Source organism: Alligator mississippiensis, chromosome 13 (assembly GCF_030867095.1).
Source record: "Alligator mississippiensis isolate rAllMis1 chromosome 13, rAllMis1, whole genome shotgun sequence".
NCBI classification, from domain to species: Eukaryota; Metazoa; Chordata; order Crocodylia; family Alligatoridae; genus Alligator; species Alligator mississippiensis.
This window is the reverse complement of record NC_081836.1, coordinates 57,476,195-57,598,425: the sequence shown is the minus strand read 5'-3', so window position 1 is coordinate 57,598,425 and position 122,231 is coordinate 57,476,195. Positions and strand designations below refer to the sequence as shown.

At 53.5% G+C, this 122,231-nt stretch overlaps 3 protein-coding genes across 8 annotated transcripts; 1 reads left to right on the top strand and 2 right to left on the bottom strand.

Annotated features, from left to right (window-relative positions):
* Nucleotides 1–1,535: 1,535 nt before the first annotated feature.
* On the bottom strand, nt 1,536–37,421 carry TSC2 (TSC complex subunit 2). 6 transcript variants are annotated; one of them, XM_059716464.1, is made up of 41 exons: nt 36,968–37,421; nt 36,738–36,824; nt 35,576–35,686; nt 35,108–35,252; nt 34,346–34,463; nt 33,217–33,265; nt 32,653–32,778; nt 32,307–32,380; nt 31,768–31,894; nt 30,630–30,773; nt 29,887–30,024; nt 29,279–29,382; nt 28,399–28,480; nt 27,555–27,710; nt 27,089–27,205; nt 25,905–26,027; nt 25,531–25,637; nt 24,846–24,999; nt 23,620–23,742; nt 22,813–22,947; nt 21,978–22,167; nt 21,437–21,530; nt 20,983–21,085; nt 20,661–20,755; nt 18,003–18,134; nt 16,012–16,176; nt 15,290–15,442; nt 15,020–15,132; nt 14,319–14,540; nt 13,315–13,530; nt 11,716–11,784; nt 9,494–9,654; nt 8,674–9,164; nt 7,799–7,874; nt 7,125–7,211; nt 6,418–6,604; nt 5,140–5,279; nt 4,830–4,908; nt 3,883–3,974; nt 3,525–3,623; nt 1,536–3,174 (listed from the first exon to the last, which is right to left on the bottom strand). In XM_059716464.1, exons 1-41 carry the CDS (start codon nt 37,103–37,105, stop codon nt 3,007–3,009), a joined length of 5,490 nt encoding a protein of 1,829 aa, XP_059572447.1. In that variant the 5' UTR covers nt 37,106–37,421; the 3' UTR covers nt 1,536–3,006. The 6 variants fall into 6 exon arrangements, with proteins under 6 accessions (XP_059572447.1, XP_059572448.1, XP_059572451.1 ...); XM_059716465.1 differs by having other exon boundaries at nt 18,003–18,131; nt 36,968–37,420; XM_059716468.1 differs by lacking the exon at nt 18,003–18,134 and having other exon boundaries at nt 36,968–37,420.
* Nucleotides 37,422–37,490: 69 nt separating this feature from the next.
* On the top strand, nt 37,491–43,965 carry NTHL1 (nth like DNA glycosylase 1). The gene is made up of 6 exons (XM_059716470.1): nt 37,491–37,575; nt 38,426–38,661; nt 40,020–40,190; nt 40,731–40,890; nt 42,591–42,696; nt 43,547–43,965. The coding sequence occupies exons 1-6, from the start codon at nt 37,527–37,529 to the stop codon at nt 43,668–43,670; spliced, it is 846 nt and encodes a 281-aa protein (XP_059572453.1). The 5' UTR covers nt 37,491–37,526; the 3' UTR covers nt 43,671–43,965.
* Nucleotides 43,966–45,423: 1,458 nt separating this feature from the next.
* Nucleotides 45,424–116,733, bottom strand: NHERF2 (NHERF family PDZ scaffold protein 2). Its single transcript, XM_006270492.4, has 7 exons — nt 116,273–116,733; nt 109,783–110,040; nt 58,668–58,847; nt 53,796–53,949; nt 51,549–51,592; nt 50,830–50,892; nt 45,424–48,190 (listed from the first exon to the last, which is right to left on the bottom strand). Exons 1-7 carry the CDS (start codon nt 116,714–116,716, stop codon nt 48,032–48,034), a joined length of 1,302 nt encoding a protein of 433 aa, XP_006270554.3. The 5' UTR covers nt 116,717–116,733; the 3' UTR covers nt 45,424–48,031.
* Nucleotides 116,734–122,231: the final 5,498 nt, after the last annotated feature.

Genomic DNA, 122,231 nt, shown 5'->3' with positions numbered 1-122,231 from the left:
GGTCAGAGGCCGTGGTGAACTGAAAGCCAGAGGAATTAGCATGTCCTTTCATAAGCTAATACAGGTGACTGAAGAGTTCGAGCCAGGATGCTGCCAAATGCAGAGAGTCAGGGATTTGTCCTTTCTCCAAGTTCGGAAGTAAAGGGAGCTGTTAGCAAGCGTGCTCTGTAGGCGTGCGTGCGTGCGTGCGTGCGTGCGTGTGTGTGTGCATGTCTTGGTGTGCAGGGGCTGCCAAGTGCTTCTAACTGAAGAGGAGCACAGATGGGATAAGACAACTGCTCTGCTTGCCTTCGAGCAGCATCTACAGAGCAGCTCTAGAGCCCACCAGTCACTTCAGCAAACGCCAGATGCTTCAGCGAGGGCCTGTGCGCCCGGCGGGTCGGTCCTACAGCTTCCAAAGCCATCCTAGTTCTCATAGCAACACTTAATTAATTGTACAAAGCCATCAGCCACATGCTCACAGACAAGGTCCTCCAAGTGCCACGACTAAGGCACCTAATACCCGAGAACTGAGCTTAGCTGCAGCCTGAACTATTAGTCACGAAATCATATTCCTTGTCAGCAGCAATAAAAACTTGACTTGTATCCCGAACCGATACATACTCTTGAATGTATATTTTGTGCTATAGTCACCAAAAGATGGTTTCTTATTTATTGCCTTAAGTCTCACAATGATGCAACAGTATCAAGCTGCTTAATAAAGAACCCTATCAGCTAGTTAAGGAGGGTGGGAATGGGATGGGAAATTTATATAATGCTTTTTTTTTTTTTTTTTTAGCATTGGATTGTCTGGACCAAGACATCCGGTGTTGCCTTCTGGTCACTGTTACGTTTTGCGAACAAAAAATATCTTATTTTGTAACTGTGGGAATGTTTCTTACAAGTGACAAAGTCCAATAAAAAAAAATCGTGGACTGCTAAGCAATCGTTCTCCTGTGCTTTTGTGAGCCGTCCGCATCCCCCTCAAGCAGCCAGGGTCTAAGGCACGACTGCCTGAAAGATGCATGCAAAAGGCTCTGCTTTAGGATGGATGACCCTGTATTCAACGCGTCTGTCCAGTAAGCGCCTCTAACACTAATGCAGAACGTGTCCCAGATAAAAACGGGATGACGGACAAGCGGAGTTTGCTTGACACGGGGGTTAGAAACAAAGGCCACGTGACTCCACGCGTGTTATTTGAAGTTGTGGCATGTGCTTAAAGGCCACTGCACATTTTAACATCGCCTCTAGGTCACCATTCAAGTCGGGCCCCTCGCACACCACGTCAGAGAAAGAAGTCGATGTTTCCACAACGGCCTGCCTCTCGCAGCTGACGAGGCGCCACACTAGACTGTTTCGGCCTAGTGATCCCTCCCCGTAAGGGGTGGGCTGCCCATGATTGTGCCCTGCTGTTGTCTACCGTTCTTTGTGCCAACTTCCCATGTTTTGTTAGGCCTACCCCACGGGTCCAAGAGCAAGAAGAGGGAACTGCATCGCGTCGCTGACAAAGCAGCTGACTGATCCAATGCAAGAAGCTGCCCGTGCGCCGAGCCCAGTCTCCATACAAACACCTTTATTTCGTTTACGAGCTACACCCGCTCGGAACAGGACCCACACGAGAGGCACCAAACAATCCTGGATTGCCTGGTAGCTCCTCTCCTCTTCCTCCTTCCCTACCTCTCAAGCAACTCCAACATAGCTAGGTTGACCTTCGGTACCATTTACCAGCTCTCCGATCTCTGGAAGCTATTCAGTCATTCAGTTCACTAGCAAAAAGCACGAGCCGGTCACAGTATACAGTTTCTCCCATGACTGTAATGTAGTGTCTGATGCCCTTCTCTTACCACAGGAAGGACAACCCAATTCCAGGCCTTTCTTGCACACATCTGTGTTAGAAAGCTCCTTACAAAACATCCCAGCTGCTGGGCTCCAGCTGAGAGGCTGCGGCTGTGCGAGATGCCCAATACAAAAAGCTTGTATGAAAGCCATGCAGTTAGCAGGCCTGAGGAAGCCACGGACTGGAGGAAGGGCTCGAGGTGAGGGTATATCAGAAAGCAATTCAGCGTCTTCTGTGCACAGCCAGTCCCCTCGTCAGAAAGTACCTTCCAACTGGATGGGCAAAAGAGGGACAAGTTATTCCCCTGCTTTCTTGCTCCATCCTCGGTCGCCAGTCCATCGGAGGCTTCATCACTGAATCGACTAGGAGCAGCATTCGGCCTCTGGTTAGTTCACGATTTGTAACACGAGCTCAAATCATCTGTTGAATCCCGGGTTAAAATGGAGTCTTTGTGATGCTCCAGTCTGTTCAGAGCGAGCGATTTCAGCTTTACTCGCCTCTCAAGGCCATATATCATTATGGTTTGTTAAGAGACAAACAGACAGGTCTCCCTGGAAACTTAAGATTTGTTTTTCTTCTTCAACTGGTAATGCGTGAAACCAAATGACCCTACTCGGTTTGAGCCAGGGTAGAGCAAGTCTGAGAATGGATGCCACTCTCTTGAGCACTAAGGGGCCTCCATGCAGGGAGAGGGGCAGCAAGATCTCTAGCACTGAAAGTCTGTGCTTGCAACACCCAGTCCATCGTGTCCTGTTTTTAAACTAGGCGCATTTTCTGCATGCTCTGACCATGTGATGAACAGAGGACAGCGTCCTGCCTTGATGCTTTGCCACTCTTCAGTTTAGAAAACTGGTTCTGAAGCATCCCCGGGAAAAGAGCCCTTGCAAGAAAGCTGCTATCAGAGAGGTCTCCAGACACAGGAAGATGAAATGTCTGGCCTCAGTCCTTTCCAGCATGAGCAGCCGGGGTAGAAAATCTTTATCATATTTGATGGTGGGCAAGACAAAATGATGGCATATGTAAATCCAAGTCACATGGCACAGGTCATCACTAGCTCACACACTAAAGCAACACGGGCACACCTAGCTGGCCAAGTCCTGGCGGTCTCCCTGGGCAGCAGTCTGTTAGCATGTGGGGTGAAGAGGGTCCATCACCTCGAGTGCCAGACAGCTGACACGGATCAGATGGGGTTACACAAACTCTGTGAAGTCATCCACGGAGGAAATCAGCCTCTTCCGCTGCCCCGTTTCATAGGTCGGCGGTGGGTCCTGCGGCACATGGGGAGGGGGCTTGGCAGGGGCAGAAGGATGTATCTGCAGAGGGAAGCCGGGTGCCTGGTACTGTGTTTCTTCGCGTAGCTAAAGACAGGTAAAGGGAACAAGTCAAAGACGCCTTGACAAACTCCCCATCCTCATTTCCATTCACACTGGGCATGTTAACAGACCCAGCTCATATCATTGCCGTTTCGATTTCAATACTGCCAGTCCGGCACAATCCTGCCAGGTGGTAGCCAATGAAAACAGAGGGCTCTGTAGTGGCCTGGAGGTATTGTCACACTTGCTAGACTTTAGTCCTGCGTTTTGGAAGCGTACCCATCCCACCGTCACTCACAGGATTCAGAGGGGAGTTCTCCCCCGATGCCTAACTGCAGCTATCCATGTTACACATGCAATATTGCATGGAGAGAAAGATATAAAGCTTGCATTACCCGGTGTCTCAGCCTCTTGATATGACGGAGCCTAGCAATCCATTTCGACGGGTAGGTGTCTGTAGGGTTGGATCTGCTATGGTGGACCTGGGAAGCCATCTGATTGAAAGAGAAATTTCAGAGCGTGCAGTGACCACGGCAAGAAACTTGAGAGCTTGTTTCTAGGAGCAGTTTACCAGTCCTGCAAATTCAACTTGATTTCTAAAGTTCAGATGCTAAAAATCTGATTCACTTGGTTATTCGAGAGAAATAACCATCCGATTAAATTCTTTCACCCAACTATATTAATCTCCTTGTGGGAGATGACAACTGATCCTAGGAAAGGCAACGGCCCTTGGAGAAGCCGGGCGGTACTCACGTTGGCATGCAGGGCCATCTGGCGTGCTACGAACGGCAGGTTCTTATCCGAGATGATCTTAGCCACGCTTGTGTCCACGAGCCCTTCCATATCTACCGTTCAAGGGGAAAGATTTTCACCTCTTGTGAAAGAAAGGTTAAAACGGCAGAACAGGACAGAACTGGCTGGTATCCTCTCTTCAGAGGGTGGGTTAAATTGAACCTCAGGAGGATTTTCAGATCTTAGAGAATCAGAGTTGTGGGGGGAAGTGGAGAACATTTCCCTCTCCCATCCATTTGTCTCCAAAAAGGTCCTCAGAAAGCATCACACCTTTTATTCTAACAGTGCCCACAGTATACTGGCTCCCAAACTGGCTGCTCCCCATACAAGCCTTTCCCAGAGATCCTACCCAGTCAATCACCCCCCGAAGCAGAGGCGGGGGCAGAACATTTCCCAGTGGCGTTGCTTCAAAGTAAGAGGTTTTATTAGCAAAGTCCACTGGTGAGAGGGGAGTGAGAGGTACAGCTGGAGAGCAGTCGTGGTGGGGGATCTGGGTGAGAGAGAGGAAGTTCCAGAAATCCTACATGCACCTTTTTAATTGGAATGACAACACCCTAGCGACTCCTCCGGCGGACGCTCAGAAAAGCACTGGTGACCCCTCAGGTGCCTCTCCAGCTGCCCACAGCCATGTATTGCACTGCTGGGAGGAAACTGGAGGACAACCTGCCGGGATGGTGGCCCCTTGAAAGTGTCCTGAGGCATCCTGCACACCCGCTGGCCACCCAGCCATTCCCTTAATGAGGAGATGTCCCTGTAGGGAAGCCACAGGGCACGGGCTTAAGGCGTTAGAGAATTCCTCTTAAGTTTTATTCACCTGAGACATTTAAGGCCATTCTCACGAGGTGAAGGAAGTTGCTGGGCCCAGGGGCATAAATACACTTTAAAGCAGACGTCAAGACCCACCCTACCTTTCCGACACTGGAGCGTCACTAGGTTACAATCGTAGTCCAGCGGCGTGATGATAACATGCACAAAGTTGAACTGGCCCTAGCGAGGAAACAGTAAAAAGATCTTCAAAACAGAAGCAGAGATGAGACCACAGCCTTATTTTTAATGGCAGCCAATATTGACTGCGCTGGGGTCAACTCCCTGGTGTGACCGAATACCCCAGGTATTCAGCGATCCCCATTCACAGCCTAAGCAAGACTAATTTAGAAAAGACTCGAGGTCTTACAAATAGTGCGATAGCTGTTTCAAAGCAGACCCCAGGTTTCCTACCTTGATGGTTCCCAGTTTAAAATCTTCCCCCGAGTCGTTGTAAATGATGGAAACAAAATCGTTCCCAAGGTGCCTCTTCTTGTCGCAGCGATATTTATCCAAATCCTTTGTGGGCATCAAAGTAGCGATGTGAAAAATGGCTGAAAACCAAGCAAACAATAGGTTGGAACGGAAAACAGCTTTACTGGAGATACTCCACGTAGCCACTGAGACGGGAGGGATCTCCATGGGCTCTGTGGTAGTAATACTCAATGTACTTGTCTAAATATCAAAAGTGACATCAGGGCTGTCACAACGAAGAAATCTGCTTCCTCCCTGAATACGCTTGTTCAGGTTTTTAACAGCCAGATCCTCCTGGCTCCCATTCTACCTGCTTTACCACGCACAGGGGACATGTCTAAGTGATGCTTCAGCCAATTCTCCAACGAGCAACCTGAACGAAACACCGCAGCGCTCTGCCTACTCCAGGTGTTTCCAAGGGCCAAAATAGCCCTCTATGATCCTGGTATCAGGGAAGTGGGCTCAGTAGTTCCTGAGCAATCTCACTCATCCCAATACACATCAGGGATGAATGTGAAGAGTTCTACTAAAGACAGGGTAAAGCTGGCAACAGGGCAAGGGGTAAGTGATGGGAAAATGTTTTGGGGCAGTCTGAGCGGCCACAACAACACTAGGAAAGGGAATTGGCTTTTGCAGGGAAAAGTTAACTGCCTTAAACATATTGTCTTTCACTGCAGGGGGTGCATGGTGCTGTGGCACACTTGGTCACAATATACCACACTGTTGTCTGAATATACCCCTCGAAAGGCTTTGATGTGCTCAGAATTCTTCAAGCTCATCACTATAAAACAACATTTGGTTTGGGGGAATACAACAGCCCACGAAAATACAACAGGCTTGACAGAAAGAGATAAAACCAGGTCTAATTTCCAATAGGGCAGTCTATTTCTAGGGTATGTAGCAGGATATTTTTGCCCAAACGCCTCATTCCTTCCTGCATACCGGTATAAAACGTTGATTCATAGATTCACAGATGCTAGGGTCGGAAGGGACCTCAATAGATCATCAAGTCCGACCCCCTGCATAGGCTGGAAAGAGTGCTGGGTTTAGAACAACTTGATGGGCAGAACAACTTGCAAACAAAACCCAGAGAAAACCTTCTTTACCAGTTCCTAAAAAAAGTGATGTGATATAGGCAGGAGAGCAGCTCTGCTAACTTCTCGTGTGTTAAAGCATCCTTCCTGCACCAAGAAACACATAAACCTCAAGAAACCTTACCTTGCATAATGTCATCATGCCAGCAGTAAGTAAACTGCCCGTCCTCCCCGCACACATCCAGACCACCAAGGTAAATTTTATCAGGCTGGCAGTCTTTGAGCTCAATGAGCTTCCCTAAGCCCGTCAGGAACTCCGTGTATCTGTAGGAGCCGTGTTCATTCGACAGAATGGCAATTTCATTGTTGGTCTAGGAGAGAACGGGAAGTCTCATGAGGATGCTAGATCACTCCTTCACCCTCTTGATGCTTAAGTGATTCACTTGGCCTAGGAGTGCTTTGAACGTGCCCCAAAAGTGGCAAGCAGAGCATAAGCAGTGACTCTACCCGGGGAGAACAAGAGCTACTTAAGACGCCAAAACATTAACAGGTTTTGGGCTGGGGAAGCCTGGCAGATTCTAGAGCTGCAGGAAAGAAGTACCTCTGCTGTTAAGCATCACCCAAAAAGAGAATATTCTCTCTTTGCTACTGAACAGCAAAGACCCACAAACTAAGTGAAATGGAAGCAGAAGTCCTGCACCAGCATTAAAGGAAACCTCGTGGTTCATGGCACTTTGCCACAGCCTGTGCACTGCTGCGTAATCTGGGAAAGCAAAGAACAAAATGGAGCCACTTTAAGACGGGCAGAAACCCCCAAGTTCCAGTGATGTTGCTGGATTCTCATTAAACTGGTGCAAACTGGTTTATGCATTTGCACATGTGAAGACTTACCTGTCCTTCTCCAACATACAGCACTGCGATCTTGTGGGTATCATAAGAAGGGATTTGATCTAGGAGCTGCACTGATCTCTCAAATGTCTAGAAAGAAGAAAGGGTAACTTGTAATTTCTTTGACTGTCACTGATACACAAACCCACTATACGCCTTGATACTATCAACTGAGCAAGAGATTACTGAGGAATAAGTGTCCTGGAGACTGGGAAACCTACTCCCCAGGTCATTTTCTCCTTGAAGGAAGGATATCACAGCCCAAAGCTGTAGTTGCCATTGGACCCATTGCTGCTCCCCCCACAACATTTACTGACCTGCACAATTCGTTACCATTGAGTTTTCTCTTAACCAGGGATAGTGCCTGCTGGCCTCTGCCAGTCATCCCCTAAACTGACAATTTTTTAGTGACCTTCTCCAATATATTTTGCCCGATTTCATCCTGTGCTTCTAACACCAATGCAACAATTCGTCTGCTTGCTGAGAAGCTAAAGAACGTGGGTAACAAGCCACAGCTTTGGAGACTAAATATACTGCTTGGCCCCTACTGGCTCCAGGAGTGGAAAAAGCAGGATCTCATCTCTTTGGCAGTTCATTAGTGAAGTAAGGGTGTCAATAAGTGATGCTTCAAGTGTTAATATTAAGAACACACACCATGATAATAAAACCTTACCCACCTCATTTGGCAACAGAAGGGGCTTGTTGGACTCATCTCCGAAGAACGGGGAGTGATACAACTGCAAAAACACAAAGCTGGAAAAGAGAAATGAAATCCAGTTACCTTAAAAATAACGCCTGTGTCAATCGGGGGGCACGCAATCGCATTTTCAGAGGGGGTGGAAACAAAGAGCCAGCCAAGCACAACTGTGCAGCAAGGTCACCGTCAGTATTTGACGCAGCTACAGTTTCTGCCGAGCCACAGGCCGTAAGAGGGTCATTTTGCTCAGTGGTGACAGAGGACAGACTACCAGTCCTTGCAGCAGACAGAGGGACAGGAATCCAATGCTGCAGTGTGGCTGTGCATTCACTTCCAAACTAGAAGAGGAATGAGGCCTCTTACCCCAGGCTCTGCTGAATATTTCACAAATTAAACATGGCCCCACCCAAGTATCTTCTGAATTAATGCTTTGGGTTGCTACCAAGCCTTCAGGCTCAAAAATGCAACAAGTCTAAGTTTGCTTTTCACTAGTTGTGCTGCGTAACGTTGCACGTGTCAGTCTGCTTGGACAACAGGACTGGGCGGCAGTCAGTGCCCTTCCCTACATCCCCACTATTGGAAATACAATTACATGGTGGGTTCCAAACCGGAGGAATGGGTTTTCTTTGGTCCGCAGTTCAGGTGGTGGGTATTAAACCATGGATTGCATTACAAAAATCAAGTCACACCTACCTGTTCAGCTTTGGTCTTGTAAACCCTCCAATACCTATATGTTGGATTTAAACAAGTCTAACTCTGCTTCCAATAATCACAGCCCTGTGACATTACTTAAAAAGAAAGAAGTTAAAAAGAGGCTCCTTGTATTTCCAGCTGTAGACATATCCACCCACCCACCTTGGGTTTATTCCAGGTACTTTCTCTGCATTGGAGGCAGCTGTTCTGCTCTTGAAGGCATCTCTCTCGATCCTTTTTCCCCTCTTGGAGGGGGCTGAATCGGAGATGGTGTACCCTCTGGGGCGGTAGCCACTGGGTGAGCGAGGAGAAGAGGAAGACATGCTGGCTGTGCCGGTCATTTTAGCATCCTCCCCCTGGCTCAACCAGCTTCCAAGTACTTCTCCTTCCAAGTTCTCAGACTGAGATTTCGACTTCACTTCCGTGCTCAGCTTTCCGATTCCTTCTCTGCCATTCGCGTCCCTGAGGACTTCCTGCAGTGTCTGAAGTTCGGGGGAAGAACTGGATTTGCTGAGCGGCTGCGAAGGCTGGAAGGAAAGCTCCTCCAGTGCCCGGCCATCTTCTGAATGGATGACCCTTCCAATGGGAATCCCGACAGGAACCAAGTCATCGGATCTCAGGGATTTCTCTTCCTGACTAGACGTCGAGGAGGACTTAAAGGAAAAGCCAAAAAAAAAAAAAGCAGGGGTCTGAGGAGCAACTCAACCATGAAAAGTCATGAGAAGCCACACATGAGACACCGCACCAGACGGGGAGCTAGTCACCACCCAAACCCGCTACCACTCAAACACAGGCAGATAGGAGAACATTTGCCTTTACTACTACCGATGTTCATGCAAGCAGGACATCTTATGGACCCTCTATCCACGCAACCCATGTAAACGTTTCCACTGTCAGCTGGCCACCAAGAGCACAACTGGTGGCTCTTTACAAGGGACGTGTACAACTCAGGAGGTCCTTCTCCACGCGGAGATGTGCTTACCCTGCTGTACGGTTCTTTGGGTTTACCAAACTTCTCCTCGCTCAGGGACGGCTCCGAGGATGTGGCCTCAAAGTCTTCAATCTCCTGAGACTCTGTTGGGGAATCGGCCTCTTTTAGCTCCATCTCCGACGGGCTCCCCTCTTCCAAAACCACGGCTGATTCTACCGAGACACGAACAGAGTAACTGAGGCACGTAGAGAGGAGCGGTATGGCGGGACCCCGTCCTTTCCTCAGAAGTACCAGCCTTTTCCCTCCTAGGATCGTAACTGAAGGCCATATTGGAAGCGTGGGATCTCCCTGATCACAGAGTGCAGACTTTAACGTCCCAGGTTCCTCATTACAGGTTTTCCTTTTGCATAGAATAATCTGTTGACTTACCCTCGTGCCAAAGGGCTGGGCTACTTCGGTCAGACCAGGGGGAGTGGTGTCAGATTGTTAACAATGAACAAGTAGTGGATAAATAATGGAGAAAATGGGTCCTTAGGCATCTTACTACTCAGCTGTCAGGACAGAGAGTAATTACAGAGATGCAAGGAAGTGCAAAGTTAGCTTCGAAGTAAATAGGCAATGAAAACAAATTCTATGCAAGTAGCAAAAGAATAAGCCTTGTATATGGCAAATGTCCCTGTACGTTATGTTGGCTTAAGAGGAGATTAAAATGACTAGAGGCTATTCCCTTGCATTTTTGGCATCTTTCCTAATATTCCTCAGGAGAAGTTAACCAGTATAGCCCAAGTCGCACCTAATCCAAATTCTGCAGCAACACTAGGACAATCTGCATGTGGTATCTGATCAGACAAATTGTTAATGAGATCAGGCTGACACGAAACCACTTGGAGACCCTGTGCATGACGGAGAGAGGTTATTGGGACGGGTAACCAAGTGTCTACAATACTCAGCTACCGTGAACACAGGAGTGAGTATGACTGAAGACTTCTGTTGGCCTTTTTTTTTTGTCCTGAGGAAAAGGCTGAAGTACAGGAGGCTTCCCGTTATGTACACATAGAATTGGAAGACCAATCTGAAAGGCTAAGATTTGTTTTCCAAAGTGAAATTTAAAGAAATAAAATTAGCACACACACAAAATAATAATAATAATTAAAAAAAAAAGAAATCAGCAAAAAATCACTAAAGCAGCCTTCCCTGGATTGATTTCAGCTCACGGGGCCAAAAGTTATTTCAAAGAAGCAATTAAGAGTTAGCACTGCGCACACATACCTTCTAAAAACGTGCTGATCTGGTTAGCTGTCCAAGCCAGAACACACCTGCACATACTCAGTGCTTTCAACTTCCCTACTTCTAACATTACTGTCAATTTTACTGGCGTTTTTAAATAATTTGAGCGCTCACTAATTACACCGTAGGTGGAAGCGGAGTAATCTGAGTACAGAAGAGAAGTGCAGAAGAGTCTTGTATGGCAGCATCTGCGTGTCATTTTAATAGCATCGTGCCAACACAGCAATTGAGAACAGCTACTGCTCAACACCAGATTTTTCAAACGAAGGAATGGAAGTGGAAGGGAAGTTCGCTCACTCAATTAAATCATAAAAGCACTGCACTTTAGCAATGCAACGCAAATGCTGTGCTTATGGGTGTGCATTTTATTTGCATCTAGTTTGTTTAGAAAATAGATGTTACCATAGCAAGTGGGAAAAGATATGGACACTGCTATTGAGCCTACAGAAAGCTACCATTTATCATGCTTCTCTTTGAAAGCTTCTATTTTTATTTTCAAAACTTGCACCCAGCAACTACGCTGTAGTATCAAGACAGCCGTACACTTCAGATTAGCTTCGTAGGGCCAGCGCTAGCCGGCTCTCAGTAGGCTGAGCAATGCTGGCTTGCTTTTACATTTAGTTGCAAAAGCAGCATTCCAGGTGACACTCACAGAAGTGGGAGCTTTCTACACTAACAGGACATCATCCCAATTGCAAGACTGAGCTGAGAAGTCAGGGAATTCAGATCTTTTTGTGTGCCCCTCTATAGTCTAAGCCCCATGAGTCATGACCCATCCAAAAAGTTGCATTCAAGTTACTTGCAAATGTCGTATCTGGCTTGGACTTCTTCATGCTAGTCAAGATCCCATTCGTTGAGTATAATGAGACCAGGTACAAACAGGAAACATGGAAGGGGTGATGAGGTATGAGGGACACGGTTGCTATGAATCAGAGGTGTTCTTCTATGGCAATAACTTTGTTTTCCTTAAAGAGAGATAAATATACCTGCCCAGGATATGCTCCTGTGCAACTTGCCTTGACAACTGGACTGGTACATGGAAGAGAAAGAGGCCACTGCAAAGGGAAATCAAGTGAGCCACTACATCAGAAGGAAGGAGAGACTACATATGAAACAAATTAAAAAGCACAGAGATAACCGTAACCAAGAGCCTATTTAAAAAATAATTAAATCAAATGAAAAGGAAAGAACAAGCTGGGATAGTATCACTAAGTGTAAAAAGGGAAGCTTTTAGGGTACAGGAACTAGTCAACACATACAGGGAGGCATAAATACATTCAAACAATGCAGACTCAACTTGCTCTCTTGGAAGAAAGAAGATTGTCCTTTAAAAAAAAAAAATTCTGAAAGAAGGATCATCTCTAGCAGCGCAAACCAGAAATGGGTCCACTCTCCCTACCATACACACACGGCAGAGGGTCATTTTTTAAGCATTTAAAGCATTTAAAACACAGCAGAATAATTAAGAATGCGCACGAGATTTAGCCTCCAAAAAGACAGGAATACCGTGCACACCGGCATCATCATCTCAGCTTCCCGCACCGATTCTGACAAACTGAGTTGTCAGCTTAATGTGGACATCGCTGAAATAATTTGCTGTACACCCAAAACCCCAGGAGAGCTCCGATTCAGACTTAGCAGCTTTTTTAGGGTTTCTAAAGAGATCAGGTCGGAGTCTAGGGAAACGCAAGAACCTGTGCCAACTCTAGAGCCACAAACAAGCCACTGAAGCAAATAAAGGATGTTCAGAACAGTTCTCTGCTGAATTCTGCATTTTGCCCTCCAGCTTAACTGCCTGAATTTGTGTACTCAGTGACTTGGAAAGGATAATATTAGACACTGTCTGAAAGGTCTCAGTGTAGAGGGAGGCTTTTTTTAATGGAGCGAATCTGAAAGCGAGCATTTTTAACTGGGTTTCCAGGCAGTATACTCTTCAGCTAATATGAGCGTAGGGTTTCGCCACCGCTATCATCAGTTCTGCTTCACAGGTGTTCGAGCTGAGCGTCCTACACTGCTTCTGGCAGTGTGTTGACTGGATCTGCTCTGAGCTGGGCACACTCACATGATGTAAGATGTCACCAGCCTTTCTGATTTAGGGCTCGATGTCTTCCGGGCATAGAAAAGTTCTAATTAACCCTGTTTAAAAGCCCATAACCAGAAGCTTAAGTCTGTAAAACCCAGGACTGAAGATCCAGCAGCTGCGAACATACCCACAAGCACAAAGAAGCGAGCTCTGCAACAACCTCAAACCACTGATAGAAGCATGGATGGGTCGGGACCATTTCACATGGGACGTGTTTAGCTTCAGGTCACTCAAACAGCTTCGTCTGAGATGCCAAGGGTGGGGAAGGAAAGAAGCCATCTTTTCCATGGTTCTTTAGATGTGATGAGTGAAAATGCTCTCCCTGGCTCTAATGTGATGCAAAGAACTGCCTTTGTCCCTTCACCCCCCTGCCCTTGCTGCTTTATACCTTATGCTGCTACATTTGGAGCCTGGGCAGTAGTAGCTCATGTCTGACACCTTAGTGTCACCTCACAACAGGATACAAGCTACTGGGGACACATTGGGACTGGCCACCTCTCACCTGTATTGGAGCGCTGCAGAAGGGATGGTTTGGCTGTGCCGGTGGCCAAGCTGGAGGAAGGGACCGAGAGGGACTTGTAGAGAGCAGTCTCCCGGTGCTCCTTGAAGCGCTCGGCAGCCATGAGCGCGTTGGACAGCTCTTGCAGCGGCATGTTGTTAATGTCTGACGAGAAGGGGCTGAGAGGGTTTTCCAGGCTCATGAGCCAGCTCGTGTTACCTGGAGAGGATGGAAGAGGGAGATTCTCGCTCCAGGCAGCTCTGCTGACTGGACACTGCCCTGGGATGGAGGCTGTGCAGTCAAAGGGTCCCCTCCTGACCAGCTGGCTCAGCTAATTTCACATTTTAAACAAGAGCCAGTCCCCAGCACCTTATGATCCTTCCCCTTGTACCCCCAAGCTCTTCAGCACTGCTGCCTACAGCTCAGCAAAGCAGACTCCCAGAAGGTTTCCGAGTGCTGAGTGGGAGGACACAAGGTCATTTTAAATCACTCTCTCTCAAAGCAGCCTCCAGCTGAAGCACGCAAGTCCTGCTTCAGCACACACTTTGGAAAGTGCATGTGTTCAGGAGCTTAACTTCTGTGCACAATAACGCCCCGACTACCCTGCCCCAAACAGCAGCCACTTGCAGCATTGGTGCTCCGGCTACGAGCCTTGTTTGCCCTCTAAACTGAGGGGCTGGAAATAGATCTGTAGGAAGGCACCCAGCATAGGTCTGAGCTACAAGCACCACACTGAAGGGATGGCTAAGTGCCCACGTGGTGTCCCAGGCTGTCAGTGCAGTGGCATTTCTTTTCCATTAATAAGGACTCGTTTCACTCTTCCCACCCACAGCCCTTGTGACTTGGTATCGTTAAAAAGTGTGATTTCTGGGACTCGGGTGACAAATTAAAAACTTAGGAGCAGAGACAGCCAGGAAGAGATCCTTTCTCACTTTCCCACCTGGGTATTCTTATACAGACCCCAATTCCTTAGCACGTCACACACAGAAGGCCCCTGGATTAGATACCTGTGGGTCTCCGCACGAGGATTTCTGCCCAGCCCTGCGTCAGCAGCGGGACGTACGCAGCCAGGCTCGCCTTCTCTTTCTGCAGAGGAGTCTGGGCAGCAGAAGCAGCCTTCTCTGTTCGAGCAGCAGAAGCCGGAGGGTTCTGTAAGCCCTGGGGCACAGAACTGCTGGGGAAATGGGAGCCGGACGTCTCCAGGGCACCGACACGCAAGGCATGGCCACCTGGCGGGAGGAAAAATGGGGGAAGGTGAAGAAAGGGAGTCCCTGGAGCCCAGTTCAGAGGCATGAGGCTGGATTTGGCACTAAATTCAGGTAACAAAGAGTTTTCTGTACTGCTGCAGCAACTTTGCTCCACCTGCCTCAAACTCTGCCAAATGTTTCTTTTGAGCCAGGGGCTGGTTAATACAGGTGGCTCCTACCACAGGTTCTCACCCTACAAACAACTGCTGAAGCTATTTGGAGGGAGAGACTAGCCAGGAGAGCCTAGTAGTTGCAGATACCAGCAAGAGCTGCTGCAACTCCACTGATTTCAGTAGGAGTTGAAACACCCCACTCTCTTTAAGGACCCTGGCCTTATCTGAGATCACACCACTCCACCTCTTTCCGTTGCTTGGTATTTAGGCTTCAGCTCCAGCATAGAGGCCGGGCACGCCCTGCAGCAACTGGGCTTTAGAGAGAGAAAAAATGGCAGGAATGCTTACCAGACATGGACCGGACTCTGTTGCGAGAGCCTCTGCACACCTGCTGGCCAGCCTGAGACTCCAGCTTTGCCGGGGCTTCTTTCGTTTGCCTCACTTGCAGAACAGGGTCTGAGCTAATGGGGGAGAAAACAAGAGGCTGGTACTGAGGAGGGAACACTTCAGACCAGACAGACGCAAGCAAGCGTGTGCTAGTAAAGGAAATGAGCAGCTTCAATGCCGTTTCTACACAATGGTATCACACAGGTCTGTAAAAACAGGAGCAAGGCTTACCTTGACTCTGGACTGCTCTGAAGCTCTCCAGAGTCCAGGCCCAGAAGAGACCGTGTCCCTGTTCCAACACTCGTCGTGATAGTCACAAGCTTGTTCCCAACCAGCCAGGTCTTCGTCCTTCCTCCAGCCAGCAGGAACTCCCCCACAGGAGACCTAAAAGTACAGCCGAAGGTGAGTCCCACATGACCCAGAGCTTTGGGAGGTGTTCAGGGAAGGAAAAAAAACAAAACTGGTTGGGATCATGGAAGAAAAAGCCTGTTCCTTCCATGATGCTTCCGGTGATGCTTTGTTTCCATAAAGAGCCCTACGGCCAAAACAGTAAAGTAGCAGAACGAAGGATGCACAGGCTCTACCACCAACTACTTCGAGGGCTTCTAGGCAGGATGGAAACTCACTCCTGGCCTCAACGCAGTTGAGTATTGTGCAAGGAAGCTTTTAATCCCTGCCACACTCCTCCTTTTGGGAGGCAGAGGTAACTGAGAAACTCAGAGCATGAGACTTGCCTGGCTGCTGATCTGTATGAAAAGCTCAAGCCTGTATGAAACAATCCAAGCATTTCCCCGTCACCAAACTTCATGCTCAATCAATGCATACCCTAGCCAGAAGCGACAGCTTAAGAACATGGGCAATTGCTGTGCTCACAAGAGCCAGAGATTTTCTGTCGACTTGGTGAAACCTCTCAACGCAAGAGCATCCAAACACCACACGCAACCGACTCTCACCTCTTGGGCACTGCGGTGAAGTTTGAAAAGACATATCGGGCCATCATATCCAGACAGGTCTCGGTGAGCTCCAGGTGGAGATTTTTTAAGTTGTCATCTGCCTGAGCCATTGAATTTTCATCTGCAGAGCCCAGGCTCGAACTAGTGATGGATGTCTGGATCCGGCTGATGGAAGGACATTTGAAGAGTGTCAAGAAATGTCGCAGAAGGGGCATCGTGCTACCTGTCACCCCATCAGCGGCAAGCTGCAGAAGAAGCTGCGATACATGCATGCCCCTGAATAGAGCTGCTCCCCAATACGAATCAAACCCAAAGGGTGTTAAAATAATTTTTAGGTCACCTCAATATTGGGCAGTCACTGCATGGAGCAGCTGTCACCCCAGAATTTACTGTTTTTCCTTGAGAGACAGGGAGGCATGTATACATTTTTGATTAGCCTAGACTTCAGGAGGGATGCGAGAAAGACTAGGCATATAGCATTGATTTTAACTAAAGGGGGAAGAATAAATCAAAGAATCAGAGTATGTAAAATCTAGCTGAACCACCAGCAAAAAAAATTGCACTCTGCACTGAACATTAGTACCTTGATACAAACCAATTCTGCCTTCAATTAACTAAGTCTTAGCAATGCAATTTTAAAAATGACTGGAATAGCCAGTTGGGTTATAAAATTGTTGTAAGGAATTATTCCATTATAATCACTTAGAAAGGTCTGGCTGCATCTCAGCTTGGTTTCTATTAAGCACTGATTTCTCTGGCATCGCTAGACAGTAAGTTATCCGAATGCTGTGATAGTGTAAATTTACACAAACACAAGATGAGTGTGCCATGTCAAACTAATAGGAACGTTCACTTTTGAAGCACCAAAAGGGTACGTTCACAATGCAGACATCTCGCTGCCGCTTCCTCTAGCAGAGACGCGGTCACAACAGAAATGCCTGCAGTGTAGCTCCAGCACAAGGACAAAGCCTATTTCCTATTGCCTGTCAAGAACATCTTCACGCTGAGACTTCCAGCTACCGTGCTCCTCGCTAGCCGTTTAATAGGCAAAGGAAAGTTGGACACAGGCTTAAAAACAGTAAGCCTTTTTATCCGCTGTGGCCGTGTCTACACCTGCAATTAATGCAGCTTAATAAACTCCGGCGCAATTTGAGCTGGAGTAAACTAATCCCAACATCACCATCTACACATGCGTATAAGCACAGCAATTTACTCCACCACTGGATAGTACCTGTGTCTGATGGGACTGTCCTATGCCAGAGTGAATTCATCTACTGCGCCCTAATTGCAGCACACATGTAGACAGTGACACTTTACTGTGCAGTAAATTAATCTACTGCGCAGTAAAGCACATGTGTAGACGTGCCCAGCATGGACAAATCAAGCTTCCTTCCAAACTATTTTCCTTTGATGTGCAAACAACAGCTTGGTAATGGCTGTGCTGTCCTGCCCTTCATGGCTTTGTCGCTCAAGGTGCCAGACTGGAGATCAATTAATGCTTTCACGGCAGGTTACTTTATACCAACAGACTTCTATCCTGCCATCTACACCTCAAGAGCTGGCTCCACTTTGAGGCCACAAACTGTTCCTTTCACCTTGTGGGGAAGGCTTGCACCCAATTCTAGACTTCACTAAGGTTTGCACAGCTTTGCCGGCAGAACTCCAGCGTGTGTGTCCCTAGGGCCTGAACCTGCACAGAATGCAACTTTTTCACACCGAATCCCAGGACGTTTGCATTTCAAGAGGAGTTTCCATTGATAAAGCACCATCAAAACATAGCGTAGGGAGATACAAGAATGCAATAACTGGCATTGGAAAAGCTTCATGGGTGCCCCATGGCTTGCCAAGGCCTCGAGGGTGATAGGAGCCGATCTGTACTTCCTGAAGAGCAGTCATGCAAGGATCCCGGCATGCAGCCCACCCTGCCTCCACCCTGCCAGATTTCCAAGTGCCGATTGGCGCTTGGATTCTCCCCCTTCAGGCGTCACTACCTGCGGACCACATGTTCAGACACACTGATGCTGCGGGACCGGAAGGCATCAACTGCAGAGGGTTCTTTCAGCTCTTTCACAGGAGGAGAGTTATTCAAGCCTTGCTTTGCATTTTTGGCTATTCTTAAACTACTAGGTGGAGAAGCACCAAGCCCCGAAAGAGGTGTAATGGCACAGGTCACAGGAAGGGAGGAAATCATTGTAGGGATGAAAGTTGAAAGGTCACAGGTCACAGAGTCAGTATGGGGGAGTCCCGCAGGGTGATGTGAAAACAAAACAATATGCCAAAAAAAAAAAAAAAGGGAAAAAAAATTAAAAAAATACCAGGCAAAGTCGAGAGCACAAAAACACAATTTGCAAACGAGATTGTAATAAATGCTACAAAACAAAAGAGATCAGTGCAAGGATGGGTTGTCACGGGCAGTTGGAATACTACATGGCCTGGGTTGGGATGACGTGGGTCTGCCTCCAGATTTGGTGCTAGGATTTCTCTGGTCTGAGCTGGGCTGGTTCAGTGTCCTCCTGAATCCCCTATAGCAGCTCTTCGCTCAAAATCCTGAAACATGCTATAAACACTGCGACTCGATATACCCCTTTTGAGATGGCTACCCGGACACCATGCCAGAGAGTTAAGCAACTTCCTCAAGGTTACACTGAGCCAGTGACTAACCCCAGGACTCTCGCCAGTCATTTGCAGGGTCCAGAAAATTTTTTTTCTCTAATACGCAACTGGCTAGATGTCCTGGGGATTTGGGGGTCTTCTGCTGAAGACTCGGATTGACCACGTGACCCTTCGAAGGGTGGGTCAGAGCTCTAGCATAGCACAGGAAACCCGTTTTCCAGAAACCTGCTCATACGCTGAGGCTCGAAGTGATCACTAAGTTCTGAGCTAAAAAATAGTTTCTCCCCAGGTCAAACTGGCAGGGACCATGGAAGTTTCTTTAGTCTCCTGAGGACTACAATGCTTTATATTCATAAAGGGGCATCCGGATGAAACCTGATGGCTTGTGCTGTACATCGAGTCAAACCCCCTGGACCCTTCTTGCCTTGAAACCCTATGACAACTGGAAACTGAGCTCTGATTAACCAGGAGACCACATTTCTGTGTCAATCGGATAGAGACAGAGGCACTCGTTTCAAACGATCTGTCTCTCCCTCATATCTGACTACAGACATGAAGAACAATGTTCCTTCCCTCAAAATGCTTAGTACTCTGAACACAACCATACCCACGGACCCAGCAACGCAAACCCTTATTCATAGGAATAGAGCCGCTGACGAGCACTCCTTCCATCGATAAGGGCTGGCAGGGATTTCATACGACTAATTCTTCCCAGTGACTGTCAGATTCAATTACATTAACAACGGTGGCCCCTTCAGATTTAGTAGTATTCCAACCTAATGAATTTAAATTAGCTTTGGGAAAAAGCAAAACAGTCGGACTCAAACTGCAAATGAGAGATGATGACTGGCAAAGGCGTCTACTCCAAATTTAAAAACCACACAAACGAGAAGAGGAGATGGGACAGAGGAGAGAATTAACTCGCAAACATAAAACAGGGTTTTCAGCTATTGCATTAAGGCGGGGATAGGGTTTCTTTGCTGCAAGATCCATATACAGCAAAAGCATAGGATCCCCTCCCCCAGAGTTTAAATGCCACTAGGTGCTTTTTGGAGAGAAATGCTAAAGCCAACTAACTGAACTGAGTACAGAGGCCAAAGCAGAAACCTCACTTGAGAAATACTGAGACCCCTGAACAATATTGTCCCTTCCTTGTCTCAGAGAAGCACCTGCAGAGATCAGTGACTGCTTCAAACTACACTAAACACTTCCAGTCTCAGAGTTTTCCCTACATTGACGTATTGATTTCAAAGGCTCCCAGTGGAATCAGGCAGTTACAGTATTTTGCTTTAATTTTTCAGCTATGAAAAGTTATAAAAATAATACTTAAAAATACAAACCCCAAAACAAATGAATACTCCCTATGCAGCTAAACTCTAAAGTTGCTACATCAGAGATTTTCCATACTGGGCTGGTTTGATAGCCTCTGTTTCTGGAAGGTGGCGGGGTGTTAAATTTATTTCAAAGGAAATCAGAGATCCACGATTTATTTGCAGAGGAGGAGCAGATGCAAGGGGTTGGATTGTGGTTCTACCAAATTTGGATGAAGGAAAAGTAAAGCAGTAAAGGTCACAGTCCACCCATTCACTCACAGTTCTCAGGTTCTGCTTCTATAACGTGTAAAATTTCTTCTATAACAGCAGACATGTAAATATTCATTAAAATGCAATGTATACCACATGGAGATGAACAGAACAGTTTGCAGCACTTGCTGAAAACATAGGGACATACTGAGACACATTCAGCCAACAGAATGGCTTGCTTTTAAAATATAAGGGTACATCCTGCAGAAGCAGATAGGGCAGCTAGTGCCATCTTTAACTGCTACCTGGAGTCTGACCCTAGTTTTACCAAGTTAGTGTCTTAATACAGAGCATTATAATTAAGCCTCCAAATGCACACACAGTATGGGAAAGGTCAGACAGTGTCTGTAAGGAAACAAAAATGGCTCACGTCATAAAGCTTAGGGAAAGTGTTAAGCATTTAAACTGATCCCAATACAGGGGGTACACAGAGCCCCTAATAAAGTGATTTACCTTTTTGGCCTCTCATTCAGGCTTGTGCTGCGAGCCCTGAAACTGTCCTTCTCGGGGGTGTCATCAAAGGAAAGGAGAACATTGGACCTCAAGCCCTGTCGTCAAACACAGAGAGCATGGTTTAAACTAATGGCATCTGCAGCCCAAACACCGCAGCCAAATGTGATTTTGAAAGTGCTAACGCATTGCTAGCAGGCAAGTTATTCTGATTGAAAGTGGAAGCTTTGAGACCAAGACAAGGCTGGGTCCCAGGCAAAGTCCCCGGCTGGGTGTGAAAGCACTAAGCTTTAGCTGCACCACAAAATTTAGCAATGCACATTACCTTTGTGATATAAGGGACGAAGTCTTTCCGGAAGGGAAGGCGACACCGGATGAACCACATGGCTATGACATGATGTGCCAAGCACACGATGTACTGGTTAAACCTAAGTGGTGGAGAGATCTTAACACAGTTTACTTGGCAATCTAAGCACATCGCTTCCCAGAGAAATCCTTGTTACCTGGTTATGGTACAGAGTGGGTTCAGGGGAGGAGTAAGGGGCAGACCACAAAGCTTAAAAGGGGAGGAAATCCTGGAATTCTAATAACAGGAATAGGAATAGTATCATCATGAAGCAAAATATGGTCTTCCTTCAGCAGACACAGACATACATAAAGCATGCTTAGTATCATATAAATAATGCTTATGCTCTGCGCAGTACTTAAGACCTACAAAAGGCAACAATTCTCACGTCCCGTATTTCCCAGACAGGGGAGAAAAGTCACTATCAACTTACTTGGAGGGATTGGTGTAGGGCAGGGAGATGGCAAACACGCTGGCATACTGCTCAGCAGCAAAGTTCCTATAGAGGTGAGGCAGTCTGGCTAGAGCTGAAACAGTAACAAGAAACCATTTGTGAAGGCTGGACATGAGCAGCCTGCTTGCAAGCTGAGCGTCCAGCGGAGCGCCTGCCTTTTCTGAACTGCTTGGTCCTGGTACAACAGCAAGTGCTGCCTTGCAATCCTGTGGCAAAATTATTTAAGGCAGGAGCTAAGAAGAGGGTGGGACAACCCCATCTCTGCCAGCACCATTTGTGTGTGGACAAAGCAGATGGCTCTTTTTTTTCAGATGAGAAACTGGATTACATAACCCAGAGTAGGCAAGATGTTCAAATCTTAAAGCAGCTGCAGTGATGTTACCAGAAACGGTGAGAGCTCCCAGAATGACGCGTACGTTCACGCTGAACTAAATCATGACGACCCTATCAATACTAATGCTGTTAGCCATGGGTAGTTACTTAAGAAGACAGGCAGAACGCGACTTCCACTGCAACTTACTTGACAGGAATTCTAAGAGAGGGATTGCCATGTTGGCAGTAGCAGAAATGTGCGTTAACTTGACGATCAAGATGGGCAAAGCCTTTATGATGATGTCGGGCATCTCAATGCTGCACACGGACAGAGCCACAACACACTGGTTTGCGCAGCGATAAATCAGACCGTGCTCCAAGCAATAAACTATTTCGCGCTAAAAGAACAGAAAAAGAAGAGTCATGAAACAAAACCACGAGCTACCTCCCACCAGCTACCAACACATCTCACCTGCATTTCAGGCATGGACAGACACTAGCATGAGGGCAACTGCATTGCTAGTGTCCGCAGCTATAAGTTTTATTCAAACCATGTCAGCATTAATAATGCCATCGGAAAAAACCCCCCAAAAAACAACTCACAGATGTCTCTGTACTGCTGGGCATTTAATGGGGTGACATCTTTAAAGGACATTAGTACTTCAGAGGTTTCAGACATCAGTAAGGTTTTATAATTCTAATTTCTGACAGAGCAAGAGAGAATCAAAGGCCACCTAAAAACATACAAGTCTTCTACATATGGGTGGCTGTCGGGGTCTTTCAGCACTGGGAGGAGTTTCTGAAGCTCACTGTATAGAGTGCTGCTAATCCACAAAGCCAAGAAAGAAAGGTTTTGCCTAAAGGCACAGTTGTTCTATATTATTTCCACTTACATATGGCTCAGCTCCTTCCATTTCCCCCAGAACATGATTTTTCAAGCTTGAAAATCCCTCAGGCTGTCCCCTAAAGAGATGCTCTACATTTTGAAACAGGCTGGCATTGGAGACAGATGCAGACCCCCCCTCCCCAGCTGTTCCACATACCTGCTTGGCTTTGTCCAGGTAATTATGGTAAGATATTAATGCAGTCAACACGGGAACCACAGCCAGGTGCAAGTCTGTACGGGAGAATCCTTCCGGCATGCCGTGGAGCCTGTCAGCGGTCTTTTTGTCTGTAAGCTAATCAATCAGACATGGGGCTAGAGGAACTTGCATTCAATGCACCTTTCGACCTGCAAAACTTCCTGGATGCACTTTCACAGAATAATGGTGATACAACCACGGCTCTGTTTTGAGACACCGGAGCTCCTCAACATACGTAACAGGTTCTATACGCTGTACTAGAAAAAGGCACTGTTTTAGCAACAAGCCTTTGAGTTACAGCCCTTGGCCAGCTCTACATAGCTTTTGACATGTTTGTCAAGGCTCCATTTTGTATTTGGGAGCTTATCTTAATCCATCACGTAAGCTCACAGAGCTGCACTCACAAAGAACTCGCGTAACCTCAGCCTAATAGCATCACGCACACCTTGATCACCCTGCCAGACATTGATGCCATGTGTCCTTAAGGACTTAAGAAGTGCAGGCTCCTTAAGTGAACTCACACTCCCAACATACCATCCATTTCATGAGAGCTCTTTAGCCACTCTACACAGGCAGTTTAACACCCCCAAGTATTATTACCTTGCTTGAAGGTATCATGACCCCTAACCAAAAGAGTTGCTCTACAGGAATAGGGCTGAAGGGCTGACAAGGGAAGAGAAGGGATAGATCAATAAGGGGTTTACTAATGAAACCTCAAGGGAAACATCTCTGTGGGAGTCAAAGTGCTGGCATGCCGCGGGTCATTACCATGGAGCAGAGCGCGGAGGCCAGCTGATCAATGTTGCAAGGAGAGGTTAAAAATAGCACTTTATAGCGGAGGGACTCTGGCAGCTTGTTGAGAACCAGCTTCAGCACCTTCCAGTCCGTCTCCTGGGAAGAGAGAACGGGTGAAAGTACAGAGCTGCTTTTAGGGGGAATTGCTTAATTAAATTTGAAAGCAAAAGCTCATTAAGCTTCAAACAATGATTCATGGCTTATTGGCACGAATGCTGGTCTCTCCACAGCTGTTCAATAGCAAAGATGCCACCCGTGCCTCGTGCAGGGGCTCCTGGCAGGGTTTCATCCAACTCCAGCCCACAGCAAAGTTATAACACTGATACCCTAATGCCCAAGGTCTCCATGACATCAAGCAGAGAAAAAAAAGGCCAGGCAGGGCACCTCCACCTTCTGCCCCATCTACCTGAAAAAGTACAATTCCAGCTAGAATTTGCCCTCAAAAGATACCTGTGGCCACAGCCGACAGCAATAAGTCACTGATCCTTGGATCCAGGAGCATGGAAATGAAATAATGGAATAACATATTCTCTCCCAAACACAACTGTTCTCCAAAAACCAGACGCAGGGAAAAGTTTTTCCTTTTGCTATTTATAAACATACAAACAAAAGATATTTTTCCCCTTCTTTCCTAAGAGGCAAAACTCCAGTACAAGTCCAGCTGATTTCAGAGTGGTTAAACTCGTGCTCCCTCTGGTGGCAATGGAAGCTCAGAAGAAATATTTCGATAGTTGGGCCTCAAGTCACTTAATCACATCCTTTTAAGAAGAAATAAACTGTGCCAGTGCATGGATTAGCAATGAATGATGGTTAAGACTACCATCTCTCAAGAGGAGAGTCATACCTTACGTCTTTTCAAAGGTTCCTATCAGGATATGCAAGATTTCTTTTTAAAGTCATCTTGAGTACACAGCATATACTATGATCTTTAGGACTAAACTTCAGCCCCTGCAAGTATCTGAGCGAAGACTGTTTCTATTGTTCCTCAGCGGAATTAATTTGTCATTATTTTTCACAGACACACACATGAGATTTGGGGACATAAAGGGAAAGAGCTGAACCTTGCGGCACATTCCCGCCTTGACACACATCCCTGAGCCCCTGAGTTTTAAACCCATTACTGATATCACAGACTCCCCAGCCAACTCCCATTTCACACTGGTTACGCAACTGGATTGCAAAGCAAGTGCATAACCTACTTGCTTCAAACACTGCAGGAGGACTCCAAAGAGCAGTGAATAGGGCAAATGGCCCACGCGAATGGCGGCGTTCTGCGATGACACGCTGGGACTTCCCGAAGGAGGGGAGAGGGTCCCAGCTGGTTTTTTATCAGAGGTCCTCTTCTCTGGCTCTCTACAATGCAGGAAGACAAAGCGGGTAAGACTTTATCCAAATTAAGCCAAAACCAGAACAGCTAGTAAGCTACAATGCAGGAATGGCACAGAAAAAAAGAAAAAAGGGGCTCGCTTCAGCATCTCTACAAAAGCGGCTTCAACTTCTGCAAGGAGTTACAGAGAAAACGTCAGATGAGGAAGTACGATTAACAAGCAGGTAGATTTCTACAGGCTTTCAAACCCAACCCTGGTGGGAAGCCAGACCTTCATCTCCTGCTGGGAAACGGGGAGCAACACATTTTGTAAAATTTTGAAAAAGGCAGCATAAACCCTGAGGCTTTGGTACAAGAAACCCTGACGTCCAGAGTTCTGCAGGCAGGACCGGGCTGCACATGGATCTGTCAAAGCCCTCCCTCAAACTGCAGCTAAGACAACAGGTTTGTCATAATTTGGAAGATTCAGAAGAACGTGGGAAAGACCCTGGCCGATTGGTAGAACCACATGGGAATGTCGGGAGGTTTCACGTATCACCAGGCACTGGGAAACGTACACCAAGTTACAAAGGCAGTAGGGGCTAAACCTCACGGCTCCATCCTTGTTGGAAAGGCCCAGGCGGTGGAGGGAGTCGGCCCGGAGCATCAGCAGAAAGTCAAACACCTGCAAGAGAGAACGTGCCCTTGTTGTGCTCGGAGAGGCCCCACGTCCCAGCCCCCTGAATAGCATTCTGTTCTCAGGTGCCAGAGAGGAGACGAACTCAAGTCTGCAGTGCAATCGACCCTATGCCCAGCGCAATTGGTTCCACTGTCCAGTGCAGCTCGTATTTCTATAGAGATGCTGCATCCTACCGGCTCCTCCCCTCCCCACCACCACCACTGAACGGCCACCACTGCCCACTTCCACCTGAATCTTAGGTGAAAGTCATACCTGCAGTCGGATGCTGCTGGCAATGGGAAGGCTGTACATGCATTTATAATGGAGCTGGATGTGGCTGATCAGCATCTCGTACACGCGGGTGGCGTGGCTGGCAGGCAGGCTGTACAGCTTAGTCTGCAGGAGGACAGAACAGAGAGAACAGTGGGTTTAACAGGAGAGCTGCACATCTGGTCATAGACGACTGGCAGCTGCTCAGGAACCCCAGTGCAAGCAGCCTTTGGAGCTGGCACAAAAAAGAACAGATTGTTCTGCACAAGCCCCCTCCTTCCTGCAGGCTCCTGAGAAAATAAGCTGCAAAGGGAGCAAGGAGCAGGTGAGTCAGGACAGTTAGTCCTCCACAGGGCCCCAAGGAGTAAGTGTTACTGCCTGCGTCTCTGAGAGTCCTGGAGATTATGTGCAAAACCCCAAACCTAGCGACCCGCACGCTCAAGAAGGGAGGACAGCTCAAACATTTCACAAGAGCTTCTGAGCAAGCAAAGTTCACTTAGTGAAAGTATCATCTAACCAATGGGTCTAGGAACTGAGGTGGGCTGAGACCACTGCACTGGGATCCTGAAAGGCCAAAGCACAGGCACTGCTCCGGTGAAATGTCCACCATCTTAGCAAAAGCCTTGTGAAAGCAGGGCTTTGGGTGAAGTGTCACTTAGACCTTCAACACTGGAGGCTGCAAGTGAGAGAGGAACAGTGGAAAAGACCCTGATCACACCCAGTTCACTCTCCCTTTCAGCATCCACTCTCTGCCACAGTGCAACACAGGAGACTGGACAAATGGACTTATGGTCAGACCCAGGAAATGGCAGCTCTTATATTCACTATGCAGAGTACCAAAACTTTTCAAGCTGCTCTCAGTTTTTTTATTTAATTTAGCCTGAACCAAGGGTTTGAAACTGGAGACTCAGATTTATTTGTGACTGAGATGCCAAAGAATTCTGAGAATCCAGCTCTGGCTCCTCTTGATCTACAGTTTACAACAGGCCGCCTAAACACTCACAGTTATGACATGCTGGCACTGAACAGAGAGGCAATATCCAATGCAGCACCAACAAGCCAGGCTGTGAGCTCATCCAAATGTGAGCTGGAACGCTGTCCCCTCTTTGATTAAATTAAGAAGCAGACAAGCCATCACGTAAGCAAACCCCTGGAGAAGGCATTTCCGAAGCTTCACAGGGCTTTACCTGGAGAATGATGAGAAGGCCTAGAACCGCCGTCTTCACATCCTCCAGAGAAGCAGAATAGGACAGCAAGTCTCTCCCCTCCAGCTCAGCCGGGGACGACAGAGAATGTGCAGCCACCTTTAAAAGAAGAGAAACTCTTTAAAAACCACATCAGCCATGGTGGGAGAAATGCAAACAAACACTTACCCTCAATTCCAGTCAGCAGAACAGGAAGAGTCCAGACAAACAGTCCCTACTGAAAGCTAAGAACGATAAACTGGTGGGAGCTAATAAAGCCCTCTTCTGCTCTTCACTTCAGCCCTGGTTTCTGCCTAAATCCAAGAACCCTCTCCTTCCCTGCGTGACCACGGAGATGACGGACTGCATTCACTGTTTAGCCTCCTCGAACTCCAGCATGGGGTTTGTAAGAGCCACCATATACCACAGCCACCATATATGCATCACTTCCAAGGAAGCGAGGCCTCACCTTTTCTATGATGTCAAGCAAGCTGTTAAAGTGATGTGTATTGCAGCCCTCGGCCAGGTCCACCAACAGCTGGGTGGCCAGTTTGCGGACTTTGTGGTCTTTATCCTCTGGAATGTGCGCCAGCTGAGAGATTACTACAGCATTGATTAGCTCCTCCTGCAACAGGACAGACCTCAGTGAGCTGGGAAGCATTCTGCTGCACGACATTAATTCCCGAGTTAAACACATTCACAGTCAAAAGAAGTGTGCTATTCTGCCACCTCTGTATTCTTCACCTGCTATTTATTTGGTCTCCTGACTCTTCTTCTCCCCTCAGTCCACCTGAGTGTCTTTCCAAGCCATTTCCCCAAACGTTTAGACTATTGTTAAACTTGGACACAGTGCATAGGTCACTGTTAATTGACCAAGGCTTTGCAGGTCAACTGCAACAGGCCCTGTTCATAGGGGATTCCTAGGCCATGTTGTTTTAGCAAAGCAAGAAGCAAGAGGCAACAGCATGTATTAATGGGTAACGGAGGAATCTGAGCAGCACATCTCCCACTTCCCTGCCACCAGCATATGGTGTCCACTCCAAGGTCACGAGCAACCTAAGTACAGCTCCCCAGACTCGCTCTCTCACAGGAGCCAGCATCTTAGACTGCACTTAGTGCTGAGTGAAGTCACTACATTCACATCGCTGAACTGTGTGCAGCATCCAAGATGTTCAGTACAATTCTGCTTCCTCTTCAGCACAGAAGTGACTAAGCCTGAAAACCTGCCCCAACTTAGCTTAAGAGAGGTCTTTCCACCACCCACTCCAGATCTTAAATCCAAGCATTGGAGCTAATGACCAATAAATACAAACCTCATAGAACTGTCTGTTAATGCTCAGGACAAAAGACAAGACATCCAGAACTTTAGTACGAACCGCGCTGCGACTCTCATTCCTAGAGGGGAAAAAACACATTCAATGTGGATGAGAAGTTTGAGTGGGGAAAGTGAAAAAGATGACAATAAACTCTTTGCAAGTTAAAGTAACTACAATTTAAGAGGCTGTACACATCTCTGGAGAACAGCCTGTGTACTAAGCACCCAACCAAGACAGAACTGGTAAGAAAAAAACAGGAGGCTGTTTAACAAGACAAGAGATCACACTGTAACGTATCTTCAGCTTCAAAACTGAAGAGTCAGCCAGGAGTCATGTGTGTCAACAGAAGAGATGTTCTGGACCACAGATTTAAACCATATATATAGGCACAAGGAAGAGTGAATCTTTACCCTGATTTTAAAAAGGAGCCAAATGCTCTTTCTTTTTGCTACAGGCTGGGATCATTTTATAATTCAGAAGCATCATTTGGGCATGGCCATTATGGCATCCCATGCTACTTCATATAGTCTAATCAGCTGCATTAGTGAGCTTTAAGAGATAGGGTTGCAGTTCTGACACCAGGCAGGAGTGAACTAGAAGGAGGACAGGCTGGACTGAATTATCAAGAGGTGAAGTACTCAGCAGAGACCCTCAGTTTTGTTGTAGGACAACTGAAGCCTCTGTTGGAAGCCTTTGCATGGCTGATTACACAAAATGCCCTCAAATCCTCTGTGGCGACATTACCGCTGTATGTGAGCAGCCATGAAGAACATCAGTGCTTCAGGAACTGGAGCTGCTTTCATACGGGGCAATGGTAAAGCCAGCCATGAACACATTTGAAGGGACCATCTTCTTTTTTAAAGCCGCACTCTCCTACCTGAAGAACCTCTCCATTAACAGCTGCAGGTTGTGGATCCAGCCATCTTTGGCAGGGTAAATGGACTTAGCTCTGTAGGTTATTAAGTTTAGTACAGAAGATTCCTTGCAAAGAAATAATGAGAACATTTCAGTGCTTAAGCAAACTGGGTACACACCTTTCCCCCTTCTCCTCCCACCAAGAAAAGGCCTCAGATAGCAGTTTTATGGTCAGCAGCTAACAGAATTCCTGCCTTTGACTGCACAAGATTTTCTTTCATCTCAGGTGTGTATGACAGGGGAAGGGTGGCCTCAAGGGAAATAAGACCAGACTCTGGAAGTCCAGGTTAAATTCCTGGCTTTAGTACAGACCTCCTGTGTGTCCTGGAGCGAAATCACACATACTGTGAGACAAGTCCCAGCAAGATGAGAATCTACCAGTCCTCTCCATCTTGTCTATCTAGACTGTGGGCTCTTTTGAGACCAGCATGATACCAAAACCAAGACACTCCCTACCAAGAAGGGACCCAGATACTGACTGGGGCTCCCAGGCACTATTGGAATACAGGTAATGAAAGCTAAAAAAGCACAGCAGATTGCATTGCCCAGCAAAGGCAGACAAGCTCTTACTGGTCTCTGATCAGCACATCTCTCCACCAGCTCAAAGAACCTCTCCTCAGACCCATGGAAGTCATTCTGGTCACACAGCTCTTCTACTGTTGTCAACAGGTCATGTACAATGGACTTCAGATCCGGACTCTCCAGATTCTGAAACACAGAAAAAGCCACTCTGAACAGTTTCTATCTTCTTACAACACGTCACGATTTAATTAAAAGAGAATACAGGCTAAGAAGTAATAGGATCAGAAGTTAAAATGGGCGCACTCAGTCCCTTTGCCTTCTCCCCTCCAAGGCCAGCACTGACTGCAGGATGCCCGAGACATACGGGAAGAATGACACACATACCGTCAGACTGACACACTATCCCAGCCAGAAATGCAAGTACACGACAGTGTTAAAAAATGGTGGCAACCGTCGATTGTCCTGGATCATGGTGTATGTACAAAGGCCACCCAGACCTTTGATGCATACGCCTGGGCAGACATTTTTGGAGGAGTGGAGGCTGCCCAGACCTGCCATCCTCCCTTTAGACCACTGAGACAGAATCCAAAGACCAGACAGAGTCCAGATGTTTGGTGCCTCCATGGCTGTAGTTGTAGAAGTGTCTGGGAATCGAACGCAGTCTCCTGTGTGGTAGGCAAGGATTCTACCACTGAATCACAAGGGACTCCGTTAAAAAATAAAGACCATTTAATAACCACTTACAAGACCTCTTATAACCAAGATGTAGCAAGACTTGGCTTACTACCTACCTGGAGCTGCTGGAGTAATCGCTCAATGATATCCAGAAGAATATCCCAGGTGACTGCCTGAAGCTCCTTCCCATACTTCTTGATTAATCTGGTTATGGACAGGACTATCTCGTAAGACACAACTGCATTGGAACAAGTCATAGCCTGAAAGACAAGTCCCTTAGGTTAACCAGGTGACAATAGCTACCTGTAGCCTTCCTAAAATGAAGACAAACAGCTCACGAAGGAGTTCACAGTATCACAGTGCTAAGGTCGGAAGGGACCTAAACAGATCATCAGGTCTGACCCCCTGCCCCGGGCAGGAATGGGTGCCGGGGTCATATCACCCCAGCCAAACATCTGTCCAGCCTCCTCTTGAAGATGAAGGGTGGTACAATAAATGAAACGAAAGAAATGAAATACAAATACATAAGATGGCAGCCTTTGCAAGGTCAAGCATAATATTGCATATGCTTGCTGGGTATTAACAACCTGCCCCCTTCCTCAAAACACAGCACATTCACTCAGCCTTGTGCCCTCCCCAAATACACAGAAGCCCGAGAATCTGGCAGAGTCCTCACAGTTTAATGTCATGCCTAAAGCTTAGCAAATGCCCTGGTAGAGGGGGCAGGTACTGTACATCCTTCAGGGCCAATACCCTTTGGTCAGGCAAAAGCTCTCTCTGAAATCCTAGTTTCCATTGTGCTGAACAAGCCAACCAGCAAGCACACCAGCCTGAATCCCCCAGCAAGGGCATGTGTCTAGTTAACACTGAATTTAAAATACATGGCACTAATAAAACAGGCTTCGTGTCGACTCTGCCCCCTGCCCTGTGTTTGTATAGTACTGATGGGGTGTACCTGGGACCAGGGTCTTCTTGAGCAGTCTAAAGCACCAGCTATGTTAGAGCTTTATAAAATGCTTCAATAAAACATTTCCAAATGGAAGGTAAGACTTCAGCATGAACTATCTCCAGTCGCAGTTTCCCTGGGCTCCATCTATCTGTTGCCTCTTGTCTTTATATATAGACGGGAAGGTCTTCAGGGCACAAACTCTCCTTGTGCCCTGGGTCTACAGAGACCTGAGGATCCCGGTCCCTGGCTGGAACTTTTGGACACAGCTGCAATACGAAGAAAGCAAGACCCTGCCAAATACCAACCTTGAGAAACGAAGGCAGCACCGACGTTGGGGAATTCTTGAGAGAATGCAATCTGTGCGCGCCCCACAGTGCCATCCCCACGAAGAACACGGCTCCTCTCAGCAGGGCTGCATCGGCCATGTAAGCTCTATGACAGGGACAGAAGGGAAGGCAACATTTTCTTTGGTAGCGTTAAAGCTGCATGGTTTACCATGAGTGTCCCCAGCTTAGGAGGGACATGCATTGCCATGCAAGGGGAAAACCAAACAGTACACAGCATTTCTAAAATGAGCACCTTTAGAAACATATTACAAACACTAGGCCTAACCACCCAGCCGGGAACTATTCTCATCATGCTATTGTAGCTACCGCGAGATTAAACAAGATACCCAGAAATCACAAAGCCAGTCAATGGCAAGGCTGGAAAAGAACCCAGGAGTTCTGACGTTTCTAAATGTCCCGAAGCGTGCAAAATGCTGGGCCTGCATCCATTTACTTCCAAGGAAGCAATACCACGCAGCCTTTCCCCCAGCAATACTAGAAGGCGGGACAGTCCTTACCTGTCCTCCATGATCCGGCACATGTTGTATATGGCACTGTGCCCCAAGTGGGTCCCCAAGAGATTGCGCATGAGCTACAAAGCAAATAGCAGAGGGTTTTCAGCAGCTCATTACACAGCTCCCGTGTTGACTCAGTAGAGGCTGGTTACACACGAAGTTTGGTTTATTAAAGGCAGTGCTTTCCATTAGTAAAGCAGTGCATCCTTCCATTCTAGTTACTACGAGCGTAACCAGAGTCTTGAGACTTTGCACACCCCACTACCTAAAGCAGTTTTACTTTAAAGGGCCCAAACCATACAGCCTACAAGCAGTCACTCCAAACGGAGAGTCCAGAGAGGGCTCTGACCTTCCAGCACGGCTCTGACAGCTCCTTGACGTTGATGGTGCGGCACAGGGTGATGATGAACACAGGGAGGCTCTCCGAAGGCAGGCAGTTATAGCAAACCACGGCATCCAGGACCTGCAGGGAAACCTTTGGGGCGGTGAAACAAAGCAGTTATTTACTTCTCCCCTGATAGAGCTCCATGGCACAGACAGCTGAACTCTACCCTGATTTACACCCAGCAAGTCCCCCAGAGGTCAGCAGGGATATACGAGGCAGCCCTGATCAGGAGCCAGTGCAAGATGCACCAAGTCTTATGAGAACAGGTGTGGGTTTCCCTTATTAAGATCATGCTGCTGTTCTTGGTCTCCCAGTTTTGAGGCTAAATGATAAATCCCTTCAGGACTACATGGTGCTTTACACTGCCAGGATGCTTTACACGTATAGCTAACTCTCCCAAGACTGCATTATCTCCGTTCTACAAACACAATATTGGAATAAAAGACTGGTGACGACACTTGGCCTCATCTCTAATGGGTACAGTTCCACAGAACGCAAAAAATATTAGAATACGCTCCCAATACTGACCTCTATGTCATCTGATGACGACGTGCGAAGGCACAATAGGCAGATCATGCTGTTGGAAGGGAAAGCATGGCTAAATGAAGCGTTTTGTGTGTAAAAGAGTAATAAAAATAAGGTAAAAATGAAACACAATTAAATGAGTGTATATTTCCCCTGTTGCTCTCCTTTCTGAAGTATGCTTTGCATAACCAGATCTTTTCTGAACAGGAAGTTTGCAACTGCATGCGACACACATGGGACTACCAGTACTGTATTAAGCTGAATAGCACACGGAGAGTACAGTCAAATCCGCAGCCTGACCTACACAAACTGGGGCCAGCAGTAGGCAATTTAACCTGGATTTATGGGACAGGGTTATAAGAACAGGCATACTACACCATCTTGACATTCAAGGTCTCAGGGTCAGCTTCACTCGAGTGCCAACAACCAAGTGGTTGGGAGTGGCCCACAAAGCAAAGCTCTGCTCTTAAAACTCTTGATAAACACGGCTTTCTGGGGTTCTCCATTTGCATTAGCTGGTTCTACGCCAAACCCAGGTAATTTGCCCTTCTTCCCTGCACCCTTGCCTTTGCAGTCTAGAGCATAAGAAGGGTTGAAGCATCACTGTGAGTAAAGGCTATCCGTGGAAGTGGAGCTCTTGCTGCCCCATCTTCAACACAATTGGTGGTATCATCACCTGCAGAATTTGGCTCTACAATCAGAACCTAGTTAATGACCAGGCTGACAGCACACATGCCAGAAAAATAATCTTGTTTCTTCCCCTCTGGCTCTTCAGAGCCAAGAGCAGCCAAAGAATATATTTGCCAGAAGAGAGAGAGATGACAAGTGAGTATGATGTGAAAGGCAACAGCTCCCAATCTATGGAGCGAGCTATTTTTAGCGCCTTTTCTGACCACAGACAAACTTACATTACTTCGACGACTATATATACAGAGCCAAGTCTCCAACAATTACAGCATTTGCAAAAAAGAGCTGGGATATCAGCCTCCCACGCAGCAAGCGCTTGGTTATGACACCCAGCTTCCCAAGTGTTTATGGATCTGGAGGACTGCTGAAGATTGAGCTCACTGAACATATCCACAACCACTGCAAGACAATATAGCAGCAAGGGGTGGCAGGAGCTGACACTTACTGCACCATCTCAGCGACGTAATCATCCAGGTAGCAGCTGTTGAACTTCACCAAGTTCACTAGGACTAGGAGGAACTCAGAAGACAAACCGACTTCCATCCACTGCAACACAAACTCAGCTGGAGGAAAAAGAGGTTGGGTTATTACTACGTGGTTTTAATCCAGGGCTGTTGTGAATTCCCTCCTATCACTGACCGGATGCCTGTTCCTTGCTACATTTACATCTAAATAAACTCCTTCCTAAATGCCGCAACAAAGGCAGGTCAAGCAGCTCCGTGCTCTGCTACACTCCTCTTAGCAGTTGTATACAATTTGGCAGCAACTGGAAACTCCCCACAAACGAACAAAAATATGAACAGGCATTAATTTAAAATGAGGACAGCTCTCCAAACTCGCACATGCAGAACAGCCGTGGACCTTCTCTATAAAAATCAATCATAGCAACAGCCTCGGACAACGAATGCCCCCAAACCTTCCCCAGCCCTGCAAAATACTACACGTAAAAGCCCATATCAGAGGCGGCATGAACGACGCGTGCCCCCGGCAGCAAGCAGGGGAGCTCCCGCAGACACTGCCGGCGCTGCTGGCGGCGGGGGGGCGGCAACCGCTGGCCGGGGGTAGCTGCATGCACCTGCGTGCACCCCCTACGTGTTGCTGCTGAAAGGCAGGTAGCTTTTTTAAGGGGCAAATCCAGCCTCATCGAGCTAGTTGCAACAGGCTCTTCCAACATTAAAATTTCAGGTGCTTGATGAATGCAACTCACCCAACTCCTCCTCCAGGTACGTGATGTACCTTCCGTTATCTGTGAGGGCCTTGAACACTTCAAGCCGCTCGTGCAGGTCTTCGTTAGAAGGATAATCCTTAATTACCCTAAAGAAATGTGCTCGAAGGATCCCTAGTCGCTCGCCCTTAAAGGAGAAGGGTACAGTGTTAGACACAGAGCCGCTGAACTCATGCCTTTTACACCGCAGAGAGGAAGCAGCCTGAAGATTCGGCACATGTGAAAACCCCTCTCCTTTTCCCCTAGGCTGTAGGAGAGCCTGCTCAGTCTCTCTTCACCCATCCAAGATGAAAACAGAACAGAAGCAAAGCTCAGAGCCAGGAGGTGAAAATAAGACCCAAGCACACTGAGCGGCTGCTTCTTCCCGTTCGCTGCGCTGGACTGAGAGAACAAGCAAATGGCAGGAGGTCGCCAGCGCTCCTCTTGCTCGCTAAAAGGAGGCAGCTTTACCTGTCCTTGAACGATGGCCTTCAGCAGATGGAGCACAGCGTGCCTGGCTTCTGCGGGCCGCTCTGGCTGCAGCATATCAGCGACCACCTTCCACACGGCTTCCACGGCGTGCTGCAGACGAAGGCAGAAAGCATGGCTGTTTCAGAGACCAATAGCCATCGCAGTCAGGATGGTTCCTGGTCTCCCCCCTCTTTAGCAAGTCACCCTTTAAGCAGTGCAAGTTACAACAGGGAAAATAATGTCAAGGTGCCATTCACCCGTACCTCCCCTGTAAGGAGAGGGAGATTGATGAGCAACACCGGACACTTTGGAGGCTGGTCTACCCCGAGCCTGCACCAAGATGCACACTGGCGTCACACGCACCCTTGGCATTTCAGTGCAACTCTGAGAGGGCATGAATGTCCCCTGAACAAAATAAGAATGGGACACTTGGTCTGGACTAAGGGCATCCGCGTGGGAGCCTGCACCCCAGTAAGACGTATAAATACATAAAAATCAGTTTGTGGTGACTGTTACTTGCAGAGCAGATCCAGAACTAAGCAAGCACTACGGAAAGGATATGGACAACTTGGAGAGTCCAGCACACAGCAATGAAAATCGCTGGAGGGCTGCGGGACTTGACTTGTGGGGAGAGGCTGAGGGAATTGGGCTGATGAGTCTGCAGAAGAGAAGACCGAGGGGGATTGAATAGCAGCCTTCACCTCCCTGCAGGGGGGTGCAAAGAGGATGGAGCTGGGCTGGTCTCAGTGGGGGGCAGATGACAGAAGGAGCAATGGGCTCAAGCTGCAGCAAGGGAAGTTGAGGTTGGATATTAGGAAAACCTTTCACTAGGAGGGTGGTGAAGCACTGCACCAGGCTCCCCAGACAGGTGGTGGAGTCTCCATCCTTGGAGGTGTTGAAGACCCGGGTAGACAAAGCCCTGGCCGGGATGATGTAGCTGCGGCTGGTCCTGCTCGGCGCAGGGAGCTGCACTCGTGTGACCTCCCGAGCTCCCTCCCACCCCAGCTGTCTACGACTCGGTGATGATCATCTCCCCGCAGGCAGCGGCACCCTCCAGCGCTTCGCTGCCCCTCGCTCCACCAGCTCCCACCCCGCTCGACTCCCGCTTCCCCGTCTACATCAGGCGGCGTCGGGACCCGCCCGCCCCCCGTCAAGGCCGCACCTCTTCGAACTTCTTGGTTTTGGCCACTTCGCAGATCTGCCCGATGGCCCGGATGCGGTTGTTCAGCCCGCACTCCACGCTCAGCTCCTGCCAGGCGAGGGAGAAGCACCACGTCAGCCCCGGCGCCGCGGCACCGCGTCCCGTGGCCGACCCCGCGCCGGTGTCCGCGAGAGGAGCCCAGGACGGGGCGAGGGGTCCCGCCTGCCACGCCTGCCGCGCCGCGCCCGGACCTTGAGGATCTCGGCGGTGACGATGAACTCGGTCTGCTTGCCCTCCGCCGACTTGGAGCTGGGCCGCGCCGGCCCCAGGCCCAGCAGCAGCTTGAACTTCTCCTTCAGCCCCGCGTCCTTGCCCTGCGGCTTCGCCATCGCGGCGCCGGGGGGGGGGGGGGGGGGGGGGGGGGGGGGGTGGCCGTGGAGCACGCACACCGCCGTGTACACGCACAAGAGCACACGCACGGCTCTGTATGCACGCACACAGCTGTATGCACACGCAGGTACACGCACACAGGTGCACACACACTGTTGTGCGCGTGCACGACACGGTTGTGTATACACACACAGCTGTACACACACACACACACCGTTGTGTACACAGGCAAACACACAAGCTGCACACACACGGGTTTGTACACACGCACACACCCCCCACCCCGCACTCACCAGCCCGCACCCGCCAGCAACCCCCACCCCGCCCCCCGACCGGAAGTCGGCGCCGCAGCTGCTTCCGGGTGGGCGCGTCACGTGCCGCCGCGCGGCATGCTGGGGGCTGTAGTCCCGGGGTGCTGCCATGAGCGCGGCCGCGTCGGGGGGGCGCCGCGTCACCCGGCAGCTGAGCGGTACCGGGGGGCATGGGGGGGCAGTAGGGGTCTAGGGAGGGTAAGTGGGATCTGGGGGGGAATAGGGGTATGGAGGGCATTTGGGGTCAGGGCATTAGGGGTATGGGGGGCAATAGGGATATGGGGGCATTTGGGGTCTGGGTTTTTTGGGATCTGGAGGGGCAATAGGGATATGGGGGCATTTGGGGTTGGAGGGCGATGGGGGTCAGGGGGCATTTGGGGTCTGGGGGGGTAATAGGGATATGGAGGGTGATGGGGGTCTGGGGGCATTTGGGGTTGGGGGGCAATAGGGATATGGAGGGCGATGGGGGTCTGGGGGGGTAATAGGGATATGGGGGCATTTGGGGTCTGGGGGGGCAATAGGGATGTGGAGGGCACTTGGGGTCTGGGTTATTTGGGATATGGGGGCATTTGGGGTTGGAGGGCGATGGGGGTCAGGGGGCATTTGGGGTCTGGGGGGGTAATAGGGATCAGGAGGGTGATGGGGGTCTGGGGGCATTTGGGGTTGGGGGGCAATAGGGATATGGAGGGCATTTGGGGTTGGAGGGCGATGGGGGTCAGGGGGCATTTGGGGTCTGGGGGGGTAATAGGGATATGGAGGGTGATGGGGGTCTGGGGGCATTTGGGGTTGGGGGGCAATAGGGATATGGAGGGCGATGGGGGTCTGGGGGGGTAATAGGGATATGGGGGCATTTGGGGTTGGGGGCAATAGGGCTGTGGAGGGCGATGGGGGTCGGGGCATTTGGGGTCGGGGGGGCAATAGGGCTGTGGGGTCACGCGGGGTCGCGGGCACGGGGGGCCGTGGGAGCGCGGCCAGGACTGACCCCGACCCCTTCTCGGCGCCCTGCAGCCCGTCGGGCCCCCGGTGCGGCCCCGGCCCCGGCCCCGGCCCCGGCGCGGCACGGCAGGGCGAGGAAGCCGGTGGCGGTCGCCTACGAGGCGGAGGCCGCGGCCCGCGGGCCGGCGTGGGAGCCGCGGGCCTGGAGGCAGCAGCTGGCGCACATCCGGGCCATGCGCCGCGCCAGGGACGCGCCCGTGGACCGGCTGGGGGTCGAGCAGTGCTTCGACCGCGGCGCCCCCCCGGAGGTAACGCCGGCCGGCGGCTCTCCGAGGCGGCCGTCGAGCCCGCGACGGACCCCGAGAGCCGCCCGGCGAAGCGCTTGCGTTGCGGGTCCGGGTCTGGGCGGAGGAGGAGGTTCGGGCGGGCGCGCGGGAGATGCGTTTCGAGTCGCTCCCGACCGCGCGATCTAAACGGGAACCGGATGGAGCCGTACCTGCAGCGGCCAGACTGGCTCGTTCCTCCCGAGGCACCAAGCCCTGGCACGACGCCCGCGCCGCACAGCGTTACCTGCCCTTTGCTGCTTGCGAAGGGCCTGGGAGCCGGGCTCGTAGCCTGCGTCCTGCAGCCGGCGCGGCTGGCGAGACTCGCGCCCGGTTCCTCGTGTCGGGAGGAACGTTTTTGCTCTGCCGAAAACGGGGAAGTCAGGGGGCTGTGCGGCACGGCATCGCAGCACGGCTGACGGGGAAGGGCTCCCGGCTCGGGGCTGGTGCGAGCTCAGGACTCGGCCAGCACACGCGCTGGGCACGTGACGACTGAGCTGGGAGAAACGTTCACCTCTGCGAGCTGCTGCGTCTGGAGGGGGCTGACGGCGAACGGCTCCTCCGTAGCCTGGTTGACTTTAATTCCTTGGAGAGGGGTTTCAAAGGGAGTGAGGCCTCAAACCCAGCCGGAGCCCGGGGGCGTTTTCAAAATCAGTTTTGAAACAAAAAACAGCACTGGGAGTCGCAGAATCGTGCAGAAGCCGGGCCAGGAGGGACCTGCAAAGGCCGTCCAGTCCGACGCGCTGCCAGAGGCAGGATCAGCCCTATCGAAACCCTCCCATCCAAATTCATTGTCCAATGTCTTAGTAAAACTACACAGTGCAACACAAGACCTCACACCCAAACCCCCCGGGTAAGGCAGGGGGACTGTGGCAGCCAACGTCTTGCTGTGTACATTGTAAAAATACACTCGAGAGGTCCCAGGAAGAGGGCTGTGCCCCCACTCAGAGGACGACAAACCTCCCCGGTCTCCCAACCGATGGGCCTTGGGCTTTGAAATCGTGTCTGCACTTCTGAAAACATCACCCGCGGTTTTGGGGGATCCTTTGGAAATCCCCGCGGGGTCTTCTGCCGTGGAGCTGGCTGGCAGGCCGAGCTCTGGAGGAGGACGCTAGCGCGTCATCGTAGCAGCTACTTCTTGCTCTTCTGTCGACAGCGAGGATCCAGGGTGAACCTGCGGCGGCGGGTGGGACGCGGAGTTCGGAGCCGTGCTGTTGCGATCCCCCCCAAATAACAGCAGCTGTACCGTGTTATGATAGCCCCCGGCCCCAGCGCCTTCAGGGGGTGGCCCTGGCGAGCCCGAGGGGTCTCTAACGCTGCCTCTGCCCTGCCCTGCTCCCCAGGTGAGGCGCTACCAGGTTCTGCTGTCGCTGATGCTCTCCAGCCAGACCAAGGACGAGGTGACCTCGGCGGCCATGCTGCGCCTGAGGGAGCACGGCCTCACCGTGGACAACGTTTTGCAGACAGATGACGCAGCTCTCGGGAAACTCATTTACCCCGTGGGCTTCTGGAGGGTGAGTGCCAGGCCCCAGAGGGGGCCACAGGTCTGAGTGAGCGCTGAGCAATGCCCCTACCTGGGATCCAGGCTGTTGGAGCTGTCCCTGAGCACTGGGGGCACATGTCCCTCGCTCCCCTTCCTTCCCGGGTGCTGCCCTTTGCAACCACAGCCCATCACACTCGCGGCCTTCCTGCCTTGCCACTATTTTCCTCGCTGCGGACTCTTGCTCCTTCCCCTTCGCAGCTGCTCTCCAGGTTGCAGTGTGCAGGCAGGCCTGTCATTTCCCTATCGTGTCTTCCTGAGAAAGTCCAGCCCCATCCATGCAGTCTGCCCCCAGCTTTGCAGTCTGTGTCCAGGATGAAGCTGCATTTGCTGGCAGCATCCTGGACATGCAGAGACTGGGGCTGGGTGCCTCCTGGGATACATCAAGGGCATCTTTCTTTGTCTGCAAGCCCTTTACCCCTCCAAACTAAGTCAGTGCTTCTCCAGCCCGTGTTTCGCTCCTGCATTGGCTGTGTGGGAGCTCAGTTTCCTGTGCTGTGCTTTGGTTTCCCAGAACAAGGTGAAGTACATCAAGCAGACAACCGCGATCCTGAAGGAGCAGTATGGGAGCGACATCCCCAGGACGGTCAAGGAGCTGGTGCAGCTGCCGGGCGTGGGGCCGAAGATGGCCCACTTGGCCATGAACATCGCCTGGAACGATGTATCTGGGATAGGTGTGTGTCAAGGTCTGCCATCGGCCCCCATCTTCCATTTTTGACTCACCTGATCCAGTTCCTCGGCAGTGTGGGAAGACTCGGAGCCTGGGGACGTGTAGAAAATCAAAGAATCATAGAAATTCAGGTGGGAGGGACCTCAGGAGGGCACATCTAGTCCAACCTGCTCAGACCAGGGAAGTTCCTGGGTTCCCCAGTGACTTCTCCCACTTCCACTTAACTCTCTGCCAAATCAGCCCTATTCCACTCTCCCGGGTGCCCTGATAGCCATGAAGGCTCAGTAGGGAATTTCAGTCAAGGACACGTGCCTCCACACAGCTCCCCTGACGAAAGAGGCCCGGGACCACCGGTGTGAGGGGCAGTCTGGGATAACCTTTCCACTTAAAGGGGTTTGCTGGTTTAAGCCACCCACCCCTTTAGAAGCTGCCCTGCTTGCCCTCGCTGGGGCAGGCACAGATGGGGCAGCTGTTGGTTGAAACAGCTCCGCTGCTGGGCAGGTTTGTTCACCTGCCGCACCCCAGGTTGGATTTGTAGGAGCTTTCTGGCTGCTGCAGGGAGTGGGGGAGGCCTCGTAGCAATTTAAGTGATTAATGACTGGAGCCCCACCCCGCGCTGCCATCCACCGCCTTGGGTGTCTTGACACGGCAGGCGTTTCCGCCGGCTGTCATCCCTGACTCGTACGGGGCCGACTGAGGCGGCAGGGCTCAGTTCTGCCCGCGGTCGGGGGCTCGGTTCTGCCCGGGGTCTGGGCTGGCATTGGACCCCAGGAGCTGAGAATTTGGGTGCTCCTGGGTTTGGACTTGCAGGCAGGTGGCGCTGAGAGACCAGGCTGTCTGCCGGGCTGGGCCTGAGCGCCGGGTACTCTTGCCGGTCTCTGGGGTGCGATCCATATTCCAAGTGCATTTGCTGCTTAGTCGGAGAGGCTCATGGGGACGCCGGCAGAGCGCCCCGCTGGTGAGCGACTCGGCCGAGGAAGCTGGGAGGGAAAATTCAATCCCCAGGTCACCATGTTCTTTTCCATAACGGGGTTTATCCACCTCGGCTGCTCTTCGCTCCATCCCTCGCTGCCTGGAGCTCAGCTCCTCGGCTCTCTCCCCTTACAAAAGCAATCCTCTGCCTGGCGTGTGGTTGAGGCTGGATCTGCTCCAGTTCCAGCCGTGTTTTGTGCCCAAAAGCTTGCCTGACCTCTGCCACCCCTGAGCCTGGCAGTCCAGCTGGGGACACTCAGCTGCCCGCCGTCCAGGGGGAGCTCACCCAGAACGGGGCAGGCCGCTGGGACAGGCGACGAGGCTGCGCTCTTCCTGTTTACAGCCCTGTCCTGGGCTGGGTTCAGTCAGCTGGGGGAGCCCGGCTTATCGCCGCCGATCTAACAATAACACGCCGCGAGTTCAGAGCTCTTCGTCTGGGCTTCTCGCTGCACTTTGTGCGCTGTCAGCAGGCATCGTGGCCTCTGCGAGCAGCCAGCGTCACCAGAGCGCTTTCCAGCCGGGGTCATGATTTGCTGAGCATTGGCTGAGGCTTGGCTGAGTGGCAAGGGGCAGGGGAGGGTGACCGGTCCGCTTGGGGGCTCGGCTCTTGCTTCTGCCTCTGGGCAGGTGAGCCCAAGCCGGTCACTGCCCCAGCCCTACCAGGAGACCTCTCCCCTGGCACCCTGCCGGGCTGAGCGTGCCCCCGTCTGATTCTGCCCTCTCCATCCCCAGGTGTGGACACCCACGTGCACCGGATTGCCAACCGGCTGAAGTGGGTAAAGAAGGAAACCAAAACCCCTGAGGCGACCCGTGTGGCACTGGAGGACTGGCTGCCCAGGTGAGGAGCCTGCCGCCGGGGGGGATGTGGGCTACCTTCCCATGGCAGAAGTCTACCAGTCAGGAGCTCTTGGGCTTGGCTTGTCACCCTCCCAGGAGACCACTGCCAGCTTCTGCTCCCCGGGAAGCATCTTCCATTACTTAGCACAGCTCACAAGGAGACACAGCTGCCCCAGGGCATTGGCTGTGAGCTCAGGCCCGGTCCCTCCTTTCTCGTCGTGGAGCCGGCGATGCCCAAGGCTGAGGCCGCAGGGCATCTCTCCTCTCACGGCAGCAGTTCTTTAAGCTGCTTGGATGTTTTGCAGCTGTCCGAAGCGTCAGCCTGGGGCTTGGTCGCTGCAGACTGTCTTAATGCAGTGCTGGCCCCTCGTGCTCCTTGGGGCCTTGGGCCCCTGCCGTGGCCTGGTTCTGCTGGTCTCAGGGCCACTGGGTAGGGATGAACTCAGGCCTGCCTTTTAAAAGCCATGCAGGAGCTTCCCTGCACATCATGCTCTGAGCAAATGTGCACTGGTAATTACAGAGTCCCGTGGGGCACATCCACCCACACCCCAGCCTGCGGGCACTCCTGTGAGCCAAGGCAATGCCATGGAAATGGGTGGGCGAGTGCCAGGGGGAGCACAGCTGAGTCATGCCAGGGTGGTCAAGCAGAGCCTGCCTGTCCCGGCCCGTGGTGAGCCTTGTGCATGCTGTAGGCCATGCCTGAAGCTGTGTTTGCCCAGGGAAAGCCTCCGCAGCCAGGGCTGAGGGGCAGGAAGCGGAAAGTGTGGTGGCAAAGGTCCGCATTGGACCCGGGTTGGCTGCTCTGCGGTGCTGCACGAGCCCTCAACACCCTCTCCCGTCTCGTCCTGCAGGGACCTCTGGAGCGAGATCAACTGGCTCCTGGTAGGCTTTGGCCAGCAGACCTGCCTGCCCGTGGGCCCGCGCTGTGCAGACTGCCTCAACCAGGCCCTTTGCCCTGCGGCGAAGAGGTGCTGAGGGCACGGCCCAGAACCACAGAGCTGCTCCAGGCCTGTCCAGCAACTGCAGTCCGAGCCCAGGGGGAACACGACGGGTGTTACAAGGGCTCTGCTGAGACGCGTGGAAGCATCGCAGCCCCCTTGGCTTCTGCTTCCTCCTCTTAAAAGGTAGCCAGGCCTCTGAGTCAGCGCTGCAAGCACCCTCCCCCTGTGGGGACACGTCTAACAGACACGGGGCAGGCACGGTGGGACCTGTTGGGATCAGCGCTGCGTGGCAGCACATGTTTAATATAATAAAGGTGATTTTTGTTACACTGGGGCCTTGCTGGCAACCCTGCTGCCAGGGGCATGGGGTAGGGATGGGGCCTCAGCCAAGGACAGAGGGCAGAGCGACTGACAGCAGGGAGGAGAGGGAAGGACAGATGTCACCCTGCCAACAAGCAATTTTTGCAGCTCAGCTGGGGGATGTTGGGATGTTGCATTTCCAAGAGCACAAAAGGCTGCTGGAGACCAGCCGGGCAGACCTGGCATTTGAGTTTTACTCCTGTTGGAGAACAAGTGGAGCAGAGCACTGGCAGCGCAGGGAACCATGGGGTCATCCGGCTCGGCATTGCCAGCACCCTCCCCAGCTGCATGCACCCTCCCAGGGGCAGCTGCTTTCATAGAGAGCAGGGGCAGGCCGAGAGCACTGCAGGCAGAACTGCTGTTCACGTGGGCTCCTTTCAGCCCAGGGCCCTGCATTACGTGCTTCCCTGACTCGACCTCTGATGTCCGTGGCACTGCAGGAAAGGCAGCAGCCCCCTCTGCCTGACCCTCTGCTTGCCATGGAGGGGTGGTCTGCACACGAGGCCATCGAGATCATCACTGAAACCCGTGGCTTCACAGCTACAATGGATGTGCTGATAAACTGGTTTGAACAACCTCCCGGGAAGGAGCGTGACGGGGAAGTTTGCTACCGAAACACGTGACGGTTCCAACCAAATGCTGCCCTGTGCACGAGCCAGCTCAACCGCCGCCCTGAAATGTAAAGCTGTGGTGTCCGACTTGTATAGATCTGGACAGGTTGCAACTTCCCTGTTGCACAAGGGTCACCTGCAGGTCCCAGACTAGTGCTCGGCCTGCACCGCAGACCCATAGGCGGGGAGCTGCAGGCTCGTGGGTCAGGGTCTGCATTAATGGCAGTGGGTGGAGGAGAGAAATCCCACCTTGTGCCTCTGTTTCAGGAAAGCCTGAAACGTTCTGCTGTTCCCCGCACCATCAGCCACTAAGGTCTCTAGCTACTCTGAAGGCTGTATGGCAGATGTAACACCAGAAACCCCAGGCAAGTACGAGAGGTGAGGCTTTGGAGAGTCAGAGTTTATCCTGTTTATCCTCCACGCGCTGGAGAAGCGCCATGTGCCAAAGAGTCAGCACGTCCAGCATTTGCAGAGGTGGGTTCAGACAGGTCCCAGGAAGGATTCCTGAGTCCTGGGGGGATTTCTCCTGCACCAAAACCTGAAGCCCAGACCACACCTGGTGTTCCTGCACACACCCCAGAGAGCAGGGAAGAAAAACCATCCGGACCAGCATCCACCTCGCAAAACAGCCCACACCAAGGTGTTCCCTTTGCAGGTCACCGCTCAATGCCAGGGCATGCCCTGCTCCAGGCTGCCTCTTCTAATGACCTTGTCATGGGGAGGTAGGTATCGCTATCGCGATGCTCTGACTCCTTTCTACCCTTCCTAGCAAAGCACAGGCTGCAACGGAGAGTAGACGGAGCATCCCATAAGCTGTACATGGCAAAACAGGGTTTATTATTGACATGAAAGTATACATTATGTTTTTACAATGCAGAAAACAGCCTTATACTTGTACTGATTTTGAAAGTTAAATGTACAGAAACTGATTATTACAGAGCTACAAGATGTCAGAAATAGTGGTAAGTCCTTTAGCCATGAGCAGTTTCCACGGAGTAAGCAGAGATCATTTTAAAATCTTATTGGTACATGAGTGCATACCTGATTTCCTTTGATCATAATCCAAAAAAAACCCCCAACCCCTGCTAGCTTCCCCTCGACTACAGTGGTTCAGTCTTGTGCGAGAATTAACGGTATGTACAGGTTGTGAGAGAATCACTTTTGCTTGCTGAGGTGTATGCAAGGATGCATTCGACCGTTTGCCTTGTAAGCGGGGAGATAACGTCCTCAGCAGACCAGGATACGGCTCCAGCTTGGTTGGAAATGCAGAGACTAAAAGCAACCTGCCTATCACGAGCGCGTGGAGGGGTTCTCTGATGACTGACTTGTGAAGGAAGCAAAGGTTTCTCGTAGCCAACACGAAATGCCCACCCCACCTTCGGGTACTTTTGGTAGGTAAATGACACCTCCGTTAGCCGCCAGGCCCCGTACGGGAGACGAGCTCTCCCGGCTGTTGTCGGTCCTATTCGTTTACAGCCGAACACTTGCAGAGTTTTCTTTCCAAAGCTTTGTCTGTGCATCCTCACAAAAAGCAAGCCAACCCACTCTCTCAAAAGCCGCTCCGTTCCTCGTCTTCGATATGGGAACAGCCACGTGCTCAGCTGAACGCCGTGGCATCAGCTGCTGGGATTCCCTTCTCCCCCGACCGCCTTGCACTGTGCTGAGATATACCCTTCTACTGAAAGTAAGTGTTTATAAGGCACCTTTTTAGCTTAGTATTTATGAAATACACACAGACCCTTGCCAAGACCCATAGTGCACGAAGTCAAAGGCCACTGATTCATTCAGGGTAGCGTGGGGGCAAAATTGAACCATGTGCTTTAGTTCTACGAAGTCCTACGTCCTCGCCCTCTTGTCTCTCGCTGGGGAAAGGGGTCGCTTTCTACCCTCTGCCGCGTCCGTCCAGTCCCGCTCCGTTCCCCTCGTTAATACTACTTGTGTTACAAAACGTGCCAGCCACAAAGACTGTTTTGTTAGATCTCGGTAAGAAGAAACTGGGATTCGTCCAGCTCCTTGCGGCGTGGACCCTTCCCTGGGAAAACTACTGCCTTGAAGCCATTAGTATGCGCTTTAATTCATCTTCCCTTGTACGAAGCCCAGGGTGAGTAGTGAAGAGCTTAAATAGGTTTAATCACAGCGACACGGGCCGGTTTTACAACCCTATCTAATGGAGAAGGCAGCGAGCTGTGAGCATGGAGCTGATCAAAGTTAAAGCAGCTGCTTGCCACGCTGGCTACTGCCCGTGGGAAGGGATGTCATGTGGCGGGCACCGCCGGAGAGGGCTCCCCTGCGCGGTCCGATCTGTGCACCTGACCCCGGTGCTGCTCGGGGCCCAGCACCCGGCTGCAGGGAAAGGAGAGGCCTCATCCTGACGGGCTGGGAGTGCAGGTGGAGAAAGATCAGCAGGGGGGGAAAAGGTTGGTAACAGCAGACTGGATGTGGCCTGGGGCACGGTGCCCACACCAGCACCCGCGGCGGATGGCTCCTGCAGGGAGCCCCGTCTTCACGAGCATCGTGTCCGTCCCTGGAGGCTTCCTCGCTGGCAGCAGAAGCTGCATCGTGCTTCTCGAGCTGGGCACAGAGACCAACGCGTGTGCATTGGCCATCTCTCCACCTTGAGATGGAGGGGGGACAGCTCCTCCTCCTCCCCTCCCCATGCCAGTCATTTCTGCATGCCGTTATGCAGATCTGAGCCGCGAGGCCCTTGGGTGATTTTGTGTATTTGTTTTCCAGGGTCCGACGAATGCCTCCTCCACAGCCAGCCACGTGGATGGGGCCTGGGATGGAAAAGCTTTGCTGAGAAAGGGGCTTTTATTGTATCGGATCAAGCCAGCCCGTGGGGAGGGTGGTTCCAGCGTTAACGAGAAACAGATGGGATCGTTTGCAAAAAAAAAAAAAAGCCTTTTCAATGGATAGCAAAGCCAAGGGCAGAGAAACACAGAGCTGCTGACCCCAGTCCCACCCCACGAGCAATGACTTCTGGAGCCCGGCTGGGGGGTTCGGCCCGTCTTCCCCTAACGCTGCAGCACGCTTCGATTCCTCCGAGGGAGAATTTGCAAGTCCGAGAGCCCTCGGCAGGAGGCTTTGGAATAAGAGATCCGTCCCGGCTCCGTCCGGGATTCTTGGGGGGCAGGGGGGACCCTAAAGCCAGTAAAACCCTAAAGAACGCAGGCCCAGATGACAAAGGAAGCCCCTCCAGTCGTTCCTCGCTGGCGCCGTGGGGCGCCCGGAGCAATGAAAGGGGCTTTGGTCGCATCCTGTTAGAACCACTTGTCAATAAAAAGATGTTAAAATCTGCCTTGTAAAAGCAACCCATGGAGAGCGGGGCGCAAAGCGACACCAGGGGCAGGGAGCTCGCGTCCGGCGGGTACGTCCGGTGGGGAAGGCAGGGGTGGGCGCGGGAGGGGAGGCGTTGCCGCAGGGCTCAGAAGTTGCTGAAAATCTCCCGCTTCTTGTTCCAGTCCATCTGCGGGGCCCTCTTGTTCACCCGCTTGGCGCGTGCCTTCTCCTTGGCCTCTGCCGCTGTCGGGCTCAGGTTCAGCCCGCTCTCCTCGAACGGGTCCTTCTTGTCCGAGTCCCCCTCCTGCGGAAAGACAGCAGACGTGAGACCCTGCCTTGTCACTGTGTGCTCCCGGCAGCGAGGGCACGGACCGGCCCGGGTGCTGCTAGCACGTGTGTGTATGAGCGTGCATGCACACGCGCTTGGCGACGCTCCTGCTGGATGGACCTGTGGCTGCCTAATAAAAGACCTTTCAGGACAGATCCAAACCTTCCTTCGCCTGTTTGCTGGGGACAAACCGAGTGCCCTGGGCCCACAGCAACACCTCCCAAGCTTGCGACCTGCATTTCTCTCCTGTGCCCCTGCCCCAGGCCTCCGAGCAAAGCCCCACATCGCAGCCCTCTCCTTTCTGGAGCAGGCACGAGATCCCGTGAAACCCCCGGGAGCCGTTCACGTGCAGGGCGAAGTGCCGTCTGCTTCCATCCAGGAAGAGCGTGCACGCCGACTGCCAGACGAAGGGGATTTATACCTGAAAGCTTGCTAAGAAGAATTTTTCCAACTATTTGTGTTGGTCTAATAAAAAAAAATATCAGTTTTACCCAAAGAACCTGTTCTGCTAGAGATGCATTAGTGTCCTGGAAGAGCTCTGAGGAGACATTTGACTGCAGGCTTCAAATTGCATTACTGCCTTTCCCTCTTCGGGCTGAGCCGCAAGATTATTTAAGTGGATCTCGGGGTCCATTGAACTGCACTGGCAAAGCAGCGTCGCATAGTGCTACTCTGACTCGTTTAGTTGGAAGCTGCTTTTAATGGGCCTGCTCTACAGGGAGCTTAATTTAAAGCTTCTGCTTCAGTAATCACATTTGCGTCGAGGAGGGTTGGTAGGAAAACCGCCGCCCGCAGAGAGCTGCAAGGTGATGCCCCCGTGCTTGCAAGACCTGCGTGTTTCTATCGCTACAAAAGCCTGGAGGTCTTTGCTGACGGGCTGGGTTTGGGGGCCCGGCTCCCCACCACCTCGTGCAGCCAAGGGCACTGGTGCAAAGGCAGCGAGCGGCGGTAGTGGGTCTGAACAGCAGCATCGCATGCTCAGGGGTGACGCGAGACCTTCCCCTGCGCTGCCACGGCTCCAGCCACCGCTGTTGGCATCCACCCGGGGGTGGCAACAGGCAGACGTGTCCCAGGCAGGGGCCTGGACGAGGCACCTGGATCCTGGTCGTGGTTTTTTGATGCGACTGATGGTGCTGGGCGTACAAATGAGAAGGGGGGTGGGTGGTTTTCAGAGGAGAGGGCTTGGCCCCATCTGAAAATTTCCCTTCTTTATGGTGTTTAAAGTTGGAGGACAAAGATGGAAACACCCAGTATCGAGGCACTTTCACCCTCTGGCCAACGCACGGTTTCATCCGGACAGGAGCATGGCATGGCATGGCACAGCAGGGCCGAGACGGACGTTTTGAGCATCCTTTGAAAGGTCCCTGACCTCTGACTCGCAGCAGCGGGTTTTAAAGGATGTTATAAAGCTAATCTACTTCCTTCCCTCCCGGCCTCACTTCAGCCACGGGGTCACCGTGGGCCTTTCATGCAGCTCGGGCATCGCTGCCAGTTATCGGGCACCACTACAGCCTGGGGGAACGGCCCGTGGGGGCCCACGAGCCAGGAGATCCCGTCCAGCCCCTTGCTCCCATGAGCAGCCCTCTTCGGAGCTGGTTAAGCCGCAACCTAAAACCTTGCCAGGCTTTTTTTGTTTTCCTCGTCCAAATAAAAATCCCTGCAGGGAAGCCACGAACGGCCCCTCTGGTCTGTTGCCTCGAAACCTCCTCCTGCTCCCTGCCTCGGTTTCTGCTCCTGCCAACATCCCGACACTTCAGGTCTCGAGCTTATAATGTCTCCTTTTATTCTACCCCTTGTCACATCGGTACTGCTTCGTGCTACCGATTAGCTGCTCCATAGCTTCTCCTCTGGGTGCAGACGGTCCCAGCCCTCAGTGTCCCCGGCACACTAAGATAAATTGTTTTCCGCCTGGGGCTGAGCTCAGCGAACCAGCGAGCATCACAGTCATGCATCGGGATCCTTGCAAAGCTCGTCCGTATTAATGCAACATCTGCCGCTGCTGGCAGAGGCCCCGCAAAGCCAGCAAGCTTTCCTGTCCCCCTGACAGAGCCTGGAAGGAATGCACCGTTTGGACTCCGGCGCGGGGAGCCAGCGGCTCGCTCGCAAGAGGCACCGAGGGTCCAAGTAATTCAAACCCCTCTCTACTCCTTTTAATCGAGCCCTGCACGTTCGCGCTCCTGCACATCGTAAAGAAGAAGGAGAAGTTATAGGGAACGTTGTCGTCTGTAATATTTCCCCCCTTGCATTTGAATGCAGTTAAACTTCTTTGCATGGGTTTAGGGGGAGGTGTTATTTTGGGTTAAGATTCGAGTCATCTTTGCAGCCTGCATTTCCCCTTCACTTTTCAGCCCAAGGCATCCCTGAGCCCTTCAAAAACTAAGCCTAAAGGGGCGGTGGGTAGGTCTCGAGACAGCAGTTGTCTCCGAGCCGGACCCCGGCAGCCCGATGTGATCGTTCAAGGCTGCAAAGGGTCTCGGGGAATCCTGCGCTCCAACCGCTGGGCGAATGCAGAGCGGTGGGAGCGCTTATAGGCAGATGTGAACGTTAACGCTGGCGATGCAGTGTGTTTTTACCCAACGCGTGTGCGAATCCAAGTGAAAGAGCTCGATTTTTACCTCCGATTCCTTCCCAGGACTCTGGAGATCGCTGTGGGACGAAGACGTGGATCCTCCGTTGAGCTGTGGGAAACAAAAGCGTTAATAGAGATATTGCACAAGCGGGGAAGAAAAAATTGCTGCGCAGCCTCTTGCCTCACGGGGACGTGATCGGAGCCAATCCTGCCAGGTGGAGAATAACGTCTGGTTCGTCTAAGCACGTGGCCGGGCTGGCTGGAAACACAAAGCGGCCGGAGGGGGGGTGCAAATCCAAGCGACAAAACTATTCAGATGTTTACTAGCAAACGGCAAATCCCCGAACGCAGGCCGGAGGGAGGCACAGTCCAGCCATGCCTCGCCGGCTTCAAGGGAGCTGCACCCGCTTACGCCCGGCTGGACTTGGCCCTGCTTTCCCACTATTGTTTAGCAGAGGCGCGGGCTGCGGGAGTGCAATTCGATCGCCTGGAAACCAGCCTCCTTTCAAAGCCACCTTGGAGCTAAGGCAGCAGGGGAAGTCATTAAGTTTACTAGATGTTAGCTAATTGAAGCTAAATAAACCTCAGAGCCCTCCTTGAGGGAGGTACCGTCCCCCGTTAGAGAAAGGGGCCCGGGTAGCCTCTCTTGCTGCACGGCGAGAGCCCAGGCGTCCTGAGCACACCTTCTCCCAAAACACGGTGAGCTGGTCCTTCAATTTGTCTTTCGAAACAGCTGGAGCCTGAGCGCAGCCTAGAAGTACTCACCTGGGTTTGCGGAGACCCGTTGGTAATAGGCTGGGGCACACCACCTGCGGGCCAAGCAGAGAGAAGGTCTGGTCAGCACGTCAGCGAGACCCACCCAGGGCCCGGCCCGCCTCGGAGGCTATCGGAGCCCCCTTTGCAGGATGTGGGGGTCACAGTGTGCCGGGCCCCCCACGACCCGCGCCCTCGCCTCTCCATCCCCTTGCATCTCTTCTGTGGCAACCTTTTCTAACCCCTCCCCACAAAACACATCCTTCCAGAAATCATTCGGGGCTAAAAGTAGATTAAAAAGAAAAGGCCTTCATCAGATCCAGCATCCTTACACAGTTCCAATGCAAAAAACCAGACCCTGCTCCGCTCAGAAAACCCCCACGCCCGGCCACGTGCTTCACCACCTTTTGGTAGTTTTGCACTAAAATGCGTGCACCGGGGGATGGTCCTGCTGTGAGCGGCAGGTTGGACTAGGTGATCTCCCGACATCCTGCCAGCCCTCGTTTTCTATGATTTCTATTCATTCCTTTCTGCACGGTTTCATCACGAATGTTGCCATTATCTCGCACTATTAGCAAATCCCTGTCAAGACAGTGATGATGATGCAGATGAGCTGCTAATCAACCAGGTCCAGCCCGGTGGAAAGGAAACTCAGGAGGGTGAAGACTCAGGCAGCGGGGGGGCAACAGCTGGGCCAGCTTCGCCAGTCAGCATGCAATACTTAATCTCCGGACATGCGATACTTAATTTCCAGATATGCAATACATAATCTCCGGACATGCAATACTTAATCTCCGGACACGCAATACATAATCTCCGGACATGCAATACATAATCTCCGGACATGCAATACATAATCTCCATGCAGGCTAGAAGCTTCTTGGGGAAGAAGGTATCCGAGTCGCCACATTTATGACTCGGATCGAGGTGCTATATCAGCATTTCGGGGCTTTCTGAACTGCTTTAAGGACCTGGGAGCCCAGCTTTCAGGGCCCAACCACGTGTGCTGCCCAAGACGGGCTCTCCCTGCTGAATTGCAGCGAGTGGCAGCAACCCCAGAGGCAATTTCAAGCACAAATCCCGAACCCAGGGTCAAGGTGGTGCCAGAGCCCTGACCTGCAATGGTGGGATCCATCAACCAAACCCACCCACCTACCCGCCAGGCTTCAATCTCAGCAATGAGGGGGCCGGCGCTGAGCGAGAGCTCGCCAGTCACACAACCTGCCGCGACGGCAGCTCTCGGCAATGCCAGCCACATCTCCTCGGACGCAAAACAAGGGCTTCATTATCACTCGCGCCAAGAGCGGGGTATCTCTCGCGCCATCTCCCGCTTGTTCCAGTTCTGAGCATCTGACACCGTCCTCCCCCCATGCGGCTCTCAGAACGCTTTGACCCGTTTTTTTTGGACAAATCTCTCCGCTGAATACTTGAAAGAGCCAAGCGGTGGCTTGAGCCAGAATTCAGCGCAGATAAGAAACAGCTGTGTTGAAAAACAGAGCTCTCCATTCAGCCAGCCAGCCAGGAGGAAAATATGTGTTTGGAGGAATGCAGCGATCTCTCCCCAGATGGGAGTCTGCAGGACTCCGGGTCAGATAGCAGATAGGCATCTCTCTTGGCCAATTTGCAATGGCAAGGATAATATTTATTACGGTCGTTATCGGGGCTGTCACTGTCGCATGCAATTGCTTCCTTTGCTTCCCCCCCAGTGCTTGCTGTGTGTGTGTGTGTATGTGTATGCGTGTGTGTTCACAACCAGCCACGTGCTTTCTGCAGGCCGGAAGAAGGGAACAAATTGCACCGCTTGCCCTTCAGGGTCCACTACCAGACCTCTTAGGCAGCTTGAATCCTGCCCCAGGACGGAGCTGGGCTCCACTCTGCCCTCACCTCCCTTCCCCGGCTTCCTTCGTGCATGGGGCAGCGATGTCTTTGGGAACATGGGAATCGCCATGCTGGAGCAGGCCGCCACGATATCCTGTCCCAAATGGCACCCGATGCATCAGAGGAGGGTGTAGAAAGACCCTGGCCGTAGCTAGCTGTGCAAGCTTCTTCTGGACCGCAGAGAGGCCGCACTCTGCCGGTGTCCTGAGCCAGGCGGACTGAGGTCTCTCTGTCTTAACTACCTGACACGCTGCTCATTCATCTCTCCAGCATCCTATTCGGCTCTTGGCCCCGTGGCAGGGAGTCTGCAGGTTAGTTGTTCCCAAGTCACCTTTCCAATCCCACCCAAAGCTAACGCAGCTGCGGGGGTCTCGCACTCACCTTTGATGTGCTCCTCCGCTGGGGTGACGCCCAGTTTCTTGAAGTAGTCATCCGTTTCGGGATCCACCACGAGGAGCTTGGCTTCGTTCTCCTTGGACTTGATGTGCGACACCACCTCCGAGTGCTTCATGCCTTCCACGTTTATCCCGTTCACCTGCAAAGGAAGAGCCGGGGGGTGAGGGCTTCTAGGCAAGACGCCGATCCACGCGAGCAGCCCCGTTCTCGCGGCACCGGGTCTGCGGATGCGGGAGGGCGTCCCGGGGAGTTTGCACGCCCCGCGGTGCACAAAGCAAGCGCCCGTCTGTGAAATGCGTTGTGCTTCCCAGAGCTTTAAACCCAACAGTTTCTTTGGGGCTGAGGCTGCTTTCCAGACCACCGGCCCGCAGACCCCCAGGCGCAGGCTCCTCTCCCTTTCCCCAAGCAAGACGAAACCTTCCTTCCCATGTGCAAGGTTTCCCCCTTCCTCTTCCTCAGCTCCCCTGGGCTGCCCACCTGCATCCCGAATGTGCTCGTTCCCCTGCTCAAGGAACCAGGGACCTCGGATGCTGACCTTGAGTCTCCCACCAACTAAGCTGCGCCCCAGGGGCCCTTCACATGTAGTTCCCAACAGGACCGGGAAGGTCTGAGATGGATAAAGTCCATCAGGCCACATCTCTTCTACACTCCCAGGGGCCACTGCAGCCCCTCAAAGCCTATTTTTACATCATTAAACAGCCTAAGCAATAAAACCCCCATTGCTTCCCTTCAGGAAGACCTCCGCAGCCTCCGTGCTCCCGCTCTTGACCATCCCTTCCCAGCACTAGCCACTGCCTGGTCCTTGCCATCCGCAGGAGCTCTGGGAAGGCGGCACAGCTCCGGGTGGAAGGCGCCCGTAGCCTGCCCATGCTTAAAACAGTGATGCCAGCTTCATGTCAGGCGAAAGGAGTGATGATTTCCTCCCCGGCGAAACAGGGTGGCACCTCCGTGTCATAATACACGGTGCCGTGATGAATTGCTTTCCTTTGTGGGCTGCTAATTGCTGCCTATGAATGAACGCGATACCATTCTCTCCATTATTCCATGCAAAACAGAAGGAACGATTATCATTTCGAGGCATTGTTCTTGGCGCTGAGTGAATCCTCCATTGTCCTTACTGAAAAGGTCTTGATACTGCAGTCACTCACTGCTTACTGGCACCGGGGCCTTCACTTGTTCAACTCAATAACCTATTTTTAGCATTTTTTTCCCCCATTGTGCTCTTCTCATTCACGTCTAAAAACCCAAACCACTGATTCCTCGTCAGCTCTGCCCTTTGCTCCACAGATTTCACTGCAGATGTGTTGATTCAGTCAAAGCAGGAGTACAATAGAGGCAGTCGATTATCCCATCATACGTGCGTTCTGGATACCGTTGGCAATGACATTGATCCACGCCTCTAAAATAATTTAGTGAGTTCTGGAAGAACTCGGAGATTAGTGACTCCGGAAAGGCTATTCGTGCCCGTAACTGGATTTCTTTTTAAAGATCTGGATATTTTTCTAGCCAACGATATCGCAGCTGCGTATGTGTGATGGGGATCATTTAAATGTCAGGCTTCAGGGCATCAGCTGATGGATTGCTTCAGTGGGGCAGGGAGGAATTTTCTAGCTTTACACCGATTCAGATGCTCTGGTCTTTGCACAGGCAGACAAGGCTCTTTGGGTATATCCGATATCTGTTATTAGACCAACTAAAAGAGTTGGAAAAATTCTCCTTTGCAAGCTTTCTCTGCCTGAAGAAGGGTGCTTGTAGCCGAAAGCTTGCAAAGGAGGATTTTTCCAACTATTTGAGTTGATCTAGTAAAAGGTATCGGATTTACCCAAAGAAGCTTGTCGGCCGGTGTCCTTAGACCAACACGGCCACAACCAACACTCCTGGTCTTTGCATGGCCTTTCATATACGGATTGAAACGCCTTCTACAGCCAGTAACACACTGCATCTTCTGCCTCCTCGGCGTGTGAGCAGGTACCATCTTCCACCTACAGAGCGGGAAACTGAGGCACAGAGGTGAGAAGTGACCTGGCACGCATTGCACGCAGCATCAGCAGCGGAGCTGGGACTATGGTCAATGAGACCCGACTTGCAGCCATCTCCAGATGCCCCCCAGGGAGGCTGCATGGCTCCGAGTGGGGCTTGCCTTTCCTCTGAAGCTTCAAAGCCTAGCTCCTTGCAAGAAGCAGGACTCCAGACTAGACGGGTCAGGATGGGCCTGGGAACCCCGTCCTTCCCCCGCGGCAGGGATGAAGAGCCTCCACCTGCATGTCTTGCAGCATCGCACGAGGGTCCTGCGAATGGGGCCGACCCCACCCGGGGCTGGGGGCAGAGATGCACCAAGGGCTGGGCAGCTCCACGCAGCAGGACGCGGGGCCAGCGCTGAAGCTCAGCTTCCCCCTTGGCTTGCGGGGACGTGGCCCGTCTCTCCTAACCTGCGGCCGGTCCTGCGGGAACCCAAGCGCAACCTGTAGCTGGAGGAAAAAGCAAACCCCTTGGGCTTTCTGCCTCCGCTCCATCTCCTAGCAACCCCGACTGCCCTCTTTCCCGAGCCAGCCTCGGGCACCGCGGTGCTCGGAGACAGCGCCTGGCTTGCTAGCCGTGGCTGCTTTCTCCGCTCGCCCCGCGTCCGACAACCCCAGCGGGCAGCAGACGGGGAGGCGCGGGACGTGGTGGGTTTGAAACCGGGGACCCTGCGAGACGAAGCCCGGAGCAGCTCCCTCCCGCCGGCCCACGGGCTCCGCGCTGGCTCCGGAGCTGTTTTGCATCAAATATTTATTTAAGCCCCGAAGAGCCAGCGCGGCATCGGGTTTCTGCGTTCTGCAGGTCGCCTCTTGCCTCTTTGTGCGTGCCGGGGGCCGTGCCAGGGACGGATAAATAAATGATTGAATGCTGCCGAGTGACATAACGCTCGGCCCCCGAGTGCTGCCCCTGCCGGCCCCCCCGTGCATCAAACATCCGGCTGCCAAGAGCCAGCACGTTCGGGCCTGGCGCGGGGCAGGTGGCAGGCGGGGGTCACTGCCGGCACACGTGCTGCCCTTCCAGCGGCATGTCGAGTCCCGGCTGCAGCGTCCAACCTCCCCGCCACAACCAGCCCGTGCCCCTGGCTTACTCCGTGCAGAGGCAGGCCCTAGCTCGGCCAAGCACGCAGGGAAGTCAGGATTTATTTGCAAGAATAGAGCCGGGCAACTGCTCTGCTGCGTTGGGATCTCCATGTGCACCTCTCTCTCCCTCCCTCCCTCCTCCATCCCCAGGGCTTTGAAATGGTGCTTCCTCTCCTGGTAGGTAGCACAACAACGCTGCTGGTCCCGAGAGCGCTGGCAAGCCTCCGCTCTTCCCCCCGGCCTGCGAGGCTGCGGTGTGCAATACAATACCGGCAAGGAGGATTTCAACAAACCCCCCCATGAGCTGTTCCAGCCCAGCACCACATCCCGAGGTGCCGCGGCAATGCACGCTGCTGCTGGCATGTCTGCTGCGGGGCAACGGACAGGGCTCTTTATCCGCACGGCACCGAAGTGCCGTCAAGCCTGCGTGCGGCTTTGGAGGCTGCAATTATTACACAGCCAAATTGCACGGGTTGCATTGAAGGCCTGCCGGAAGGGGAAGGTGGGTCTCCGCGAGCTTCAAGGGTTTCTGTTGTTCCCACCGGAGCGTGCTTGTTGCGCCGCGAGGGGTGAGTTTTTACCGACCTCCCACACAATCCACAAGTTCAGGTTTTGTGAGCTATTTGCAAGGCTGGTTGCTACGGTTCCCAATTCCTCTCCCGTTCCCATTAAGCAGCTAGCTGCCAAATGCCAGCCCCAGAGGTGGCTGCATGTTAGTAGGGGCTAGTAGGCTAAACGCAGGACACAACTCCTGTCCCCTGTTCCTGGCTGCTTTAAGCTTCACATCACTCCTGCCATTAAAACCCGCTGTAGGAATGGTCCCAAGCAGAGAGGACGGTGCTGGCCTGCTGCCCGTCTCCTACCAAGTGCTTTGGGTTTTCGGGGGATGGAGGGGACCATGCGTGGTGTAATGCGAAGTGCATACCAGGGCCGTCCAACTGCTGAAACTTGCAGCTCCTTCCCAAGCTTGACATAAAAGGGGCCACTCAAGTGCAGGGACCCCACAGGAAAGCTAGTGCCTCTGGGGCTGAGGGAAGGAAAACACCAGCGCCGAGGGGACAAAAGCCCCATAAGCATCCCTTACCAGTCGGCTCTTGCAGGGCAATTAGACTGCAAGGGCCAGAGGAAGGCTGTAGCTAACGAGGTCCCTTCGAATCGGCAGCAGCGATTAAGACTGGCTGATTAATCAGACGCAGCGTTGATCCACGGAGCGAGGCAGGATCCCTCCGGGGGGCTGCAAAACCCCTCACTGGGTGGCCCTGCCACAGGCTGCCGGGCCCTTTAAAGACCCAATTCGCTGACCAGAGAGACCCCTCGAGAGCAGAGCTTGCTGGAGTTTGATGACGAGGGGCAGAGGAAAGGCCTTGCAGGAAGGCGATGGAGCAGGACTTGGAGTTCAGCCTCCAGCCCTGCTCTCAACCCGCTGCGTGCCCCCGGGCCGTGGCACCCACTTGTCCACGTATCGAATGGGGATGCCACCGACGTTCCTCGGAGGACGACTGTGCTCGGGACGTGCAGCGCACAGGGGAGCTGGCGAGACCCCTTCCCGTCCGCAGTCTGGTTCCCGATGAGCTGCCGTTTCGGTCACGGACGCACGAGAGCAATGCTATCAGCCCAGAAGCCCAGGCTGGCGGGCAGGGAGAGGTCAGCGCCACGGGGGCACACACGACACGTGCCTTGGTGCAAGAACAAGGAAGCCCCGAGAGATGCCAACACTTCCCACGGACCCCGGCCCACCAAGAAGCTGCCCGGCTCTTACCTCTATAAGCTTGTCCTGAGGCCGGAGTCCTGCTTTAGATGCCGGCGAATCTGGGTCCACGGAGCGGATGAACTGCCCGGGTCGGGACTTTTCGCTGTGCAGGTTGAAGCCATAGCCGTTGGGGCCTTTCTTCAGGTGGCAGAGGCGAGGGCGCGACTCCTTCGTTTGTCCGTTTACGTCCTGCCAAGAAGAACACACACGTACCATGACAGGCGTGCAAGGGCTAGGGGTTATTTGGTTGTTGTGTTTTTTAAAGCAGATGCAACAATAGAGACAAACACAGTAAGGAAACCACCTATCTGCGGAGCTGTCCTCCCTTCCCAGCCAGACGGGGCACATGGATTTCCTCTCATTGAGTCTATTTTAAAAAGCCAATTGTCCCAATCCATTCTGACAGCAGGACAAACCCATGCATTTCCGCCACGACAACGGGCCAAACGAAACACGCCCTTTTGCTCGCAACCCCCTGACCAGGACCAAGCCGGGCGGGAGGGAGGGAACAAGAGGCCACGTGCAGAACACGGGGTCCAAGGGACAAGGCGGTTGCCACGATGAGCGACTTGAGGCGGTGTCCTGCCCTCGGTCCCTTGACGCAGCACCCAGGGCTTCCCTCTGCATAACTCCCATCGTGGGGAAGGACCCGAAGAAGCAGCTGGTCCACATGCTGGGGCCAGACAATGACGACAAGCTACGCGGTGGCTCGGGGACCTTGTCCAGGCAAAACTCAAAAGCCTGGGGATACCGAATTGGGCATCAACTGCTCTGAAAAGGACCGGATAAGGAATATGGACCTCGGTGGGGCTCCAGGTCTAACATGGGGAGGTCTTTGGAAGCAACCAGGGGCACTTGGTGGCTTCATTTCGGACACTGGTGCAGGCCCCAGGGAGCTTGACTGAGAGCCGCTGCAAGGGCAGGGGCTGCGACTCGAGTGCACCCCCTTGCACGTGCTCCCTTTGCAGCTGGTGCTGGGGAAGCCTTTCTGCTGCGGGAAACAAGTGCCAAGCCTTGGGATGGGGAAGCTGCCCAACAGCTCATGCAAAGGGGCATGGCAGGGCAGGGAGGGATAGAGCCCCAGCTCCTGGAGGCCTGACTCTATTCCTGGCTCTGCAGCCGGCCGCCCATCACTTAGCTACGTCGTGCCTCGGTTTCTCCAACTTCAAAAGGCACCTAACCCTCCCCTTGCTCAGAGAGGGCCTGGGGAGCACCGCACCGCAGTATGTCTGCAAATACGTCAAGGTTTCGGGCTTGGGCAGAGGCACGGAGAGCAACCCCAGGTTTCAGGCAGGGACAATTGACGGTTTTATGTCCTGTAGCACGAACACGGTCAGGCCCTCCGTTTGGCCTCTTGCAAATAAAACAAACTATGGTCGGATAAAAAATAAGTTGGGGGACCGTGGTCTGGGCGGACTGAATGACCATACAGAGGCTTTTCTGTAACAGCATCACCCCTGCCCCCGGCCAGCCTGCAGGAGACACCGCGGCTTTGACCACATCTCCCACAAGACGGGAAAGAGAAAGCCCTGATTCAGGACGGGCAGTCACCGAGCCGCAGAGAGGAAATCACAGGCTGGAAGGCCCCTCAGGACGCCACCCGGGCCGCTCCCCAGGGCTGAGACAGGATGTACAGAGCTGGGCCATTCCCAGAAGAGACCTGGCAAATATATGCTTTACCTCCCAAAAAGGAGACTCTCCAACCTGCCCGGGAAGCCTCTTCTGGCACTTCAATACCCTGACAATTAGAAACTGCTGCAATTAAACCTATTCCTTCTCATCCCTCCCCGAAAGGACGTGGTGATCGCTGCCCCTGTTAAAACACCTCTTCCACGCTGAAAAACTTGTCGTGCCCCCGTCAGCCTTCTCCCTTCGGGACCCTCTCCTCCCAGATCACGTTTTCACACTTCTCACGGTTCTTGTTCTTCTGGACTCTCTCCAGTTTGTCTACATCCCTCCTAAAGCACGGGACACAATACTCAATACTACTGTACGTCGCGGATAGTAGCACAGTTACCTCCTGTTTCTTTTGCACAACGCTGCAGTTAAAACAGCTTCCACTTTCTCTGCATCACCTGCGATTCGCCTTCCTTCCCTGTTGAGTAACGGGCCTACAGTTCCCTTTGCCTTCCCCTCACTTCTAATGCATGTACAGAGCATCTCCAATTTGCCTACATCTTATTTAAGTGCAGTGCCCAAAACTGGTTGTGGTCGTTCCTGCCGAAGCGTCAGCAGCACCAATAAAGCAGTGTGATTGCTCCTCTTGTCTCGTATCTCACACCTAGTCATATGTTCGGGAACAAGATTGGTCTTTTCACGCGGCATCGCATTGTGGGCTCGCGGTCTGTTCACCTTCCAGCCGCAGTCACCGGTGCTCTCCCACAGCACGGCTGGCTCGCCAGCAACCCCCAGTTTGCATGCAGGTGTGCCTTTTCCTTTTCCTAAATATAGGAAGCCTTGGCTGAGTTTCCTCCCGTGGACTGCAGGCCGTTTCTCTGATTTATCGAAACCGTTGACTTCGGAGCCTGTTCTCCACAATGTTTGCAAGACCCCTGCCAGCTTGCTGGTATTGCATGGCTCATATCGGTAGTCTCTAGCCCATCATTAATAAAAGCCGTAGGTGGAGTTGGGTCTGGGACAACCGCCTGCAGCACCCACTGACATGCTCTTCCAGTTCGACAAGCGTTAACAAGCACATGCAAGGAGGCTGGTGGGAGAGGGTCAGGAGCCTCGCTACAGCCAGGCTAGATCACGTCTCCTGCTTTCCCCTCGTCCTCGAGGCCAATTATCACGTCAAACAAGGACACGGATTGGCCCCCCACCATCTGCGCCTGACACATCCCCGCTGGCTGACCGGCGGGTGATGGAGCCCGCCCGCGCGCCTGCATCGTGACAGCCGTGACGGGTAAAGCCAGCTCCTGACTCCAGGCACCGAATCGTTTCACCCGGGGGACCTGTACCACTGCATCCCCACGGCGCGTTGCACCTATTTCCGTCCTGGCTAGCTGCGCCATGGGCGAGGGATGCAGCTTGCGCAGTAAACCTCCCGCAGCTGGCATCGGAGAGGAGCAATGCTGGGGGTGCAACAACAGCCCCCTCCCCTGCTTTGGGGGGGTGACGGCTTCCCCCACCTCCTTATTTGCTGCTGTTTCTGTGTCTTAAGCCAGCCCCCCCACCCCACAAACAGCCTTCTCCTGCAGCCTCACGAGCTGGAAGAGGATCGGGAATGCCAGCTAACCCCTGCGAGTCCGGATACCCCCGAGCCCCGCTCTCCCACTGCTGCTAGTCTACGGGTGCTGGGTTTTACCGCTTCTTCTGCTGTAATTACAGCCGAGCCCGCCTCGCCAACCTCGCTCCAACAAATGTCGATGTGCTCTCTCGGGTCCCGCAGTTATTATAGGTCGGCGGAAAATAAACTGGGGCTTCACGGGGCTGCCTTCGGTACAGGCAGCAGACTAATATCGTACGATGTACCCTCGATGCACGCGACTGGGGACAGGAGCAGCTTTCCGCAGCCTGCGCAGGCCCCAAAGGCTTCAAAGCCACCAAGCAGAGCAGCAAATGGTGGGTTTTCTCTTCCCCCTTCCCACCGCTCCCTTCGTTAGGATTAATTGCATTACGCCTCTGTCCCCGAAGGAGCAGGCAGCTCTCTCATTTCAGAGCTGTTCCAAAAATGGTAATTTGGTTTCCCCTGGGAAGTGACGATGTTTTACAAGCTCCCTGTGAGTGCATTTTGATTTTTAATTGTCATAGAAAGCTGAAACATTCGCCTTTTTCCCCCAGGTTCCTTTTAATACAAGAAAAAATTTAGATTCGGGCCATTTTTTTCTCTGCTGGGAATGCCGACGGCTTCTCCGAGGGGAACAGACAGGCGGTGGGCGACTTCTCCCCAGAGCAGGTCATTGCCAAGCAGGATCCCGCAAGCTGCAGACCCCCCGCTTCTCAACCCAGCCTCCTTCGGGAGTATCCACCGTCCATTCGATCCTCGGCATCTCTGCAGGGCAGCCAGGAACCAGCAGTCAGGTCAAGCCAACTCTGGGGTGGACATCCCTGTAAGGACCTGGGTTAAAGCCACCGCTCCCATAATGCAGGTCACATCCCTCGGTTGGATGCTGCCCATCTCTTTTCAAACCGCCACGCCGTCCAGCGGTCTCGGAAGGAGACGGCCTCGAACCGAGATCCACACGAAAGCGGACGAGGGTCTTTCAGATGACGCTCACAGAAAATAATGGAAAATCAGGGTTGGAAGGGATCTGAGGAGGTTGTATCTAGTCCAACCCCTAATGATATTTAGCTGCAATCAAGAAGGCGAGCTAGGAAGCTGAGCAGCGGAGAGCAAGCAGTAGGAGATACCCCAGCGTGAGTCATGCATAGGTTTTGTGCTGGCCCTCTGCCTCTTCCTATTGCTCCCACGGCTGGACTGATGGTTTTGGGGTCGTTATTATAGGATACGTCCCTTGGCGTTTAACAGCTGCTTCCTGCGCAGAAGTCAGACTGGGCTGAACGTGCCGGACCTCAGCAACTGAGCCGTCCCGGGCCCGGTCAGGACTCTGGTGGGAGACAGCTGGAGTCAAATTTGGTGGTTTCTTCTAAAGCACAGAAACCAGTTAAGTGGAGAGACTTTGCTTGGCTCCATCTTCCTGCTGGGAGTCCAGATAGCAATGACTCCCGACACCTTCGGGAGCCTTTCCAGGGGATCTCAGAGCATGAGACTGGAGCTCATTGGGCCTGGATGCAATGCCCTCAACCAAGTCACACTGCTACCCTGTGCCTCAGTTTCCCCACTGATAAAAGTCCCCATGGAAAGCACTTCAAAATCTACCTCCCCCAGAAAAGCTTTCATTGCAAAGGTTTCTGCCTTCACCAGTCAACCTGCAGTCAGTCAGGAAAGGGCTGATCTGGAGCAGCTTGCTGCGGTGTTGCTCAAAAGAGCCAGGATTGGGAAGGATGAAGGTGATGCTGACTGCTAAACAGGAGGGGAAACCCAGACCTTTCTCCGGGGTTCGTCATCTCAGGGACACGACTGATGGAGGGGCATAAAACAGCCCTTGCTTTTGTCTGGGGCTAGAAGCTGGGCCCAGTTTGCCCCGTTTCCCACGTGCTGTCACCCCATAGCTCCTTAGAGGCAAATAGAAACCACAGGGGAAGCAGCACTTCCCTTCTCATCTGCAACACCTTTATCACAGAGATAAGCACCAGTCCCCCAGGGGATCAGAAGCCAGTCTGCCGGCTCCTACCTTGCCAGGCGCGTGTGCAATCAGGAGCGTGACAAACGCTCCCGGCTCGCTCTTCCCCCCGGATCTGAATCACACGAGGACCAGCGCCAGGGCCGGGGGCTGAGCGAGGACACTGCCGATGACAGGGGAGCGATACCTCCATCTGCCTGGTGATGCACAGCACGCGCCTTCGGAGAGCCCCGACAGCGCCCTGCTCCCCTGCCGGATCCCAGCAGAGGAGACCAGGCCAGGCTCACCCGGCACCGAGGGCACCATCCCGGGAGACCCATCCCAGACCCATGCACCGAGCCCAGGACCACAGCGCTGCGACAGGAGATCGCTGGGCTGCTCCGTCGGTTTGTGTTGGTTTCAGATGACACAGGTGGAGGAAGTCAGGGATTAAACGGACCGTGGCAACGGCTCTCTCTGGGCTAAGCGTGTCCACACGTGGACTCTCTCAGGGACAGCGGTTGTAGAGTCACTCCGCATGCAGAGGATCACTGCTATCATCTCCAGCCCCTTCGTTGGGTCCCCCTCTCCCTCTCTCCCACTGATCCCAGCTCTCTGGGCAGCACTGGCTGCATCCGCGTTGTGTCACTAGGGCAGATCTACCGGTATCCAAATGGGCAATGACTCACACAGTCCATTTACCCACCCCAGACATGGTAGGGGATGCACACACATGCATCTACAGCCACGCATAGGAGCATCTGGGGAAAGAAGTTAGCCTCTTGAGGGTTAAGCACCAGCATAAGATAACCAGCTAACCTCCTTAGGCCGTATGACGGTGGAAATCCCCGCCTTCTCCATATGATCCAAAATTGCTTTTTAAATCTATTCCAGTAGCGGAAAGCCTTGGTGCAAACCAAAGCAACAAGAGCTTGCCCTGACCTCCTTCGACATCGCTTCCAGCATTCACAGCCGCCCGTTCTTGCCGGTCGGTGTCACTTCTTCATCAATTCGCTCAGACCCCTGCTGAGCCGACCCTTTGGCCCCTGCACCTCGGGGCTGCCTGGACATGCTCCTGGGGGACCCAAATACTGACTACGAAAGGCAAAAAGACCAATCAATTTACAAGTGTCCTCATTTCCTGGCACCCCTGTCAAGAGGACAATTAGCTCTCGATGGCATCCCCAGGGCTCAATGTCTAATGATGACAAGGAAAACACAGCGTGGACATAATGCAGTTGCCCCGAATTATTCTATACCGATAAATCCCCACGTATCTCCCGGCTGGAATGAAAAGGCTGCTGAATTCTTTCAGGATTTTAACCTCTCTTCTGTTATCGCTCAAAAGACCAGAGCTTCCCAAGGGGCCAGAGCCCCTGAGAGCTTACATAAGTCCAAGCCAGCAACCAGGGGACCTCTCTTTGACCCCAAATCTGGCAATCAGCTGGACACTAAGCATATGCACAAGTCCAGCTGGACAAGCACTGAATCTCTCACCCAACATCCCAAAGGAAGCATTATTAAATCATCTGTTAACCGGGGAATGAGTCGGCGGCACCTCCCTTCCCAGACCAGGATGACTTCTGCTGGCTGGTAAGATAGCACATCACTCATGCGGTCCAGCTCGGGCCTCGCAGATCTCTCCTTAAGGGTATTTACTTGTGACAAACAGCTGCCGTGAAACACATGCACGCGCGGGTGTAACCGGGAAGGGCGAAAGTTTCACGGAAACACGAACGCTGGATGAGGGGCTGGTTGGGAGCAGCAAGCCGAGGCTCGCTGCTGCACCAGAACTTCAGCCAATGTGCATTAAAACAGGCTAATGACTGCCTTGGCTGCTGAAAATGCACGCTGGAGAAAATCCCTGTGTGCCCTGTCATTTAAGATGGGGTTGTGGCTGCGGCTGGCTGGGGAGAGGCGGGAAGCGACACTCACTGACTTCCCTCCCTTAACCACCAGCCTCAGACTGGGTAAATCTCTCGCAAGCAAAGTGCCCTGTGCACTCAGGCAGAGCCCGCTGACCCCACTGTGTGCAAATCACCCCCGTCCCGTGCAAATCACCCCCAACATGTGCAAATCGCCGCAGAGGACCCTTAGGTCCTCCCAGCAGAAGGTGATCGAGTGCTGGCATCCCCCCTGGAGACCAGGATGCAAGCGCTCGCTGCCTTTCGACAGCCCTCAGCCTGGGCCGCGGGCTCCGACGGCCTCGGGACCAGCCTGGCAGCGCAGCCGTGGGAGCTCCAGGGCACTTGTTCGTGGAGCCCGGAGCCTCGTCTCCGTGAGCTCTCGCCCCGGGCTGCAGCTGCTGCAGCAGGCTGGGAAACAATGGGCCTAAAAATACCAGTTAGCAGAAAACAAAGAACAATCGAGGGATTTTTTTTTTTTTCCTATTGCGAAGCGGCCGGCAGGGGAGACTGTCTCCTCCGCTGCCAGGGCTGCCCTGCGGCCTCCCAGCTTTCCCTTGCTAGCAGGAGCTTGCAGCCGCTTGGCACGAGGGGGCACCACGGCTGAAGCCTACATAGCAGCTAACCCTATTCCAGTGGGCCATGGCCAAAAGCCCCAGGTTAACACCACCCCATGCTTGCGAGCCAGGGCTGCTAGCCAAATGCTCTCCTTCTGGTTTGGGCCTGGACAGAGCCCAGCTGCCGACTGCCCCTACGCCGATGGGGTGGAATTGGCAATGTGGTTAAAGGAAAAATAGATGCACGGAGGCTGCAGCGAAGATCCTGGGAGCTCCCACGCGGCTCCCACGCTGCAGGGTCAGCAGCTTCTGCCCCGGCACGCAGGCGAGGTGTCCCCCAGCCAGGCAAGCGGGAGAGGCAGCGCGGGACACCATTCCTACGGAGGTGTTTGCAAAGTGCCGGAAGCTACTTTGGGCCAGGCGGAAAGGCTATTCCATGTCCCTGGGTACCTAACGCCCCACTGATCTCAGCTGGATTTCAGAGATGCCCAAATGCTGTTTGGGATCTGCGACTTCCACCAATGAAGGCGAGGAGCCTGAAACACAACAGCTCTTCTGGACGCTCGGCTCTCCACGTGCCGAAGGGAACCGCACGTGTGGATCACCAGGCTCTCCCCACGGTGCTACCCCAGTTCTCCCCCTTGGGCAACTGATGTCTGGTACCCTGCCCTGGGGCGCTTGCTCCCTAGCACGCTTCTCACTCCAGGAGTACGGGTCGCAGAATCTGGCCCTTGGAGTTTGGGACAAATGTTCCCCACTGAGGCTTGCCTATCTTCAGGCTCGCATGGCCTGTGCCGCACCAGAGAGACACCTTTCATATTAGCCAATGATGCCCTGCTCCTTGCACTCAGCCACGCTTCTTAGCCTTATACAGAGCTGGGCCTGAAGCAAGCCCCAGCTCTTAGGAGAAATTTGAAATCTGATTCGTAGGCAGCGTAAGGAGACCAGTCCCGTGGGCAAGGACCCAGACCGGAGTCAAGAGACCAAAGGTTCATTCCCACCCCTGCCACTTACTCTCTGGGTAACCCTGGGCAAGTCACATCGCCGCTCCGCCCTTCAGTGTCCCTGTCTGTAAAACAAGGATCGCTCTGACCATGTGAAAGCAAGCAACTTGAAGGGCTAAGCATGGCGTGATCTCTCTCGGCTTGTCTGAGCGTTTCACAAGGCAACAACAAATTGTTACAGGAGCCGTTCAAGTACCTGGACAGTGAATAGCTGTCTGTACCGCTAACAATGCACACAGCCGATACAAAACCACCCCCACGTGCAGAGCTCATCTATCTCCACAAATTTAGCAGACCAGTATTTTTCCCATGGCCTCAGAGCAGCAAGTTCACCCCTATCAGCAAACGTTTCCAGCCTGCCTTACAGAATTCTTCAAAACCAGCAGAAAACAGGAAATGATTCAACTGATTGAATAATATCAGAGCTTGGAGGCTTCGGAACGACTCTAAAGGATTCACAGGGCCTGTGCCCAGACAAAAAGGTTGTTCTTTTCCACGGGGAAAGTACATGCCTGGGATTTTCTAGTCACAGCTTTAAAATGAGCATTAGAAAAGTTTGCAAATTCTTTCCCCTTAATGCATTGTTTGAAAAAAAAAAAAAAATAGCAGCAGCAGTGCAAAAGCATCAAGAAAGGCAAAAAAAACTCCAGATTTCCCCTAGCACCTGGGAGATTTATCCACCACAACAATGATCCCTCTATCATGAGCTGTGACAATACAGGGGACTGCTCTTCCTGACCTGCCTGAGCATCAACCAAGTCCAGAGCAAACTCCCAAAGACTTGATCCAACAGGCTGCATTTTCTGCCACCCTCGTCGTATGCTAGCGCACCAATTTGAGCCCGAGCTGTCGCAGATGGTCAGTAAAACAGTACTGTCCTGGGATTAAGTCCTGGAAAAGGGATTAGTGTTGTCTGGGTGGGGGGGAGACCCCCTTGAACTGTGAAGAAAATCAGGGGCACTTCTCCAGGGCGAAAATGGATGATCCAAGTCAAGACTGGAGCGCTCTTGTCTCAAACAGAGTGCCACGGGCGAGGGGCTGGATGCACGATGCCTGGCAAAGTGATTTGCTCGGTGTTATCCAAATCAGCACAATGGCCATTTCTGGTTTTAAAAAAAGAAAAGATCCAGGAAGTCTGTTTCAGTCCAAAAAATGGAAGTTGCCATTTGCATCTCAACCTGGCAAAATGCTTAAGCACACTTTTATATCCCCTGAACTCTAAAGCAAATTCAGGCACATGCTTACATCCTTTGAAAAGGGCCCTGCACAAATGCTTTGTTCAACCCCAGCCTCCCTTTCTACTTCTAGCTCTGTAAGCTTTCTCTGTAATCTGCATCCCTGTCTCTCCACTGATGGACTGGGAATAATATTTCCCACCTCCAGGGGAAGTTTGGTCTTGGGAGACACTGAGCGCATCTACACATGCACTTCAATGCACTTTAAAGCACCACAAAAAGCAGTGCTCTAGCTAATGCACATTAGAATAGGTTAATGTGCATTTTTCTAGTACCTCACAATGGAGGTACTACATTTAATGCACGTTACCTAAAGTGCATTAATGAATGTGTAGACACACCCACCAATATCTGTGCCTAAGTATTTTTTAGAACAGCAGATTATCTGGACTCCATAGGAACACACAGAACAAATTTATCGCCGAAATGCAGAAATGATCTGCATTAACAACAGTGTTTCGTTGCTGTCTTCCTCAGTATCGACTTCGGGCTCCCACTGTGACGTTCATGTTTCTTCTAGAACCGAAAAAGCCAGTTATGTACATATTCTTATCTTTATGCATGGGTACAACAGAGCTAGCAAAACCTGCTGCTGCTGTGCCAGTATGCATATATTAACTGACTTTTTTTTTTTAACTGTAGGTGTCTGAAAACAAAGGCGGATCACTTGCTTTGTAAAATGGAATAAAAACAAATGGTGGTTCATATTCCCGTAACAAAAGCATTATTTCACGTGGGTATTTTGTACATGGTTTCTCTCTCTCTCATGCACACACCACACATGCATTGGCAGACACATGCCGATTAAAATTTTCCAAGTCACAGAAGAGATTTGGGTGTGAATGACTTTGCAATGGCAGCTGGGTACCCAACGCCCTCTAAAAGAGTTTCTACCATAGTCTTTCTACAATTAGTTGATTAAAAAACAAAAGAAAACAAAAGATGAGACTTGAAAGGTAGAAAGAAACATAGAACCAAAGGGTCAGGATTGAAAATCAAAGACGTTTTCTAATGGACTGCACAGCATGTAGCGTCTCATGCCTCAGTGTCATGTGCTTGCATTGCAGCGTTCGTTTGAGGCAAATTATTTTCAGGCACTCCCTTTAAAAAGGAAACTTGTACTGGCCAATAAGGAGCTCCGTCAAATAAAGCACAAACAAGATATTAAAGAAACTCGCTCGAGCTACCACAGTGTTGCCACGACGCATCAACATTATTGCTGCTCTCAAAGGGGGATGCTTTCCTCAAAGCCCCATCACCCCGAGTCGTGTGTCGAGAGAGAAATCTGGTGTTGTTAAAAATACTGAACTTCCCATCACTCCCGGGGGCAGAGGAAAGGTTTGAAAGCTTGAACTTTGCAGGCACAAAAATCAGAAGCCAAAACGGTGCCTCTCTGTAAAAGAGCCCCTCTCGATTTTGCATGAGTCTGCATGATTTCTGAAAGCCCGGGGCTGGCAAAGCTGCTGCTCCTGATCTCCGTCTGGGCAGTAAGGTCGGCACCGTGTGTATTTCTGGCTTGTTTCTCGGCCCTGGGGACTGTTCCCGTTGTCATTTCAAGGGGCTCGCCTCCCGCCCTGGGCTCACAGAGCCAGCACTTGTTCTTTCCCATTTTCGAACTGAAACGCCCAGCAGCACATTCCACCCCGGAGTCAGCGTCATAAATGTCACCGGCATTGATTAACGAGAGGTTTCTGTGCCATTAATTAGTCAGGTGTCAGGCTCTGTGCAAACAGAACGGGTTCTCAGAAGCACCGAACAATCCTCGCTGGGATCTTAGTCTGTTCTGTTTCCCAAGTGTAAGCTCATTTTCTAGCCTTGCGTTCCAAGAGCCAGTGGTAAATTAAAGCCAAGGTGACAGTAACAGCACAATGCCCTTGCTCACGCTCAGCCAGAGGATCTGTCCCTGTAAACTCCTCCTCACTTGCTGCAAGGCTTGCAATGGCCAGCCCCTACTCTGGAAACCAGGAACACAACGAGGTCGGCCCACCTGAACTGCATCCGCGGATGCAGATAGCCAGCCCGGGGACTCCCCGGAGTAGCCCAGACATAGCGTCCAGGCCCTGAATAAAAGAGCTGGTCTGTGCACTTTGGAAGTTGATGTAAATTGGATGACTTAAGAACATAAGAACTGCCCTTTGGACCATCGTGCCCAGTCTCCCGTGGCGGGGAGCAGATGCTGAAGGGGAGAGAGAACAGGGTATGACCAGGGTTCCCCCCACCGATTCCTCTCCCACTTGCAGCCTCCAACACTTAAGGTCTAGGAAGCTGCGATTCAGAAGCCAGGCCCCTAATTCCCAGGTCCAATAGCTGCCAATGCCCCTTTCCTGCAAGACTTGATCCAAACCCTTTGAGAATCCGATTAAACGGTCCAGCTTCCACCACATCTCGGAGCAACGAGTTCCACACTTCAATGACATGGGGCAGGGGAAAGGGGCTGCAAAGAGGATGGAGCTGGACTGACCTCAGTGGGGGCAGACGACAGGACAAGGAGCAATGGGCTCAAGCTTCAGCAAGGAAAGTTGAGGTTAGATAGGAGGAAGAATTTTCTCACTAGGAGGGTAGTAAAGCACTGGAGCAGGCTCCCCAGAGAGGCGGTGGACTCTCCATCCTTGGAGGTTTTCAAAACCCGGGTAGACAAAGCCCTGGCTGGGATGATGTAGCTGGGGCTGGTCCTGCTTGGAGCAGGGGTTGGACTGCATGTGAGCTCCTGAGCTCCCTTCCAGCCCTCATTTTCTTGATCCTGTACCATGCTGTAGTAACTTAGACGTTTAAAATGAAGCCCTGGCTGATCGGGACTTTTCAGAGCAGGGAGTTGGAGGGGGATACAGGTCCCGAACTAAAGACTTGGCTCCACGCGTGTTTGGATGAAGAAGCCAGGCTCCTCCAGGGTCTCAGCGGGAGAAGAACCATCCCCGAGCTAGAGAGGAGCATCATCTCCCAAGTCCCGTCTCTCCGGTGACCCCACCGTGCCGGGGCTCTTGCCATACAGGCGAGATGGACCCACGCTTGCACTGGGTTTCTGAACCACGCAGGGCTTTTGCACAAGCCAGAAACCAGAACAGGTCCCTCTCTCGCTGGCCTGGGGGAGAGAAACTGGCTGAAAGACACTGAAGCTAGCAGCAGTCGAAACAGCACTAACTTCGTGAAGGGCTCCTATTGCCCCACGTGCTCATCTTTTCATCGCTGCCTCTGGTTTATGGCACGGAGACAGCCCAGCCTCGAGACAGCCAGCCTCACGTGTCTGCCCCTTGGGGACAGCTGCGTTTAAAAATGGGACAGGGTTTGCTTGATTTTTGCACCGTAAAAGCAACTTTCTCCGATCATATCACGTCGTTGACTTCAACAGGCTTTGGATCGGCGTCTGAATGAGGAAGTCCATTAAATCCTCATACCCGCCGTGGTCTAGGCAGCGTGTTGACCCAGGAGTATTGAACCGGTCCATTTAAACAATGGCAAGGACTGAGAGAAGCCTTTTAGACAAACAGAGAGCTTATCTGCTCCTCCAGAGACACAGCCCGTTCCAGGCTGGCAGCAGCAGGTACACCGAGATACTGGGGGCTGGCTGTGAGCTCACGTTAGCTCTTTTAACAGACCAGCTTATATTGTCAGAGACTTCAATCGAGTCCCGAGGAAAACCTGCAGCTTCCGCGATCCAGTTGGACCCTCCTTCGCCAGGAAAACGACCCTGGTGATCACAGTTCGGATCTCAGCCCCCGCAGCCACGGTGCTTGGGAAGCGAGTGTGCCCACGGGCAGGGAAGGGCACTTGGATTTGATTTTTCTTTAAGCTTTAAAGATGTCAGAGCTCACTGCAGAAATGAATTCAATGGTGGCAAAAGGCACCAGGATCACAGCCCTCCTCCCGGGTCTGGAGCAGACACAGCACAGACGCTGCCCCGAGATCCCTAATAAATCTGGAGCAGCCCGGATCTCCCCGGCTATCGCTGTGCTATCCATCAAGGCCAGCTAGAAATTCACAGCCGAAGCAGCAACGGGACCCAGAGCCAGCCAAAAGCACCATCCCCTTTCCCCCACACTAGTGGAGACGCTCCACCAGCTGCTAGCAGCAGGGCCCAGGACGCATGGTTTGGATTGCGTGCAGACGGGAGCCGCCGCACAATCACATCCACCAGCCGACTCTTTGCAAGTCTTCCTGCCAGGAGAATGAAATGCAAATAAATGCACAGCAGCATGGAGAGAGGTTAGGGGCAGCCAGCGTCTCAAATTCTTTTGGTTTGAACAATCGGCAGCGCTTGAGGTTAGATAACGAAGCTGCCGAGGAAGGAACTGCAAATGATCTGCGGCGTTCGGCTTGGTTCTCTCGAAATCTCGGCCCTGTGGATCGTGACCCGTAGTCCCGAAGGCAAACGAGGGTGTTGCAGCCTCCCTCGCGTGGGCTGCACCCTTTCCCACTGCAACCTCCAGCCCCCTGCTCTCTTCCTGCCCCGCTCAAGTGGGCTTTACTCTTTACTTGGTGCGGCTGAACCGGGTCTGGAAGGGCTCCAAGCTTCCCGGAGCCCTGCCCCATGTCCAGCTTTTCTGCCTCTGCTCAGGCAGAGCTGGCGAAGACGGAGTCGGGAGCGTTCGGGGCTAATTTACATCGTTAACGTGGTTTCTTTCGAGCCCACTCCAGTGGCGTTTCCTTCTCCTGCGTGTGCCTCGGGCCAGAAATTGGCTCCGCTGAAAAAAAAAGTTTGACCCCAACAATTTCCCAAGGAGGCTGGAAAGGCCGAGACGACCCCAGCCCCTCCTCAGGTGTCCGTCTGAGCCCGGGCACCATCCTCTGAACAGGAAGGACAGGCTCCAGATCCTTCCTTCCTTAGGGCAAACGGAAAAATGGACTTTAAATACTGGCGTGTGTGCAGCTCCTGGGTACTGAGACCAAAGCAGCCTCCAGAGACCGAGGCCCTATCGTGCCAGGCACAGGTGGGGGGAACACAAGCTGAGCTGGGGATTTAGCTGCGCCGTTCTCCCCGGTTTAATTGGGAGTCCCGGACCTGACTCCACTAAGCTGCCTTTGAAAATCGCAGCCACGACCTCTGCTCCGAAGACCGCCCGCCTCTCGGTGCCTGACCCTCAAATGAGGCTGAACGTGGCAGCTTAGATAAAGTTTCATGGCCATTTTTCTTTTTCTTAACTGATCTGTCGCATTTCCCGTGCACATCCCCAACAGCCGGCGGCTCCCAGAGATCCCGCATTAGCTCACACTCGAGCAACGGATGCCACGGAGGTCCGTGACCGTGTTTCTGCGAGGAGGAGCGATGCTTTGGGCTGACGCTACCCAGAGCCCCCGTGGCGGCATGAGCGTATCGCAGGAGGAAAACGAACCGACCCCATCTCAAGTCTCCCAGCAAACCAACCCCCCCGCCTGCTGACGGCCACCTTTTGCATTTCGACGTGGATCCATCCTGCCGCTGGTACCCACCTACCCCTATTCTCCCCGAGCACAGCTGAGCTAGGCTGGTCCTGTCGTGGTGAGAGCTGGGATGTGGGAAGATGGCATCCCAAAACGCTTTTCCAAGGTGGGGACAGGCCTTTCTGCCCCCGAGGGCCAGTGATGGGAAAGGAGTGGCTTGGATTTGGCACGGGCCAGCCCCACCTTGGGGAAAGGCCTCTCCTCTCCCAGCAGCTCTCCGGTACTTGCCGGCATCCAAGAATCCCTGCAACCGTGGACTGACACCGCGCTTCATGGAGCTGGGTTTCCCCTTCCAAGTGAGATGCATCATATGTGAGCAAGGGGATGCACAAATATGGAGCTGAGGTGCACACATCCTACAGCGGGAGGTTGGTCCATAATTGTCCCAGTGGCGAAGGAAGAAACCGAAGCCAGGCAAGGGAAGGGACTTGCCCTGGGCCACAGCAAACTTCCCTGGCACTGCGGACAGGCCAGCCCCAACTCACCCCAATCCCAACCCCCTGCCCTCACTCCCCGGACCAGAGATTTCTCAAGTCACGTGAGCTTAAGAGCCAAAGCACCGAGGGCAAAATCCTGCTAGTGGATGCGTAGGACTAAGTGCTTGAGGAGAGCGGAGCTGGCTCAGACTGAATGAACACGGTGGGCAGAGATCGGAGACGAAGCATCCTGCGGGGAGAGGAGAAGCCAACACAGGAAGACGCCCGGGGGCGGCACTTCCATTAGGACAAACCCAGGCCATTTCAACCCAGCCCAGCGAGGCCATTAGAAAGACCTCCGGGGTCCCGAGAAGACAGCGCTATTGCGAACGACAGCCTTTAGCTAAAACTGTTATTGCTGCCTGCTTCAGTGTTCATTGTGAGACCCAGAAAGGAATTGGGCTTCTGCCATAGAAATGAGTGGAGATTATTGTTTTCATTCATATTAGTGCCAGTGATCTGAGGCTCGTTACAGCGGGGCTGGTTTTCATTCTCTCTCTCGAAGAGTGACTCAAACTTTTCCACTGAAACAGCATCAGAATGGGGCCCATTGTAGCGCCTCTGTGCCCGCCAGCCTGCTGCCCCCACCATTGCTACCTCAAAAGCAGCAATAGCAGTCTCTATTTCCCACGGACCCCAGTGCACGCGTGGCAGGAAGCGGCGGTTACACTCCTCCTTGCTAGGTTTGCATTGCCAGTCCATCCTGTTCCAGTCTCTCCCCAGGAGACATCTCGCCAGAGCCCACACTTGTCTGGTTCCCCTTCAGATGGTAGCGCAGGACGGCGAGCAGAGCGCAGGAACGCCGGCACACTGCTTCGCTCTGCGGCTCGTAAAGCCAATTCACTTGGCCCTTAGGGGTGCCGAGAGGTTTATCCAGCATGACAGAGGGGTGGTCGCGACCCACGGCCCCGCCAGGTTGGGAAGACCAACCCAGTGGTTGCAAAGTGTTTGGGAGCAGGACGCCGGACAGTGCAAATGCTCTCAGAGCTCTCTGTTGCTCACCACGGAGGAGAGGAGGGTCTGATGCCTTCCAAGATACAGCTGGAAATGGCTGCGAGGATTTTCCGTCCCAATCCTAGCTGGCAGGCTCTCTAGCGACAGCGCAGTTTGGATCCAACTGAATCCCAGGGCTAGATCTTAACATCGCTTAAAATCCAGATGCCGGTGCTGTGGGGAAGCGCTATAAATAAGACACGGGAAAAAAGCCTGGCGAACAGGGCCTCCGTCCCACTGAAACACAACCAGATGTTCCTCTTTTGCTGGCGGGGCCGCAACAACGTCCCCGGATGCCTCTGGATCACAACAGCTCCCGGGCTGGTGCCGTGCGGAGCTGGGGGCTGGCTGGTGCCATCAAGCGCTAGACTCCTGCAGCGATGGAGGAGCCGAGAGAAGGAGAAATTCCCCACCTGAACCACACTGGAGAAGGGACCGCGGGTTATTTTTAATGCACAAGCTGGAAGTCATGCGGGAGGAAAGAGAGCCCCCTGCCACCACCACTTGTCCAGCCCCTTCCAAATCCCTTCCCTTGCCTCTGCCCTCTCGGGCAGTAACGATATAGCCCGATATAGTGCCTAAGGAGGGAGGAGCGGCCGTGGGAACCAGGGATGGAAATCACCTCTGCAGCACTGCCCTGGAGATTCGGGAGAGAGCTGTCCCTGGGAAGAGAAAGGCGCTGCTCTTTGTTTTACGAGCTTCCGAGATGCACCATTGCAGCCGCCTTTTAATCAGGCTTTTCAAGAAGCTCTGCTTTCTGCTGCCAAGCCCTGGAGGAGTCTCATGTTTCCCATGTTCTGGTCCCGACACGGCCTGGCTCGCCAAGCCACGCCAGTCAGTGCAAAGAAAGGGTCAAACCAGACCGAAACCCGCGCTCAGCTCAGAGATGCCAGGATGAGCAGTGCCCACTGGTCCGACTAAAACCTGGACCCCCTTGAAACTCTTCAGATGTTAGAAGGGGGAGGGAAAAATGGTCAGTGGTTTCCTTATGGAGAAATGCATCCATGCAGCTTTGCTCCTCTTGGCTGGGAGGACGAGGAGAGGGAGGACGAGGGAGACCGGCCCTCAGCTCTCTCCTAGGGGCAAGTTTGACGGGAAGTCCTAGCGGCACCGGGAGATGTGCTGACCTTGGGCCTGCGGAGGTTCCCATCACCGCGTGCAAACCCTTAGGAGGAGGGAGGGTCCCTGCGAGGGCAGCGGGCAAGGGGTCCTGCTCTTCTGAAATGCAGGTCTGCTCCATTAAGTGGCTCCAGGGCTGGATGCAGGAGCCAGAAGAGGATCCAGGTCGGTCTCCGAAGTCAGCACGAGCTCACTAATACTCCCTTTATCGGGGTAGCATTCAGCTGAGACTCCACGAGGGAAATACGCCGCTCTGGTGTTTAAAGGGTCCTTTCAGTGACCACAGCTTTTCCCCAAGGAAGGCAGCATTTTTACCTAAGCACACCCACGGTCAAATCCTTTCAGGGGAAGTGACAGCTTGGCTGACACCTGCTTTCCTTCTCGCTTCCTCCAAGCATCTCATCCGTACCAACAATTATTACTGCCGCTTCACAGCATTCAGGAGCGAGCCTCAAATGTTCCCGACGGGTACACCCCGAGTCTGGATGTAGACCTCGGGCAATTACCACTCTCATCCTACGGATGAACTAAGAACATGAGAGCAACACATGCACTAAACCGAGAGCAACAGAGCCCAAGGCTGCCTTCAATCTCAGGATGCTATCTTAAATATCGCTGGCATTTAATAAAAAGGAAAAGAGAAAACTCTCCGGGTTCTCCTGGGCATCAGGGGGTGAAAATCTCCAAGTGCCTTTGGGTAGAGGCTCCCTGAGAAAACAGGATTCACTCCTGCTAAAGCAAAGCATGCATTAGGATCAAGCCCCTCGCAGGCTTGAGCCCACACGGCAATGCACAACTGCAGCTCAGCTCAGCTCCACTTTGCTGGGATGGTCTCATAGCTTTTACAGACATCAGGGCTGGAAGGGACCTCGCAAGATCACCGGGTCCGGCCCCCTGCCCAAGGGGCAGCAAGTCAGTGGGGGTCAGATCATCCCGGCAAGATCAGCATCCAAGCATTTTGTTAAAGGTATCCAGAGTAGGTGCTTGCACCACTTCTGGGGGAGCCTATTTCAGACTCTGGCGACTCGGACAGTAAAGAAGTTTTTCCTTATGTCCAGTCTAAAATGGTCTTCCACCAGTTTGTGACGGTTAGACCTTGTCTTCCCTTGGCATGCCCTGGTGAACAGGCGCTCCCCCAGATCCTGGTGCACATCCCCAATATACTTACAGGCTGCCACCAAGTCTCCCCTGAGCCTTCGCTTCTCCGGGCTCAAAAGTCCCATGTCTCTCTGCCTCTCCTCATAGGGCCTGCTCTCTTGGCCTCTAATCAAGCATCCTTACTAAAATCCAGAGCCCAGAACTGGATGCAATACTTCAGCTGCAGCCTCACCCAGGCCAAGTAAAGCAGGAGGATGCTTTCTTGGGTCTTGCTTGAGATGCATCGGTGGATGCAAGCCTTTGCCGGCTGCGGCATCGCACTGGTGGCTCATGTTCACTTTGCGCCTCCAAGTCTCTGTCAGTCGCGGTGCTAGTGAATGTAGCACTGCCGAGCCTATAAGTGTGATGTGGGGTTTTTCTCTCGAGGTGGAGCACCTTGCATTTCTCTGTGTTAAATGTCACCATGCTAAAACCAACCACAGAGGGACGTGACCCCTCATTCTCCTGATCCGAAGTCAGATGCCTTATTCACTAGGCCCTGTGGTCATCTGTCTAGACTGTGTGGTCATCTCTGTAACCAGTCTAGTTGGTTATAACATGCTGAAGCTCAGATAGAAACCCTGTGCCCTGCTATTCTAGCATCCTGAGCCCAGTGGGTAACAGGAGCGGGACGGTGGAAGAGGGTGGACGGCAACTGGGACAGAAGCCAGGATGGTGGGAGCGCAGGCGTCCCTGTGCACTGACCTGGGGGAAGCATCTCTGGGATGATTTTGTCCCCTACGGCCCAGGCAGGACGTTAGCGTCTCTCTGCTGATGCAGATAACCCGGGCGCATTTCCAGCTACTTCTGCTGTGGCTTGCAATGTGGGTAGCTCTCGCTGGGAACTAACCTGAGACCCACCAGACACATTTCACACAGGCTGAAGAACTACTGCCCCGTGGTCACAATTTCCCCTTGCTACCAGCTGGGACTGATGCCGGATCCAAGTCAGTGGCCTAGAGGTGAAAGACCGGAGAACTAGCATTAATGCCAATGAATGGGGCGGGAGAAGATGCAGCTTGCCAGAGGGAAGAAAGATTATTGCTTTGCTTTTCAATGGCTGATAATGCAAGGTGACGTCAATTTGCAACTTCCGTGCTGAGCCCGGGCACTGTAATCGAGTGGGGAAATTACGGTGCAAGGCCGTGAAGCTCTGTTCGACCCAGAAAAAGGGCCAGAGCAGAACGATCTCTTCCTACTCCGCAGTCCACTGCACACGTATTCGGCACTAGGTCTCCTCACAGAGGTGGCCGCAAGAAGCATTTGCTGCCGTTTCCTGCCAAGAGCTGACCCAGATCTAGGCCAATGCGCTGGATTCTGCTCCTCCCAGTGCCTCGCCTGGGTCCACTTGTGAATATAGCACTGCACGGGGCCTCGGCCCACCTTGGCATGTGCTGCTCAGGGGCACAAGATGCTCTGGCTCCACAAGTTTATTCGCAAGGGGGTCCCAGGTTGGGACGATGGCAGCTGAGCCAACATTTCGACTGGCGTTGGCGTTGGCCCTGCACGCAGGAAGCACTTCATCCCTCTGAAGTGCAGCTCATTGCCTCTTAACCGGCGGCCGCACCTACAGCAATAGTTCGCTGAACTGAATGCATCAAGCGCGGTAAGTGCATTCCCTACCCTGCATCTTCATTTGCTCAACAGGCAACAAGCAGATTTCCACCCAGGACCGGCACAATTCCCCCCTTTCAGCAGTGTCATCTGGCCCAGTGATCACCACTGCGCTGCCTGGGGGAATGACAAAGTCAGGGAAAGTCACGCTGGAAAGGGATGTTGTAGGATCATTCACTTCTACCACCAGCCTGCTGTGGGACCCTGGCAAGTCGCCTCGCCTCTGTGCTTCCCTCTATCCCCATGGCATCTCATTTATTCAGACTAAAATCTCTGGGGCAGGGACCGTCCCTTGCTAGGAGTGCATACGTGGATCTAGTGTGCAGCGGGCCCGGATCTCCGCAACAGCCTCACGGTACTACCAAAGTCCAAGTAATACTAAACAAGTGTGTCCCCAGGGTTATCCCCTGCAACACAGACCCGCAGCAAACCGGGACAGCTTGTCCAGGGCACTCAGAGGCCTGAAGAAAGCCACAGGTATGTGGCACGATCCTAGCAAACAAGGGCATCTGCATTTGTTTCTAATTAGCTTTGTAGCAAGCTTTGCTCCAGCAAGCATGACAGCTCGCTTGCTAACAAATGTAAAGGAGCAACCCTGGACTTGATGATGGGACGCCGGCAAAGCCCCATCTCTGCCCGTCAGTGGAGAAAGCCCTGGGGAAGCTGGCTGCTGGCAGAGGACAGACCCAAATACAAGCAACAGCCTCGCGGCATCGGGGCTGCAGCAGGAAGCTGTCCTTATGGCTCTCCATCCTGAACCATCTCAAAGCGGCAGGATTACGAAACCTAACCCCTGGATGCACGGCGTTCTCCTGGGGCCCATGGCTTTGACTGCACGGCAACTCACAGCAAAGGTCAAACCTCTTCCCACTGTAAACTCCAGACCGTGTCTTCAATTCAGTACCAAAGTTCACCGAAATTCCTGGTCCTGCCTCCCCGGAGCCTGCTCCCATGGAGCGTCGGCCGTGCTCTCCGTTCCCAGCCTGCGGCTCTGTGGCTGCTGGCGTGGAGGGTCTGCCAGATCCCCTAGCACCCCTTCCTCCGCCCGCCGCTCGCGCCCCAGCCTTCAGCCATTTCAAACTGCGCTGCGCCGAGCTGCCGATGCCGGCTGCCAAACCCGGGCATGAAGTTTGTTTTTAAGGTATTCAAATTGCTGCCATTATTCAAATTGCTTCGATTAGTTAAATTGCTCCAGCTGGGCTCAAATGATAGAGCACGGCAAATGTTTGAAAAGGTAAAATCTTTTCCCTTTAAACTGGAGGCAGCCTCGTTGTCCAAATAGCGCCGAGAATAGTCTAATAGTCACCTGTACGCCACGGGCTTCGGTGGGCCCATTTCTAAGTCAGGCGCTACCCCCACGAGAGCGCCTGTGGCTCTTGGGGAACAACCGCGCACAGGCGGGTCGCGCTCCCAGGTGCAGCCGTGTAAACGCGAAGTGACTCTGCAGATTTCAAGAGGAGCGGCTCCAGATTTACACCGGTATAACAGGAGGAGAGGGGAGGGCGTGACTAAGCTCTGCCCTTTGCGTGAGGCAACAAGAAACAGCTGGAGGATTATGTGCGTTTCATGGAGCTGAGTTTCCCCTTCCAAGTGAGATGCGTCATATGTGCGCAAGGGGATGCACACATATGGAGCTGAGGTGCACACATCCTACAGTGGGAGGTCGGTCCATAATCCAGATAGCTGGATGCTTTGAAAAGGAGGTAGGCAGGGAGACTAACAGCTGTACCCCAGATAACAGAGTCTATGATGGAGCCAGGAGCACTGCTCCCACTCCCCAGTCCTGCTCCCCGGATCACACCCTATTCCATCATCCAACACCAAGCCGCTCAATTCAGCCTGCCCATGGCTCGAGGTTGGAACAAGCCCCAGCTCGTTGCTGGACCCGAACAACGGGCTTTGCGTTTGGGCTGAGCGAGCCTCCAGACCGGTCTCCCGCACCGAGATGACATGCTCGGAGCCACGCAGGCACCGAAGTGAGCGTCTCACACCCCGGCAGCGACGTCGCTCGGATACTTTCCACCGTGCTCGTCTGCCGAGGCAAAAACAAAAGGAGAAAACGAACGCCATGAACAACTTCTGAGAGACAGAAGTGATTGCAATTAATAACAGACATCTTCGTGCAAGGGCACTAGCCGTGACTGACAGGCAAGACACGAAGAAGGCCATGCACATCACAGAGTGCAATGAGGCTATTTTCACCAACTGAGTTTTAAGGCTTTGTTGGGACGGGGTTTGCATGAGGCGCTCCGGGGAGAGGTCACTTCTCATCCAGAGACCATCTCGCAAGCACCGCCCTACAGCTGGCTTTTCACTGCGGCGCTGCACGCACATGCAAGCCTTTGCGAGCAGCCGCAGGCGGCAGGGGTTGGCTGGCGAGGGGATGCACCGCCTGCTTGCTTGTAGATGGCTGGGTCAGATCCAGCCCGAGCGGCTGCTGCTGGCTGGTCGTTGTTAACGTGTGATGTGGTGGCCTGTGCTGGAGGAGGATGGTGCATCCCAGACACCGCCCTGCACCGGCAGGAGACCCGGCTCACACGCCAGGAGCCCTGCTCCCTCCACACCCCCAGGGACCGTGCCTCTAGGTCAGGGTGGAGCCGCGCTGGAGGGCACCGCACAACACACGCACGCCGTGGCTGTCTGCACAACACCTCTCCGGCGGCTGCGCCGGGGCTGTCGTGCCCACGGCTCTGAGCCCAACCACCTTTCAGCAGCTCTAAATGCAGATCAAAACAGGATCCCGTTGCCTGCCGGTGCCCTAGTGACCCGAAGGCAGCTGGGGAGATTGGCTTTCCAGCTTAAGCCAAAAGTAATTGGAAAAATAAAACAGATCCTTTGAGCTGGGCCTGAGAGTCTCCGGGCCTCTCGTTTCTGATCCTCGCCGTGTCGGTCCCACGGGCAGGCGGACGACCCGGGACAACGTGAACTGCCGCCCAGAACGGCCGGGCACCTGGTGGGGACTCCAACCTCCCGGCATCAAATATCCATGCAGGAAAACACCTGCTACATGCTGTTAGAAATGAGCAATCCTCAGTGCCCACAGGACTGCCAGGGCAGCCACCACAAGGCATCCAGGCCTTGTACGCCTGCGCATCGGCCTTCGCTTTGTCCGTCAGAGCCCGGGGTTACCAAACCTTCCCGTCCCAATGCACAATCCCCTGGGCAAACAAACCTGGACAAAGCGAACTAGCACTGAACGCCCCTCGCAAAGACAACCAGGGCAGTGCCCCCGCCGCTATGCTGCGACAGGATTTATCCTCTCCCGCAGCCAGGGGAACGAAGCGCCTCCCAACCTGCCTTTGTCCCAACAGCCCTGTGTCTGGTGCCATTACCCCCTCTGCACACATGGGGAACAGAGGCACAGGCGGGCTAAGTGAGGTGCCCAGGGTCATACAGGAAGCCTGTGGCAGAGTGGGGATCTGAGCCCCAGTCTCTAGACTTAGCCTCATGCCCTAACCGTGGGACTGCCTTCCTCCCCCAGCCCACATTACAGATACGCTCTGCCCACCCAGCGCAATCAGGTCTCTCCCGGCCTCCTCCCGACTCCCTGGCAGGAGACACTGGACACAGCAGCGGGGCAGCACTCGTCGGCATCGCCCCCACCCTTCAGCGGGCCTGGATCTTGCTGGAAAAGGGCCAAGGGCAGTCCTTGGCCTCACTGAGGCTGGTGGGAGCGATTGGGAAGATCTAGGCAGGGCTGAGCAATCCTGAAGGACGAGCCCCACAAGCAGCCGCACCTCGAGACCGGTTCCAGCTGCTTGCATTGCTAGCAAACGCCACCCCCGGAAAGGGGCTGAGGATCCCGTCTCTGCACGGTGCCAAGGCTTGGGAGGCACCTGCTGATGGGCCCGGGCTATCTCCACGCCGCACATACTCCTCGGGACTTATCTCTTGGCGGCAGCAGCTGAACAGCAAGTCCCGAAAGGGACACAGTGGAGAGCCAGCACGCCCCGCACAGCCCCCCGCCGCTATCACGAGAGCACACGCAGGCTGACATAGAGGATGCAAAGTGTTTAGGGCCCACGGAGAGAGGGTATCAGCCAGCCCGGGGCACCGACTCAGCAGCCAGTTTTATGAGGTGATAAGCTCATAACTCAGACATGCATATTTAACAGCTGGAAAGGAGCACTGGCCCTATATCAGGTAACGCTCCCTTCTCGCTTGCTCGCTGCCAACACGCTGGCGGGGGAGAGCGGACACGCTGTTGCCAACTCCCGATAGGAGAAAATGTGCCAAGGACAAGGAGGATCAACAGGCGGAGGCCAGGCAAGCTGCCGACATGCCGAGGGTCCCCGATGCAAAGAGGACTAGGGCGCACAAGCAGTGACGGAAAGCACATAAGAGACAGAGGAGGGGAGCCTGAGACTGGGAGGGGGCTCGTGACATCCTACCGCATGGATGGGAAGGGGGACGCAGCAATACCAGCCCCACCGCAGCCCTCTGACACCTGCTGACCTGAAATGCAGCACCCCTGTGACTTTTCCTGCCTCAAAAGGGGTCCCGAGGCTGCATGGTAAGGCTGCAAGGCTTCCCACTAAGGCCTTGTTTGGTTTCTAAAACAGGACTATTCCAAAAATGAACTTTTACAATCTTTGCTCTCTCCTACGCCCGAATGCAAGGGCTTCCCACCGAGGCCTCGTTTGGTTTGTAAAACAGGACTGGGCTCTGAGCTGTTGTGCTAACCTCCCCCCAGCCCCCGAGCCGCGAGTCTGGCGGAGGTGGCGGGGGCGACTCGGTGCTATGGACAGTGGGGCGAGTATCTAGCAACGGCAGAGGAAGGGCATGTCCTCAAGGTCCTTTAAAAGAAACAGCCCTGAGAATGGAGGTCTTGCAAGGGCATGTCTTGCGGGTGCCTGGTGCCCTTCACTGTCAGGCTGGAGAAGGCAGCTGGAGTGCCTGAGCCCTGCCGAGGGACAGCACAGAAGAGGATTATACCCGGGAACCGCTGAGGAGGAGGAAACGAGCAGGAAGGATATGCAACAAGGGCAGCCGGCCTCCTGTCCTTAGGGAGCTTGGCCCCGGCTCTCGGGGGATGCAGCTTGTGCCCCACGCAGCCGGGTGCCAAGCACTACGGTCCCTCGCATCCACATGGAGCTAGGGGCAAAGGGCACATCCGGCCCCTCCGGCAGGGATGGGGCTCTGAGCCTGGGGGTCCTTGGTCTCTCGGCAAAGCCCCTGAGGCCTGTGGGATCCCAGCGTGAATGTCCCTATCACTTCCCATTTAATAAGGGGAGGAGGTGCAAGCAGCGGCCGTGTGAGGTCCAGGTCCACCCCTGCAGGCATCTTTTGGGCCAAGGGGCACCTGCAACAGCTCTTCAACATTTCATTTCCTCCGGCAAGGTGCTCGGGATTTGGCCTTTAAGTCAAGTGCTGCCAAGAACCGAGGGCTCCAGCGTCAGGTCTGCCGGCGGGTGAGGTGCTGAGGGGAAGGATTAGGAGGACATAAGCTTGGATTTTCCCTTGGGACTGTAGACCCGGGGAATTATAGAAATCCCCCAGCACAAAGGCGCCTCTCATTAAACCAGTGCTCGGCCCGGCCGGAGCGCAGAGTCCTACGGGAGAGATCCATGAACGAGGCGGGAGCTTGACACCGAGCAGCGTTATGCAACCGGAGCAGGATCAGCTGCTCCAACTGGGGATTTGGGCTGTCTGGTCTGTGCGTCGCCTGCCCCCCGATAGGAGACTGTGGCCCATTGCAGGGCGAGATCAAACCGCGGCGTCTCCAAGCTGTGCCCTAGTCCTACGGGGCACACAGAGGAGTCGCAGGGGATCAGATCCTCTCCGCAGCAACCTCCCACTCTGCCAGACCACCGCTCTGCACCCAGGGAGGAAGCGCAGCAGGGCGACAGGAGCAGACGTGCAGCCCCAAGCACCCTGTACACAGCATCACCATGCCCCAGCCAGCACGGCTCGCCCGGTCCGAGGGGGAAGGGGGAACATGCCGTCCCCTGCAAAGAGGGGATGGAGAGTTTGTCTCCCTGCATGAGCTCGCTGGAGCCTGGGGAAGCAAAGAAGGAATTGGCACCGAGTCCTGCGGCTTTCCCAGCGCTCCCAGGTGCGAGCGCCGGCCACCAAAGGAGAGGCAGAGGGGAGAGAATGGGGGCCATTGAAAACCTGGCAAGGAAAAGAGGGGTTTTGTTTTAGTTTGGGTTTTTTTATAAGAATTAAAAACAGTGGGGGAAAAAAAAAAAAAAAATCAAACAAAGCAGCACTGTGCAGGGGAACCACAATGAACCTGCCTGTTGGGAAGAGACGTGAAGCTGGCCAGCACCAGTGTCACTGATGGGGGAAAGAGGAAAAGAAACAAACCTCTTGGCCAGGCAGGGAAGGCAGGGAGATTATTCCACCAGACCATTTCAGTAACCTGGGATGAACACGCACACATGCACACACACGCACACGCTCGCACATGTCCCTTCAAGCACAAATGCTGTTCAAAAAATGAACTTTTACAATCATTGCTCTCTCCTATACCTGAAGAAGGGTGCCTGCGCCCGAAAGTTTGCAAATAAAGACTTTTTTTTTTTTTCAAATATCTAGTCGGTCTAATAAAAGATATCACCTCTGCCGTGAGTTCTCAATCAAAAAACGAGGCACAACTGCACACTGAAAGTGCACACTGCGTTTCACTTTCTGGGGGGGAGAACAGCAGTGCGGGGTACAGAGATCGTCAGCAGAGAAAGCCCCTCGGTGTGGACTGGGATGCTGGCTGCAACATCCCGATGAGCCGGTGTGCCCTGTTATCAAGGATGCTGCATGTCACTGCCGTCCCGCTCTGCCCACAGGTGCGCGTGCTCTGCACAGGCCGAAAGCCAACTATCCCCACCCGGTTAATCAAGCTCCAACAGCCCACAGCGAGGACATGGCCAAACCCCCGGTAGAGAAAGCAACCCATCCTAAAGCCATGCCTAGCTCGCTGCTGTAAGAGGGCAGGTGTGGCTGCTTCGTGCTCTCGGTGTTGCAACCGCCGCACGTCAGAAGGTACAATCGAAACGCTCTCGCTTTGCTGGGAAAATGCTCTGATGGAACCGAACCAACATGATAAAGGTGAAGCAGGAGTTCAGACCCGAGCCGGCTCCTCCAATCGCTTGCAAAGCCTCTGAAAACAACCATTATGGGCTAAGATTTCAGCTCTTGGCTCCAGTTCCACCAGTGAAGGGGGGAATGCAGTTGGCTTGTTTGTTTGAACGGCCCAAGAAACAACACGAGAAGCCTGCTCAGAATCTGCCGTTTCGCAGAGCCGAGCGGGGCCCCTTCGGCCTGGCATGCGCTGCGGGGTGAGCGGCGGGAGGGGAAACATCTGGGGTGGCGTCAGGGAAAGCTCAGACCGGCCTGATGCGGAGGAAGAAATGGGCCGTGCAGCTGGAAGGCAGAGCACGGCAAGGGAGGGAGGCAGTCATGCCGGATGCCGTGCAGGACCCACCCGGGGCAGCGGGGCCTGGTCCCACCTCTGGCACCCTTCCCGTCGGATACTCGAGCCCCGCAACCCGCTCCTGGCCCCCAACCCACACAGTGCAGCCAATGCCCGTGGGCCCGTGCCGCTGACAAGCACCCTGCAGCGTGCTCGTGGTCCAAATGCCAGTCGCCGCGGATGGCGCGTGGAGTCTCTCCGGCCTCGAGCCTGGGGTTAGGTGACCAGACATCCCAGCAGCGAGCCACCTCTGAGCCCCTCTCCTCCAGCACCGAACTACCGGCAGGATTTTTCCAGCAGAGATGCCTTCGAGTCCTCATCGCCTTCAGAGATGCCCCACCGCCTGCGTGACGCATGTGGACGTACACAGGATTTCCTGTGCCAGACCGGGCCAGGGCTGTGCCCAGCTCAACCCTTTGCCTCCGACAATGGATGGCGCCAGATGCTGCAGAGGACGGTGGTCTGCAATTCGAGTGCTCTGCTCTCAAATGTACCCCTCTTTCAGGCTTGGTCCAGCCAAGCTGGCGTGCCCAGCTGCCCCTCCGCCGCTCGGACTCTGCCAAACCCTCGGCCTCGCCGACACACAGCAGCAAGGAGTTCCTCTGGCTAACCATGCATCGTACCCATGAGCAATTCCTGGGTATTGTTCACAGATCCAGCTAGATTTCAGAGGAGGAAAGAGGCAGCAGGAGGGGCTCATAAATCCAGCATCCCATGCACATAAAGCCCAAGTGGCTCTCACATGCTGTGGATTGAAGCATCTGCAGGGGTTGGCACCGAGGACTCCTGCCCCCATGAGCACACCAGGACACCTCTGGTGTACTCCGCCAGCTCCCAGTTCACCCCGCTAATGCAGACCTCCCTGGCAGGATCTTTCACGTCACTTCTCAGGAATTCCCCAGCTGGAAAGTTTCCCTTCCAGGGGCCTCCAGAACAATCTTGTCTTCCCCCCTTCTCCGCCGGAGTCCATGCATTGCAAGCTTTTCCCGCCCTGCCATCCCTCCCCGCCGTTCTGGACGACCTTCGGGGGCAGCGGTCCAGCCAGGAACACCAGCACGCGCTTGGCACGGAGCAGAGCGCAGCTGGCCCAGAGAGGCACAGGAAGCCACGTGCGTGTGTTTTCTTTAAGAGACGGCTTTTCCAGGGCAATCTGCCGAGGGAGCCTGCGCAGGTAATGCGGGGAGCCCCCCCGAGGCGCAGGCAAAGCCAGCCAGGACCAGAGCAAGCTCTGGCGAGATGGCCATGCGTGCTTCCACGTTCCAGCTCCAGTGCCTCGAGTGGGGCAGGATCCGGATTCCAGCAATGAATGAGGAGGTCAGAAGATGTAGGCAGGGCTCGAGCCTGCGGCCTCACGCATGGTCCTCTCTCATCCAAGGGACCCTGCCGTGCTGGGGCAGGCTCAAACCTGTGGCTCGGGGAGTGCCCAGAGACCCCAACAACTCTTCAATAAAAGTCTGTGCAGCTGCTAAACCCCCAACCTGGGCTGAGGAGCTGCAGCAGGGGCTGGCCTCTCGCCATGGGGAAGCCGGACCATCAGGGCGTGCATCCACCCAGCGGCACGGCTCCTCAGACAGAAAGCTGCCTGGGGCCAGCTGCTGCCTGGCCACAACCTCGGAGCAGCCACAGCAGTGGACGAGACAGCTCCAACTGCTTCCTCCAGCTTGCAGCAGTGGTGCCCGGCGTCCAGGCTGTGCCAGCTCACAGCTCATACCTGCTGGCTGTAAGGCTGGAGCGCTCTCGACCTCACCGCAGTCACTCCCCCGGCCACCCGGCTCCCCATCGCGATCTTCGGTGAGCTCAAGACTGCACACCTAGCACCCATCCCACAGGCAGCACTCGCCAGCCCCATCTCACAGCTGGAGAGCAGCACGTTGCTTATATTCGCCAGGCGATGGCCGATGCAGACAAACAGTCCCAGGACACTGTCCCCTAGACAGCACATCCCTCCATGCTGCTCACTAAAGTCACGCGGAGCCAGGGGACATGATGTGGCCCTCACTTCAACCCCCCAACAGTATCTTAACCAAATCCCACTGCCTTAGGAGTAGCATCCAGGGCTGAAGAGGCGACACTGCTCTCAGAGGCCTTCTCCCTGAAGTGTCCTAGCCCCATCGCAAGCACCGGGGGAGTTTCTTGCCCTGCTACTCACCTGTGCTTCCAAGCGACGTAGCTGGCATGGGGCTCTCGACCAGACTTATCTCAAGCAGCAGCTGTCATCGAGCAGGGGCTGTTATCGTCCTAACCCACAGCACAGAAGAGCCAAGAGGTGTGATTTGAGGGGGCACGGGGTGTGAGCAGACACGCAGCAGGAGCCACTTGCTGCCTCCAAGAGCTTGCTCTAAACAGACATGGGAGGGCTCCTTCCCCGGTGCGGGGGCACAGAGGGACCAAGGCAGCGACTGCTAGAGGCTGTGCCTAAGTGACATAGGGGAAGTATTCCCAAGTGCCCAAGTGACTTGCCCAAGGTCCTAAAGGAAGGCAGTGGCAAGGGTGGCACCTCGAAGTCTCCGGACTGCTCCTTCTCTCGCTCTGCGTGCTGGCATGCTGGGAGGGACGCACGCTGTCCCGGCTCTCCAAACCAGGCCTGGCATCGCCAGCCCCCACAGCTGTACGTGCCTCAGAGCTGCTGAAGAACAGGGGGTCGCATACGGAGACGTCTACCCTGAGGCGCCCCAGGCTGACAGTCCTGGCTTATGCACCTGGCAAAGATCGTAGGCCTCCTGATGCCCAGACTTGCTCTGCCCCTGCCCCAGCAAAGACAATCCACATTAACAGAGCTGAAATGCAGACCGACAGGGCCTTGTCAGGTGTGCCAGCAGAGGGGAAAGCCTGGCAGGGCATTTATAGCCCATCGCTGGCTAATCTTAGCCCCTTCAGCCCCAGGGTCCCCTGGCCCTGGCATTCTGCTGCTATTGCATCCTGCCGGGAGGGCTCTGCCCTGCACAAATGTTTCCAGGTTCCCAGGGAAGGGACACAGAGCCCGGATTTCACACCATCCCTCGTCCAGACAGGACCGACGCTCCCGCACCGGCTTCCACCTTCCCACCGGAGCCACTCACCCAGCCCGTAACCGAATCTCCTCGTTGTTCCTATTCCCTCGTGCAACCCGGTACCTTGTTTGCCTTTCTACTGCTGCTGAGGCATGCTAACATGAGCGACTGCATCCAAGCAGGCCGTGCGACTACAGATGCATTAATCCCCGTGCAAACAGCAGCACCGTGCGCAGGCAGCTAAGAGGCAGAGAGGCAGGCGCTGGGAGAGTCCGCGCGTTCCCCAGCTTTTTCTTTGGAAAGAGAAAAACATTTTTACTGGGTTTTCTCTCTGTACTCGAGTGACACAGTGAAATGGGCTGAGCCGGCTGGGAAGTGCGGGCTCGCTCCCCGGCTCCCTGCCCTGTGGGATGCAATGGCAGCCTGTGCAATTGGTGGGAACATCAGCGACCCGATGAAAAGTGCAGCAGGTTACTATCAATATTTATCCTGGCAGGCGGCAGCAGCTCTCTGGAGGGAGGGGGATTCTCTGCACATCCTCAGATCTCCTTGGAGTGGAAGAAAAGCCAATTGGTGACAGGGGGTTAATGCTGATAACATGCGAGGGCTTCTCTTCCATAACGTGATAAAACTGCCAGGCCTCTGGATTTTTCAAAGGAGTGAAGTGCCTGACTCTTAGTGGTTTACCAAGTAGGAGGGACACTTAAAATCCCTTGCACCCTTTTGAAAACCAAGGCCCAAAGCAAATGCAGGAGCAGGCAGTCCTTTGGGAAGGGCTTGCCCACAACGGAGAGGTGCGAAACATGTGAGCCCAGGTCTGAACTCTTGCAACATCCTGCCCTCATTGCCAACGTGTCTGCTTGGGTCCGCTCTAAATGCAGCCCATAGCAAGTCATGGCCTCTTTCAAATGTCAGTGCCAAAAAGGGCCGGGCCAGGAGCATGTCATCCTCCGTCATCAAATGTTCTGCAGACACTGGGCCAAATTCAGACCTGGTGTAATGTGGGGAAAGCAGATGCATCTGTAGAACGGCTCGTTCTGTCAAACTGCTTTTCATACAAGGAGCAGGTCTTATTTGCCTTAAACTTAGTGACTCAGTAACAAAGCTATGGTGAATAGTGCCCTTGCATACAAAGAATTGTTAAGACTATGCAACCCACCCACTTCCACAGAGCTACACCCACACACACCCGCAGAGGAGATGACCATTATCTACAGCAGTATTCAGCCTGGCCTGTATAAACAGCATGTACATACCACAGCACGTAAGACAAGAGAGGAAAAAATATTTAATAGTAGAGGAAAGAGCTTCCAAATCACAATCAGCAAGGCCAAGCCGAAGGGGATTGTCAACACGCATAGCAACGGGATCTCCTGCGATAACCTCTGCAGCTCGGCTCCAGGATCAGGGTTGCACTGTCAGATAAACCCCTGGAGAGAAGCTAGGGAGCTCAGCCAGTCCTAAAGTACTGGGCACCTCAGCAACAGAAACACCTCCACCCCCATCTGCACATTTGTCCCATCCGAACTCAGGAGGCAGAAAGGACACAGGTTGTTTTCCCTTTCTACAGTCCTTCCTGTGTGATGCAATCAAAACCTTTAAAGAGGGAAATAATGCTGCCTAATGTTTAACTACAGAGCTAGGAGGTTTCCATGGGAAGAACAAAATAGAAGCGGAAACACGGGAGCAACAAGAAAAGCAGCAGCCCAAAGAAAAGGCCAGTCGACTAAATGGCTTTGCGAAAAAAGGCAAGGGCACCCCATGCAACAGCAAGTGAACACAGTGCAGCGCAGAGTGCAAAATGCGCCAAAAGAATCGTTCCAAGAGCATGTCCGGGTGAACCTGGCTGCTCCGAAGGAGTCACTAATCGACCCAACATTTAAAAGTCTCATTAATTCCTTGGATCCATGCAAGTACTCCTAAAACTCTAACAGAGGCCTCAGATTATCTGCAATGTTGCAATGTGACACCCCCTTAACATACAATGCACCGTCAGCCTGCGGTCCCTGTAGCACCTGCTGTGCAGGGGGTGGAGGCCTGAGACGGGAACTGGGCCCATTAGGGTCAGAGGTTGAAGTCAGAGCCTGACCAACTCCATACAAGACCAGAGCATGCTCGGGTACCCGCCTGCTTTTGAGAACCAAGTGAGGGCTGTCAGTTTACCAGGGTTGCGGTTTGTTTGGAACTAGCAGCAGCTGTGCAGCCACCCCTTTGAGGTCAATGGAAGTTGTCCTTTTACCGCTACCTGGGTAGAAAAGCTGCTGGACAGCATCACAGGCTGGCAAACTGGGGCTGTCAAGCAGGGTGTGAGTCATCTCTGGGAGCACAGCCGCTTCCACAGGGAGGATTCATGGCACTGAATGCAGTCTCTAGAAACAGGACAAGGCTGTCACTGTTTGGGCTTGGAAAAAGTGACAGAGGATCAGCAGGGAGGACTCCTCCTTGAAGCTTATGCCACCAAGAAGGGCCCAGGCAGGATGAGCTGGAGGAGGTTGTGGCACCGATGCCCTGCTAACTGTCCAGAGGCTGCCGGGAGAGTCACGCTGAGCCTGAATGCAACAAGTTCCCTGCTCCAAACACTGACATTTCCCATTATCCCAACAGGAATTAAATACCCCATAAGAACATCTCTGAAAAGGATGAAACCAGACATCCCAGCTCTGGAGCAACTCAGCGATAGCCATGTCAGCCCAGTGCCCTGCCTACCTGCTGCCTCCAGCTTTTGGTGCTGTTCATTTCCTTAAGTAGATTTCCCCTAGTAAGTCCTTAAGAGGGTTTAATCATATGACCCTACAGGTTTAGACTGGGGTATTCCTTTCCTGTCTATTGTCTTCAATTAACTTCACTTAACAAGATTTACAGATGGCAAAAAATGTGCTGGGGAAAGCAGGGGAGCAGCACCTCGGACCCCTGGCTCCTGCACTCCCCGCATCACCGTCAGGGAGTCTTGGCCTCCTCTGGAAAACAGGTATCAACAATGTATATCCTGGAGGGGGTCATTTATAGTGAATTGAAGAGCTCTGGGTGTCAGAAGGGTGATGTGGTGTTTGTCACCCAGAGGAAAGCTGCGGCACCACACCTCCCCTATCCTTTGTCTGGCTTCTGTTTTCCATAACCCTGGCCTTTGCATGCAGACTGGAAAGGCCTTTCCTGTTAAGTAACTGCTAAGTATCCTTTGTGGACACACCCGTGGTCCCTCATTAAACAGGGCTCAGTGTTTATGGACAAGAAGTAGCTGGATCTGATGGGCTCTTCTCAGCACACAATGGTGATGGAGATGCCTATATCAAACCTGGCAGACAGACAAGGTACAGAGTTACTGAAGCAACCGAATAAATGCTCCTCTCCCTACTCAAATAGCTGGAAAAATTCTTCTCTGCAAGCTTTCGGGTACAAACACCCTTCTTCAGGCTGAGGGAGGGTCTGGATGGGACCACAACTGCAGACGCTCCCTCTGCCTGAACAAAGGTGTTTGTATCCAAAAGCTTGCAAAGAAGAATTTTTCCATCTAATTAAGTTGATCTAATAAAAGAAATCAGATTTACACAAAGAACCTTGTCTGCCTGTGCCCTTAGACCAACACGGCTACAACCAACGCCCCTTTCCCTACTCTTTTCTTATTGAAAAGAAGGATTTTTGCCAGAGGTTTCACCTTAAGAGAATAGCTGCCAATGGGACAATAGAAGGAATCTGACTTCAAACTGATGCCAGCAGAGTTGGTCTGACCTGGTAAGAACAAACTAGCAGAGCCTGAATGAGAAACACAGACATCAGTCAGCAAAAACCTCCAGCCCAGGCAGTTTTCATGTAAAGTAACCCAACAATGCGGCTTCAGAGCTTCATGTAAAAGCTGCAATGAAATGAGTTTGCGACTTGGATCTCGCCAGAAATAATTCTGAATGGTTTCATGCCGTTCATTCCTTTCATCTATGGATATATTTTGCTATCAAACATATATAAGGCTCTCCCTATGCCTGAAGAAGGGTGTTTGCACCCAAAACCTTGTAAAGAACAATTTTCCCACCTATTCAGGTGGTCTAATAAAAGATATCACATTTACCCTAGGTATAAACCGGAACTTTATTTCTCATATATTTACACATATAAGAATTTGCAAATTGAATCTGGTCCGAGACACCCGAGTGCTTGTGAGCTCTCAGCATCTAGCCGTCTGAACACAGGACCGGGAGCTAGAAATAGCCTCGTTCTACCTCGTGCCAATATACCAGCACTGACTTCCTCTGTACGGTGGGGGAAAAAAAAATCACTTTCCCTTGCAGGGATTAAAACTATTCAGCCACCTCCAAGGGAGGATCTGCGGACATCCCTGTCAAACAGCACCAACATGCCATTAACCTGAAAACAGCAGGTACACGGTGCCTTATGGGTTATACGCCGCTCGCTTAAACTCTCAGCACGGTCCCTCCAGCGGCTGGAGCGCTGCTGGCCCCTCCAAGAGCTGGAGCGCTTACTGTAAAGAACGTGTATATTTTAAATTAGTTCCACGTGTTTCCACTATGAAAACCCATTATGTAAGACCGGCGCCTCCCCTCCACACAGAGATCTGCTGTGTGCGTGCGTTTGCTCCGTCAGATCGGCTGCCTTTAGTGACTAAAGCAAACTTTTTGCTGCCTTTTCAATCCCTCCTACCCTGCTGCCGCCGCAGCTCGGGGAGGGGAGGCAGATCCGACTCCAACCCACACATCAGGGCTGTTAACCAAGCGGAGCGCCACGTGATCTCCTGGAAAAGGCACTGGGCAGCGAGCCTGAAGATCTGGGTCCCCTCCCAGGGCTGCCTGTAAATTGTTGGGTGGCTCCGAGCAGGTCACTTTGGCTCTGTCCTCTTTACCGTCTTGTCTTTTCAGATGGGACGTCCTTTGGGGCAGGATGCGGCGCTGGGGGCACAGCTGGGATCGCAAGGCATTTGCTCCCGTACCCGTGGCAATAGCAGCAAGTCCCATCCGTCAGCATTACTACGCAAGCTTAGCAAAGGCCAGGAAGATGCGGGATGGGACGATGGCTAGAACGGAGCCCGCGGGATTCTTACAAGTGAGCGCCAGGAAGTGCCCGTGTGACTCCTATCCCACGGGCCTCCCTCTCCCCGCCCGTCGCGCAGGCTTGTTGCCAACAAACTTTGTAAACTCTGGAGGTGGGAACCCACCCCGCCACCCCACCCGGGCAGCTGTGGGGTCTGAGTACACGAGCCCCATAGGCACGGTGAAGAAAGCCGCCCTCCAGCACTTAGCAATAAACAACTTGAGGCGGGGTGGAGCAGAGCGGCCCCCGGGGAACCGAGACCCCACTTCTCTTTAAAGATCACTGATGCTGAAAATAAACATGGCACTGGGCCATACTGGGAAGGATGGGAGTTACTGGCCAAGCCCTTCTAATGAGAACGGGACAAAACTAGCTCTAGAGTAACTGTCCCGGCTGGGATTTTGCAAAGCACCGCAGGGAGATAGGCGCCAACTTCCAACAGGAGCCAAGAGCCGGTTCCCTTGGGTGCTCTGGGAAACCCAAGCCCACAGGGCTGCCCCCGGGACAAGAAAGACCTCCCCACAAAACGGGGTCATAAGCAAACAAGAGAAAACTGAAGCGATCAGTGAAACCCCCAAAGCAAATGACCAGGATGCGAAGTTCGCAGGCAAATACCCAATGCAGGGTTGTGTTAACACCCAAAGAGGCTTTGAGGGAAGTAGAAAAGGGCTTGTGAAAATTGAATCTGCCATTTTCAGTGAAAATGCCAGCTGCACTGAAAACACGGTGGTCCCCACTTCCCCCCAAAGGTATGGATGGCAACTGGGTGTTTGGTTGTAGCCATGTTGGTCTGAGGACATAGGCAGGCAAGGCTCTTTGAGTCGACGTGATATCTTTTATGATGATGATGATTGATGGCAATTGGTGCCCGTTTCTGCCCTGGGACTTTTCCCAGTCCAACAGCTGTAAAGGACTAGATGGAAGAGAGGAGGAAAAGGATGGTACATGGGTGTACACGCACTAAGTCAGGAGGACGGCTGAGGCTAAGGGCAGGACGAGCAGATTTCTGAACCGTTCGAGTTCGCAGGTGGAGACCAGAAGATGCTCGTTCCAAGGGGGAAGGTTTCCAAGGCTGACGCAGGGAGCGCCGCTGGAACCGGGTCCGAGCAGCGTCCGTGCAAAACCCTCTCGGTATCTACCCTGCCCTAACACAGACCGTCAGCCATGCCGGAGCCTCGGGCTTCCCTCCCCGCCTGTCCGCAGCCCTGTCGCGGTCCGAGCAAGGATCTGCAGATCGGGACTCCTGGGGTCTAAGCTTTGCTCGGGCTCTCGGGGGGACTTTGGGCATGCCGCTTACCCACGCTGTGCCTCAGTTTCTCCGTCTGCGGAGAAGTCCTCCATCACTGGGAGCTGCAAGGCTCGCTCAGAAGCTCAGGCTTTAAAAGCATTTCAAGAGTGGCAGGGGCAAGGGAGTACCTGAATCCAAAGCAGGAGTATTTGACTTGCATTTGCAAATTGAACATACCACCACCACCGATATACTTGGGCAGGGTAAAATGAGAGTAATTCCAGCAGTAGAGACCCTTCGGCCCAGTCGTTCCTCTCTTCCACTGAGCCTTAAGTGGTGATCGCCGGATGAAGGAGGGACACCACCGCGTTGCATCTGCTCCCTACCAGCTGCCCTACTTCGGCTGACCAAGCCCCAGGGCCCCAAGTCCCGGTCCTGCCACCCACGACACAAGCACGGACCTCACGGCGCAGCTCGCCGCTAGGGCAGTGCAACCGGGGGGCCACGCTGGCAGCAAAGGGACCTGGGAGCTGTTCCTGGCACACCGCAGGACACCCCGGGCCTGTGCCTTAGGATCACCTGGGCCAAAAGGACAGACCTTGGAGGTTGCCAGCAACTTCATCTCAGTGTGCGGGGTCTTGCACACGGACAGGTACCTTGGAGTCAGGTCCCCGAGCTCTTCCCATGGGAGACGCTGCTCCAGCCAGCCTCCTGCTCCGGGGGCCGAGATGCCAGAGCAGCACCCACCCTGCTCGGGACTCAGGAATTCCTTTGGCCAGAGACCCAGGGAGTCTGCGTCCCCGGGAACAAAAGGCGCCTTGGCAGGCACACAATTAATCCTGATGCTAATCTGGCTCCTACCTCCAAGCTCATTTCCACTTGCTTTGTGTTTCACTAAAAATATCGAGGCAGAGGAAGTTTCTGCCGCGGGGTGGATCCTTTCCTCCTCAGGAGGGGCTTCCTGCCACCACCCCGACTCCAAAATAACCAGGCAGCCAGCCTCCCCCGGCAAGGCGCTCAGGAGGGCAAGCAGTTGCACGCAAGAGCTGGCCAGCCTCCCTCTCTCCCGCGCGAGCCCCTGGCTTGAACACGGGTCCCGGCACACTGCGTGTCGGTGTCCCGCAGGGAGGGGAGCAAAAGTCCAGCGGGACAGCAACCCCTGTCCGATTCCCCGAGCGCCTTACATCCTTACGTGGTGAAGGGTGAAAGCCAGGCTGGTTTTGAATGTGGTAGCAGGGGGAGAGAGGAAAACACTCAGCATGTTCAGCTCTTAGCATGGAGTTATCTCCTGGGTTTGTGATCCCCTGGCTCTGGATGGGGGCTCGGGAGGTCCTGGTTCAGCTCCCAGCTCTGCTACAGACTCTGCGTACCCTCAGGCAAGTCCCTTAATCAACCCAGGTTACTCAGCTGCCCACTGGTAAAGTAGGGATGTCCTTTAGGGCCCTCTTATATGTCCACGCACCACCCTGCATAATCGGACCGCAACCTCTGCAGGGGCATCTACGTGCTACCATAAAAACACGTGTTGACTTTCTCCTCCAGGGGTTTGCCAAAACCTGAGCTCGGGATCCAGTAATTCCCTTTCCACTGAGACTATTCACATCCCGGTATCCAGAAATGACCTGATTAACCCCATGCAGGGGAGCAGGTCTGTGACCAGGATCCAGGCTTGACCGAGGAATAAAAGAGAGGCAGACGGGTGAGGCATGATGTACCCCGCAACACAACTAGTCAGCATCCAAGGGGCGTGAGAAGCCCAGATCTCCTGGGTCCCTGCCCTCTTCTCAAGCACCTGAAGCACAGCAGCCCTTCACCAGCCTCTCCAAAGCGAGCGGCACCATCCCCAGCTACTAAGAATCAGAGGCCAGAGCAACCCAACATCCCCTCTCGAGAGGCTTTTGCAAAACGAAGGGTCTCATTCTGCTTGGAAAGCAATGCCTCTGCACTCTCGCAAGCACCAACCGCCTGAAAAACCCATTCTTTCCAAAGTAGCTGCTGGGTGTATTTACCGGCTCTATCAGATCTGGCCCAGACGCCTGCAAGGCCTAGGTCGGGAATCACAGGAACGCAGAGCAGGATTGTTCAAACAGTTGAAGGCTCTTGGCAGAAGCCAGCCCGAGGGAGGGATTTTCCAGCGGACTTGGACAAGAACGAAGCTCAGGTGCAAAAGGCATCGCCCGTGAATCCTCGCCTCCCGCCGAAGTTCACCGAGATGCTTGGCACTTTCTCTGGTCCAATAGTCTCAGGTGCCATTAGTGCCAGAGGAAAGGCAACCAGAGTTTGTGTCTCTTCCCTCAAGATGACCCTATAGCAAGAAGCACTGGTACCAAAAAAGGCTTGATACAACACAGTGAAAAAACCCTGGAGAGGCAAGGCAAGCTTGTATTAAGGCACAGGCCTAGGACACGGTGACCTGGGGGTCTCAACCCCAGAATCGCCCCGCCATTGCCGATTTGCTTGTCTCTAAAATGAGGAGGATGAAGCTGACCAGCACCACAGGCAAAGGCAGGGGCACGAGCAGCACACAGCATCATCCTCCAGGGTCCGGAGGGAGAGGAAATGTCCCACCGGTGTCTGGCTTCGTGTGCCGAGAGGGACCCTCTGCTTTCACGGTATGAGCCCGCGTGTCGGGAGAGTGCTGCCTCCACGGTGCAGCAACCTGAGCCCTCCAAAGCAAGCACTGCAGTGATTTTGGCAGGCTTCAGTTGGGGACCCAGGCTGGCTTATCATGGGGAGCTCAGCTCCAAATCAACGACGCAGCCAAGCCACGGTGCACAAAGGGCTCGACACATCTCTCCTTCTCTCTGCAACTCCCTTCCCCTTTAGCTTCATAACCTGGAGGCTTCCCGACCTTACAGACAGCCCTCTCGGGCTGGCCTCGAAACCCGCTTCCGACATGAACTGCACGTCAGATGCAACCTTGCGGGCTCCAACGCGGCTGCTTGTTCATCTGAGGAAGCGAGCGTGGAAGAAGGCCTGGGCCTTGCATACAGCACAGCCTCATGCCATTCACCGCTTCTTCCTTCAGCAGGGTTTCGATGACGAAAATCCAAGCGCTGAGCAAAAGGGAGCACTTGGCCCTAAAGATGCCCTTGCTGCAGCCTGTCAGGCTCCGCTCCCAGCTGCAACGGCCGTGCTCGTTCGGAGGCACACTGCTCCGTCCGCGCCGGCGCGCAGGCTCATCCAGCGCAGCCCTGTCGCTCTGCAGATGCACGGGCGGCTGTTCACCCTGCAGCCTCGGCTCTCCGGCTCCTTCTGCTCAGAAACCGAGCAGCCGAGGTCAACCATTTGTTTTTTCCACGGAGGTTATAAGCGAGCTAATTAGTGCTGGAAACTGAACTCCTGCCCGGCTCTCGCAAGCCAGGTATTACAGGCAGCTGCAATTTAAGCTTCCTCGGGCTGCCCTGCCAGTGACCTGCCTCACCGTTTCGGAGGCTGCTCGCAATAGCGGGGAGCCGGGAGCAAATGCAAGGGAGGCCGTAAAGGAGATCTGAAGCGAGGGTGGAGCGCGTCCGTTTTGCGGGTTGTGCTATATGTCCGCTGACATATACATGGAGCTCAGTGGATAGCTCTTTTCTTTCTGTCCCCTCGAAGTGTAAGACCTCAGACCCCAAACAACCACTATTTTGCCAATACCAAGACCGACCTGGGGCCCTCCAAGCCTTTCGCAGCTGCAGCGAGAGCCACGACACTCTCCCGCAGATGGGTCTCCGGACGGGGACGCTCAAGACGCATGCAGAAGAGAGCTACGTGCTCCCTCGAGACGGGGAAGGTTGTTCCCGAGGCCCACAGCCATTCAGATCCCAGGCAAACCCGTGCCTAGCCCCAGTGCCCTTCTCTCAGCCAAGGCCAGGGACCAAACGGGATTCCTAGAGCTAAGGACCCGGGTAGCACTAAAGAGCCAGGCTGCCAAGCTGAGGGCTGTGAAAGCCCCGCACCTTCCAGGGACGCGGCATGGAGCAGAGAGGAGGGAGACATATAACTTATCCACCCCCATAGGTTACACGCGCACGTGTGCACACACATGCACATGCCATGTTGGCCCAGGCCGGCTCGAAGACATTTCCCGCCACTGTATTAGCATTGCAGATCCACCAAGGTAGCAGTGGGCAGAGTACTGGGGCCTTCCCTGGCTGCCTTCCTCTTCCTCCTCTTCCCCCTCCATCCTCTAGACATATTTTGGAGCAGGATTAGACAACGTGGCAACGACGCACCTATGCTCTGCCTCCCGTATTGCTCCCATCACCCCGGTCTCTGGCGACAGGCTTCGATTTAAAAGGAGTCTGGGGTAGGGAAAGAACCGCGAATTCCAGCTATGAGAGTTGCCAGGGCAGTAACCACCATTGAAAAAGCCCTGTATTTTGCAAGCTGGTGGCAATAAATTAGGGCCCAGACCCTTAGCTCTGGGGTTTCCTACACTGGGCTGCAACATATGCAGTGGGGAGGCAGGGTCAGGGACCCCCCCAGGAGGCAGAGGGCAGGAGGACAAGTGCAAAATGATCCTGAATAAGAATGGCAGAAGCAATCCAGATCAGGCAGGGTGCCATTGCCCCTGCTGGGAAAACTCCCAGGTATTCTTCCACACCGGTGTTGTTCTGCTGACGGGAACCGAGGGCAGGCAGGACGCTGGCAACCTCACCGCCCGGAGGGATGCTGCGGTTGATCTGCTCTGCTACGGCAAAATGCAGACGCCCCCAGAGCACCTGAGAGCAAGAACTGGAACAAGGTGGGGCAGGAGAGAGGTGGGAAGAGAGCAGGGAAATTCACTTAAGCCTCCCATCAAGCTTCTTCCGCCACTCAGCGCCAAAGTTATGATTAAGCTGCAGCCTCAAGGAAACCATAACAGAAGAGAAGGGACGACTACTGTGCAAGGCCCACGAAAACAGCTGCTGCAGAGGCAGGGAAGCCTAAAGACATACCGACACAGGGCCGGTCCTCTTTATAAAAGTGTTTATATACACATTTTCCAGAATCTTATACAATTTATCTATGCTCCTAACATCAGCTTGGATGCTCACGTCGGACCTTGCTCTAAAAAAAGCTATTCTGCACCGCTGATTTCTGCTGAAGAAGTGCCTAAGAGCGTCTGGTCTGGGCCAGAACCACCCCCCCACCGCTGCCGGGGCTGTATCGTTACTGAGCAAAGAGGGGGTCCCTGCCCCATGGACCTTACAACGGTCGAGCAAACGAGACGAGACTGACCAGAAACAACCACGCGAGTGACCACTTTCACTTGGCCGTGCTTATGCCTGGACAGCTGCGCGGGGACTCGTAGACGCCGCGGGGGAGCGCTTTAATTGAAAACATGCACTTATCCCTGGCCCTTTTCGTCACAATAATTCCCGCAGCCATTTGTGCTCGTGTTACACTCCCTTGGCTCTTCCCAGTCATCCTACGATGCTGGGCCTCAACTATGTTGGCAGAGGCCTTTTAAAACATCTGTCAGCATTTAATAGCTTTCCAGGGCTCGGGGAGAATGCGGGAAGAGAAGATGTTGCAACTCTTCGGAGGTTATTGGAAACAGGAAATGAATTCTTCCTCCTGACCCTATCAGGAGTGTAAATATTTACCACTTGGTTTGATGTAAACAGCGTAAATCTGCACCTGCGCGCATCGGTGGTTCCTTTACGGGGCCGGCACATTTTAACCAGCGCTTCCCTAGCAAAAATACTCATTGGTGCCTAGGGACTAACCTTGTCCTGGCTTGTTATTATGCCTCCAGTTGCAGGAGGTTTAAGACCCACTATCCCAGCACACGGGCTGATGTGCTAAGGGTCAAGCAAAGAAAAAAGAAAGCCTCCTTTATCAGCGGTCAGGGCTGCGAGCAGCCCTTTCAACTTGCCTGTGCGGCCTGGGGCCAGACAAGCAGAAGGGAGGAAATGCTGGACTCTGGACAAGGGGGCATTGCACGTGCCTGCTGCCCACAGCTGCTTTTGGGAACAGGGACGGCAGGTGGCACGCTGCAAAGGACAGGCCCGCAGACCGACCGGGGAATGTGGCCCTGCCCAGGCAAGACAAGAGAGGTGATGCTGGAGCCAGTTACAAAGGAGGCTCAAACAAGCCTCTCCCTGCCGTCCTGGACTTGACCAACTTTCCGGCTTGCTCATGCAGTTTTCCCACGCCTGCAAGCGGCGCAGACGGTGGGCGATTCTGGTGACCGGAGAACCACCTTTCGTCGTGCAGCCTCCACCTTTGCTGAGCCTGGGGACTCTGCATGGGGACACGGACATATTTTTCAGTGATTGCAGTGAGGAAGGGCAAGTGCTGCCCCATCAGCTGCTCTGCTTTCTGCTGCTCTGCTGCCCGTTCCCTCGCCAGTCTGTACGCCACCCACAGAGGCTGCCTGCGCCTAATCCCTTCTCTGAAACCTCCAGTATAAGAGACTCCACAGCCTCCGAGGTACCTGTGCCATGCTTCGTGGTCGAAGGCTGCGTAACAGCCACCCTAACTGATCCCCGCAGCAAATCGAGCTGATTTTCTCTTTGCTTTTCCCCGGTGGCACTGGAGACAATGAATTACCATTCACTTTAGAGCAACTTTTCCGTGCTGGAAAGCTGGCCACCCCTCGCTCTTCTCTTCAAACCCTTTCCCCTAAGGTCATGGTTTCTAAACTCCTCATTCCTGTTGCTCCCCTCTGGTCAGTCTCCGATTTGCCCAGGTCTTTCTCCAAGCGCAGCAACCCAAAGCGGACCCAGTGCTGCAGCCAAGACCTCACCAGCGCTGAGCAGAGAGGAATAAATGACCCCCTGCGTCTTACACACGGCACTGCCGTTAACACGGCCCAAAACACAGCATGGGCAGCTCGGGCCTTCTCTGCATCATCCATCATTTGCTTTTCTTCCCCAGCAAGGATCAGCCCGTACCCTTTCTTTTGTCCGCCTGGATGCAGGGATCAAAGAGGCCGAGGCGCAGAGCAAGTTACAAGTAGCAAAGGGCATAGAAAAAAGCAGCAAGGAAAGATTTGGTGAATACTTCTATGGCCGGTTCATAAGGACCCATCTTCCAACCACCTCTGCACGATCGGGGAAAGGGTTTGTTCAAGGTTATGCAAAGAGCCTCTGGGAAGAGAACCAAGAAAAGCCCAGTGTGCTGCAATGACTCATAGGTAACTGTTAATCTAAACCCCTACGAAGTGTCAGGAAGGCAATCAGCGGCTACATCTGCCTGCATTAGCATTTCAGAGGCATGTGTACAGCTGCTAGACCCTGATACTGGCCACGTGAGCTACCGCACAAGGCACATGTTTGTTGCCAAAAATTTGGGAGGAAAAAAAAACAAAAAACCCCCAACAAAAAGCCACGCTGCAGAGCAGCAGGGCACCCGGCTTCAATAGTGGAAAACCCAAGGGCTGGGCTTGGAGGACATTTGGGACCCCCCAGATCCCAAATGCAGATCAGTGCTTCTCCCGCTGCATTTCGAACGTGTGACCAAGCTATAACGCCGGAGAAGGAGCCATGCAGGCGGTGCCTTTGGGATGCTGTCTTGAGGGGAACTCTGTTCCCGAGAAAGGGGATGGGTTGGGAGCTCTCGGAAACCATCTCCATCCACACCGCGGTTGTTCAGCCCACACGGCCAGTGCCGCCCCGCTCCACGACAGCCCAGCCAACGTGCCGCACTCCTGGCCTGGGGGCTGGTGCCAGTCCAGGTGTCAAGAGATGCGTCTCCGCATCGGCATCAAAGCACCCCATCACGTCTGCTCCCGCGCTTGGCTGGCTGCCTCAGCAGAGCAGTCCGGGGTGGACCGGGCCACGGAGGCAGAGACACCGGCTCGTGCAGCAGTGACCGTTCAGCACGAGGATGAGTCATGCTGGCACAGGCGACGAGGGCAAAGCTCGTCCGGTCACTGCTAGCTTGCAGAGGACAAGAGGCCGTCAGTCCCCAGGTGGTCAGCCCGCCAGGCACCTCTTCTCTCGCAAGCTCGGTCGAGCGTGTGGAGAGCCAAATCCTGGTTCTGCGGAAGCGAGCTAGAGATTAGGTTTCATTTCACCCAGGCCAGGATCGGGGCAACCCACTGTCCCTTTTGGTGCTAGGCGGATGACGAAAGTGTCTCAGCAGCCGTTCGAGCTTGCACAACGAATGGATGCGGATCGTGGAAGTGGCTCGAAGAGGTTCCACTCTCCAAGGGCTTTAATACATGCCAGCAAGCCCAGCAACCTGGAGCCAGCAGCAGCAGACAAGCAGCTTTCTTCAGGCACGGCCTGTGCGAGGCACGAAAGCCGCCCTGCAATGAAGCGGACCCCTGCCCCGCTCCTCAGGGAGCACTGCTCCAGCCACAGCTGCCTAAACATCCTGCTCCCCTGGCCGGTCGCGGGATTTGTTCTTGGCTATCATGTCGCTCCGGGTCAGGCTGGGGCCCAGCCCCCCGACAAGAAACAACACGAGGAGGCATCTTTGCGCAGAGCAGCTTTTTGCACAAAGGCAAATTCCAACGGCTCGGAGCAGGGGAATCGGCGGGCCCTAATTATTCCCGGATGCAACTCCAACGACTTCAGTGCAGTCGCACCGAGGTTTAGCTTGGCTTGTTAACATTCCCGCAGGGGCAGCGGGGTGCCAAAAGAAGCCACATCCAGCTGCAGTGGCATTCGCAATCTCAGAGGGCAAATGCTTGGCAGGTTTCTCATGCTCTTGAACACATGATCTTCCAAGGTCCCTTCCAGCCCTGATGTCTATGAAATCTGTCTTCAATGCAGGTAGGCAGAAGCAGTCTCTGCCAGCACCCCCCGCCCCTGATACCACTGCCAGCTACAGAATAACCCTGATTTGAACGTGCCTCGAGCACAGATACGTTTACCTCCTTTGCCATGCGATCCACCTGCTCTCGACTCTGAGGGGCATTGCAAAAGAAACAACAGAAGGGCTCGGTTTAACCAATATTCACGTGCAGGCACTCTTCCTGCAAAGCCTGCAACCCCCACTCCATGCACCTGGAGCTATGACCTGGCCCCAAACCTGAGAGATGAGGGACCTCCCTTGTCTGCCGCCTTCCTGGCACCCCACATATCTACAGACCACCCGAGTGCGTGTTAACCACCGAGGTTGCTCACCACGTGAGCTACGAACCCAGGAGACCACCCTTCTCTAGAGTAAGGCACGCTAGGGGCCGAGATGCCATACCAGCTCTGCAGGAGCCTTACAGCAGATGTGTGTCTTTTTCTATTCCTAGTAGTAAACAGCAAACTTTCTTCTGGATTTCTCACGGTGCAGACAGTTTAAGGTCAGAGCACACATAGACACGCACCGCTTTTCCTCCAGCCAAGAGATGAAGATGATATTCAAGGGGTTTGGCAGAGTCAACCACAAATGGATTATTTAAGCCTTACATTAATTATGCTTGGTGGAAGCCAGGCCAGACAAGGGGCACTTACACAGACACCTCTCTACCAGACAAAGCATCCACGGCCTTCAAACTGAGTGCCACTAAAGCAGCGATTCCCCATAGTGCTTCACAGCATGGTGCTGCTTATACAGTTTTGAGGACCCGGGTACCATGTAGAGCTCAGCTATTGCTGCTGCACCGTGGAGAGAAGCAGATGCCAGGATATGATGGTCCCCTGATGGCCTGACTCTGCAACCAGTCATAGGAAGAGCAATGGGAATAGGTCAGAGCTGACTCCCATCCCAGCGGTCTCTACCGATAGCTTAGACCCAGGTAAGAACAGAGCAACTTGAAAGTGAGTGTGGAGAAAAGCAAAGATCTAGGAGGCAGGATCCTTCTAGCTCCCAATGCTGCTCTTGGCTTTCATGCAAGGAGACGGGTGTCTGGGGGCTGCCACCCAATGCCTCCCATTCAGAGGAAAGCTCTGTACAGCTCCGGGATGTGCCAACCCCAGCCCTTGACAGAGGCTGTGCCACTGGCGCTCTGGAAGGTGCCAGCCAGGCAAACACCAGGCCGTGTGCTCAGCACGGGGACGCGGGGTGGCATTCTCTAGCCTGCACAGGAGGTCAGATGAGGTGATCTTTGCTCCCTTTTCAAGTCTAGCATGCTCCGAATCCCAACAGCACGCGGCAGATCAGAGTCCAGGCCTACTACACGGCTCCATGAGCAGTGCGGGAGCTCAAAGACAGCAAAAATACCCCAAGAGCAGACTCTGCTATTCCACCGTCGGCTCTCCCCAGTACACAAGCGGCGCGGAGCTGTCCAGGAGGGCTGAGCAGGTGAAACGCACCTATTTTATTTTCTGTCCTGCCATTCTCCTGTGACCTGGCTGCTTTCCGAGGTGAAATAAGCAGCAAAGGATATTCCATGTCAGTCTGTGCCCTGCCCAAAGCATCTCGCCATCCCAGGGCCTGTCCCCTTGGTTCTCGCTGGACCGCACCTGCTGGCTGTGCATGCTGCGCCGTACTGCAAGAGAAACACCCCCCCAGGCCGTTCTCCCAACAACAGCAGTCCCATTTATTCTCAGGGCTTATTCTAGCACAGTTCAGGCTCCGGTGACATAACCTCCTGGCACAGGGCCCTGCTGATGTGCCATCCCAGGGGGATTGTAATAAATGCTGAATGATTTGTTGCACTGCAATGGTCATTAAAGGACCAGTGTCCTGGGCAGTGGGTGCCTCAGTGGCGCTACTCAGGATACGCTCTCAAACAGCAGCTGCTTGGAGTGGAAAGGGGGAGGAGAGAGAAGGGTTATTTGTCCTTCCAAAGCTGCAGCTGGGTAAAGAAGACCCCTGAGGTTGCAGCCGGAGCAGCTCGTCCGTGTGCAGCAGTCAGTCAGGCGCGCGCTCTGCACCAGGGCTCTGCTCCCAGCTCCGGCGGCGTGGGAACGGGCGAGATTCCTGCATTTGGAGCAAAGCTGAAGGCTGGGGCCTTTTACAGGACAGCCCCTCCGGCTGCCACCGCGGGAACCCATGGGGACAACAGTGCTACCTGGTATGTAGTTGTGATGAGAGACGGGGCAACGTCACACAAGGCCCAGACTGAGCAGGAAGGCCAGCTCCCAAACCCAGCCAGGCACTGACAGAGTGCAGCTAGGGGGAAATACGGGTCCCCCTTCCTTTGCCATGCAGGGCAGCAATGTGCGCCCACAGCATTCATTGCTGGCACTGCCCCGGCCTCCTGGTAAAGGAGCTACAGAGCCAGTCACGACCTCCCACACGTGGGGACAACCCAGGGTAATGTTTAACCCAGAGAAATTAGGGGCTGGTTTGGTCCCAGCTGGTCTCCTCCCTTTTTGTCACTGCTAATAGTCGCTGAGATGCCCGCCACCTATTACAATGGGAATGCTATTTATGTATTTATTTTTACTGATACAAGAAGTTAACTTTCCCCAACTTTATTTACTTCGTTAATCTTGTACCCCATTTCACCGACGCCGTTCCTGTGCAAAGCACGATCGAGTAGGGTCCCAAGTGTCTGTCCCTCAGCGTGCCTTGAATGGGACACCAAGGGCACCCTCGTGCGTCGCACTCATCAAGCTGAAACAATGCACTGTGCAAATGGCTCCCAGCCCACCCGAGCTCTGCCCTTGGCTCCAGACAGGGCTTTGCAGGACAGAAACACATTTGTGCTCCCTCTCCCTCATTCATTACCCAGCTTTGAAGAAGTCATTTCACGTCTTGAAGTAAAATAATCCTGGGCGATGTCAAGTCAATCCCAGCCCCGCAGCCACATACTGAGCGACTGCTCGAAGGGAAGTGCCGTGCTCCCACGCTGAAATGATTGGCTCTGCTTTGCCATTGCCCGCTTGGCCACCCACATCTCCCCAAACCACCCCGCCCTGACCGCTTGCGGTCTTTCCAGTCTCCAAGCCGATGCAATGCAAGTGCCCGCGGCTCCCCTCCGACGGGCTAGCGTGTCCCAGCAAAAAATCGTTCCTTTGTGTCCTGCACATGAAAAGCCACCGCCACCCATGGGTGAGCCACAGCTTTCATGATGCACTGAGGGAGCGTCAGGACCCCGGTGCCCTGTTGCTTCACTAGTTGGCAAAGGGAAAAGGAAAGGGAAATTCTGCATCTACTTAGCCTCCCAAAAGTTTAGGCCTAGTCACCTCCAGGTTCATACAGAACAACAGAGAAACTAGGCTTCAGCTTCACCAATGCCTCCCCAGGTCCTCACTGCCTCTCTGACTTGGCGTGGCCCTGACATCCTCCGGGCAGGTGTGACAGCAATGCACACAGCAGAGGTTTCAGAGATGGAGCCCGAACCCGACGAGGTAGCTTGTAGCGACTGGCTCCGTGCTTCCTCCAGGCCAGGGCCCTCTCCGGGTGCTCGCAGCCAAGACGGCAGCAGCGGGGCGTGAACGAGGACCGGCGTGAGCTGGCTGAGCGGCATTCTCGGCAGCTCTCTTTGGACAAATTTCGCAACTTTGAACAATGAGGCATTTGCTGAGTTTCTCTCGCCTCGCCCCAGGCTCTGCTGGGTTCTCACCAACCGCCGCATCACCCGTCTGAACGACTCTCGGATTATGGGGCTGGACAGGGCAACCCCCTGGGAGCTGACTCCCATCCCACGGAGCGGACGTAGTAAGCATCTACATCCCCAAGGAAAACCGGGACCTAAGTACAACACCTGAGTGCGTGGCTCTCCTCTTCCATCTCAACCCCCTTCTCTACCAGCTCAGGACATTTGGGGACGATGATGCCTAAAGCATGCAGGGGTCTAGGGATGAAGGGCACCATGTAACACATAGGTCCTATCGTAACCCAGGCCTCCAGGGTAATTCTCCCCACAGGACAGGCTTTGTGGGCACACGGTGCCCAGTGCCACCCAGGGGGGACCTGCAAGGTAGAGGGTCAGTCAGACCCTCTACACCTCCCTGCTGCAGCACATGGGGGAATGGGACTGAGCCCTTCCCAAGAGCTATGGGTCCGACTCTCCCTCCCTAACCCAAGAGGGCTGGTTTCAAGCTCAGAGATAGAACGGAGTCACAGGAGGGGGTTTCCTGGCTCCAGGAGGGGCATTTGCTATTAGAAACCCCAGGGGAATTACCAGCCCTGAGACAGGCAGCGCCCCTGCACTGTATCACCAGCCCAGACGAGCGAGGGCAGCCCAGCTATAAATCACTCCTGCGTCTCTCCCGAGTGCAAGCCCGTCCTGTCTCCACGAGACCAGCCCTAGCAATGCACCAGCCATGGAAACTGGACATTTTCCACCTTGAATTCCTTCCCACTTCAAAGCCGTTGTAAAAGACACTTCGACGAAGAGTCTCCCAGGCAAAATATAAACAGCTTGTAAAGCAGCTGAGATCCTGCCCAACGCGAGAAAAAGCAGGATCACAATAGCCTCAGATATTCCCCTGCTGCATAAAAGTACAGGAAGGAGAACATGCATTTGTGAGCCCCAGGGCTTTGATTAAACACCAGCGGCCAGGCATTCCCTGCTCTCACCTGCGGGGCATACCAGGAGATGCAGGGCAGAGGGATGAACAGTCCTCCAAACCCTGCTGACATCCCAAAGGTCATCCCCTTCCATTGATCGTGGTCGGGGCAGCAACAGGACTGCTGGCCCCAGAGAAGCAAGCGCAGGACTTGACGCCACTTCAAGCAGCAATCACCCGCTTTCCCTCCCCACTTTCAGCCCATCCGTCCAAAGCTCCTCTCAAACGGCTGCTGAGCCCCCAGAACTTCAGCCGCCAGCAAGGAAGCTGCCACGACGGGTGCGGAGAGCAGAGTCTCCAGGAAAGCTCTGCCCCTATCTGCATGGGTCAGTGCCAACTCCTAGCACGGTTTTTTCCAAGCACCTTGTTACCTTTCACTACTAAACCCAACTCGGTGCGCATCTGGTGGCTGCAGAGCAACCACAGACACTGCAGTCACAGCACCCTTGGCAAAGGCCAGCTGGACTTGCAGGTGGTTGTCTGTACTGCCCCAGCCCCACGTAATTCTCCTTCTCCCCCTTACCTTCTTCCCGCTCTCCGAACTGAAGCTGTGCGAGTGCCTTTTGAGACCCCCGCCGCTCAGATCCAGCTGGGGCTTCCAGACGTCTCCGTTGTCGCTGCTGGCTGACTTGACTGGCGACACGGTCGAGGTCAGCAGGATCCCGGTGTGCACCATCTCCTCGGTGCACGTCAGGCGCAGGCTGCGCAGGTATTCGTCCGTCTCCTTATCCACCACCAGCAGGCGAGTCTCGGCCTCCACGGCTTTGATGCGCTGCACAACCTGGAGAAAAGGGAGAGGAGAGATTTAGCGAGGCAGCTGCAAATGGCACAACAGGGTACATGCAATGCCAGGCCGCTCTCCCTGGTATGGAGGCTCTGAAAGGACCCCTGCACTGCGATTTGCTGCATTGGTACAATCTTTTCTAGTGCATGCAAAGCCAAACAGAGACCAGAAAAGCTCCTACTTCATGGGGTTATATTTCTCCAAAAAAACAAGCAGCTGGATGGACCTTGCCAGGCAGCATTTGCTAAACGTTCCCAGTTTCCTTTATTCTGATTTGTTTCAGAGACAGAGAGACTGAGCATGAGCATGTATGCGCGAGAGAGGAGAGCGAGACCGACGCTGCACGTTGGTGCTCACACAAGCTTTGTTCAGGTCTATCTTTGTTCGATATTCCCCACTGGGCAATGTATTCCCCAAATATTCGATACTCCCCATTTATTTAGGAAAGCGACTATGCGGCTCCGTGCATTCATCCTGGCTGCGTGCTGTCAGACAGCCGAGATAAGGAAAGGAAATGTCAGCCAAAGGGGCTGGGAACGGAGAGGGGGCCTGTCACCTCCGAGGCTCTCCTTGGAATCCCTCTCGGTTCGTAGTGAATGAGCCATTGTCCTCAGAAGGGTTTTTTTCAAAGTGGTGGACAGTCTGAAAGGAGTCGGTGAAGGCAGCCCAGACCGCAGGGGAGCGGGAGGGTCTGGAAGTGAAGGCACCGGTATGGGCACGGGCCTAGGTTGGCTGCTAAGCTCTGCCAAATGGCTTCCTGTGTGCCCTGGAACAAGTCACGCTGTGCCACAGCCTGGAGCGGGGAGGACGGCACTGCATGTCCTGCATGTGGGTGGGTAAGCACGTGCTTGTGAGCGTGCAGGAATAAATGCACTCACGAGCATGAGGCACTCAGCCCACGGACATGATGGACAGGCGGGTCTATAGACAGGACAGGAAAAGATGCCCCATGACCAAAGACCTCCAAAGTGGCCTCGCTTGGTCTCCCTGTTGGAGGTCTCAGAGGACAGGCACCCTGAAACAGGATGCTGCTTTCTCTTCCTCAGTTTAGGACAAGGTGGGGGTTGCATGCTGCATCCTGCCCATGCTGTGTCCTGCTGTCCAGGGCTGTGCAATCACCTTAGACACCAGTAAGGAGCTAGCCAGACACTTCCCATGCAGCAGCACCAGCCCAGCCCACGCACAGGCCTGTCCCTGCTCGCTCCCAGTAGACTACTCCTGCACCGTGCTTTCTGACAGGGCCTGGCCCTCTTGCTCCAAGCTGTCACAGCCAGACAGGATGGATGGCACTCTCCAAGGCTATAAGTGACAAACAGACTGCCCACTATTTACTGACTCCGCGGCACTCTCCATTCAGGGGCATCGCACTGGCATCCACCTGCGAGAAATGGCCAAGGAGAAATTTATGGACTGCCTGTGACTCCTCCTGAACCTGCTCATCCAGCAAATGCTGATTGTCGTGCCACGGTCTGCCCTGGACCTGGAGCCAACAATCCATTACCCGCCTGGAGAGTGCTATTCAATCAGGCCCCACTCTCCCCATCAGACCTGCTGGGATTCGGCATCACACTAGCTGCTGAGGGAGATAGGAGGCAGTGATGGTGCAAGTCAGCCTCTCCGGGCAGCAGGGGTGGCTGTGGTGGGGGACGCAGGTGCCACCCCAACTGGCTAGGACCATTCAGTCGGCAGAGCATCTGCAGGGAGCCCTAGCCCTTACCAGGGTGCGACGGCACTTCCCAAGGCAGCACTGCCCAATGGGGCCCCAATCCTGACTACACCTCTGGGCCCTCCTGCAACAGCCACCAGGGAGAAGGGGCGTTTTGGTCCCCTGGAGAGTGTCAGCATCTTCAGAGCACTCCCAAAGTCCTTGCTGTGCACCTCTGCAGAGAGGATGCTGCCAAATTCCTCGCCTGTTGCCATCTTAGGAGCACAAGCCAGGCAGGGAGCTCCCAGCTCAGCGGGTCCAGTCCCTGATTGCTGCAAGCAGCCACGGCCCAGGGAAACTCTTTCAGCACTGCAAGGCTGGCAAAACCCTGCCCCCCAAACCCATCGAAAACTAGCGACTCCGAACAAGCCCACAGAGTTATGGTGCAAGCAATGCAACCGTGCACTAGCTACAGCTCATGCCGGAAGACCCCACGAGGCCCCTCCGTTCATCTGCAAAGCAATCGAGGCTTTTTTGACAACGAAACATGGTGGAAGGGAGGAGGCGGCTGTGAAAAGGATTCATCATCAGGGCTCCTCCTGGTAGCTCACTGAACTGCTGGGCTCACGACTGCTCAGACCATTTCAATGGGATGAGACAGCTGTTCTGGAGGGGCAGGTGTTGGTGGGAGCTGCTGGAGGCCCCAGCTTTGCTATACAATAGAGACAGCACGGACACAAGCAGGGCAAGTGTCCCCCCAGGCCAGCTTCTCCCCAGCAGCATGCCTCCACCCTGACCTGAGGAGACCCGGAAGGTGAATACCCTCCACAGGCTGCTGAGGCTGGAAGCAAGACAGCCAAAGGGTGTAACTGGAACTGGGGGCCACCTAGGCATTGGGCAGCAGGATTATCCCAGGGGCCACAATCCCACCGTGCTTTTCAGTTCTGGCACTGGAGCCCTACCAGACAACGACTTCAAAAGTTTGAAGTCTGAGGTCTAGTAAACAGCAGGAGCGAAGGTCTCTGAAGTCCGATCCGAGCTTGCACACGGACTCTCTCCAGGGATTTGGGCAAAGCACTCTGTTTTCTCTGTGCCGCAGTTTCACCTCTGTCCAATGAGGTTGATAAAACCCCTAACTCACAAGTATTGCAGGGCTTAGTTACCTACAGAGCTTACAGACACCAGTAACCTAGTCCTCCCTCTTCTCAGCCATTTCCCAGACCCATTCAGCTTTGTTCCCTGCAATGCGTTTCCCAACTCTTTTCCCTGTCTTGCTGGGGTCATCTGATCCCAGTGGTCTTTCCTGCCCACGTGCAGGGGAGCTGTAAGGTCTCCTCCAGCCCCTACCATCTAAGAAACTGTCTAGCTTTTAATGTCTGAAGTGATGAAGCTCTCACCCCCTGTGTGGGAAAGTCATTCTGCAACCCTCCTGCCAGCCTCATCGCCGTTATAATTAGAGCATACACCGAAGTTTGGGAACATGAACGTCTTTCTGTTTCTGCTGATCACTGCACACCCAGTCCAACAGCTTTTCCTGGTGTTGCTAACAGTGCTTTTTGGCAGGAAGAGGTGGGCTAGCACGGGGCAGTCACCAGGTTTGAAATCAATTACTGCGCGTCTTCAGTCTGTGCGTGACTGCTTTTTGGGGGCAAGACCCGAGACGGACTTTCCTTATGCCTCCCTATAATTACGCAACCTTCGTTAACATTTGAAGTGCCGGGCCAATTAGCAGGATCCTGACAAATCTGGCGTGGAAGAATCAGGCTGCAGGCCCAGCAAAGCTCCAGGGCTAATATTTATCAAGGCAATCTCCACCCCGCCTTACCTCATCATTGCTGAAACGCAGCTGTGAAGCGGACCATTAAAACGACATTGCGCCCTCTCCCAAACATGCCCAGCAATCCACAACCAGGTTCACAATTGAAAAGGAGCTTTTGCTAAGGGCCGGCACCAGCTCATCTCAGCTGCCAGCTCATCTGGGGATCTGAACTGCACTAGATAAGCAGGGAAGAGGTCACCCAGGGTTAAATGGTAGAGGAGTGTTACAACTGCAACCTGCCTTGTCCACGCTAGGACTTTAACCTGGGCTAGCCAATACTGCACATAAAGAAACACACCTTTCCCCCGAAATGTGGACGCAGCCGAAGGAAGACAGAACAGAAGTAACTGCACCAGCTCTGCAACAAAAGCACTTCCATTGCTAAGCAAAGAGAACCAAAGCTGAGCGATTCTCCCACATTAGTAAAGGCCACTTTCTGCCCGTAAATTATGCTTCAGCCCAGCCAATTGTAAAATGGATTTTTCCCCATAGTTATAGCTCTCATCAAGGGTGGTTTAGGCAGCGGCCTTATAGTTGTGCAGCGTTAACCAGCACACATTCATTTTCCTGCCTAGTCACAAATACTGAGGAGGAGGATGCCAAGATAGGAGCGTGGTGCCTTGAACAGACCTTCCACATTTAGCTTTGCAGCTTGTTTGCATTTAGGAGGAAAAAAAAACAAACCAGAAGTCAGGGAAACAAACAAACACCATGAAAATGTCCAAAAACGTCAACTTCCCGAGCTTGCAACAACCGTGAACAGACTAAGGATCTTTGCTACGGGTCATTTCAGTGCTAGAGGTAAAAGGGTTATTAGCTCAAAGGCCACTGTGCTGAAGAGAATGGGAAAACCCGTGGAGTCCAATACCCTGGTATTGCCCTTTATTCCGGCACCCTGGTATCACTTAGGGCAAGGAGCACCAGAAAATATTGGGCATTTTGTCCTCAAGCATAAGGATTGCCAGCCTCATGACGTCATCCTACCTGCTGAGATCCCAAATGCTAACTTTATTTGTCGAAACACTGAATATTTTGAAATCTGCTGGGCTATTTGCAAGGAGAAGGAAACATGGAGAAGATGACAGGCCCCTCGTTTCACTTACGCCACGCAACTAGAAAGCCCACACATTTCAGACACGTTAAATCACCCATCATCACCCCATCAGATTTTCATACGAAGAGCCCTGACACTTCTCCGATGGGAAATGCAGCTCCATATGTAACAGGAGCTCCCTTTTCCTCCCAGCAATTAGAAGAGAGGAAGAGATGGAGCCTGACTCGATTCCAAATCAGAACGAAAGGGCTCGTGTTCACTTTTGCAGAGGGTGCTCGGCTCGCCTGGGTCTGTTTTACTAATGAACAAACAATAAGAGCCAAATCCAGTGTGGGTGTCAGCAAGCTCAACTCCATATTGCAGCACTACCGAGACCACAAACTGCTCCAACGCCCTGCACCGGTTTTCAACCTTATACTCAGGGCCCCTTGCTGGACTCTGGGCACTCCTGGCCCTCCGAAAATGCCAGCTCTTAGCTTTCACTTGTTTCTTGACCACCAAAAAAAAGTTGCAAAAAAAAAAAAAAAAGCCCACACCAGGGCAGGACGTTTTTGATATTACTTAAAATCTCTGGGTTTACCTTGTGAATCATGCATAGCTGTCTGCACCCCTAATATTGCACCACGCTGTGTGCCACCCTTAAAAGGACCTCACAGCTGGCACCCTGGCTGGAGAGATCACTGCGCCAATGAGTTGATCATCAAGCACCCATGCCTCTAGGACCCACTAGCAGCAATTCATCACCGAAGCCCACTATCCCAGTCATCCCGGGCGGTCCCTGAAGCATGCAGGAGACAGACCAATACCTGACAAATGCAGCACGCTTCCAGGGGGTCCCTGCCATATACTTTAAGCTACGAATATATTCAAGCCCCTACTGCCCTAAACAGATAGCCACACAGAACTGCTCAGCACCGAGCCAGCAAGAGATCTCGTCCCCACCGTTATGTGTCCAGTTCAATCTGCAATCAACAGAAATCCCCATTTTACCCTAGTAACAAGCGCCGAACATTTGCCTCGGGGGCGGTACATTTTTTCCAACTATTTGAGCTGATCTAATAAAAGAGCTCGGACTGACCCAAAGAACCTCATCTGAACATTTGCCTAGCCTTTCCCCAGCCCCCTGCAAAGGTCAGGGGTTTGCCCCGCTAGGCAGGGAGCCCCACGGTCGCAAAAACAGAGCCAGAAACCACCCTGTCTCCTCATCCTAACCCTCCTGCTGAGGCTCCCTGCACCTCTTCCTTGATGCCCTCCCCACCAAGTCCCGGGACTTGCTGGCCGGCTCCTCCTGGCCGTAGCCCAGCCAGGCATCAATGTGAGCTGGTTCGGAGGACCCCAGGACTGTGGTGCAATTCTCCGGACCTCCTGTCCAGCTCCTCCTAGCCCTAACCCAGCGGGGCATCTATGTGAGCAGGAAGGGGGCTGGTTCGGAGGACCCCAGGACTGTGGTGCAATTCTCCGGACCTCCTGTCCAGCTCTTCCTGGCCCTAGCCCAGCGGGGCATCTACGTGAGCGGGCAGGGGGCTGGCTGGGAGGACCCCAGGGTTTTAGGGCAGTTGTCTGGACCTCTAGTCCAGCTCCTCCTGGCCCTGGCCCCGCAGGGTATGTCCGTGAGCAGGCAGGGGCGGCTGGGAGGACCCCGGGACGTCGGGGCTGGGTCCGGGTGCTGCCCTGAGACCCGTGCGGGCCGGGGCGGGGGCCGGGGCCGCACCTGGTGATGCGTCTCCTTGTCCACGTTGACGCCGTTGACCTCCACGACGCGGTCCCCGGCCCGCAGCGCCGCCGCCTCGGCCGGGGAGCCGGGCTCCACTTTGCGGATGAACTGGCCGCTCTTGCCCTTCTCGCCGTGCAGGTGGAAGCCGTAGCCCTGCTCGCCCTTCAGCATGTGGCACAGCCGCGGCTTCAGCTGGTCCTTGGCCATGGCTCCGCCGCCCCGACCCCGACCCCGACCCCGATCCCGATCCCGCCTAGGCGCGGGAGGCTGCAGATGGGGCCATGCCACCACCACCACCGCCGCCGCCGCTGCTGCTGCCCGGCTCCGGCTCCGGCTCCGGCTCCGGCTGCAGCGCCGCCTCCTCCCCGCGGCCGCCGGCGCCGAGTGACATTGCAGCGGAGCGGCGCCGGGGGCCGAGCCGGCTTTGCGCCTCCCCCTCATGCGAACGGGAACCTTCCAGAGCTGCGGAGGGGGAGCCGGGCCCCGCACCGCCCCGCACCTGCGGGCTTCACCCCCGGGCCTGGGCGAGCCGCCACGCATTGCATTGCATCCCATCCCCCGCACCTGCGGGCTTCACCCCCGGGCCTGGGCGAGCCGCCACGCATTGCATTGCATTGCATTGCATTGCATTGCATTGCATTGCATTGCATTGCATCCCATTCCCCGCACCTGCGGGCCTCACCCCCGGGCCTGGGCGAGCCGCCACGCATTGCATTGCATCCCATCCCCCGCACCTGCGGGCTTCACCCCCGGGCCTGGGCGAGCCGCCACGCATTGCATTGCATTGCATTGCATCCCATTCCCCGCACCTGCGGGCTTCACCCCCCGGCCTGGGCGAGCCGCCACGCATTGCATTGCATCCCATTCCCCGCACCTGCGGGCTTCACCCCCCGGGCCTGGGCGAGCCGCCACGCATTGCATTGCATTGCATCCCATTCCCCGCACCTGCGGGCTTCACCCCCCGGCCTGGGCGAGCCGCCACGCATTGCATTGCATTGCATTGCATCCCATTCCCCGCACCTGCGGGCTTCACCCCCCGGCCTGGGCGAGCCGCCACGCATTGCATTGCATCCCATTCCCCGCACCTGCGGGCTTCACCCCCCCCGGGCCTGGGCGAGCCGCCACGCATTGCATTGCATTGCATCCCATTCCCCGCACCTGCGGGCTTCACCCCCCGGCCTGGGCGAGCCGCCACGCATTGCATTGCATTGCATTGCATCCCATTCCCCTCACCTGCGGGCTTCACCCCCCGGCCTGGGCGAGCCGCCACGCATTGCATTGCATCCCATTCCCCGCACCTGCGGGCTTCACCCCCCGGGCCTGGGCGAGCCGCCACGCATTGCATTGCATTGCATCCCATTCCCCGCACCTGCGGGCTTCACCCCCCCGGCCTGGGCGAGCCGCCACGCATTGCATTGCATTGCATTGCATTGCATCCCCCTGGCTGGCACCGCGCTGCACCTGGGGGCTGTCCCCGGGGGCAGCAGAGGCGGAGGGTGGGGGCAAGGGGGTGAGCAGGGTATGGGGGTATTAAACAAGAGTGGGCACACGAGGCTCTTTGGGTGAATCCCGTGTCTTCTAGCACATTGTTTCTAAACCCGTGGTACGCATACCCCCACCCTGCCGTTGTCTCCTTTGCCCTCTTTCCCTGTCACTCGTGCCCTCTTTTCCCCATGACAAAAAATTACCCAGTAATAATTTGGCGTTCAGGCCTCCTAGCTTTGGGCAGCATCGCCTCTAGCCCAGGTATACAGACAGTCCTTGACTTGCAACACTTTGGGTTACAATGTTTCCCACTGACAACATTTATAAATGGACACCCTGTTCCATTTTATGACATCCGTTTCGACTTACAACGCTTGATCTGACCCCAGCGAGCAAGGTTGCCGGGTCGACCCGTTCATCCCCCTGGAGACCGTCTGTCCAAACTTCCTTGGACACGTTCTTTAAGAAAGCAGACAGGACTCCAGAAAACCCTGCAGCCGAGACTCCTGAGAAGACTCCAGCCAAGAACCCTTCAAAAAGTCCAGCAAAGTCTCCTCAAAGAAGTCCTTCCAAAGCAATATGATTGCTATTTACAATAGAAATACATTAATGTAGCTATATTACTCATCTATAATTGACCAAGTACAAAATTCTGGGGTATTTTTGGTGAAAATAGGGTATCGGGCCTTGGTTCAGGAACCAATCCCCCATTTATAACATTATTTCCTATGGGGAAATCAGTTCCAAGCTGCAACGTTTCGACTTAAGATGCGGTTTTCAGGAACCAGTTGTGTCGTAAGTCCGAGGACTGCCTGTACTTGAGTTATGCACCCCTGGTGTAAAAGGTTGGCAACCCTATCCAGACCAGATCAGACATCTGTCATATCACAGCCTTATATACACAGCCCTTCTTCCAACATATGGCGCATAGTCTGTAAATATAAAATCCCCTGGAAAATTGAGTGTTGGGGTAGTTATTAAACTTTTCAGAAGTTAGGGGGTACTTGCCCCTTAAAACACTGCTCTACCAGACCAAATCACGTAGTTGGGAAAAAAAATCTTCTTTGCATGCTTTCGGGCACAAACACCGGTCATGAGGCTGAGGAAGGGTCTGCCTGATGAAGGCAGACTAGGTTCTTTAAGTAAATCTGATGTCTTCTATCACAACAAGTAAAAAAATAGTTGGAAAAATTCTTCTTAGCAAGCCTGATGAAGGGTATTTGTGCCTAAAAGCTTGCAAAGAAGAATTTTTCCAACTATTTGAGTTGGTCTGATAGAAGAAATCAGATTTACCCAAAGAACCTTGTCTGCCTTTGTCAGGCAGACGCTTCCTCAGCCTCATGAAGGGTGTTTGTGCCCAAAAGCTTGCAAAGAAGAATTTTTTCCAACTATTTGAGTTGGGCTAATAAAAGATATGGGATTTACCCAAAAGTTGTGCCTGAAAGCTTGCAAAGAAGAATTTTTCCAACTATTTTTGAGTTGGTCTAATAAAAGATACCAACTGCACCCAAAGAACCTTGTCTGTCCGTGTCCTTAGACCAACCTACACACCTGACAAAGGGGGTTTGTGCCTGAAAGAAAGCTTGTGAAGAAGAATTTTTCCAACTGAGTTGCTCTAATAAAAGATACTGGATTTACCCAAAGAACCTGGTCTGCCTGTGTCCTCACACCAGCAGTTCCCAAACTCCGACAGACTGCGCACCGCCGAATGAAAACAACACACCCTTACATACCACCAGCACCTTTTTCATTTCAGCCTTTAAGTACCTCCAGCACATTTCTGTCAGATACAGTAATTATAATACATCTGCTAATGTGTACCACTGACAGGTTGTCTGCGTACCGCTGGGGGCACGGGTACCACAGATTGGGAGCCACTTAGACCAACATGACTACAACCTACACCCCTGAAACAAGAATGGGGGAACGTCTGAGGGGTGGTTGAGGGAAATGGGCTCATTGCATAAGAGAAGACCGAGGAGGATTAAATAGCAGCCTTTAGCTCCCTGCAGGGGGGTTGCAAAGAGGATGGAGCTGGGCTGGTCTCAGTGGGGGCAGATGACAGGACAAGGAGCAATGGGCTCAAGCCGCAGCAAGGGAAGTTGAGGTTGGATATTTCTCACTAGGAGGGTGGTGAAGGCTGCCCAGAGAAGTGGTGGACTCTCCATCCTTGAAGGTGTTTAAGATGCAGATAGACAAAGCCCTGGCAGGGATGATGTAGTTGGGGCTGGTCCTGCTTTGAGCAGGGGGTTGGACTAGATGGGATCTCCTGAGCTCCCTTCCAGCCCTCATTGACTCTGATTCTATAATTCCTGCTGACTTTCATGGCACTTACGGGATGACAGCTGCTTAAGGGCTCCTGCCCAACCACCTCCAGGACGAGGCTCCTGCTCCGTTAAGTCGGAGCTCTGCATTTGCCCTTCATGAGACGCTGCACCGTGGTTGGTGTGTGCGCTGTTTCCACTGAGCTTCGCTCAGGGAAAGCTGCCCTACTTTCAGTGAGTTCCCACACGGCATCCTCAGGCCCTGGGGAGCTGATAGGGGGGTTTCTGTCTCAACAAAATGGTGCTGAGAACAAACTCAAGTCTTGAAAGCAGCCGTAGCCCACTGCTCAGGCTGGAGGTTCCAGATGGCTTTGTATTAAGAGCACTTGCTTCTCAGGGTCTATTTATTTCTCTGTCTCTATGATAGGAGAGTTCCCCAAGCGCTCTTACACTGTTAATGAGCCATAGCCTCCCGCAGACAGGGGACAGGTTCTGCGGTACCCGACGTGGCCTTTGCTGCTCTTCTGGCCCATTTGCAAGCCGCTGGTCGGGACGGTTCATGCCCTGGCTCCGTGCAGCATCCACAAAAAACAGGACTTGGTTTCAGCTCTTAGCTGGAGAACCAGACTCCCGTTCAACTCTGGAGGTCTCCGATTCGGTCCCTCGTGTCTCTACAAGATGGTGCCCGTGTTTTGCTAAAGGGTTGGGTTTCAATCTCGGCTGAGTAAATGCATGACCTTGTTCACCCCGATGACTCCCTGATCCCTTGATTTTCTTAAAAGTGGTCTATTTCCCAAGGGTTAAAAATGACCCCAAATTTCACAGAGGAGGAACGGGATAAGAATTTCACCGAGTGGTAGGGAGGATCAGTCAATCTCCGAGCAGCCGCCATGTCTCGGCATTGCCCATGTGCTGGATATTACAGAGTCTCTGTTTTGGCTTTCCAGCATTTTTCCGCCATCCCCTTACCCGAAAGAGTCCTCTGGAGCTAATGCAAACATGATAGCATGTTTGAGGCCAGCAGTAAAATACACAATAATGTAGTTTGAAACATCCTATTTTAGGGAAAAAATATATATATATATTTTAACTGAAATGGCAGATAATGAAAGCAACTCAGGAGATGTAGGGCTGGACACAATACAACTAGATTAGATATTTGGAAGGTATGTAGGCACGTGCTATCCAAGAGAAAACCACATTATTATTCTAGGTCAAGATGGCCAACACAGATCTCTTCTTCATCTTAATGTTGCGTGGTAGCCCTACAAAGAGATAACGTGACCGTGAATATCATTCAGATCAGTGCGATGGCTGGTGCATAATCACCGTAAGTATTTGATGTTATCAGCTTGAAGTTGTATAAGGTCATCACCTTGAAAAGATGTAAGTGCAGACGACTTCAAATCCCAGGCTTCAGTATCAGCCCATCATTGCTCGGTTTGCTGTGGGTTTGTAGCCAGGATTTTCACCTGCGAAGTGTACTGGATCTCTGGAAGGAGCCAGCTCGCTTTGGACCTTGATACTCCTCTCTGCCTGCAGTTCTGCAGAAGAATCAGTCTCTGCCTCTTTGCATAAACTGTTGAGTGATACAAAAGGAGGCCAGTGAGAATCAGCAAACTTGGGCGTTGCTTTATTTAGTGTGTAGCCCAAGGACTCCCTTCGGCCTCCCTCTGAACTTGAGAGGTGCTTTCATCCAACTAGAGGTGTGTGCAGACTTGACTTTTCAGTTTGCTGGCTAAGCTATAAAACTGCGGGCAGGGGAACAGCTTCAAGTCCATGAAAATGTGTCAAGTTTCTTAATGAAAAAATGAGAAAATTATTTGGGGCCAAACCAAGCATTTTCAACCCCTTTAACATGTCTTTAATTACATTTTGGCCATTTTTCGCACCTATAATTTGAAGTGTTACTTTTCAGAAATGTGACAATGAAACCTTTGCTTTTCCAAAGACTTGTGTTGGTTTTTCTTAACGTAAAACCTGAATAATCATGGGTGTGACCTCCCTAGTACCCTGCTTTCTAACCAAAGCCAGTTGCCCCGCCGTACGTTGAAGAAGCTGACCAGTTTTCAGCGCCACGAACCACTGATTCGGAAATACAGAGAACAGTAATTCTAGCCCAAATTAGCTCCACATCCTGAGTGCAACTCTAATATCCTTCCCCACGGGGGGACTTCAGATACTCCCATATCCATTGGCAAGCATCC

Coding starts and splice junctions, on each gene's coding strand:
- NTHL1 (XM_059716470.1), top strand. CDS start 37,527: ATGAGCGCGGCCGCGTCGGGGGGGCGCCGCGTCACCCGGCAGCTGAGC. Junction 40,191..40,730: donor ACCCCGTGGGCTTCTGGAGG/GTGAGTGCCAGG, acceptor TTGGTTTCCCAG/AACAAGGTGAAGTACATCAA. Junction 40,891..42,590: donor GAACGATGTATCTGGGATAG/GTGTGTGTCAAG, acceptor CTCCATCCCCAG/GTGTGGACACCCACGTGCAC.
- TSC2 (XM_059716464.1), bottom strand. CDS start 37,105: ATGGCGAAGCCGCAGGGCAAGGACGCGGGGCTGAAGGAGAAGTTCAAG. Junction 5,280..6,417: donor GCATGATGACATTATGCAAG/GTAAGGTTTCTT, acceptor CTTGGTTTTCAG/CCATTTTTCACATCGCTACT. Junction 3,975..4,829: donor GACGCTCCAGTGTCGGAAAG/GTAGGGTGGGTC, acceptor CTTGAACGGTAG/ATATGGAAGGGCTCGTGGAC.
- NHERF2 (XM_006270492.4), bottom strand. CDS start 116,716: ATGAGGGGGAGGCGCAAAGCCGGCTCGGCCCCCGGCGCCGCTCCGCTG. Junction 53,950..58,667: donor CTCAGGACAAGCTTATAGAG/GTAAGAGCCGGG, acceptor CTTCCTTTGCAG/GTGAACGGGATAAACGTGGA. Junction 51,593..53,795: donor AGCGGAGGAGCACATCAAAG/GTGAGTGCGAGA, acceptor CTTGGCCCGCAG/GTGGTGTGCCCCAGCCTATT.